Source organism: Centroberyx gerrardi, chromosome 12 (assembly GCF_048128805.1).
Source record: "Centroberyx gerrardi isolate f3 chromosome 12, fCenGer3.hap1.cur.20231027, whole genome shotgun sequence".
Lineage (NCBI taxonomy): Eukaryota > Metazoa > Chordata > Actinopteri > Beryciformes > Berycidae > Centroberyx > Centroberyx gerrardi.
In genome coordinates, this window is record NC_136008.1 from 12746184 (window position 1) to 12864992 (window position 118809).

The 118809-nt window shown below is 42.3% G+C and overlaps 13 protein-coding genes across 16 annotated transcripts in view; 8 read left to right on the forward strand and 5 right to left on the reverse strand.

The window, feature by feature from the left end:
* Positions 1–1890, forward strand: part of leng8 (leukocyte receptor cluster (LRC) member 8) — a 12137-nt gene extending 10247 nt beyond the window's left edge. The window contains exon 15 of the mRNA XM_071912750.2: positions 1–1890. This exon is cut by the window's left edge and continues 3301 nt beyond it. The gene's annotated coding sequence lies outside the window, so the exon portion shown is untranslated.
* A 3656-nt stretch (positions 1891–5546) lies between these two features.
* Positions 5547–13870, reverse strand: rbfox1l (RNA binding fox-1 homolog 1, like). Its single transcript, XM_071912768.2, has 12 exons — positions 13784–13870; positions 10311–10547; positions 7481–7660; positions 7254–7307; positions 7041–7133; positions 6875–6944; positions 6710–6769; positions 6469–6604; positions 6341–6380; positions 6178–6245; positions 5702–5783; positions 5547–5607 (listed from the first exon to the last, which is right to left on the reverse strand). The coding sequence occupies exons 1-12, from the start codon at positions 13868–13870 to the stop codon at positions 5563–5565; spliced, it is 1152 nt and encodes a 383-aa protein (XP_071768869.1). The 3' UTR covers positions 5547–5562.
* An 856-nt stretch (positions 13871–14726) lies between these two features.
* On the forward strand, positions 14727–17432 carry rps9 (ribosomal protein S9). Its single transcript, XM_071912778.2, has 5 exons — positions 14727–14765; positions 15752–15864; positions 15972–16094; positions 16320–16506; positions 17175–17432. The coding sequence occupies exons 2-5, from the start codon at positions 15768–15770 to the stop codon at positions 17350–17352; spliced, it is 585 nt and encodes a 194-aa protein (XP_071768879.1). The 5' UTR covers positions 14727–14765; positions 15752–15767; the 3' UTR covers positions 17353–17432.
* Positions 17433–17784: 352 nt separating this feature from the next.
* mboat7 (membrane bound O-acyltransferase domain containing 7) lies at positions 17785–25183 on the forward strand. Its single transcript, XM_071912762.2, has 9 exons — positions 17785–17878; positions 18826–18908; positions 19554–19683; positions 19926–20052; positions 20193–20349; positions 20844–21039; positions 21343–21495; positions 21711–21887; positions 22716–25183. The coding sequence occupies exons 2-9, from the start codon at positions 18833–18835 to the stop codon at positions 23125–23127; spliced, it is 1428 nt and encodes a 475-aa protein (XP_071768863.2). The 5' UTR covers positions 17785–17878; positions 18826–18832; the 3' UTR covers positions 23128–25183.
* Positions 25184–25751: 568 nt separating this feature from the next.
* Positions 25752–33988, forward strand: tmc4 (transmembrane channel-like 4). The gene is made up of 16 exons (XM_071912752.2): positions 25752–25905; positions 26115–26298; positions 27113–27252; positions 27535–27684; positions 28528–28613; positions 28868–29007; positions 29243–29390; positions 29555–29713; positions 29809–29966; positions 30676–30802; positions 31625–31722; positions 32448–32631; positions 32806–32936; positions 33199–33354; positions 33512–33590; positions 33683–33988. The coding sequence occupies exons 1-16, from the start codon at positions 25866–25868 to the stop codon at positions 33761–33763; spliced, it is 2061 nt and encodes a 686-aa protein (XP_071768853.2). The 5' UTR covers positions 25752–25865; the 3' UTR covers positions 33764–33988.
* Positions 33989–34247: 259 nt separating this feature from the next.
* On the forward strand, positions 34248–38044 carry leng1 (leukocyte receptor cluster (LRC) member 1). 2 transcript variants are annotated; one of them, XM_071912772.2, is made up of 5 exons: positions 34248–34300; positions 34620–34798; positions 35208–35402; positions 36259–36578; positions 37070–38044. In XM_071912772.2, exons 2-5 carry the CDS (start codon positions 34667–34669, stop codon positions 37293–37295), a joined length of 873 nt encoding a protein of 290 aa, XP_071768873.1. In that variant the 5' UTR covers positions 34248–34300; positions 34620–34666; the 3' UTR covers positions 37296–38044. The 2 variants fall into 2 exon arrangements, with proteins under 2 accessions (XP_071768873.1, XP_071768874.1); XM_071912773.2 differs by lacking the exon at positions 34248–34300 and having other exon boundaries at positions 34570–34798.
* A 19149-nt stretch (positions 38045–57193) lies between these two features.
* On the forward strand, positions 57194–64724 carry prpf31 (PRP31 pre-mRNA processing factor 31 homolog (yeast)). Its single transcript, XM_071912761.2, has 14 exons — positions 57194–57321; positions 58251–58466; positions 58907–58967; positions 59089–59172; positions 59276–59373; positions 60547–60653; positions 61068–61237; positions 61358–61515; positions 61629–61718; positions 62043–62170; positions 62288–62360; positions 63652–63780; positions 64219–64317; positions 64419–64724. The coding sequence occupies exons 2-14, from the start codon at positions 58251–58253 to the stop codon at positions 64530–64532; spliced, it is 1527 nt and encodes a 508-aa protein (XP_071768862.1). The 5' UTR covers positions 57194–57321; the 3' UTR covers positions 64533–64724.
* Positions 64725–66052: 1328 nt separating this feature from the next.
* On the reverse strand, positions 66053–74866 carry cnot3a (CCR4-NOT transcription complex, subunit 3a). Of its 2 annotated transcripts, none has more exons than XM_078287244.1 (19): positions 74729–74866; positions 74005–74075; positions 73727–73794; positions 73552–73626; positions 73349–73438; positions 73093–73221; positions 72657–72752; positions 72287–72506; positions 72001–72134; positions 71723–71779; positions 70488–71412; positions 70251–70356; positions 69972–70113; positions 69178–69291; positions 68332–68431; positions 67591–67789; positions 67312–67444; positions 67050–67175; positions 66053–66856 (listed from the first exon to the last, which is right to left on the reverse strand). In XM_078287244.1, exons 2-19 carry the CDS (start codon positions 74027–74029, stop codon positions 66758–66760), a joined length of 2838 nt encoding a protein of 945 aa, XP_078143370.1. In that variant the 5' UTR covers positions 74030–74075; positions 74729–74866; the 3' UTR covers positions 66053–66757. The 2 variants fall into 2 exon arrangements, with proteins under 2 accessions (XP_078143370.1, XP_071768849.1); XM_071912748.2 differs by having other exon boundaries at positions 67002–67175.
* Positions 74867–75435: 569 nt separating this feature from the next.
* Positions 75436–78912, reverse strand: tfpt (TCF3 (E2A) fusion partner). 2 transcript variants are annotated; one of them, XM_071912777.2, is made up of 7 exons: positions 78736–78912; positions 78256–78357; positions 77325–77447; positions 77111–77181; positions 76958–77027; positions 76420–76578; positions 75436–76139 (listed from the first exon to the last, which is right to left on the reverse strand). In XM_071912777.2, exons 2-7 carry the CDS (start codon positions 78355–78357, stop codon positions 76065–76067), a joined length of 600 nt encoding a protein of 199 aa, XP_071768878.1. In that variant the 5' UTR covers positions 78736–78912; the 3' UTR covers positions 75436–76064. The 2 variants fall into 2 exon arrangements, with proteins under 2 accessions (XP_071768878.1, XP_078143323.1); XM_078287197.1 differs by having other exon boundaries at positions 78256–78381.
* A 73-nt stretch (positions 78913–78985) lies between these two features.
* Positions 78986–80137, forward strand: ndufa3 (NADH:ubiquinone oxidoreductase subunit A3). The gene is made up of 4 exons (XM_071912781.1): positions 78986–79028; positions 79304–79378; positions 79713–79790; positions 79939–80137. Exons 1-4 carry the CDS (start codon positions 78986–78988, stop codon positions 80028–80030), a joined length of 288 nt encoding a protein of 95 aa, XP_071768882.1. The 3' UTR covers positions 80031–80137.
* A 4592-nt stretch (positions 80138–84729) lies between these two features.
* Positions 84730–91114, reverse strand: LOC139922279 (BAR/IMD domain-containing adapter protein 2). The gene is made up of 14 exons (XM_071912755.2): positions 91038–91114; positions 90768–90843; positions 90306–90392; positions 89548–89609; positions 89361–89432; positions 89088–89225; positions 88181–88333; positions 87890–88066; positions 86805–87444; positions 86112–86310; positions 85942–86007; positions 85258–85426; positions 85048–85088; positions 84730–84802 (listed from the first exon to the last, which is right to left on the reverse strand). Exons 1-14 carry the CDS (start codon positions 91083–91085, stop codon positions 84730–84732), a joined length of 2001 nt encoding a protein of 666 aa, XP_071768856.1. The 5' UTR covers positions 91086–91114.
* An 11353-nt stretch (positions 91115–102467) lies between these two features.
* LOC139922310 (neuronal pentraxin-2) lies at positions 102468–107288 on the forward strand. The gene is made up of 5 exons (XM_071912795.2): positions 102468–103166; positions 104255–104693; positions 105262–105515; positions 106545–106724; positions 107079–107288. The coding sequence occupies exons 1-5, from the start codon at positions 102468–102470 to the stop codon at positions 107286–107288; spliced, it is 1782 nt and encodes a 593-aa protein (XP_071768896.1).
* Positions 107289–108871: 1583 nt separating this feature from the next.
* On the reverse strand, positions 108872–117556 carry cyth2 (cytohesin 2). Its single transcript, XM_071912765.2, has 12 exons — positions 117383–117556; positions 115350–115500; positions 114575–114641; positions 114376–114494; positions 114206–114286; positions 113899–114011; positions 113644–113792; positions 113380–113491; positions 112604–112680; positions 112353–112424; positions 112104–112258; positions 108872–111701 (listed from the first exon to the last, which is right to left on the reverse strand). The coding sequence occupies exons 1-12, from the start codon at positions 117447–117449 to the stop codon at positions 111614–111616; spliced, it is 1251 nt and encodes a 416-aa protein (XP_071768866.1). The 5' UTR covers positions 117450–117556; the 3' UTR covers positions 108872–111613.
* Between the last annotated feature and the right edge of the window lie 1253 nt (positions 117557–118809).

Sequence of the window (118809 nt, forward strand, 5' to 3'; positions counted from 1 at the left end):
GCAGCTTGCCACAGTTTGTGTCCCATGCCAATTTCCATATTGACATTTGAAAATTGAACCCACAGTGGCAATTTTATGTTGGCGAGTTAGTGTTTGGTTCATGCAAAGGTTGTTGATGTTCTTGATTGAATCAGAAACGCGATGACACATGGGACCACCATCGCCAAGCACATCTAATTGTTATATAAAAGCACAGCATGGCCTTCCACAAAATGACAAATTCCATCAGATAACACGGTTGTCAAATCGGTCCTCTTGTAAACTCGGCTCATCACTGTTGTTTTTGAATGTGTTCATTGTTGACAAAAATGATCTCAACATGTTTTCCTTCTTCCCTCTTCATCTACCTGACCCCTGTCCTCTCTCTGCTGTTCCCTTCCTCCCCCTCTCTAAACCTTTCTCTCACACACCAGACCTCTCATTCTTCTGTTTGTAGTACTGCATTGCAGGAGCAAATGGAGTGATAAGTGGGGAACCTCCTCCTCAGCAGCAGCCTCCTCCTGAAGCCAGCCGGAGAGAGAGAAGTGTGAGCAATCCAAGTCTTGGTTTGACCCACTCAAGTTCAAGCCATACTGCTGATAAAATACATGGGAGCCTCACACATTATGAATTGTCTTTGTGTAAAATGTTTATTTGCCACTAATGTGATCTGCTGCTAACCTAAAGCTAAAAAAAAATGTTTCCTTGTTACAGTAACACCTATCATGTTTAACTTTGAAACAAGATGTTTGGTGATGGAAAAGTCGGTATGTTTTTGTGGTATTCTGTTTGTCCAGACACATTTGCATTTTTTTTAATAAACACGCCTCAACAGTTATTTACTGGTTAGAGCTGTTATGTATTAGAGTAATATTTGTTTTTTCAGTATATTGATGCTGTTAATTACAGGTAGTTTGCAGTATAGTTTTGAGAATTGTTTCCACAGCATCTCAAAATGGGTCTGGACATACAGAATGTAATGTGTTCTTATCCTCAAATAATACATACCTATATTCAGTAGTCTCCATTTTTTTTATTTTATTTAATTTTTTTTATTTTTATTTATTTTTTGGAAGTATGTGCTCTCCTTCAGGCAGGCTGTCTCCTTTGACATTTTGTTGGTGTGTGCTCCCATGTTGAAGAATTGCCTTGTTGCTTCACTGTGACAGGTTGTTGACTGGCTGTTTCGCCTGGCTTGTGTAAATGTTGTAAGCTTTTTACACAGGGTTGAGATGTGTACATCCAAGGTCTCACTTTTTCAGCAGTGAAAGAGCCCAGAGTATTTGCATTTTATTTTTCTGTAGAAATTTCACTCCAGACAACTAACAATATGCATTTTCATTTTGAATGTTTTTCTTCTGATGCCCGAGTCATGTTTCAGTATTTTTTGCTCCCATGTACTGTAAACCTCCATCAATCTCTGTAACTCCTTTCTTGATATTTGGCACTGGAAGAACTCCCATGTCCCTCACTTCAGCTCTATTCATTTCTTAACATTTACTTTTGACTTGTCTCCATTTGAAATCTTGTCTTCTCTCTGTTCTCACTCTCTCCTCCTCTCTGCTGATCCTTACCTGCATGTCTCCCCTCCCCTGTCCTGCTCTCTCTGACAAATCTCTAACCAATATTTGTCTCTTCTCATTCTTGTTTTCCTTTTGTGTTAAGTATGTTAGTGACAGTGTTTGCTGAGTGCAACTAGCCACTCTCACTAGTAAGTATTGTATTGCATCTGCAATGCTTTAATAGTTTGTTTCAGCTAACTAACAACTGAAGCTGAAGGTTTAATTGCAATGGCCCCTCCCTTTCCCCATCCTCATGCCTCTACAGATTTGATATGATAAACTGCCATTTTGTAAATATTGTGTACATAATCTCTTTTTGAAGAACCTAATAAAATTCAAGTATAAATGGCTTCTTGTTTTACTGTTTGATATCTTGTGATGCATGCTGGGAGTTGATTCATGGATTTAGAGCTAAATAAATGACAAAAGCAAAAAAAGTAAGAAAAAAAGCCTCTAAGAAAATAAAGTATCCACACATCAGAAATGAGGAGTCAAGGCTGCGTTTACAGAGTTTATTGTGAAATTTCATGATTGAAATGGATAAATCCAAAGAGAGACACCTGTGACACTGTAAGACCTGTGGAAATGATGGATCAGTTCAATGCAACCTTCCATTCATAACTTGAACATTTTAATTTTGAGGTATATGACAATGTATTTCAAAAGAAGATAAAAGTCAGTTGGATGGAGTAGTTGGAGAAGAATAGAGCAGTTGCTGTGTCGTGACAGGAAGGGAAAGCATTCAGAGAAGATAAAAGTTGGAAGATAAAAGTAGGCAAATAAAAGCATCACAGACTAGGAAGGAGATGGAAAAAAAGAACCCAGAAAAGATAACGGGTATATGAATTATAGGGCAAAAAAATGATAGAAAAAGCAAGAAAATATAGCAAAAATCAAAAGGTGAATATAGAAGGAGAAATGTGGCAGAAATAGCAGAAAACAATTGCTGATAAGTTACATGCAACCAGTAAAGAAAGGGAAAGGACAGTGAGAGGAAAGGAAGATACTGAGGTCAGATAAATACAGTTTAGGTTGAAAGGGAAAGATAGAAGCAAGCATGGAGAATAGAAAATAAGGAGGCAGCATAAAAAAGATAAAAGCTTGTGACAAAGAGCGATGAAAGTGAAACAAAAACTCTTTGTAAGGGGTCTATGCGTAGTACATTCATGAAAGCCTATTGACACATTCACAAATGGCATTTTTCAAAATGAATGCCCTTGGTCAAATGTAATTTTATGATTTAATTTGCCTATAGAGTGACTCAGCAGATTTCAGCTCTGTCTATTCCACTCATCTGAACTTCTGCTATTTAGTCTGTAAAAATCTTAATAACCTCCCATAGAATAACAGCAATTAAAGGGCGGTTAATGTCCACTGTACTTTAATATTTTCCATCTATATTACATCTAATTACAAGATGCTTAATGGAATCTTAATGGCGATCATATGTTTAGAAATAGACCAGGACTAAATGCAGCAGTATAATTCTCCTACCTCAAGTGTAAAGTATGATAATGTGTTACAAGGCTTTTTATAATAGATGATTAATCAATTTCTCATGGAATGTGGAAGGAGTCCATTGTGAATGTGCCATATGAAAAAAAAATGTGTTTCTGAAAAGTGTTGTCCCGTAAAAGAAAGAGTTTCAAAGATACAGAAACAGAAAGTATATGAAGGAGAGAACAAAAACAACCACCGAGGGAAGAGAAAACAGAAAAAGTAGAGCTGCAAAACTTTAGCTAAAGAATATTTTAGAAAGAAAGTCAGAGAGGACAGATGCCTGCAAGAGAGAGTAAAGCACAGGAAGCAACCAAGGCAGAAAAGCAGAAAATAAAGCTATATTATTTACAGCAGCAGAAGAAGCAGAACAGAAAATAAATGGAGAGTAGAATAATCATGCAGCATGCAAAAAGAGAGCAAGTCATGAGAAAATAAATAAATGTTAGGTTACACTGAGAGAGAAGATGCTAAATCAAAATGGGATAGAATGGAAGCAGAAAGAAGATTAACAGCAAAAGAAAGCATGATACTGGATTTTATACCTTGCCAACATAACATAAATTAAAAATGAAGCCAATAAATCACACTAGACGTTCAAGGTTGGCACAATGCAGAGAATAGATAAAAGATGACAGGCAAAGGCTGGACTCCATGCATGTGAATGTACTGTGTGGCTCCTGATACTTCCTGTAGTGATGCAGAATAGGATGTTTAAAAAAAGAACCACTGATAAATGAATTGATGGATAGAGGAGGTAGCAGGTGAAAAAGCAATAAGCACTGAGATAGTTAAAGAAGTAGAAGTAGGAAAAGAGGAGTAGAATAGAAGTAGTCAATAGAAAAACAGCTGTAAAGTAGACGCTGTTTCAGTTTCTTTATAAGGCCTTTGTAATGGTGGTTGGGATGATGTAGACACATGTGATGTGATGTGATGGAGTCTATCAAATTTCATCAATCCTCAATATAAAGATATTTGTTTACCAATGTATCACCACTAGTTATTATAAACTTGTACATTACTTTTCACAGCCAATTAGATACAAAGACCGTTTGCAATAGAGGGGCATAGAAATATAACAGAAAAAGGGACATAGAGGGGGCATAGAAATATAGAAACAGAAAAGAAAAGCCTAAGGACAAAGTGAAAGGTAAGGAGATGAGAAATGAAAACAACAATAGGAAAATGATTAGAATCAATAAAGGAGAGAAGAGGAGAGGAGAGACAAAATAGTTTTATTTAGAGGTAAAACACAGCAGTGAAGAGTGCAGCAGAAATGAGGAAACAGCCTACAAGAAGTCATTAATACTACGGTAGTCAAGAAGTTACTCAACAGTTTTGAGCGAGGAAGGAAAGAGAAATGAGATAAGGCAACAGTACGTAAGGGTTTTAAGTACCGCGATGAGAGGAGCAGGCTCTCAAGAGATTGCTCTTTACTGCAATCCCCTGATGTGAATGAGGTCAATGTGAAGCGGGGTGGGAAAACAGCTCAGCAAAAACCTTTCCCTAGATAAGTAAAAGTAAAACAAATCTTGATTTATCTCGTTTGACAGGCGGGAGAAATAACAGAGAGTGTAGAGAGTAGCAACAGACTCATCAGGCAGCGAGACTCAGAACCATGACGACAGAAAGACAGGATATGTTAGTTAGGTTATATGGACAGAAAAGAAAATCTGGCTTTACAGAATCAGCTATCTGTATCACATATATAGAAAATGATACAGGACTAATGGTGAAAGCCGTATGAAAAATGTCACAGAGGTAGATTGTGAGAAAAGCAAAAAAATAAATGAAATTCCAACTACATCCAGACAAACTTTAGTTCCAGGTTTGTCACATTGCAACCGGCAAAGAGTAATAATAATAATACCAGTGTCATAGCTGTCTCTCTAATTGAACAGTGATGATGCGTGCTCACACACACACACACACACACACACACACACACACACACATACACATACACACACACACACACACGCACACAGATAGAGAAAGCTAGTAAATCCTTGACAAAAGCCTGTGTCATCAAAAATAAGTCATTTAACATTGTACAAAATGTTCTTTTGTTGTACAGTTTGACCCGTGAAACTTCAAAAAAAAAATTTCAGATATGAATCACAAAAATCTCTCACAGTATTTTGCACCTTAACCAGCCGTAACCAACTCCCCTCATGTAGTGTTAGCCATCTTTCCAGGGGAAGAGCTGTTTAGGCCACAGCAATGCTCTTTAAATTCTGCAAACAGTCAATTGTTAAATAAAAGTTTTAAGCAACTGTCTATAAATTAGATAGCATCCTCTTCCATGTACTAAGTATTCTTTAGTAGAAAGACTAGTAAATGGGTCCTACAGTATTTACAAGTACAGTCTGTTTAGTCTCTCGAGGAGCGGTTGTGATGGAGACAGGAGGGAACACCTTTTCCATATTTCCAAAGCTTAAGGATCTCATAACCTGTCCTGCAGCGTCCATGGATCAGCCAATCCCAGAGTCAGAGAGAGACGTCTTCGCTCCCATTGGGCGGCTCAGTAAGGGGTGAAGCGGTTGTATCCTCCTCGGTACAAACTGGCCTAAAACAGAAGCAGAAAGGAAAAAGCCCTGAGTTGGTTGCTATAGATGTATTTTGCTCTTGATAGAGGCAGTAGAGGTTTTGACTTTACTCACCATTGTACCAACCCCATATGTTGTTGTTGGTCCAACTGAGTGGTGATAGGGATCTGTAGCCGTGGCATAAACCCGTCCATATCTGGAGAACACATAAATCGCAGATATTAATGTCATGACAGACCATATATTTTACCATGACTCTGTGTAACTTGATAGGTAAAGCATGGCACTAAGAACGCCAGCGTTAGGGGTTTGATTCCCACTTGGGCCGCCCATACTAAGTATATGCACTCATGGTAATGAAAGGTGTGCTGGGTAAAAGTGTCCACCACATGGTAAATGTTACAAGTAAAAAATCTGCTTATTTGGGATGGCACAAAGCCTTTTCATTTAGCCTTTATGCAGTGGCCTTATCTTTTCTGAGCACACTAAATACCTGTAGGTGTAACACCAACAGTCTGTGCCGTACCTATTTCCCCATCATTTTTCCATCAAACATATTTACGTTTGTGTGTAGTGTTTTGTCTACCTACCCATCGCTGTAGGTTGCTGTGGCAGCAGATGCTGATTGAGCCACTCTATACGCTGCAGGATAGCCACCCTGATTGAAAAAAAATCAAATAATATGAATATAGCAACAGCAAGCAGGAAACTGAATAAAAAAAGTAAATATGTGGGAAATGTGTGGCTGCTTACATAGACTTCTGCTCCGTACAGCCCATCTTGATACACCACTCTGATCAAAGTAAAAACAATATTGAAACGTTTTGTAGTGAATGAAGTGAATGTTGACCATCACTGTAAGTGGATGAAGAGAGTCTCACCCGGGATAGGCGGGGACAGCGGCGGGTGTGGCTGCAGCAGAGCGGATGGTGTTGTAGACGGCCCGGCCTCGGCCGCGCAGCGCAGAGCCCCGGTAGGCCAGGGTGGGAGTCGCTACTGGGTAGGGGAAACTGGCGACTGAGTGAACAGGGAGGGAGACAAGGAACAAGAACAGTAAGGTGAACAACGCTGATGATTTCAGGACGATAACACAGCTGTATCTCTGAGGGGAACTTTGCTCACCTGTGTAGAGCTCAGGTGCGTACATCGCTCCCATGACAGGGTTGATCTTCCACCCGGAAGCTGCACATGAAGGAATAAAATAAAAATGAGCTTGTTTTCCACTAGCTTTAACTGGAAGCTACCCAGGATCCCTCCATCCCAAAGAGAATTGATAAGGTGCCTTACTTGAAACCTCTCCATTCACAAGAGGCGTCTGGGGCTTCTTAGTAACGACTCTGGCCGTGGCGTTATTAACCTGCGGAGAGAAAGAACAAGACAAAGACAATGATAATTGTTGATTACGTAGTATAGTAATGAGGGAAACTACTAATGGCAGGAAATTCTGTCTCACCTCAATCTTCCTCCCTTCCACAATTGTCCCGTTCAGTTTTTCTCTTGCTCGGTCTGCCTCCATTGCACTCTCAAAGGTCACAAACCCAAAGCCCTGCAGGTTTGAATGTTCATATTGCTTATTTCTTTTACTTTAATGTTTATTAAAAACCATTTTCAAATCGATATCAGCTCTGATAATGTTTCTGTCTCAGTTCAATGATAGTCTACTCACCTTCGATCCTCTCTCATTGAAGATGATTTCTACATCCAGAATCTTGCCAAATTGCTAAAAATATCAGAGTAAGATTTTAGTTAGTTTAGTTTTCAGTGTAATGGGATTTTAGTTATACACAGAGGCGGTAATTACATTCAGATTGCCTGAAAACGGAATAATATTTTGTGAATACTGTGCAATCCTATGGGCTTCAGTTTAGAGGTAGGGAGAAATGCATCTCTTACCCCAAACATCTGCCTGAGGTCCGGGTCTCTGAAGCGGAAAGGGATGTTGGAGACATGGAGGCGTTTCGGTTGGGCCTTACCTGACCCCTCCTCCTCACTGCCGCTGCCTGCTCCGCCCCCCGATGACACCGATACACTCAAAGACTGAGGGTCAGAGGTCACAGGGGCCAGGGCGTCCTCCTGACAAATGAGAACGTGTGGGACAGGAGGAGGAGAGGGAGCAGAGGGGAAGGCAAAGAAGAATGGACAAGAAGAGAGGACAAGAAGGACAGGAAAAGTGGAAATAGGGAAAGAAAGATGGAACACAAAGGATGGAAAAAGAAGGGAATGAGATGAGAATAGGTGTGAAGAAAAATGGGGGAGGGGGTTCAATAGAAAGGCAAAGAAAGAAAGAAATTATACAGGGATCCAAGAATATGCTAGGAATATACTTGGTTCATGCAGTGGACCACTTGAATGGTCAACTATTTTATCATTTGGTCATGAAAAATATATTTTTTTTTACATCAAATTCGTCAAGATCTTTCAGAAAATTTCTGCGTTTGTGTAATAATTAAATTGCATAAGCTTCACATTGCATTAGACAAAACATTGATCATTTTCATGAGGTCAGGTGATCAAAACCAAGTTCAAAGAGCATTCAGCACCCAGTGATCCTTCTCAGGCAAATGTGAGGAGGCGTGAAAAGAGGCTCCATTTTAGTGAGGCGTCTTTGAACACATGCCCGTTAGAGAGTATAAAGACTGATGTACTGTATACTGCCAATCAAAAGATACTCAGATACCGATAATAAAAATAACTTCAGCTGTCGCTAATAAAGTAATATAAAGTTTTTAAGTTCCCCTGAAAAATAAGGAGGGGCTGTAACTCTCTGACTAGTTACCTTACTGTAAATTTTACATGGATATGCATACAATCTAAACAGTTGTCAACAGTTGTACAATCTAAACTGTGAAATAGATATAAAACTGTGGTATGGTACAATATATCTGATTAAATTTCCCCCATGCAGAACAATTCAAGAAATAATGTGCCAAAACCAAAACATCCACTATCCCACAATGCACCACGATGCTAGTGTGTGTGTGTGTGTGTGCGCATGTGTGTGTTGGTCAACCAGCGTCATCAACTGTTGCAAAAATGTTAAATATTTTTTCAAACAAATGAATGAGTCCAAACAAGAAAATGAGAATGAAAAGTACTACAACAAAGGCAAAACAAAAATATGGTGAGCTTCAGCAGTGAGGGAAAGAGAGGTGCGAGGGAGCAGGGTGCAGGTCAAAGAAAAAAAAAAAAGAAACAACAAAAAACAAAAAAAAGCAAAGAAAAATCACAAAAGTGGAGAAGTATCTTGACATGTGAAAAAGTAAATTGTAATGAAAATCAAAATTGCAATCCCTTATGCAGAGGTGAAGACGTAGGTATTAGCATTCTAGTACCGAGAGGCAGATAGATAGATAGACAGTGAGAAAGGCCTCAGTGCAGCAATAAAAGATAAATTAAAACAAAAATAGAACGTGAACAAGGCAAAGAAGTTGCGCAAGAAGCTTGAAAAGGAGAGGGGGGGGGGGGAGGCATGAGAGGGAGGCAGAGGTCAAAACTGAACGTTCCAACAGGGTCAGTCTAGGGTCACGGTGCTGCTTTTCTGCCAAGGGTTAAAGGTCATTTTTCAAGGGGCATACTGTAATTAATAGGTGGGGACAGATACAAAAGGGCTGGCAGAGACACTTTACACAAACAAGTACATACTGTATATACACAGGCTGCTGTACTACAGCTGGCCACGGCTAACTACAGTAGACAGAGTTCACACCAACACATCCGCTCACACACACACACACAGACAGTGGAGGTGGGAGGAGGGGGGTGGGGGGTAGAGGGGGGGACAGGGAGGAGGTTGAGTTGGGTGGTGGTGTCATGTCACGATGCAGAATTGTTTTCTGGACCTGAGCGATATTTCAGAGGGGGAGGGGGTCATCCGGTCAGCCTCCCCCCTTTGACCCCCCCTCCGTGGCGACGTCTCAACTTTTCCCCCGAAAATCAGCACGGACCTTGTATGTCGGGGGCTCTAGTGATGGAATATATAGATGGGGCCACAAAACACCAGTTATACGAGAGTAGAAAGAGAGATGTGCTGCAGCTGGCTGTACACCTTGAGTAATTACCTCTGTCTCATCTGAAGGTGACTTGATTAGTGTACGACTTTTATTTACTGAAAGAAAGTGTGTTGTATTTACATGGTAAAAGAAACATCCTACCTTAAATTTACATACCAAAGATTTCATTTGAATTCAATCCACTGAAGTAAAAAGTCAATCTAGTGTTATTACAGTAATTACTTTTTTACCTTTTTTGATTTTATTTTTTTTTGATACCTCATTTCTTTTCTGGATTGCAAGACCCACAAAAACTCATACATTCTACTTCATGTACAACTCTCCAACCTTTATTATGAACACAAGCTTTCACAGATGTAATGTTGACAGATTATCAATGTTATTTCCAGATTAATGAAACAGGGGAGAGGAGGAAAAGGAGGGGATTCATTTTCAACAACAAATCCCCTCTCAGCTGTCCCCCAATTTGCTTTAGTGAGTGTCGGGGGGGATTCCCTTACATGGACACAGCAGTGGAGGCGGGGCTCTAAATATAGAAGTACCAGGAAACTCTATCTGTCCATGTTCCTCTGCTAGGAGATGTGGATGGGCTACCTGAGAGATTTCACCAAGCACATCACCCAATTGATCCAATTAAGGCAGATCATACACTTTTCATCTGAAGTTCTTGTCATAATGTAAAAGTGCATTAATGATTACCAAATAGTCCTTACCGTGTTGCCGGACACCAGAGCCTCCGCCCCCTCATGCTGCGGGCCCTGGTAAACTCTGAGTTGGGGGTGTTCTGCGTACTCTGAACCGGGATGGGCGGGGCTAAAATCTAGAGGCGGTAGTCTGCCTGCAGATGTTGGCGGACCTTGACCTGGTGGGGGGTAGGAGGGAGGCGGTGCGTAGACCTGAGGCAGGGCCGGGTCACCGCTGCCAGGGCCGGCCTCCTGGGCAGGCCCTCCCTGAGAGAGAGAGACGGGGGAAGGAGGAGGGGGGATCAGTCACTGATATCAGACAGGATATCAGATGTCAAATGTGTAAACAAACTCACCATCAAGTGGGATTACTGGTAAATCCCTTTTTATTTACTTACACTAATGAATTGTTAAATACAAACTGTGAGTCTGAATATAAAGTTTATGATGTATTAACAATCATCAAATAAAAACAAATCTTTTCACGGTACCATGATGAGAATGACAGAAAGGTCAATTGTCAAGCTTGGATATTAAAAGCACATCTGGTCACTAATCCCAATTTCCAAAAGTCTGTCTGCTAGTTGAAGCCTAAATCATTTTACTTCTAGTACAAACACTACAATGAAAAAAATCCCCTACAATTGCTAGGCAGACTTTTTACGTTTTACTGACTGATAGAGACATTAAGTTAAATACTTTACAAGAACCGTTCAGTATAGGTTCAAAATCTTTCTTTTTCCTTAAATCACACTATTCTTCATCAAATAAATGATTGTGTCAGAACTGAACAAATAACCAGATTTAGCCTCCTTCAGCATTTGAGAAACAGAGCCACCATTCAGCTGAGAAACACATGTTGACACACAACATGAAAAAAAAACTGAACTAAAACACATCAAAACAGAGGTGAACAATCATCAGATGCAGTCTGGATGAAAGAGAAATACACAGTTGCGAACTAAACGGATTGTCTTACCCCTTTACTGCATTCCTCGTTCTCTGATGCATTGTCCAACAACTGCCGCATGTTTTAATGCCAGCCATCCACCCGCCCACCGCACCATAAGTTCAACTCATCTACCAATCAAATCAAACGACTGCCAGAGCAAAGAGAGGACCGGGGGCCACACCAGCTGTGGGCATTTGTACCTGTCAATCACCTTGTTCCCCACACCCACCCTGTCTTCACTTTACACACACACACACACACACCCCGACACACACACACACACACAAGACAGAGCTCTTCCCCCAAGTTGAGGTATTTATGAATGTAAATGCTCCTTCTGTTGCTGGACAGTATATCACAGTAAAGGTCACCACTAAGAATAACACATTTGAAAAGGGCTACATGGTTTTTATTACTTTACAGATGCATTTTTAAAACAAGCGCTCCCCAACTCCTTTCCCATGACATTAAAACATGCAAATCGCATGTGTTTGTATGTTCAGTTGCCTCCGAACTAACTGAGTCTTTTATCTACAAGTTCATTTTTTTAAATTCTCGTTTATTTTCTGTTCAGAGTGATGGCTATTTAAAAACCAGTGCCTTAAAACATTGGAAAGCCTGTTGGGAAATAGGTTCCAGAATCCATCAGCTCTTGTTCCAATAACATTTTAAGCTTCTTGCTCAAATATTTAAGTGCCATAAACAGTGCTTTGGTGGCTGTGAGGGGTATTACAACAACACAGGTGAACACATGACAGAAAGATCATATTTTCCCTCCTCCAGCACCTCATATATTACCGCACCGTTAAACTTATTTTCATGCTTCCTCCTGCAAACAGAATGCCCCAAGTCAGTTAAACCTGGAACCAGCTTTAGGATCTAGGGGAGGCTCCGGTATAATTAATAGTTCTCTCTTGTGCCATCTCGTATATCTGTCTATCAGCTGTTGCAGTTAAGAGGTGGGAGGAATTAGAGATAGATAGATAAAGAGGAAAGGAGGGAGGCATGGTTGAAGGAGCGTGAAATCAAAACTCTGTTACTCTGTTAACATGTTTGTTGTCACCATCCTGCTTCTAAATTTTGCAAAGTACAGTATAAAGACGGACTGTCCTTCAGTATCTATTTGGCTTTCTCCTCGGTTGACACTCATAAATTCCATCGACTCTCAATTTAGCCTCTCAATGGCCGCCCTAGCTATCATGCAGTGGGACATAGTGTGACTGGAATATATTTCTGAACATGTCAACACTAACTTGTGCCTGTATTGTGTCCCATTTATCACAAGAAACAGCCAATATCTGACTGTTTCAGATAGAAAGTGACAGAAGGGGGGGGGGGGGAGATAATAGTAGATTGTATTTCCCACCTATCTTTACAACAACCACTGCTCCTTAAGTATCACAGTGTCAGCAACCACACTGTCTCCCCTCTCCTCCTTGCAGTCTTTTTTTTAAATTTCCATTTGTTCCCTCTTTCCTTCCTCCCCCTCCTCAGCTGTCAGCTCGTGGTCAGAGGTCAACGGTTCTGGGCCAGGTGGCTGCTGGGACAGCTGCAGGAGGATTTACACACAGACGACACTGCAGATGTGGCCTTTTAGTGTTGGCCAACTTACAGAAGTTAGGAATATGTACCATGGAACAGGAACATTATTGAACATTGTTAGGCGCATATAATGTTCAGACTGCTAAAAAGTCAATATTTAAATGTACAATAGGGATAAATGCACACTAGGTGGATCCAGGAATCACATCCTCTGTTGTATTTTGTATTTGTATTTTAAGTATGCTTGACTACAGACAACAAGATAGGTGACAGAATGACAGAATCTCCCTGTGATTATCTGGTCTGAAGAGGAGGGCTAAAAATACAGCCGGTGTGATAAAAGAGACAAGGTAGACAGATTCCAGACACATTGGAGCTGTAATGGCATGTCAGGGACTCTTACACACACACACACACACACACACACACACACACACACACACACACACACACACACACGCACAGCCTGTTGGCATCACTGCGACCAGTGGACTAAAGATAACCACTAATGTGTCCTTACAATTAAAATAAATAAGATCTGTCGCAATGTGTGTGTCTCTGCCAGCTGCCATCAGGCCCTCTTCGACTTGTCATTACTCTAATCTCTCTTGTGCATGAGCAATGTGGGCACCACTAGACTAAATTAGAGGCAATATTTGGCTTTTATCAACTCCAGGAAATAAAGGCCCTTTACAATTTTCTGCTGAATCAAATATTTTCATCCTCACTGGGCTTGAATAGCTCATCTAGATATCTTTACTTGGATTTTACTTGATTTTATTTCACTTTTCTCCTATGGTAACACATTTAGTCACCCTTGAATCCTGGGGCATTGAGTCACCTTAGCCAATGACTCAAATCAAAACACACTCAAACAACAGCAGCTGTACTGGGAGAGAGGGACAGCTTACTTAGATTGCACATGTGCTGATGTAGGCCTACGTGGAAAACATACATGTGAGAGAGAAACAGAGAGATTTAGAGATATGGAAGGAAGAAGAGAGTTTACCTGAACTATGCTGGGGTAGCATGAGGTTGTCTGTGGATAGACAGGCAGTCCATAAGGCTGGAGGATCACAGTAGGTGAGGAGAGCATAGCCCAAAAAAACAAGGAGACGGGGGGAACGATGGGAAGATGGGAGGAAAAAGAGGAGAGCAGGGGGGAAAAGGAAGGGTTGAAATGCACACGGCCGAGCAAGCAGTCAGACTAAGGAAAAAACAAAAAAATACGAATCCGACAGAAGGAAACAGAAGATCCAAGAGGGTGAGGGAAAGACTGAGAAGATATGAGGAATCTATTAACCTCAGATTTAAAATAAAAAAACACAAAAAAAACTCCACAAAACAACTGATCCTGTCCAGAAAAGACAGGACAGAGACTAGTGAAAGAGAAAGCGAGAGAACTTCTGTGTGTCCATCAGTTGATCAGCCTGACAGACAGAAACACATGCTCAGGGTCCCGTTTCAGAGTTATATAAATAGTCACCCTGTCCTTCCCTCTGAGTTTACCACCTTACCACCCTCTCTAACACACTTTGTCACCCAGGTTTTCTCTGTCATTGTTACTCACATTAACAATAATATGCATAATAACCTATTCCAAAACGCTTTGAAGGCGCCCGTCAGTGTGTGAGATTAATAAGACCTCAGGTTATTTGACTCCTTGTGCATATGCTCCACTTTAGCTTTGCAAAGCACAGACAGCTGGACACACACACACACACACACACACACACCTACACACACACACACACACACACACACACACACACACACACACACACACACACACACACACACACCATGAAGCTTGAACTTTCAATGTTTTAAAAAGCGGTTGTTTTCAGTTTGACCAGCAGAGGGGAACAAGACTAACATTCCTACTTCCGTTTGGGCGGAGGCATGATGGGATATGTAGTGTATGTCAGCCGTATAAATTAACGGGATTGTCCTTTGACTTCCTCTTTACTGCGCGAGCCTGAGCGAGACAGGTACGAGCGGCAACTTTATGGTCTTTACCACTATGTAAATAACACATAGACGTCTAAATATACAGCAGAGTTTATAGGCAATGCATTGAAACATCACTGTATCGGTGAACATGTCTTCGAACAAGTCAACGTAGCATTTTCCAGTGGTTTATATATGGGAATGGCTAACTCGGCTAAGCTAGCTAGTCACCATGACTCCGAACAACGTGGGCTGATCGCTGCGGCCTAGTCGTATGGTTGTTAGTCTGTTTTAAATGCACATTTTACATATACATTTCAACTTGCATAGACACAATTTGTAGCGCGTTACACTTTTATTAAGTCAAGGACATTGTAGCTATTGTGTTTAGGAGGGAAACGTACGCTATGTTAAAGGATAACGCCAGTGTAATTGTGTTTTTCTATCGCCATTAATGCCCATGAAAAATGTAACTCACCAGATGATGTACAGTCAAAAGCTACTGTTTGTTCTACTTCAGATTTGCCTTTTATAGGCTCCCATTTTCTTCAGAAATGCATTAAAACATCTCGCGGAGAAATGCTCTTGCTTTGAATAACGTGATCTGGCAGTCCTAACGTGACTGTAAGGCCACAATCCTTTAAGTTAAAACGTAACTTTCGTTGTGCCTCTTAACTTAAACTACCACCAGAAGTAACAGTGCGCATGAATTAAGTTAAAGTAGTCCCATTAAACTCAAAGAGCCTTTGACTTCCGTGAGGTAAAGCAAATCTCCAGTAGCTTCTGACTGTCAAATAAATCTGTGGTTTTAGACTTTTCGTTGGCAAAATGGTGATGGGGAAAAATTAAAATAACAATTGTTATCCTTTTAATGTCAGTTATTGGCAGACCAAGTAGACATTTTAACCTGACGATTAGACAGACTGGATGAACATGGACCTATGAGGTGTCTTTGAAATCAATGGGCCATCAGTCTGTCACTTATTGCTGCTGGTTGGCTAATGTCAGTTTTGTCTTGACCCCACAGGCACTACTAGGCCACCATGCCCGTTGCCAGGAGTTGGGTTTGTCGCAAGACTTATGTCACCCCCCGCCGCCCCTTCGAGAAGTCCCGTCTCGACCAGGAGTTGAAACTTATTGGTATGCTTTGATTTCATTAACATAAGCCTTAAAATACACTACTTCGACATGACTTGAAGACCTTGCAGATCTTGCAGTTTGACTAATTTATGGCCTTCTTCTTTCAGGCGAGTATGGACTGAGGAACAAGCGTGAGGTGTGGAGAGTCAAGTTCACCCTGGCCAAGATTCGCAAGGCTGCCAGAGAATTGCTCACTCTGGATGAGAAGGATCCCAAGCGTCTCTTTGAAGGTAAGCAATATTTGGTGGTAGTAGAGTAGTGTTAACTGCTGTTGTGTTGGCCGATGATTTAACTATTAACAGTCAGATTTTCTGTGGTGTCAAGAATTCCTCGTCAATGAGGCCAAGTTAGTCAACCTGAAGCAAGTGCACAGGTGTTATTTTAAAAAGGTTATTTGTATATACCTGTACTATTGTTTGGGTTATTTTATAAATGGCTCCTGTTTGGTTTCTCAGGTAACGCTCTGCTTAGGCGTCTGGTGAGGATCGGTGTGCTCGACGAGGGTAAGATGAAGCTGGATTACATCCTGGGTCTGAAGGTTGAAGACTTCTTGGAGAGGAGGCTGCAGACTCAGGTCTTCAAGCTTGGTCTTGCCAAGAGCATCCACCATGCCCGTGTCCTTATCCGCCAGAGGCACATTCGGTAAGATCTTGGGGAATGACAATCTAGATTGAGGGGTCATAATTTAAAGTCTTCGGAGGGTTAACGCAGCACCAGACTCATGAGAAACTCTCAATGCTTCCTCTTCCATCAGAGGGCCGCCCACTTGTATCACACTCCGCTGAGAGCAATTAAACATTTCAGCAAGGTCAATTCGGTTTCAAAGCCGTATACCTTGTCAGTAGAAATTGCCCAGAGCCAATCCTGCCAGCGAGAGGGCTCAGACTGTGCCACTGTGGCTTTGTGGCTGTCAGGTAAGGTATGGGGGATTGCACCTCGGGCAAGTGTAACTCACAGCACATAAAAAATCAACTAATGCCTCACTTGGCATAAAGCGATGTACCATTTACTCAGGCTGATGATTTAAATATATATATTCAGACTCTCTGTGGTGTCACGAATTCCTCGTCAATGAAGCCTGCTGTAAGATGATGGAACTAGTCTGTCAATATGGATTGTAGACTAACAAACTTGGATCAATGACAACCCGACCTATTTTTGCAAGGCAAATTGTGGTTGTCAGTCCTTTACTTCAGCCTCTTGCAGTTATATTTTCCACTATCATGGTGGCTTTTGAAAGTAGAACATATGAAATGGACTAATTGAACCTGACTTCTAAAGTGTCCTTCATCTGTCCCTGTATCTTGCAGCGTGCGCAAGCAGGTGGTGAACATCCCCTCCTTCGTGGTTCGCCTGGACAGCCAGAAGCACATTGACTTCTCCCTGAGGTCTCCATACGGTGGTGGACGCCCAGGCCGCGTCAAGAGAAAGAATGCCAAGAAGGGCCAGGGTGGAGCCGGAGGAGCCGACGACGAAGAGGAGGATTAAGAAGGGTGTCGTCTGGGGAGTGTTCTGATACTTCCTGTTCCTTCAAATTTTCAATAAAAATATTTGGTTTGACCAGAGAACTGTCTTGTCTGATTTTTACCTGAAATATTTGCTGTAATTGCAAGTTGACACTGGAATCACTGCTGGCTGACATAGCCTCCATCATGGGTTTTTGAGTAGTAAATGAGAAAATGATTTTGAGATGTTAGTGCAAGTTCATATCAAGGATCTGGTGATTCCTCCACAAAGTGTGCAAAAGGATAAGAGTACACTGGCCATCTAATGAAAGTATGGTGTGCCTTTGCATGCTCTGCTTGAAGGCAGTCAATCAGTCAATGAGCATGTGGGACTGGTACAGTCCAACCCCTGCAATAAGAATGGCATGTTCCACTCTCTAGTGGGCGGGTCTTCACCTTCCACCCAGGAAGTAAACTGAAATTGAGCAACACTGTCACACCTAGCAGGCTGAATGGCATAGCTGAGTTTCTACACCCAAGCAATCCAACCGGTGTGATTAACTTTAAATGTAAGTAATCTGCCAATTTATCACCTTGAAACTGCACAAATTAAAGGAACAACGTGATAGTGGCGGTTAGGAATCCACAATGCTAACGTTAGCATTGCTAATTCTGTGAGAAGCTGCAGTAGATCAACGATGTCCCTTGTTTTGTCTCGTACTAGCTAGTGGGTGCTACCGTTTTTAACATACTACAAACATGTTAGATTATGTATTCAACAAGCTTAGCCGGTGTTGACAGTTACCTCTTAAAATGCGTGTGTGCCTCACTTGGAAGTAAATCCTTCAAAGATAAGGGAGTAATGGTACAGTTTAGCCATTACTGAGCTGCTTTTTCGTGCCACGAAACTAAAGTAACAGTGTAACTCCAAAACACCAAGTATGTTCCCTCCATTTAACGTTATCTAATATTGTTCTTTATGCGTGGTTGCCTGAATTTCATATTATGCACCCATGGACCTCTTGTTTTGGGAACATGGTACAATTTAGGGGAAATCATTGAAAATTGCGTCAAGGAGACATTGTGAAATGCACCTAGTACAGTCGCCACTCAGCTTGGTGGGGATGAAGTTGAGTAACTTACACATTGTGAACACTGTTCTCGGGGTGGCAGTCTCAAAATCAGTTAATAGTGAAGAACATTTCTTCACAATAAAACTTGACAATGAATTTGAAACAGATATGGAGTTGTATTCAGAATGATTGCTGTTAAAATTGTAATCACAGTGTAGTTAGTTAAACATGGGTAAACTAAGATAAAACTGTTTAATAATCTGCTGTTGAGAAATCTGTTTGACACCCACATCTCTAGTCTTAGTTTCACCCCTGCAAACCCCTTGGGAGACAGGAAACATCTCAGTCTGTGGTGGGGATTCACTCATATGTATGGACAGACCGATTCAGACTGTAGTTTTGTGAATGTGTGACTTTAGAGGTTGCCTGTGTTTCTTTGCCAGCAGAGAGATGTCTCCTGATGAGCTGGTGTACTTGGGAATTCTTGCTGCTTCCATCCCTGTTGGATTCCTCTTCCGATATCTCAGTGAGTATTCTGCGTCGGGTCAGGCTTTCAACCTACATTGGTCATCCCATGTCCCATAGTCTGTGTAATGGGATATATGAAGTAACATTTGTGTTTGTATTTGTCTTGAAAAAGGCAAAATCTAAAATCTTACAGTTGTTGACATTAGGATGAGGCCACCATCTTTGTGCACCTGCAGGGGGTGGACAAAATAACCGAAACACTTAATAATATATGTGTATCAAGTACCTAATAAGGAGTAAGGCTGCTCCTTCACAACAGCTTCACTCCTCGTTGGAATGCTGTTATACAAGTCCTGAAGTGTGTGTAGTGGGATATTGGACCTTCAGGAACGAGAGCTCCAGTTCTTTGAGTTATGAAGGAGGTGGAAATCTACAAATCTACTTCCTATGAAAGTTCAGTGATGTTTAGATCTGGTAATCTGGTGACTGGGGCGGCCATGGAAGGCTTTTGACTTCAATTTGGGGTTCAGGAAACGACTCTTGAATTTGTTTAGCAGTGTGTATGGAGGCATTACCATACTGGAATATGGGAACATCATGAGGGAACAGAGTTTGCACCATAGGGTGCACCTTATGTTGTAAGATCATATTCCCTGGCAAGATTATTGTATAATCTTGCTTTGTTTTCATCATTTCACTTCAGGTCCTCCGGTGAAGCAGGGGGCAGCCCTGCTCTTGGGCCTCTCTGTTACCATAGCAACCTGTCAGATCCACGCGCTCCACTCTCTGGTGACGGTGATTGGAACATGGATAATTATAAAGAGCAGCTGGAGGTGAGAGGCGAACATCCAGGCTATTAGAAATTTATTTCACTGCATTATTTCACTATAACGATGTTGGCAGCCACAAAATTTTAAACACGAAATTCTCTCCCTCTCTTCTCTTCTCTTCTCTTCTCTTCTCTTCTCTTCTCTTCTCTTCTCTCACACACAGTCACCATGTTTGAGGTTCTTGAATTCTTGAAGTGGTCCTGATAGATGTTAGGCTCACCTGTCTTTGTCCCTCTGTCTCTAAGGCATGGCCCTGCACTCTCTCTTGGCTGGACCTTCCTCTACCTCCTCTTCTTCCGGCTGGTGACATGGTTCGGTCTGCCGTCACCAACACCGTTTGCCAATGCCATTCAGCTGCTTCTCACCCTCAAGGTACAGAGAAACTACGATCACACAACAAAAAATTCAGAGCAATCATGGGAAAAATGTAAACAACACACAATCTCTTTATTACTCTGTAGTCTCGATGTACATCTTTTGACTTTTAGCTTTTCTTTCTGTTTTCAACTCAGATGGTGAGTCTAGCCAATGAGGTGCACAGTTTCCACCTGGAGAAGAAGAAGGAAGTGAGCTCTTTTGCCAAGTCTCCTGTCATTGGTGGTCTGTCTCAGGAGCCCTCTCTCTACGATATTCTGTCCTATAGCTACTGCTATGTGGGTATAATGACTGGTAAGTCTGTGAAGATGTGTGGTGGCACTTCCCAGCATCTCCTCTCGTCCATAGTTACAGATCTTAAAAATTCAATAACTTTTGGGGGGTGGGACTTGTTTCAATTTAGTCATTTAAATGAATGTTTGAAACTAAAACATGATGTTTTGTGGCCCATGTGTATTGTTTGATGTGAATTTGCTTTTGCATCCATTTTAACTTTTGTCTCTCTTTGTCTCACTCTCCGCTACTTGTTCAATACCGTGTGAGTCCATATATGTTTTCAGTATCATTACAATTAGTTCCAGTTTAACTCTTCTTCCTGTTTGTTTTGTTTATTTATCCCTTCTCCTATCCAATGGCACCCTCTCTTCTGTTGAACCACAATGCCATCCACTGTGCCCTTTTGTGTTCATGTTATCTTTTATGATCCCTATCGGCCCTTTTGTCTATCACTGTCTTCTCTCGATGCCGTCCTCATCATCCCTTTATCTCACCCCTTCATTTCCCCAAAGGCCCGTTCTTCCGCTTTCAAACCTATATGGACTGGCTCAGGCAGCCCAGCCCGCTGGCCCTGCCCGGCCAGATCCCCTGCTTGCAGCGGTTGAAGATGGTTCCCGTCTACGGTGCTCTGTTCCTGGCCGTGAACTCTGTCTTTCCCCTGGCTTACGTCCGCACAGAGGAGTTCTTGGATCACCACTTCTTATTCAGGTACTGTGACAGAACCTAATGCAAGGAAGCCAAGGAATCCTGTCTGATTTGGAGATTTAAAGATGTCAGTTGTGTGATAATGACAAGCAGCTCACACAATGTTTGCAGTCTGCTCTCTTGGATCTTAAATATGAAGATTCTGCAGGGATGTTAATAAAGCTCCTTCTCTACCATCACACATCTCTCTCTCTCTCTCTCTCTCTCTCTCTCTCTCTCTCTCTCTCTCTCTCTCTCTCTCTCTCTCTCTCTCTCTCTCTCTCTCTCTTTCTCTCTCTCTCTCTCTCTCTCTCTCTCTCACACTAGGTTATTCTACATGACGGTGGTGTTCTTCGTGTTTCGGATGCGTTTCTATGCGGCGTGGTGTGGAGCAGAGGCTGGCTGTATCAGTGCAGGTCTAGGCTGCTATCCAGAGAAGGCATTGTCCAAACCTGGAGGAGGACCCACTCTAAACTATAGGTATCATATTGCTGAATTTACAGTTATATACAGAGAGGATGCATCAATGTTTGTCTGTATCTACATAAACAAAACTTAAGTTCACCACAAAGTCAAAGTATTTTGAATAATCTGACATCTTCGGACAGTCTGTATAGAGTTCATATTTTTCTTGTGTTGTTGAAGGCTGGTATTAATGGCAGTTTTGTTTTGTTGTGTCTTTTCCTTGTGGCCAGTCCTGATCCCACCACTGAAGAGGTATACGACTTCAAAACTATCCAGAACATCGACTGCTACAACACTGACTTCTGTGTAAAGGTGCGACACGGCATGCGCTACTGGAACATGACAGTGCAGTGGTGGCTGCATCACTACATCTACCCCAACTCCCCCTTCAAAGCCTACACTCTCAGGTAAGGCTTACAGCAAATTAAAGGCACTATGTTTGCAGTGCTTCTGTTGATATTGTACTGAGATGAGTCCGACTAACAGTGGTATGCAAGTGCTTCTGAAACGCTTTTGTGGGAGTGAGACCTGTGCAGTAAGATAAAATCTTCAAGATATTCTAATCTAATCTAAATTTAAAGATCTCAGTTGTGGGATAAGGGTAGTAACTTCCACTTTATTTAACAAAATGTTTGCAGTCTGTTCTCTGCTGTTATTTTGCCGTTATTCCACAACTTGGATCTTAAATATGAAGATTCTGCAGGGATGTTAATCAAGCCTGTCATCACAGTATTTTATTTAAAGTCACAATGAAATAAAATCCCATTACTTTTACTTCCTGGAAACAAGTGTTTTTTAGTGATTGCATCATGGTGTACCAGTAGGCATACATCAAATTTCCCCTCACAGATTTTTGAAAATCCCCCCTTCTACCCCTCCCGTCATATAAAACCTGCAACCTAACAGCTTTCAAAGTGACACAAGTGGCAACATGGTAGATGGTAGGTGAATTTTTGGGTGTTCACCCCTGAAAACCCTGTTTCCTTTTCCTAAGACACCATGGCTGCATCCTGGTGACTGGAATTTATTCATTTTTAAGAATACAAATTATGTGACAGCTCAAAATTAATTATTAAAATTAAGCTTTTGAACACTTTTGAACAGTCTCTCCCCGCATTATATCCCGCCCCAACACCCTGTCTCAACCAGAAATACATTGAATTACAGAAGAAAGACACCATGGAATGCTGTTTCCTTTTGACTTCAACATCTCTCTCTCTCCCTCTGACTCTCAGGGCTGGTTGGACCATGTTCATCAGCGCCTACTGGCACGGACTGCATGCTGGCTACTACCTGTCCTTCCTCACCATCCCGCTGTGCATTGCAGCAGAGTCTGTCATGGAGGCGTCTGTCCGAGCTAAACTGGGGCCCCGCGGCCAGAACATCTTCGACTGGGTTCACTGGTTCTTGAAAATGAGGGCCTACGACTACATGTGTATGGGCTTCGTGCTGCTGAAGGCCAGCGATACCGTCAACTACTGGACGTCCATCTACTTCATCATGCACATCATCGCCGTTTGTTGCATAATACTGGGCAGGGTGCTGAAGGGAGGGAAAAGGGAAGGGAAGAGGGGGGAAAAGGAGGAGAAAAGAGAGGGAGAGAAGATAGAAAATGTGAAAGAGAAAGCTGGAGAGAAGACAGACTGAATGGAGGTGATGAACTGGTGAGATATTTGGGGGGCACGGGGAGCAGTTACTTCAAGACTACAATATCCAAAATTCATTGCACTGTCACTCATCTGTACTAGTAACAAATGTCGCACAGGTCCAATAATGTGTCCTATGGGAAAGGGTTAAAGTCCTCCTTGATTAGAAACATCATTGGACTGAGGGCAGGAATCAGTGACATGTGAAACCCAGTAACAGTTGCCATGGGAGATATTTCGTTACAAACCATATGTACATAGGTGTAAAAGTGTTGAGAAAACTGGTGGAGGAATGTTTGAGCTCAATGAATGTTATTTTTGTAGCGTGAGTGGCGGATGGGATGTAAATAGTTTATTCACTCCCTGCATTGGTGCATTTGCCTGTACAGTGTGTGTGTGAGGTTATTTCAAGACACCAAGTCCAGTTTTAGTACAAGTGTTTTTAAACGATCTTACAGGTCAAAACCGGGTCATTCCTAAACAGAAACGTCAAGATGCTGCCTCAGAAAAACAGTAGTAGGGTGAGTAAAAAAACAACCTGCTTACCCTTTATAATGAACTTTCAGATTCGTTCTACACAATTAAAAGAGAAACAAGGCAACAGGGATTTAGTGCCATCATAACCAAACCAAAAATACATTCCAACAGCTGATGACGGACACACATTTCAGGAGTATGTTTGATAAATGTACAATGGAAATAATACATTATGATGAACTCATACTGAGCCAGAAAGCAATTATTATTATTGTGATAACGATCATTAATTAGAATTTTTCAGTTGAATAATTTGAGGAACAGAATTATTTTACTGCCTTTTTGGCGTATTAAAACAGCATCTTGACTATTTTCAACTACAGTGGACATTCTAAATTAAATGAAATGTTTCAGTATTGCCTGTATTTGAATATTATGTGATTATGAATTGTAGAAACATCGCAATATACAACTGCAGCCCTTAGTAGTGGAAGTTACTTTGCTTCAAGCAGAAATATAAAAAAAAACAGCCTACATGGTGAAATTCAGTTATTCATAATATCACAAAATACAAATGTAAGAAAATCACGCAAGCTTTACGGAGCAAAGTCAAGGCCCAAATTACATTGTTGTGTTTACATGAATGCTTAAGGACCTCAGGCACCTTTGAATCTGATTTGAATAACCTCAAGCGTTTTCAGCGTTACAATGTTCCTCACACACTTTTCTTTGCTGCTGTGCTGTCTGTTATTATCTGTGTTTCACATGTCACCCTCGCAAACATATACACTGACTTCTGTATAGCAGTGTGCTACCTGGTGAAGAGGGTGTCATGTGAAAGACAGACACAGTCTGTTCACTGCCAAACTGTCTGTACTGCCATCATGGACCATTCTGGGTGGGGACCAAACATTTGATACAAAAAGTCTCAAGTTTCACATCATTTCTATCGGCTACCTGATTTACTAATGAATAACTGAGCACAGCAAGTTACTGTTGGATGAAAGTGTACAGCTGGAAAACCTGAAGTGGACTCTTTTACTCTGCCACTTCTTCCTCTCTCAAACTGTGTGGTAACTATTTCTCCATTTTATATGAGCATGAGGATTGAAAGGAACGTTTCTGCCCCCTGTGTATTATAGTACGATCCTATTAGCATGGACTTGGAGTTGAAATCATTTGAATGCAGAATGATTTCATGTTTTGCTGTTATCCTTTACTTCTCCTGTGCCAAACCCAAACCTTTGAGGTAAACAACATTCCCCTTGTTTTTATTATTGCACAGTGATCATTGTGAATTAGTTAGTTCTTTTGTCATCACATGCAGTTGACCTCTCATCTCCAACCTATTTATTTTGTGGTCCTCTATGTGTTTTTTTTTTTGTTTGTCTCTAAATGACTTCACATGCTATGATGATTGTAACACTCCCTGCTTTGTAACGGTGTTACACATGGAATACATATCAACATTTCCTCACAATTGTTAAGTGCTGGTCTTTATTTGAAAATTTACCTGATGATTATCTGTGGATCATTTGTTTATTATTAGTATAATAGCTACCGTGTATAATTTATTAAGATAAAGCTCGTAGAAAAAACATGTTTCATTATATCGTGTTTTTCAATAGTCAGACTGGGAAATCATTAACTCTCCAACATTATCGCATACCAACACACCTGCTTAGTGATCTGACGTCACTTATGAGCTAATGTAGTCCTATGTACCTAATCACCCCCCCTCCATAAAACAAAGATTTTGTGATTGGTTATGTTAACTTATACACATATTGATATACTTAATGTATTCACACTGCCACCCACAATCAAAACTCACCAAACTAGTCATGAAGTTTTCAGCCTGATCAAAGAGATTTGTTTGAACTCCTCATCAACAATAAGAATTACTTCATTTTAATGTACTGTGTAACTAGTACTGTTAGTTAACCTGATTGCCTGCTGTACCCAGCCATTGATAGCAGTTTCTTATTGCACAGCCTGAATTGTGAATGGATGGTAACCATCTCCTTGGTAGTAATGGGTTAAGCATACAAGGAAGTACCTGTGTGGTCATTTACATAGGGAGTAAAGTCCGTGAGAGAGACAGGGCAACGAGAGAGACAGATTCCTGGATAGGCTCCATTTCCTCATTACGCTGGCTAAGCTGGCTCACCTTTTTTTTCTGGATTTGGAGGTGGCAAAGTATTAGATGTGGTTACAGGGGACTTTCTTAAAAGACTGGCTGAATTCTACTGGGTGAGGGAAATGGCCAGTGAGCACCAGAGTCAAGGCTCAGTTATGACAGGTAAGCTGTATGGCTGCTGAAGGTGTGTCTGTTTTCTCACCTCTCACCTCACATTTATATATAGCCTACATATGTATTCTTCTATTTAATCAATTCATATAACATCTAATGTATTTTTCCTATTGATAATGAATGAATCAGTATTCTCTTAACCATGATCATACTGAATTGTCTTGATTCCTTTGCTGATTTTCTGTCCGTTCTCCCAGTCGAGGGGAACGGTTACCCTGGTGACCAGCAGTCACTGCGGTTACGAAGGGTTCCGTCTGCAGCCTCCAATCAGAATTCCCCTCAGTTCAACTGGAGCTCAGAGGAGGATGAAGTGGGAGAGTCTGGACCAGCCCAGGACCTCAGGAGCCTCCCTTTGCCCATGTCCCTGAAAAGAGCTGTGTGGTATGAAAACAAATCATGAGCTGTTTTCTCTTTATGTCAGGGTCAATTCTTTGTTTTTGTAATGTATTTCTATTCATTTTTGAGTCAATATTGAAAGTAATACAAAGTGTAGTACAGAGAATGTTAAGGTGACACAGAAATGTAACATCACTCACACAACATCCAAACATAACTTAACAGAGGGGAGGGAAAAAATAAAAGAAACACAAAATTATAACCAACTAAATAAAAAAGTCCATGAGCGAGTTCACCATATACATAACATGTCAAATACTGCCACCAACACAACCAGGATGACAGAGAAAAAAACAAAAACATATTGGGATGGTATAAGCCTGACAAAGACCATTAGGTCGACACATGTTGGTCATTTTTAATTGTCTTGCAGCCCATGTAATAAAAGCTTTTTATCCTTTTTCACTTAAGACAGAGTGCCTTAGGTGTTTTTTTTTTATCGCTGCTTTTTAGAATTCAGAATTTAGAATTTTCTTCAATTTTTTACTAGCAAGAAAAGAATCCAACATTTTTCTAGCATCAACAAAAACACATTGATAATGATAAGTATACTGAATAAAGGAGATACCTTAAAGTGCTGGTAAATCTACCATAGGAAATGGCCCCATAAGGTATTTTACTGTATAAAGGCTTCCCAGGAATTGCAGAACAAATCCTTCTTCCCATGCAACATGTTTTGGTTTTTTTTCCAATTTAGCAAAGTACATCATATCTTTCAGCAAGAAGAGGTGGTGACAGTTGTATGGTGACATTCTAATACAGCAGAAATGCTGTTTTTAAAAACTCTTTTCCTTTACAGGCAGGTGCAGAAAATGCAAGTGCCTGTGGTTTCCAGTTGGAACAGGAGCAAGTCCAAATCCCTGCGCAGGTTCAGAGACAATGCCAGAGGGTTTCTGGCCTTTTTTGCACTCTGGAGGAAGTCCTTGCAAAAGATAGGAGGTGGGCCTTCAGCTGGGTATCTCAGGTGGCTAGTAAGGGGCTTAGTTAGCAAGAATTATGCTCATAGTGTCATGCATACGTATTACATCTAACACCCCATGTTTTACATTATCAACAGTCCCCTGTTTATAATATTAATCCTGCTAATAGAGAATTTATACTACCGAACATACATAACTATATATCTAATTTGAATATATTTGGCACAAGCCTTGTGATTATTCAGTTGGTTTGAATCCAGTTGTGCCTGTTGAATGAGACCTCGGCCCTCTGCCTCAACAGGGAACTTTGGCGGAGGTGTCCTGTCCTACTTCTTGTTCCTGCGATTCTTGGTGGTGCTCAATTTCGTTTCCTTCTTACTGATTGCTGGATTCGTCCTCATCCCCAACATTGTGTTCAGATCTGTTGGGAGCAGCCCGGTCAACAGCACTGGTAATGATTCATGCAGATTACTTTGCAACAGGGAATTTAAAGCATTTTCACTTCAGGGCAGAGATATATTTTCAAGGTTCTTGAATTTGATGGGTAACTGCTGACGCACGGTGATGCCTTCTGACAGTTCAACGCAATTCTTCTTAATATAAACAGGGTGCCTTCTCACAATTCCATGCAACAGTATCCTAGCAACAGTCGTGCCTCAAAGGACGGGGTGTTGGTAGGAATATGTGAAAAAAGAGAGAGGTGCCGGCTGTGGTATTCCCCTCAGATATGAACTGAAGAAATGCTCAGCGGTCCATTTGCAGAATTTCATCCCAAAACGCTATCCATTTAAAAAAAAAAAAGTGTTTACCCGAAACTCATCTCATTCAATATGTGAATATATGAATTACAAAGATACAATGCTTTAGTTTTATCACTTATAACCAAGGGCTTCACCTACTATCCTTACCTACTATCCTCTAAAATGTACCATAATTAGCACCATCATTTTTGCCACCAGCCATTTTGTAAAAGAAGGTGTCACTTTTTTAAAATGGTGAATATTTCATTTTGAAACTCTTTTTTCATTTTGAAATGAAACTGACTTTATCTAGATGATAGTACAGGGGTCAAGACCACCTGCCTTTGCAATTATGTGTATTTTACGAGACTTCACTTCCCCCTCTCTGTCGCCCTCTATGTTATTCTTACTGTTTGAATAAAGTTCAGAAAATCTAAGGACAACAACATGACCTTCAAGTTCAGAGAGGAGGAATGACAGCTAAACAAATGCATTAACCGGTAAGACCGGACTGTGTGTATGGATTGTAAAGCTCTCCCTGTGCTGTTTTCCAGGTCCAGAGGAATGTATGTTTTATGACCCTAATCCTCAAGGCCTGGTGGTGTTCTATAATTACTTCCTTGACTTACTTTCTGGAACGGTAAGAAACTGTAATGAAGATATGGGACTTACAGAACATATAGGCAAAAAGACATTGATGTTATTCCTGTGAAAACCTACATTTTGATTCTTCCCTATTTAATTTAACCCATTTGACCTCATGTTTAATGTGTCTCTGAACTCTTCCACATACTCTTACTACATCCTCTCCTGATTAAAGTAAATGAAAACCACATCCCATAGTACATCTGCACATCAGACATGCTCAGCCAGCGTCCTCTCCCCTGTGTTCAGGGCTTCATGGAGTATTCCTACCTGTTTTATGGCTACTACAACAGCTCAATAGAAAACAGAAACTTCTACAACATCACCCTGGCCTACCTCTTCACTGCTGTCTTCTACTTTGCCTTCTGTCTCTTCTGTATCATTATACGGTGAGTCCCAGAAGAACACACAGTATCAATGATTAAGGACTGGTGTGCGTGTGTGTTTTGTTGTGTGTGTGTGTGTGTGTGCACACGTGTGTTTGGCTCTAACGTGTCTCAGCGAAGGTCCTGGTCAATAAGTGAAATTAACCGCATGACATTTAAAAACCACAACTGAACTTGAGGGTTTCAGCCGGCTCACTTGCATCTGTATTCTCTTCCCCCGACTGGTTGCTCACACAAGCATGGGGACTGCAGCCCGTGTTGCCGTGGCAACGGGAGGCAGCGCCGTGGGCAGCTACAGCAAGATAGTGTTCACCGGCTGGGACTACGGTTGCCTGGGAGATCAAGCTACTAAACTGAAGCAGAAAAACATCCACTACCGGCTGCAGGTCAGAGGGGATCTGTCCCAGTTAGCAGGATGGAGGGCGACGGGGAAAAAGAGACGCGTGATAGACGTGTGGCAGTTTTATACTTTCCCTAGAAGTGACATGTGTTGAGTTGACCCCTTCTACTCCACCTCCCCTCTCTCTATCTGTCTCTCTCTCCCTGTCAGGTGGACCTGGAGGAGGAGATGATAAAGAAAAAGGCAGCCTCTCTGACCTTGAGTCAAAAAATAGTTCTCTACTCGCTCCGCATTCTTATGTCTGTGGTCGCCTTTGGGCTCATTATAGCGGCCTTCTACGGCATCTTCGAGGCCACCGTCTTCAGCCAGGTGGGTGACGATGTAGAATAATGATGTCGATCTGTCCTCGGTCAAGTCCCGGGTCTTGTCTGGTTGACCTTTTGTCTCTTGTCTCTGCCAAACAGAATCGGAGCGGGGAGGAAGGGATCCTGGGTTTGATTTTTGAGTACCTGCCTTCCATTGTCATCACCGCTGGAAACTTTGTGGTGCCTCTGCTGTGTGACCAGATCGCCTTGCTGGAGAGATACGCCCCCAGCACCACCATCATAGTGGCACTGTTACGGTTTGTGTCAGTGTTTGTGTGTGTTTCTGTGAGTGTGTGTATATGTGAGTGCATTTGCATTTAGTTCATTTGCAAGTTTAAATTATAAAATGCTGAGAGAATTGAGAAAAAAAATCGAAATTGTGCTGCTGAGATTTAAAAAAACCCCACTGAAAGTGGGAAAACTGAACTAAATGGGAAAACTTAACTAAAGTGAGAAAAACTTAACTCAACTACAGTTAAACTAAACTTAACTAAATAACAGAAACTAGATAACAACAACTTCAACAAGGAGGAAAATGACAACAACCTGCATCATTGACAGTAAAGGAAATAAAATCAGTTGAAACAGCCCCAGTGTGGAAAATGAAATGATAGAGGAAGTGAGACTGGTAGTGAGTGGAAGTGTGTGGTGTGTGTGTGTGTGTGTGTGTGTGTGTGTGTGTGTGTGTGTGTGTGTGTGTGAGTGTGTGTGTGTGTGTGTGTGTGTGTGTGTGTGTGTTCAAAGAAAGAGAAAGAAAGCAGGGAAAGAAAACGTATCTGTTGTTGTAGGGGCAATGTAGGCTACTTTCATTGGCAGTGTGAATGTAACTATTCCACAGTCAAGATCTTCTGTAATTTATGGAGAAAATGAAAAATCCCCAATCTGTGTTTAATCACCTAAACTTAAACCAAATCTTAGAATAAGAAATGTTTTGGTAATGTTTCCTCATGTCTGTCTCATCTCCAGGTCAGTGTTCCTGCGCCTGGTCAGTCTGGGTGTTCTCCTCTTCACCCTGTGGAGTCAGATCACCTGTACTGATGACAACAATGCTGGAAAATGTGAATTGTGCCAATACAACTATAAGGATTATCCGGTAACTACACTACTTGGCGGTCCATGAGTGCATCTAAATTATTTAAAGTGGCCTCTTTTTTTCACTTCCCCTTCAGCTGCACTGAGCTTTATTTTTAGGAGAGGACACTCAAACAGGATGGAGGGTTTCTCAGAGCTACTTGATGAGTTTAATAACATCCGCTCATAGGAATAAAACAAGCTACAGAGAGAATGCTTGAGATGAAAAATGTAATGCAATTTTGCAGCTAGGAGATGACAAAAGATTCGGTTTTGTGCACACACAAAGAATTCCATTTGTAACTTTAGTTTTGGGTCTAAGCACTGTAGAGACAGACACTAAGCTCTAAGGTATGGAGCTGGATCAGACCCTGAAGGCCTCGGGCAGAATTCAACCCAGGACTAGGAACTACAGGTCTTAGTCAAGACTCAGGCAGAGAGACAAACAGCAGCAATTAACCAGGCACACATGTGGATCACCAAAGAGGAAAGAGAATCTGCAGTGAATCGGCCTTGAATATATTGTGATTCTGATTAATGTTGACTATCTAACAAAGTCATGAATGACAAAGGTAAACATTTACATTTCTAGGTTTGTACAGCCAGATATTGACTAAATCAGGATACAGGTATTGATAGGATCAGGTGACGGTCTCATTTGCTGACACAAAAGAGTAAGGTAAAATGTCAATTGTGTTCTCAGATTAAGATAATTTATGACACACAGTATAAGTATAGTTTGTGTGTACCGTGCTCAGCATGTAAATGCCATAAGTCACTTGACTTTAACCGAATAAGACTTTAACCGGCGTGTGACCAACTGTGTGTGTCGGTCTTCATGCAGTGCTGGGAGACTCGTGTGGGACAGGAGATGTACAAGCTAACGCTGTTTGACCTCCTCATCACCATCGCTGTGCTCGTCCTGGTGGAGTTCCCACGCAGGTACAAAATGATTTGTAAAAAATAACTACTTATAGCATTAGAATGACTGGTAATTACTGAGTAATATGCAAGTAAAAAAGGTGCTTTTTACCAGGCTAGGACCGTTCTGGGGTTTCTGTTGTTTTCTGTTGTTATTTGTGTAGAGTTGGTATGGAGTACGTTTGTATATCTATGTGAATATTGTACATAGTCAGTACTGGCATGTCTTTTCTAAAATATATAAAGTATTATTGTCAGTATTATTGTTGTATTATTGTCACTTTCTGAAATGAATGTCCTTCCCCTCTGTGGAAGATAAATCAATGCAGACAGTGCGTTTCTTCCATTTTGAACTAGTTTATCCTTCGCCTCCAGCACCTTTCAAATTTTCAAAAGTGTGTAAAAAAGTGCCACTTATCTAACACGATTACCAGCAAAAGCACTTTTTTTGCCAGTCAGTCTAATGCTATAACTAGTTATTACATCAATATTACTTGTATATTAGTTATTTCCGGTCATTACTGTGTAATTAATGGCCTGTAATTTAAAGGGTTACCCAGTTTCTTATTGTTGACTCACCATCAAACAAATGAGTCGGTACTAAATCAGTTGGAAATTGTGTACAGAAACATATTTATACAAAGATAAATCAGTTGGAACATGTTGACACTGAGACAGCCCTGTGATCCAGCTGTGCTTGTGTATGTGTGTGTGTGTGTGTGTGTGTGTGTGTGTGTGTGCGGCAGGATGGTGGTGGACAACTGGTCCAGTAAGCTGGCTCAGTGGGTCGGTCGCCAGGAGTTCCTCGTTCCCCCCAACGTGCTCGGACTGGTGTACGGTCAGACCGTGGTTTGGACCGGGGCTCTGTTTTGCCCTCTGCTGCCGGTCATCAACACCATCAAGTTTGTCATCATCTTCTACTGCAAGAAGGTAGAAGAAGAGATATCTCACGCTGCACACAATGCTCAGACAAAAATATAGAGTATAGTCATAACTCATCCAAACAGTTCCGACATCACATGGCACCCATTCCATTCCAGACCCTTTTTTTTATTTTTTGCCCTAACCCTGTTCCTCATCTTCTTCTTCTTCTTTCCTCTCCAGATCACGCTGTTCAATAACTGTCGTCCCGCACTGAAGACGTTTCGCTCCACCACCTCCACCTTCTTCTTCCTGGTGGTGCTTCTGTTCGGCTGGGGCCTGTCCATGGTTGTCATGATCTATAGTGTGGCTGAGTGAGTGTCGATTGCCGCCTCCTCACCTGTAACAGTCACAACAGACGTGCTTTGTAGTATAGTATTGGAAAAAGCTAATAATTGGGGTGAAATAGTAATGATAGTGGTAGCTGAGGGTTTTATCTCCAGTTGTTGTGGTTCTGCAGCTCAATACGTAGAGCATTGCACCAAGATTGGCAGGGGTTTAATTCTCACTGGGGTTATGTTATGTTATGTTATGTTATGTTATGGTTTTGAAGTCTGTTTCCCTCATCCCACCCAGGATCCGTCCCTCGATGAGCTGTGGGCCATTCCGTTCCTTCTCTACCATATGGGAAATTGTTCCGACCTCTTTCTACAACCTCTCTCAAACTACACAGGAGTTCCTCTTCTTTATCGGCTCCCAGGCATTCTCCATTCCTCTGTTTATTTTAGCTTGGTGAGTGACAGTGCGCCTTCTGTAGGATCCTTACCCTGTTATGTATAGAAATCAATAGAATAGAATACAGCTTATATTGCACCTGCATATTACATGGTCCTTCACCTCCCATTTTATAGTTTATGATGCATAACCACAGCTCCTCTCTCCCCCACAGTGTGGTGATGTGTTATTTCATAGCCTTGGCCTCTGTCTATGGGAAAAGTGTTGCTCTGCTAAGAGCTCAGCTTAAACTGGTAAGTTGTAGGCATTTAATTATATGATCTACTATAAAAGTACTGAGGTACATGCAGTTTTACTAATGCAGTTTTGGGTCTTTGGCTGACAGGAGGGGCGTGACAAGCAGTTCTTGGTCAAACAGATTGAGGAGCTGAGTCGGCAACTTCAGGTTCCAGCTTCAGAACATTAAAAACGCACCATGTTGAGTTTCTCCCAACTCCATTTTTACCTTAAACATAAAAAAGACTGTGTGAGGCATCTGAAAGGACTGTATGCACCTTATTTACAATTATATAAGTTTCATATATTTAAGGAATGTTCTGGTTCTGTCTCCGGTTCACATCTGCTAAACCAAGAGATGGATTTCTTTTCTTGATTTTTTTATCTAAGAACATACGTATGTAAAAGGGAAATAAAGACCTGATCATTGTTAATCTACCTGTATGCTAGATGTGTGTATATATATTTGTGAATGCGCTAACCTTTTTTTATTTTTAAATTTTTAAATTTTGTGTCCATGAAAATACATTGCAATACACTACTTTTTTTTTTTTTTTTTTTTTACATAATACAGTACTTTTTACATAATACAAATAAAATGAAAGGCTCTCTTGCGCCCTCTAGTGTCAAACTAGTGTCGTTGCAACACAGTCTAATGTTTACTTCCGGGTTGGGTCTTCCTGTGGGCAACTGGAGTCACCAGCAAGAACAACAAATCACCCAGCAAGTAAGCATATTTGCAGTTAAAATTGAAATTGAGTTTATGGCGAAGAAGCCAGTTCAACTTCTGCTTTCGCTGCTCTGTTGTGAACGTTAAGGCAGAACTCCTACTTGCATAAATGGCAGGTAACGTTATTTGATGTTAAGAGCACCAAACCCGTAGCTTTTCTGTGTTGTTTTTCTTTCTATCTGATTGTTTTGAAACGTACCGGTTCAAGTAATTTCCTCCCTTCCTCTGGCTTACTACAAATGTCACACTATTAAGAAAAAATAGACATTATTTTGTTTTTTTATGCTCCCTACTGGCCATTCCGCACTTCTGCTAGCCCACTCAACAAACCGGCTAACTACCGTCAACAGTCCGTAAGCAAAAATGAACATCCTTCCCAAGAAGAGCTGGCACGTGCGCAACAAAGATAACATCGAGCGCGTGCGGAGGGACGAGGCCCAAGCAGCAGAAGAGGAGCGCGAGGCCAAACGCCGTGTGGAGCGCGCAGAGCAAGAGGTGAGCAGTGACCAGAGTCACGTTACTTCTGTGATGATGATGCTGATGTAGCACGTAATGCCCGTTAACAGTGATGAGTAACACTCGCTCGTGAGTTTCTGTATAGGCCTGTTTTCTATAAGTCATGTTCAAAAATCACCTTATCATCCTTTATGTCATCTTTTTATCCCTTATGGTTTCACTTTAATATGCCTGTAGGGACTTTTAGTTTTTCTGTGTATTTGTGTAGTATACTTTTGCTATACAGCAAACAATAAGACAATATATGATAATCTATACGGTTTAGGCTCTACAACAGGACAGAAAGAGATTTGTTTCAGGGCTCAGGTATGCATACTTGTGATATAATGCATTATGAAATGCCTTTATAATGTTCAACTTGGAAGTACAACTCTTCCTCTCACCACAGGCCCGCACAGAGTATCTGAGGACGAAGGCCCGAGCTGCTCTCCAGCAGACAGGAGGAAGCAGGGATGAGGATGACGAGAGGAGTGGAGGGAGCGGAGGGAGCGGGGTGCTGGAACACCTCAATCTGTTTCCCCTGGAGGAGTCTTCTGAGAAGAAAGGGAACGAGGAGTATCTCAAAGAAAAGAAAGATGAAAAGGTGATGGTGCTATCACTTGTGTCACTCTCAACCACCTTTGGGTTCATGTCCACAAAAAAAAAATGTTTTCCAGGTTTGGTTACCTAGGCTTTTAATGATTATTAGTTAGTATACAATGGAGAGTGACAGGAAAGGTGGGAGAGAGAGAGAGAAAGAGAGAGAGAGCAAGAGAGAGAGAGAGAGGTTGACATACTGTACAACAGAGGCTGTGATCCAGATTCAGACCAATGACATTATGAGTAAATGGTGTGTGTGTGTTATCCCACGCCATCTGGACACTTGGGCTACAGTTAGACTTGTTACAATTTTATCATTCAACCATGCCAAGATGCATTATGTAACAGATCTGGATGAAAAGTCAGATTTTGCTCACATTGGTATATCAGATCTTTAAAACAAATGGAAGTGGTCAGTCTTGGGTTGTGATCAGAATTATACATAGTCTGGATGCAGTCCAGCCATAATGTGCAGCATACAAGCAGTGTAAATATATAGAAAGGGAGAGTAATACCAACAGAAAAATAAATAAATACAGCCACTGAAAACACATAACTGCTGTTTGGCTGGACTGGACAAAGCTTTGATCTCTTAAAAGGCAATCTTGAGAATCAGATCTCAGAAAATGTCAAAATGATGAGTGTAGTAGCCTTAGTTAGATTTGGCAAATTAAATGATGCTAATGATGGCAAAATGAAAAGTGATTTGAGTTTGCCCCCATTCATATTCAGTGGATTTATGCAGTTGTTTGGCACCGCCGTCGTCTGTTCTGACTGAGAACGGCACACCAAAATGTGGAGGCGACCCAATCCATTAAACAGCGAACTCTAATTACTCTTTGCTTTCCTTGTTTTTCCAGGAGAAGCAGGAGCGCGCCATCGGCTTACTGGTGTCCCTCGGGCCGCAGCCGGGGTCCGAGGTGACGCCGTGGTACATGAAAACTGGCAAAGAGCAAGAAGAGAAGAAAGAAAAAGACAAAGAAAAAGAAAAAGAGAGAGACCAGGGGAAGAGAAAGGGACTAAGTGAAGAGGAGAGAGAGAAGAGAGATCGCAGACTGAAGGACAGCTTGGACCCCTTGAAAGATATGAAGAAAGCGCTGGCTGTAAAGGACAGAAAGGAACACAAGAGCAAGAAAAAGGAAAGAAGAGATAGAGGGGAAAAGAGGAGCAGTGGAGAGAGGTGAGGAAACTGTTTCAAGATGTCCATTCCCCTTGCCTGGGCATGACTTATCAAGCAATATAATATTTACTAAATTGGTAACTCACTTGTACAGAAAGCACTTTTCATGCATAGAGTGAAAAACCTTTCAGACAGCAGACAACAATGAATCTTTAAAACATCTGGCATGGACCTGTCATTTATTAAATATGTTCCAAACCAGTAATTCAGCATATTTAGGTTTGTTATGCATGATTTTTCTGTTTGTTTTTTGTTGTTTTCTTTCTTCCTTCTCAGGGTTTCAGGTTTTCTATTGGCATCAATTGTAGATTTTCAGTCCTGATGCTTTTCTAACATTACTACCTGCCATTTTGTGCTTTCTTGATCACATTCCTGACTGATAAATGAGGCATTGTGGACATGAGTGTGATGATTTGATGAAAATGTGATGATATGGCGGTGAATATCCTCACGGAGAGATATACCAAAGCTGTCTATTCTGTCTTTTGTAGCTCTATAGAAAGGTTACGTGCCGAGCGTCTACAGCGGGAGGCTGAGGAGAGGCGGAGAGCCCAGGCGCTGCTGGACCAGAAGAACGGCAAAGGGAAGGACAAGGAGCCGGGGAGGGAGACGGAGGAGAGGGACCGGCCCTACAACAGCGCTTACTTCCCAGAACTTGCCCGAAAGCGTCAAAGGAGGGACCGAGACAGCTGGAGAGATGAAATTTTAAAGTCATGAGGCTTTTTGTCTTCGTCAGTAGTTTCTGAACTCTCAACTCCTGAGAAATGTAGTAGTGTATGTGACACAAGAAAATAGAGAATGGACAAATATTGTGACCACTTTGTTTACAAGTGAAAGCAAGTGTTATGCACACAGGGAAGAAGGTAACATGGAAACTGGTTCATAGCCCACTGTGCTTGTAAATCTGTAATCTGAACTATGAGTCATATGTCATGTGAGTTTATTGTCCGACAGTTGATATTTGAACATGACGAGGAGGTTTGGAGGCTACGGTTCCTCCTGGGAAACCTAGTAGTGATTATTTTTATTTATTTTTTTGTGATACTCCTCTGTTTTTGCTTGGCCTCTTCCACAGGGAGGTCAAAGGTCAGGCTCAGCTCCAGCTACCTGCACCTGGAGCTGGAAGGGATTCAGTGTTTTGCTCAAGGACACTTCAGCAGGGCAGATGGTTGCTGTCACAGAAAACACTCAATGCCACATTGTTAGCATGACTTTTCTAACTGTTGTGAAAACTCAAGAGTTTAGATGGTATAGTAATAGAAAATCGATTAAGCAGTAACCTTTTAGTAGAGGTAAACTTTAGAGCACATGTAAAACTTGGCAATAAGAAAAGGAGCGATTGAGAAAGTTTGTTATTACTATTTTTGTGTTTTTTATTTTATTATTTGTGAAACAAAAGACTTATGCTTAATTGCATGTGGTCATAATTCAATTAATATTCTTTTCATCAAATTCTTAATTGCCAGTGGTCTAAATAAAAAAATCGGTGATATGATTTGGAGAAAATTCATTGTTCATTTTTGGTTTGTTTTGTATGAAGTCATTGTTTTGTATCAACAACAATACAGTGTGCGATGTAAAACGCATGTGAAACCCTTACGAAAAAACGAAAGTAACCCTATACATTTTTTTAAGAGTATAAAAGTATATAAAAAAAAAAGTATAAAACTATAAGGAATATTATAGTGATACTATAGGAGATTAAAAATCCAATAAAGTAGAGTCAATATATAACTCCCTACTGAGCACCACGTACACACTATGACTCCCTATGGGAATATTATTATAGGATTATTATAGTGATTTTTCGTTGGAGAACATATGATGACAAGCTGGACCATGACAATGCGCGCTGTGTGTGTCTGACGTAGGCTGGAGGAGAAAAACACAGACAAGCCTCCAACACACAGTGAGATAGAGGAGGGCAAAAAAAAAAAAACCCAGGAGAAATAGCGGATGGTTGACCCGTGTTTGTTTTCACCGCGGCTTTAGAGACAGAAAGAGAGAGAGAGAGAGAGAGAGAGACTGCACAAATGTATTTACAGCGAGCTCCGGACTGGTTTTGGTTGGACGGGATGCACAATAGAGAATCTCACACACCGTGTTTAATTGCGGATTAGAGGAGGGGGGGATCAAACGGAGGAGGAGGGGAAGGAGAGCACAACAAGAAGAAGGAGACGCTCTTTATTAGGAGAGAGGGGGAGACGGTGTGAGCCCGGAGACGGTACAGACTGTGGCGGGGGGACGGGAGAGGACCGACAGCATCGCTCGGATGCTGGTGCTTTGGACGCCGCGACGATGCGACGACACTGCTGGGTGATGATAGTGCTGGCGGGGATGATGTCGTACTTCAACCCGGAGAGAGCCCTCGGAGCCCCGCAGAGGGAAGGTGAGCGGTGTCGGCGGGGATGCAAAATATTTCAGTGATGCTGGAGAAAGGAGAGGAGAGGAGAGGAGAGGAGAGGGGGAAGCGGGGAGGGGAGGGAGGGAGAGACGAGAGAGGGGGGGGGGGGGGGGGGGAGACAGTCAGTCTATTAGGTTATGAAAAGGCCTACATGGGGAAATATTAGCCAGCATGAGTGAGACGCCAAATAATGCGAATTATTATTGCAGTACGTGACTGTCTTGATCAAAATAGTCAGCGGCGGCTGCGAGGCTGGCGCGATGATGGTTATAATATTTGCGTGCGGTGATGAAAATATTGGGGGGATGTTTCGATTTCAGGCCTTTCAGCTCACATCGATGGCATTTAAAAACAGCACACATGAATAGCAGGCTAAAGCGCTGGTCAGTGCGAGATATTTATAAATAGCCTGCGATTTGGCACGGGGGATTATTCAGTTATAGCCTATTAGCCACTATTGGCGTTTTTCTGAATTTGAATTCGCCTTGTTTCCCCATGATTTGGCAGTGTGTTGTGTTTGTGTAATGTGTGCAGTCATTGTATTGTGGTGTATTGTTTTGATAAGAGCTGTTGGCACCGGGGCTGGTGGAATAGGCCCTGTTATGTTCCTATTTATATGCAGTGTCTGTCTGGACATCTGTCTAGGGAAAGATGAAAGAATAGCATTGCACAGGAATTGTGCATCAGTCTTGCAGCCACTAGTTATGTTGGTGGTGTATGTTTAAGCAACCTGCACAGCCAGAAGTGATTAGAATTTCATATTTTGCCCGTGTTTTGTGTTTTTTTTTCCTATATATGCAGTCAAATGAGTCCGAATGTGGCGCAAATAGGCTACAAACTATAATCAGCAATTACATATTTATCTTTCTCATTTAGAATTAGGTTAAGTAAGAATTCAGTATATTTATTTCTTAACAAGAGACATAGCCCATACATTCGCTTGGATATGAAGGTGGCCTTTATATGCTCAACACATCCTCACTTACCTTTGTTGAGGTCATTTGGCCCCTGGCCCAGGCTTGTGTGAAATGACTATCCTACTCTCTCTCTCTTGGGGTTTCTTTCTTTTTTGTAAGCTTTGCTGAGAAAGAGGAACAAATGCCAAAGTGTTAATCACAGTTAGGCCTGCACTTTGATCTTACAGGACAAACATCACTTAAAGTCTTTTGTTTAGATTTATAGTGGCATGTTGATCCTATATCCCCATATTGACCCAATAAATGATTAAAAACATTACCTTGCAATTTAAGAATGTAATGTTTACAATATAATAGTCTGGTGAATGAATGTAATTTTGGATTTGTGTGGGGCCACAGAGGATCATGTTATTTTGAGTGCATACTTAAAAATGATAAGTCAGTAGGCTAATTGCTAGGTATAACTGCAATATTAATATTCCAGACAGAGTATAGATTCACAAAAACAAACTGAGATGTCCAGTTGTAGCCTACCAATGTGAGTCGGACACGGTCTGACTGTTTCAAGGTTTCATTGTTCTGATCTCTTGTCATCTGTCATAACTGATAAAATATTTGGCTGTATAGATTTTTGGCTTTAGGATTTACATGCAACCTATAGATAATAAGTGAAGGGTATTTAACCACCCTGCCCTGCCCCTTTTTTTTGTTACAGATGGTTCGCTTCTCACAATCGACCACGTTGAGGTACAAATATCAAATGCCCCGAACCCTCCCTCTCTCACCTAAGTAGTCCACCTTCCTGATTTGAGTAATTCTTTTCCAATTTCCAACCCTTCCCAATTAGCGCTCCTCTTACCTAAATGACAGCTCCAGCCCCCCTCCCCTGCTTCTCAACTGTGTTTCCTAAGTGGAATGCCATTTCTGATACTTCCCCCCTCCCCATGCTTTTTCCTAACTGGAATGGTATACTCTCCCAATTTCAAACTTTTAATTCTTTGATTCAAATTGCTCTCTCTTTTCTTTTTACCGATTCAGACAATGGTTTTCTCTGAACTTGGTTTCTTTTCCTGCTTTTTTTCCCCCCCAAATCCCTGATGCAAGTTGTCCATTGGGGTTCTCCACTGTGTTCCAAACCCGCCGCTATGAAAACGCTCCAATGGTTTCCCTCTAAACAAAACACCTGTGTAACATGACTTCACTCTTGTGATTCAATGAAGTCTTCTCTTTTCCTTCTCACTGACTCAAACCTAACAGTGTGTCCCCCTTAGAAGCACAAGCACCCCGAGTAGCAGCACTAAACCCTTTCCTCCCTTGTATTTCTTCCTCCCACCCCCCACCCCCTCCGTCTTCCTCTCAGTCTCTCAATCCAGGGCCGCATCCCTCTCTCCTCCACCCTACGTCGTCATTCTCATCTCTTGCTCGGGGCTCGTCTCTTTTGTTCTGCTGCTCCTCACCTGCCTGTGCTGCAAGAGAGGAGGAGTGGGATTCAATGTAAGTCTTCAACATGTAAGAGACTTATTCACCTCTCTTGCTTTTTTTTTTCTGTCACTGTATGGTTTTATATGTAAGCATGACTGGAGCGCAGAGAATAGTGGGGTAAACTGCGGTTGTCCATGAGGATTGGTATGTAAAGGGACTCCTGGATAATCGTAACTCTGCATGAGTCAATAATTCTAACTTAATGAGGTAGAAATGGTCAATAATCTTCTGTCATTCTAATCTTAACTAAGCTCTCCCCGCTCTGACCTGATGTTGTTGTTGTTGTTTAGCTGGCAGACAGTCATTAGTTCAGAATGGCTGTTTTCTCCTTCCTGTCTGCCCTTGACGCTTACTGCTAAATGCATGTGTAGTATAGTTTATTATTGTTTTTATTTTATACTGATAATGTGATATTTCTTGAACTTTGGGTGCTGCGGTGGGACAAGCAGGAGTTTGACAATGCGGACGGGGAGGAGTGCTCCGGGGGCTCCAGTCCCGTCCAGGAGGACAGCCTCTCGTCGTGCCCCTCCCTCCCCGAGGTTTACACCCTGCCAGTCAGAGACCGGCCCAACTGCCCTGCCCTGCAGGACGCAGCAGGTAAGACCCAACTAAATGGCTTTCTTGTACAGCTGTGTGTGTTAAAGCATTGGCGTCCTCATGAGGAAAGGCCAATACATCTGCTGGTTATCCTGCAGTAAGCTTGTAGCCTGTATCATTGATGTGAGTCCATTAAAGGTATCAAACCGAGTATATGACCAGTAGGACCGGACTCCCTACTGAACTTCAGTGGAGTGGAAACCTTGATCTGATAAAATGCTGCACCGATGCTCTGTTTGAGCAGCCAAGTCGGCCATTTGGCTGACTTGCAGGAACAAGGTGAGGGGTTTGGGTGCTGCGGACCCTGTGGCAATTATGAGAGAGACGGTCTCTGCTCGCCTTAGAGTGGAGTACAAAGATTTTTGTCTCAGAAATGAATCGTCTCATTTAGTCTTTGGGGGCTGCAGTGGGAGAGGGAGTCTGACTGTTTGTATTTAAAATGTTGTTTGTACCTGTTAGGGCTGCCAGCGCTGAAAATATTGTTATTGTTGTGAGTGTGGGGCGGTGAGTTTTTAAGATGATTTTACTTACTTTCTCGTCTGTTTTGTTGTGAGATGTTTCATGAAAGAACATTCGAGGTCAAAGTCTGTTTGACCCTCCTCTCTTCTCCTTTACAGACTCCAAGTCTCAGTGCTTCAAAAGACACACGCTCAACTACCTTCAGGAGATCGGAAATGGCTGGTTTGGAAAGGTAAGATGATTCTCTGTCACATTCAGGTATCATAATGTTTTTGTTTTTTTAAATTTAGAATGTGCGTGTCTTAAATCTCATCCTAACTTGTCTTTCTTAGAGCACGTGTTGTTCTGTTATATGTAATATTGGCTCCCAACCATGAGTCCTAACAAAATAGTCTTTTTATTGCTGATCTCCCTCTCTCTGTTTTGCCTGGCACTCGTCCATCTCTGCCCTTCTCACCATTTCTCCATCTCTCTCTGTTTTTTTTTGTTTTGTTTATGTTTTTTTTTTTTTTTCTCTTGTCCGTCCATCTCTCCTATAGGTGATCCTGGCTGAGGTGCTGTGTGACTGCAGCTCCTCTCAGGCTGTGGTGAAGGAGCTGCGTGTCAGTGCCAGCCCTCTGGAGCAGAGGAAGTTCCTGGCTGAGTCTGAGCCATACAGGTGGGAGGAAACTGCCGAGACACGGGTAGCCATTTTGGGTCCTTAAACACTGTGTCCGGTTTGGATTGTTTCTGTTTACTGCCAGGAGAGTTGATATGCTTACTAGCCACATTAAGTGGAAGTTGCTGTTTTTCATGTAAATATTTTGTTTGGGGAGTCAAATGAGTAATGGCACTGCAGGTAAATGGAACTTAATCTGGGCGATGAATACTAGACTGACCTATTTAGTATGTTTGACTTAGAATTAGAATAGCACTTTGGCTGTCCCTCTCTCACACACACACACACACACACACACACAGACACGCACACACACGCACACACACACACACACATACACACAAACACTTAAGCATGCATACTTCTACACAGAGGCACTGCGTCATGCAAGGACAAGGCTGTCTGTTCTTTTTCTCATTAATTCCTATTTTTGGGCAAAACCCACAACAACCTGCACTATCCACACACACGCGCGCGCACACACACACACACACACACACACACACGTACACACACCCAGCCTTTCTTTCTTTCTCTCACACACACACACACACACACACACACATTCACATGCTGTTTGCGTCTCTTATCCACAACACCTTCTTTCTCCTGTTCTTGCTGAGGCACAAACCTTCTCCTTGTCCTATTATCTCTCCCTCTTCTCACCTTTTCTATCCCAGTTTCTCTCTGACACAAACACACACACACACGCCCAACTGCAAACACACACACACACACACACACACACACACACCCAACTACAAGCAAACACACAACACACCAGTACTCTCTATTTCCATTTTTATTTTTCCCAACCATCGCTCACCGTTACCTGTGCTTTGCTGCAGTGCCTCACTCTTCATCAAGTCTCTCTGTCTCTCTCTCTCTCTCTCTCTCTCTCTCTGTCTCTCTCTCTCTCTCTGACTGTTTTCCCCTCCCTCTCCGGTTTCCCTTTATGCCTTCAGGAGCCTCCAACATCCTAACATCCTCCAGTGTTTAGGCCAATGCAGCGAGAGTATCCCGTTCCTCCTGGTTATGGAGTTCTGTCAGCTGGTAAGGAGAAATCTGAGACGGCAGATGGCGGATGATTTGAGCCGCATTCTGCAGTTTATTTGCTGTGGAAATGATTATAGAATTAGGAATCTTCCAGCGTCATTAAAATCTGCTTTGCATCTGTAGGATCTGTTTGTTTTCGTCTCCTCTGCTTGCTTAATCAGTGACTGATTGAGGAAACCATATGATCGGACTCTCCCAGGCAAAACAAAGACCCAAACAGATCAATTACAGCAACACAGAGAGGGAGGCCAAACAACACCGGAGTCCTCGTAGGCTTCTACTCCCCCGTTTCATGAAGTCCTCTATTGCCCTTTCTTGGGGGATATTTTTTCATCCTTTTATATAGGCCTCATTTTATTTCCTTGCCCTTCCTGGAGCACAAATCACTAATACAAAGGCTGCCAGCTCATTACCAATTCCCCTACTGCTTTTGAGGGTGTGTGATGGAAAACACCTAGAAAGGAACATAGTTATTGCAGAAGTCGCAAATATCCTCTCTGTGCACTCACTGCCTACAAGGTGTTGCCTGCAGTTTTTAATTCCGTTTTAGGTGAAGGGCACAAATGAAAAATACTTGGCACACACACATATGGCCGTACCGGTGCTGACTCATTCTCTGTTTCAGTCCGCATATAGTTCAATACATTGTTGTTGTGATGTGTAACTAGGGCGACCTGAAGAGATACCTGCGGGCCCAGCGCAAGTCAGATGGGATGACCCCCGACCTGCTGACCCGGGATCTGTTGACTCTTCAGCGAATGGCTTTTGAGATCACCTCAGGCCTGCTGCATCTTCACGAAAACAACTATATCCACAGGTCGGTCAAGACAAACCTCATGTCCGTTATCAGGATAAAGGTCTTCAATCAAGACTGTATCTCTTAACCAAATTAGATAGAGTGTGTTTCACTGATCAATGTGACTCATTTTTGGAGCGGGTTTGTTCTCCTCTCTGTAGTGATCTGGCATTAAGAAACTGCCTGCTGACCTCAGACCTCACTGTAAGAATAGGCGACTACGGCCTTTCGCACAACCATTATAAGGTACGTGTGTGTGTGTGTGTGTGTGTGTGTGTGTGTGTACATGCTTGTGATCCTCTGACAATGAAAACATAACCTTTCATCAATTTAAACTGTAGGCTTTTTTATATGTGTAGGCTACAGGATTTTCTCACCTATGTGTTTTATTTTAGGAACCACAAAGCCTGTGTTTTTGTCATTTTACTCTCGTCCTAAATAATGTTTCACTACATTTACCATATGAATAATCCTTGGTATGTTTTTGTGAAGGATGACTATTACCTAACTCCTGACAAGCTATGGATCCCTCTACGCTGGATCGCTCCTGAACTGCTGGAGGAGTATAGAGGATCTCTCATCGTTACTGACCAAACCAAGACCAGCAATGTGTGGTATGTTTTAAAACGATCACATCTGTGTAAACAAAACCCTGCTGAAAACAAAACAGCCTAGACCAGCCAAGTTGGTTATGTTGGTGGGCAGTTTATGCTGGTCATGCTCTGACTATAAATGCTGCTTTAGCTGGTCTAGGCTGTTTATTTTTTTAGATTATTTTTTGGCATGTCTGTTTTATTGGACAGTCACAGTATACAGAGACAAGATGGGAGAGAGAGGGGGGTTGATGTGCGACAAAGGTCCCAGGCCAGATTCAGGACATCGTGTTTATGTGGTATGTGCCTTAAACCACTGAGTTCCCCGGACGCCCCTAGGCTGTTTATTTTTTAACAGGGAACAAGGTGAACCTCGTTTCTCCTAATGCCTCAGCAATGGAAGTCATTAGGGAGGATGAAATGTTCTGAAACACTGAAAAGTATTGAAATTGTGGACCAAGAATACCAAGAGTATGCTGTGTGCATATACTCTTAAATGCTCTGTAAAGTCACATTTTTTTTGTAGTTTAAATTAGAGCTTGAATCAGGCCCAAAATTTCAAGCTTACCTGAGCCTGCATTGGTTCAGCCTGAGCCCAACTCATTATGCCTGCTCCTTAGACTTGTCTGCTTTGAAGTCAGAGGTTCAGATAAACAAGACGTTGCTGTAAAAAAACAACCTACATACCAATAAACTAAGAAATGAGATCTTAATTGATGAAGCCTATGATGATTTGTCTCTCACCATTTCTATTCCTCCCCCCTCTCTTCCAGGTCCTTGGGGGTGGTGATATGGGAGCTGTTTGAGTTTGGCTCTCAGCCCCACAGACACCTGAGCGACGAAGAGGTGCTGACCTTCGTCATTAGGGAGAGACAGATCACCCTGGCCCAGCCCAGACTCAAACTCTCCCATGCAGACTACTGGTCAGTGATCACACACTCATTCACTAGGTGCATTCTGCAGACTTAATAGTGATTAAGTTAATGACAAGGGAAAATGCTATAATCATGTTTTTGTGTTTTTCTCTCCTTTTTCCTCTCCTCAGGTATGAGATCATGCAGTCCTGCTGGCTACCTCCATCTCAACGCCCTTCTGTAGCTGAGGTATTCCTCCTCCTCTCCTCCCTCTTGGCCGCTGAGCGAGGAATGGCGAGGGGGAGTGTTGGGGAAGAGGATGAAGACGACGAGGAGTATGAGGAGGGCAGAGGAAGGAGAGGGGAGAGCGAGGAGTCGTTTGAAAGACGCTGGGACTCCCTCCGTCCACCTGCCTTCCAGGCTGCAGCCAACGAGCGGCAGAGGGAGAGAGAGTATGGCAGGGATGACAGAGACAACTCTTACCCCCTGCTGGACCCTGTGGGGAACTGTATCACCCCGTCCTCGTCTGAACTGGACGACATCCTGACAGTCACTGAAACCAGCAAAGGCTTGAACTTTGAGTATTTCTGGGAGAAGGCCCATGCAAGACGGGGCTATAAACCTCTTCCTCCTCCTCAGCCAATCCCGACTATGAACAACTCCCACAGACAGTCCTTGGACACTCCCACTGTGGTCCCGGTGATAAGCGCCCGCAGCCCTTCCCTCGCCAGCGAGTACTACATCAGGTTAGAGGAGCACACACCGCAGGATAAGTCGCCAACTCTGAAAGGGAAAGCACAATCCTCTTTCCGTTCTGACTCGATTTGCCCCGGAGACATGGAGCTGGTGGAGATTCGCAGTGGAATGCTGGGGAAAGAGCGCATCCCGTATTCTTCTTCTGAGGTGTGTGGGGGGAGGGGCATCCAGACCGTCCGATCGAGTGAGGTTCAGCTCCAGGTGCCCAACACAGGCGTGGCAGAATTCAGGGACACCTCCAGCAGGGTGACTGACTTCTCAGTAGTCGATCTAGGGGACGATGACGAAGACGACAGGAAGAGGAGTGGCGAGGCGGATAAAGCGTCATCCATGTGTTCGCAGGCCCCAGTCCTCCCTCCCAAGCCGCGCTCCATGTCCATGTCATCGGCCAACCACCTTCACTCGCGCCCCCTCCCTGCCCCTCCGCTGGGATATCACAGAGGGCTGCCTCACTACACCATCGGTGGAAAAGTGGAGACAGACCCTCATCATATGAGCAGCTGCCCTCCCTCCACCTTTGATCACCTGGGGTTCCATCGGTCCCGCCAGACTCTGCCCCCATCCCCATCCCTCTCTCCCTCTCTGCCTCCATCCAGCCACCCTATTTACCCCCCACCTCAAATGTGTCCTCCCCCTCTCCCTCCCCACTGCAAACCTCAGAGAGGCTACCCCAGCTACAACACAACTGACACTTACTCACGATACAGCAAGACGCAGACACAGAGATCCAGTAGAGACCCACTATCCTGTGACTACTCCGACAGAGAAGGAGGTATGAGGCACACAGCGTCGTTGCACAACTCCAAGGAGAATTCCCATTCCCGTGTGAAAGACTTTGACTCTCCTGTACGGCGAGAAAACCCCTTGCGCCCTGTCTACCGCAACTTACCACGCTCCCAGTCCACAGCCCCACAGATTGAAAGGCACTCGTCATCTAGTCCCACCTACTCAGATGAGGATGACTCCCCCTTCATGTCCCCTGAGAAACCCAGTGGGGGCACTACTGTCACTCACTCCAGCCTGTCTGAGGATGTAGACCCAGCCACAGCGGAGCTCTTCTCCAGGGGGATGAAGAGGACTCAGTCACGCCTCGCCACCATCCTGCCTGCCATTTGGAAGGAGGACGCCGAACTGCAGGCAGAACGTGTGGCCGCTGCCAAGAAATCCCCCATGCATCTGTTTCTGACAGAGATATGCAGTGTGACAGAGTCTAGTGAGTCCAAGGCAGAGGTAGGGAAGGCCACGTGGGAAGAAGAGAGGGAGGAGAAAAGAGATGGAGAGAGATGGGGGAACTTCCTCCTGCCCAACAGAGGCATGCGTCGATCCCAGTCACTGGTCACAGAGCTGGGCTCAGCAGGACAGACATGGGGGACGGAGAAACAGAGCAACAGGACAGGAGCAGAGGAAGACAACGGATCATTCCAGAGGGATCTTTTTCTCACAGAGGTCGACACAGGAAGGATGGACACAGATCCGGAGGGAGAGCCAGAGAGAGACTCAGTAAAATACCTCCATCCTGCAGGGTCCAGATTGCGGCCCTATGTCTGCGCCCCTGGCCTTCCCTCCTACACTGAGGCTGAGGAGGCCTACTCAAAGGGCATACGGAGATCCCGCTCCCTCCTCTCTGAGATCACTATCGGGAGGCAGGAGTCCGAACCACAGGAGACTGACAAGGAGCCCCGGAGAATGGAGATGACCAGGGAAGAGTTCCTGAAGGAGATCCAATCAGCCGAGACCTTTCTGACAGAAATCATATCTAGACAAAAAGCTGCAGCCGCCAAGAAGGAAGGGGGGTCTTCTTACTCCCCCACTCCTATGTCACCTGAATATGAGTCCATATGCATAGACCCAAACTCCACTCAGACGATCAGATTTCAATCAGAGAGCTCCATACGAGCATCAAACAAAGGCAAAGATGACCCACAAACTGAGGCCATCTATGCCCAAGTGACCAAGCGTGCTAAAAAGAGCGAGATAAAGGTTACCATGAGACCTGAGATCCCAATCCTTCATATAGGATCAAATAAACAGCCTGTTAAACAGGATGGCCAAGGAAACAATGATTCACACACAGAGCAGGACACTGCTGACGCAAAGTCCCACTCAGCTCTCGAGTGCCAACCTGGTGAGTTTGTGTTTTCTGAGATCATGCCCAAAAACGGCCTATTGCTCAACCAAACACTCGCACGTCAGAAAGAAGAAGAGGACTGTTCAGACGGCCCTGCCTTACCTGCCAGAGGAGAGGAGGAAGAAAGAGAGCTTTCAGCAAAGACTCCCATTGAGTCCGCTGAGAGTGCTGAAGAATCCAACACTGTGCTACTGCGTGAAAACAAATCACTCATTACAAATGAGACGGAGAGTCACAGGCCTGCTGTGATAGGGAATGGTGAGATAATGAAAGATGACCTGCAGGCCAGTAGTACTGTGAGAGGAGATCAAACATGTGGGAAGACTGATACCAGTTCGTATGATTCTGAGAAAGAACAATCTCAAACAGATAAAGTTCCTGCAATGGACTCTAAAAATCACACAGAAGGTGATTCGGAGAGCTCTGAAAGTTTTGGTACTCAAAATAATGTTGAAAGAGAAGATTCACAGCAGCATAATAACAGTGGTCAAACAAAACAGTGTCACACTGCCCAAAATGCAGCCACTCCTGCTGCCACTCCAACCACTCCAGACTGGGACCCATCCTCTGACATCTCTCTCATCACCCCCACTGACTCCGTCCTGTCACCTATGACTTCCAGCTCAACCGACTGCCTCACACCTAGTGACTCATGGATGGGAGGAGGAGGGGGAAGTGGTGGGTGGAGGGCTCTGGGAAATGAAACACCCCATCGAGACTCTGCCTATTTCTCAGACAGTGATTGGGAGGGGGACGGGCTGAACAGGAGGAGCAGTGATGGACTTAGTGCCTCCAGGCCTGGCAGTGGGCGAGGAGGAGATAGGGGAACACTGACAGGAATAGAGGAAAAGATTGAAGTTGAGGAGGAGGGAGAGACAGGAGAAAAGAGCCCCTTAAAAGAGAGTATAACGATTTCAGATAGTAAAGCTGAAACTGGGGAAAGGATGACTATTGAGATGTCTGAAGAAAAGAGCGTTCCATATCAAAATACTCCTGAGAATGATATCTCCCATATCGGTAATGACAAAGATATTCTAAGCAAAGGGCTAGAGTCTGCACAGAGAGAAGATTCTGGCATATTCCATAATGAGAGCAGAGAGACAGGAGGAAAGGGGCTAAACAAGTCAACACTGCTGTCTGATGATTCTCAGGCCAAGGACAGCGTTGACTTAATTGATAAGTTTTTCTCAAATTTGGAGGATGAGCCATTGAAAGGGCTCCCACACAGTGATGGGTATCAGATAGACAACCATTACACAGATGGCATCATCTCTCATGTGCAGATAACAGATTGCAAATACAAGGATTCTGCAGAGAATGACTTGAATCTACACTCCAAGAACATCGCTGAGACAGATAGTTTAATCAAATCTGAATCTGGCAGTCAATCAAAGGACTGCATATTAAGACTCAACAACAAAGAATATACATGTATTACACTGACAGATAATGATCTCTGTTCACTAAATGCCCCCCACTCTGGAAATGACACTGTTGAACCCACAGCACCGCCCCAGTTTGACAACAGAGAGTCCAGATTATCTCGGTTATACGGCATTCAAACTAGTGATGCCATCCTCAGCGATGATACCCCGTCAGTGCTGGAGCCCGATGATGGGAAGTGTATCGATGATAAAGTGAGCAGTCTAATGTGTCCTTCTTGGGCGGAGGAAGGTGTTGATGGACTTGAGAGACACGAAGAGAGGCCCGGCCTAGAGCTCCAGCACACAGACCGCAACGAGCTGGGCCTGAGGAACCTGTGCTGCTCAGAAGACAGTGAAGACAAGAAGGCCACGACCACGTCAGAGACAGAGCAACAGCTGGCCGCCGGGGAGCTAAGTAACGCCATGAAGGAGAAGTCGCCCCAGAGAGACGCGGCATGTGGAGACCAGAGCGGGGCGGACTCTCCCAACAGTGTGGATAAAGAATCCTCCGAGGGCCTGGATCTGAAAACGAAAGAGTTATGGAGCACTCTGGAGGAGGAGGAAGAGAGAACAGGCGGAGTGGTTAGGGGAGAATTTGACTGCCACCGTTTTACGCAAAGGGACTTGCACTTGTGGCCCGCTGAAAATGACCAATGGGCCTCTCCAGAGAGCAGGAGCCAAGATATTGAACTCGCATCTGAATTCTTCTCTGGGTTCAGCAATAAGGCCTGGGAGGTGGGAGAGCGGCTCGTAGTGGGTCGGGAGTTTTGGGAAACCGAAGGGAATGATGAGCTTGCAGGAAGTGAACCTCACCCCGCTGTCTCGGAGGGCTGTGAGGAAACCTGTAATGATGAAACCCAGGGACAAACCGGCCAACTTGTAGTCAAGGCAACGTGGGATTCGAAAGACACTGATATCCAACCGGCAGTCCAAGCTCTGGACGTACAACAAGAGGAAAATATTGAGAACCTAGAGGAAATTGATGATTGTAACGGAGATCTGAAAGGAGGAATCTCAGATATTGAAGTAGAGAACATAGAGATCCCAGAGCAAGAGACCTTAGCCCAAGGAGATAAACAAATTACATCATGCACAGAGGCAGTCAGGAATAGCGAAGGTCAGCTAGACTTTGCAGAGGAAGAGGAGAATCAAAACTTTAACAGATGGCCTCAGAATCACCTCTGCCAGATCCAAACAGAAGAACAGTCATCAGCTGAAGACGCTGGCAAAGAAACAGGCTCTAATTTAGAAAACGATTTCGCTCACACTTTGGAGAATATTAGCTTGAATATTTCTCTTTGCATCACGGAAGCTTCTCCTGTGAACTTTTCAGTCCCGGAGAGTATTGAACCAATCGTGGACTCAGAAAGTGAAATGAGTCCACAGCTTGCGAGGCAGGACATAGAGCAGAGAATAAGCGTTATGAATGTAGAGGAGGATTACAGAGACGTCCCTCTTCCATCCAGTCCTCTAGCTTGCCCCAGTGACATTGGTTTGACAATGCGGGATGAGACAGATCAGTCTTATCCACAGGTAGACAATTTCAGCTCAGTAGATTTTCCCAGCCCTCCGCCGAGCATAGACCTTGATGTGCAAGATGATAAACTGGAGAGTTTAGACGACTCCTTTCCTAGTCCACCGCCATCTGTCATAGAGGCAGAGGAGTTTATTAGTCACATGAATCTAGAAGACTTTATTGCCAGCACTGAGACACAGCCGCTTATTTCCCCCACTCACAACACAGATGCCTCGGAGCCACCTCTGCAAGAGTCGCCAGTTGCTACGACTCAAAGCAAAGGGATCTCGGCCAATCTGAACCTCTCGCCTGTGCACATAACATTGGAAAATGAGAGCAACCTCACGTCCACATTAGGGAATCAGGATGACCAAAATAACCTGTTCCAGAAAACTTCAGCTGCCACCCCGCCTCCGCCCCAACATGCCCTCAACACCCTCCCAGAATTATTGATCTCTGAGTGGAAGGATCTGGACGAGGAGCCCCTGGAGGACTTTGAAAAACTAGAGAAACTGTGCTGCATTTCTGGGGATGAGGAGGACACCCTGGGGGACCTTTTCTTGGGGAACCTAGAGCTCTTGGAGTCTCTGAAGAAGACACCTGACCAGAAGCCTAGCAGTGCTGGCGATGGCGATAAAGTTGAGGAGACCTGTGGCTCCTCCACTCCTGAGGGGAGCAGGGTGGATCTGAAGGAGCACCTTGACGGGATCTCTGATAACTCCGATAAGGTTGCTGAGTCTGCACCATGTGTGATCCAGGATTTCCAAGCCACACTGTCACCTCAAGAGGAGAGAAACGACACACAGAGCCCACTGTGCTCATCGTCATGCCATACGTCTGAGGTCAAGGACCAGGGATCTCTTTCTAAGATGCCCACTAAGAACGGCCTCATGATGCAGGTTAGGATAAGACCTTGTTTGCTCTTAGCGCTAAGTGTTTGATGGCTCTTTAGCTTTCAGATTATTAACCTTGAGATGTTTTGATATTCTGCCTGCTTCTTCATTTTCTATTTACTAATTGTTAACATTTTTAGCTGACTAGGGGGAAAAGGTGCTCCTTTTATTACCTTTTTGAATTTATTAACCCCTAATTTATCTTTTTCTTTATGTTTCTTCAGGTGTGTGAGGAAAGATTACAGTTCTCCCTCAGTGAAAACGTTCAAACAAATGTGCTTTGGGGGGCGACTCTCAAAGACACCGTTACTCTCCGGCCCTGGGGGGAGCAAATCACAGACGGCAACAGCGAACCAGTCAGTGTGAAAGACAAAAATCAAGATGAAAGGTAAGAAGTGTGACCTTGGAAATATGATCCTGAATAACAAATCAGAGTTTCTGTTGACATTCATGTCTTAATCAATTGTGTCTGTTTTTTGTTTTTTTTACCCCGTAGCCAAGAGGAGCAGGAAAGCGCCCCCGGCCCTTGGCCCCACAGCGAGTCTGATGAAACTACCGCTGAACCACTCACTGTGATCGAACAACCTGAGGTTACGTCCCCTCAGCCTGTTGGAAACCAGGCAATGAAAGGTACCTTCATGTTAGATGTATTGCTAATGTGAGTCATCATAACTGAGATGATTCTAAATGCAAACTTCATTGAGAAACATGGCTTTTCATTATATGCAGATTTGATTGATTTGTTGATACATCTCAGTATTATCTTGCATTTATTTTTAAAGGAGGGTGGGCAGTTCCTCTTCCTCAAGCATTTCATTAGTTTTAGTAACAGTATACAGTGAGGAGTGACAGGAAAGTGAGGAGAGAGATGTGACTGGCTAGCATTTTTACTTTTATTTTGCACACTAAGGGGCGGAGCCACTAGGACTCTGCCAGCCATTTCTCATATCTAACAATCTCCTCCCTACCCTCCTTTTCACAGCCAAACTAGCTCGCCTGTCTCTTGCCCTCCCTCCTCTGGCTCTCACTCTTCCCCTCACCCCCAGCGGTAAAGGAGGATTTGGGGAGGGGGGCATCGGGAGTCGGATCGGACGACGGAGAGGTCTGTCATCGGGAAGCGACCCCGATGACGAGGAGGAAGAAGAGCAGGAGGACGAAAGCTCCCGACGGGTGATTGTTGTCACGGAAACAGATATCGACAAACGCGTCGGCCTGAGGAGTCTGCTGAAGTCGCCCAAGGAGCCGATGGACAGGGAAAAAGATAGAGGAAGAAATGTGTCCTTTTTTGATGATGTCACAGTCTATCTTTTTGATCAGGTATTTCCCACACATACCACGCTTGATTAATAACAGATCATATTAGATATAATAAAGTGTGCCTGACTATTCTTTCTTGATGCAACAGGAAACTCCAACCAATGAGCTGGGCACTTCAGCGCCCACCAGTCCGGCTCCAGTCTCTGGCAAAAGCACCAAGTTCGACTTACATGGTACGTTCATAAACATGACACAGAACGAGGAGGGGGGCAAATTCAGTCTGGAGATAATGTGCATCTGTCTGAAGCAAAGGGAGAGAGCTGTGTGTTTCCCACTGTCCTCATGCATTATCAGTTAGTCACCACTTAGAGCCGGTGAATGACATTATAAAAGCTGACAGTTCCCAACTTATCCCCACCCACTGAAATGGAGAACCCTGGTTTCACCCGTCTCCTCTCCAAATATGCAGCCAGAATTAATCTTCTATAATTATCCCCCCTACACTGTGACATGTAGAATTGAGTGGGGACATAAATCCTGCGCTCAACAATGCAAGCCTAAGCTGTGTTTTCCAACATATTTTAATTTGGTCTCTGGAAGCCTTCCACTCTCCATCTCATACACAGATCGCTTCATTTCACAGAATAATGAGAGTTTTGGCTCAGAATTCCCTTTGGGCTTTGCATATACAGAAATGCACTAACACCAAAATTAGATGCTTTCATGATTTCTCGTAGCCTTCAGAGTTGAACATTTGAAAGCCTTGAAAGGAGAGGCAGTGTTCCTTTTGAAAGAGTGTTATTTTTAACTGAAAACTATCTTGCATTGCTTCAGCTCACTTATATTAATAGATGTAGATTAATAGTTTTTTTTCTGCTTTGTATTTAGTCTGGCACTGATTTCTTAATCTCAATAATATTGAAGCCACATGTGTCCTAGTGTTTATGCATTTAACATTAGGTAAGTTATGGTAGAGCTTGATTTAGTTTGTCAGTCAAACTTACAGCCAACTCCTGTCTTTCCATCAGGGGCAAACAACAAAGGCAAAGACTCAAAAAGGAAAGAGGATTTGTCAATCAAACCGAGGTCGCCTGTGGGGGCCAATCCAGTGACATCATCGCGCTTTACTGTCAGCCCTGCCGACGACCCCCACTTGGTGTGATGTTTCGTGTCATCATGGGAACCTTTAGAGCTGAACCCTCTGAGACTGGCCAGTGAATTAACCCCAACGACCAGCCATTCTCTCAGAGGCTATTTTTTTATTGAATAGGCAACGGAAAGAAAAGACTCCCGTTCTAACAGCTGGACACATTCCAGGTTTTACCAGCTACAGGATTTTGTATGACAAGGGTTGTTGAGCTCCTCTCTGCCACTGTTTTATGGAGTTTATTCATAGCCTTTGGCTACAAAAGTCTTTGGAAAAGGCAGCATATGCTAGGAGAAGAGGAGCCTGGAGCTTTGTAAAATCTGAAACAGATTTGACGGCTATGCAATGGGAGTCTTACTGTGTACCAGCTTACCTTCTCTTTTTCTGCTTCATTCTGTTGTATTTTTCCCCAAATGTGCGGGGAATGCACTTTCTTTAGTCATTTATCTGTCTATGTAAACGCTTGGATTCCAATCCTCTCTTTATTAAAAAAAGGTTTTTCATTGCAGTCTGTCAGATATTCTTGTAGGCAGCAGTTGGGGACAGAAATTGCTTGACTCCTGTATTTGAGAATACTCATTCAACATTTGTACAAATATCGTAATACAAGTGTATACAATATCATTTTAGAGCTGTTTAATTTTAGATGTATTCTTAGACTGCACGAAAAAATGAAACAAGCTGTTTCTTTATACTTTTAATTCTAAAAAGCTGTCTATTATTTGATTACTGTTTATTTATATATTTATTATTTATTTGTTTATTCATGTAAAGCCAATTTCCATGCAATCTAATATTTATTTATTTATTTATTTATTTATTTATTTGTTTGTTTATTTATTTATTTATTTATTTATCAATTTATTTATTTATTTGCTTTGGTGCAATTAACATATATGAACTTAACACACATTTGTTTGGGACAAAATGCATCTAGGTTATACCTTCTCAAGTTCTTCATAACAAATAAATCAAAATATTTTCCCAAACGTCTTAATTGCTAAAAAGTATTTTGTATAATTTCACTTGTTAATATATGCCAATCTGTATGGAATATGTCCTGTAATGTTTCATTATTTTCTAATGTCAATGAATTTTTAGCTGTCTTGTCATTCTTTTACCTTGTTTAATGACGATTAATGTAGCTTAGCATGAAAAATGGAAGCCTTTCATCAGTAAATAACTCCATTTGTTTGTGTATCTGTTAATTTATCTCATTTTCTACTAATAACAGTCCATCATGCAGTCGAGGTCCAACTAGTCCCTTTGTTTAGTCTATTTAAATGTTGGTTTAAAACCTGTATTGTTTAAAGAATGGTTTTCAAGGGATACTGTATAAACATGGGGAAATAAAAACAACATAAAAATGTGAACCTCTTTCTGAACTGTTTAATGAGAATAAATCGTATTGTCTTATATTCATAAGATGTTCCATTTCATAAGAAAGAAAATCATTCTGTTATGCAGGAAACCCCATGCATAAATTAGCTCTCTGCATTGTCATTCATATAATAATGTGGAGGTTTCAAATGTAGCCTTCAACAGAGAAGTAGTGGGGCAGAGTTGTAGGCTATATTTTATTGTCTGTGCAGTATGAATTGGAGAATTGGACACATCTCCCAGAAACCCTTGCAAACCTCGACTTAGTTGCTTACGTATTTAATCTGCGACAAACGACCAAACACAGTAGAGCACAAACGACTGAAACATCGCACAGCGAGAACATTTAGCTTTATAAAGCAGAAACTCTAGCCCACATAAGACGGTTTTTTGTTTCTTTAGAAAACAGGAGTCTCAACTCTCGAGGTAAGTTACTTAGATAGGAAATGGTTGCTAAGATCACTCAATACGTTTAGCTAACGTTTGCTAAAGCTAACTAGCTAACTCCATACAGTTTGCTGGGTGCTGATACTGTCCGACAGAGCTTTACAAGCATTCTCAAAAACACATTGAAGTCTTGTCTGTCCCGTGGTTTATTCTCTGTGTTGCATCATCTGTTGTTTTTGAGAGGTTGAACAGAGCCACGAGCCCCTAAGGTTATGCGTGTTAGCAGAGGTGTGACCAAGTCAACTTTGCTTGAGTCCCAAGTCAGTCTCAAGTCTTGAGGCACAAGTTTCAAGTCAAATCTCAAGTCTAAATGTAGATTACCAAGTCAAGCCCATGTCATTAATGTCAAGTCTAAAAGTAGAACACGTCAGTCAGAACAAATTGAGAGTCCAGTATCAATTTAATATCTTCTAGAAAACAAAATACCTAGGACTTCTCAATGCAATATCGTTTTAATAGGATAAAAACTTGGTAAGTGCATCATGAGTTTGATTTCAATGAACTCCACCATTCCATACAAATCCAGAAAACAGAATTTAAAACAGAAATCTCATCACTTTCAATCCAAGTAATTTACACATACACAAGATCATTTGTCAAGACTTCAGAAACCTTTTCAAGTCATCAAAGTAGTCAAAAGTCAAGTGAGAGTCCCAAGTCACCAGAACCCATTCAATTCTCAAGTATTGTCTTCATGCATCAATTCAAGTCTCAAGCAATTCAAATTCTAACTCGAGTCAAAGTCGTGACTCGAGTCCCCACCTCTGTGTGTTACTAAAGCTGTTTATATGTAACCCAGTACTACTCCCCTGCATCCCTGACATACTGTAACGGTTAATCTAAGCAACTTTATTTTATTAACCCAGTTACCTTTCTGCGCTCACCATTTCTACCATTGTTTCTGTCAGATGTCTCTGGCGGACGAGCTGCTGGCGGATCTGGAGGAGGCTGGCGATGAGGGGGAGGATGGTCTGTATCCAGGAGGAGAGGAGGGGGAGAGCGATGGAGAGGAGGCAGAGGGAAAGGCAGAAGGAGGACTGGAAGATATCCCGGAGGAGATGGAGGTGGACTACAGCCTAGCTGAAACTGTGACGTCTATTGCCAAGCTCCGCAATAGCAAACAGGTGAGTTGTATCATGTGAAAATTTTATACTAGGGAAGGGACGGTGTGCTTATCTCATGATACGATTAGATACGCAATATGAGGTTCACGATACAATAGAGTTCAATGACAACAAAGTCTGAATTATGTTTATTTCTGAGCCACAAATCTCTCTAGCAATGGCATTGGCTTGCTAGAATGTAAACAACAATTTAAAAATGTTATTATGAAGTGTAAATAATATAATTTCGATGGAGAGCTTGTGAAATTGTGATGGGCAAGCTGTCTCATTTGTGATTACTACAGCAGAATAAGATGTAGCTAATATTAATTTTTCTGCCCCGCATTGTCACATTTTTGTATTGTGATATATTAAATTTAGATACTATTTTATACAGACTGATATTTGTAGTAATATGTTTGGTCAGGTCGTCCCAGCGTAACCTTACAGTATGTTTACAGTTTTCAGAGATCATGGACAAAATTTCAGCGTATGTTGGAAAGCAGCGCAAGAACTCAGAAGGTGAGTGTGAACCATTAATGATCCTCTTCACCAGTAATTTTTTTGGTGTTAGTACATATGTTTTATCTACATGTTTTCCCCTGTTAATGTGAACAATTTGTTTGGTGCTTCTGCCCTTCAGTGTCCGGTCCGGTGGAGGCAGATCCAGAATACAGACTGATCGTAGCAGCCAATAACCTCACGGTGGAAATCGACAATGAACTCAGTGAGTTTGCTGATGTTGCTTTTGCAGTACAGTAAAAATCGCTTGGATTTTATTATCTTCCATCCAAGCTGATTTTTTTCCTCTTTTTCTGCCTTTGTTTCAGATATCATTCACAAGTTTGCCCGTGACAAATACTCCAAGAGGTTCCCAGAGCTCGAGTCCCTGGTGCCAAATTCTCTAGATTACATCCGGACACTCAAGGTGAGTTTAGTTTATATCTATTTAATCAGCCGGTATTAACAAGCAGTGCACATATTGAAATCCCTTTTCAGAATGGGAACATAGTGCCCCTTGCACCCAAGAGTCACTACATTCCCCACTTTGCCCCCCTACTGGCTTTATTTATGTTCATTTAGTTGTAGTGAAGACAATTGTTACATATTTGGCGGAATGTAAGGCAACACATCTGCGAAAGGCCATAATGACTAATAATATTATTGCTGCACCAATATATCGGTCAGGTCTTGTAAAATAAAAAATTTGGGGCTTTAGATAATTGTCCCCCTCGTGAAGAATGAAGTTGGGGTCTAATTTTGACTAAACTTGGAGGGAAGACTCATCTTGGCACTGTGTTAAAAAAATTACACTGATTGACCTGATGGGGACGCTATAATTAAAGGTCAAAATTGAACCATGTCTGATATTTTCCCTCTTTGCCCTCTACTACATCAACAAAGTGTCTGCCGCTCTCTATCAAGCAGCTGTTCCCGCAGTAACACCAGCCAAGGCAGCCAGCAAGGGCAAAAGGAAGAACTGAGCAGTCACTCAGATCACTTTGCATCCAGTCACCCAGTCAACATCTCCCAGTGCAGCTGACGGCCAATGACAACACATCAGATACTTAACATGTTTTGTAGCAATCTCTTATATTCATGCCCCTACAGATCGATTTTCAGCCTTTTTCTGTATTTGGTTGGGAAGATGACACGGAAAATTATGATGCAACCAAATTTATCAGTGCATTTCAGTGACCCTAACACGCTCTTAGCCTTTTAGATTTTCATTGTTTCCTCTCCGACTGGTCAACTCAAACATGGAAGCACAAAGAAATTATGTCCCTGGTGGAGATATAACTATAAAACGAGCCTAGCTAAAACGGTTACCTACATTCCTTTCATCACCCTTTGCTCAGCACTTGTTTCAAACTGGTTGCAGATCATACGTCCCATCAGTTTGTTATTGCATCAAGACATGAACAATGCTTTTTTTGTTTTTGTTAAAATGGATTTGTAATTAAAACCCTTGTAAAAAGAGTCAATTTCCCCTCGATAAATAAAGGTTTAATGAAAAGGTATGGAAAAATAGTTTTTCCTGTTGTTTTCTGGCATGTAGTTTGAATGTGATGTCATGTGTCTGTGTGTGTCTCCCATTTAGGAACTGGGAAACAATCTGGACAAGTGCAAGAACAACGAGACTCTGCAGCAGATCCTAACCAATGCCACCATTATGGTTGTCAGTGTCACAGCCTCAACCACACAGGGGTGAGTCGACTCACCGGACTGTCGTCTGTCTATTCCACGTTACTCTGCTTAATCTGGTCAGCTTTCCCATCTACACATTAACATCTACACTGTCATTGTGCCTTCACGCTCCTTGAGTTTCAGCATTGGATTACTTTCCATGCAAGCAACAGGGAATATCATGTTAGCAGTTGTTTGAGATTGCATGAGAGCAGGAATATTAATGAAACATTTTTTTCAACACTCATGTAAACAAAATTATTCTCATTATCAGAGTAAAGGGAAAATGATTGTACATATAAACATTTTTCACTGTGTGCATCTGTGTGGTTGTGCAGATAATGTCTCTCGTTTCCAATTAAATAATTCTGTTGATTGCAAATTTGATTGTGTACACTGACCATTGAAACGATCTATATGCTTTCTTGGTTTTAGGTCGATGCTTGGTGAGGACGAACTGAAGCGCCTGGAGGAGGCATGTGACATGGCCCTGGAGCTAAACCAATCCAAACACAGGATATATGAATATGTAGAGTCAAGAATGTCATTCATCGCTCCAAATCTGTCCATCATTGTCGGAGCGTCAACCGCTGCCAAGATCATGGGTGAGAAGCGCAAAAACGTTTTAAATGCACTTACTACAGAACTCCACATATAGGTTACAGACGTGGATTGTAACTTTTCACTCCCGCCTTTTTTTTGGCGTCTCCTCTCTCTGGCTGCAGGTATTGCTGGCGGCCTGACCAACCTGTCCAAGATGCCGGCCTGTAACCTCATGCTGCTGGGAGCCCAGAGGAGAACGCTGTCCGGCTTCAGCAGCACCTCCCTGCTGCCCCACACCGGCTTCATCTATCACTGTGATGTCGTGCAGTCGCTCCCCCCTGTCAGTACATGTTCATACTAAACATCAATGAACAATAGTCAAACCTGCACTGTGGTGTATTTTTTGCATTGCAACTAGTTGGCTAACAGCTGTCTGTCTCTTTTTTTCGTTAGGACCTGAGGAGGAAGGCGGCTCGTCTGGTGGCTGCGAAGTGCACTCTGGCTGCCCGAGTAGACAGCTTCCACGAGAGTGCAGTGGGCAAGGTGAGGGTCAAGAAGAAGCCGAGACTCATCCACATTCAATTTATGATCAACCATGTGGGGCCAACTGGGGCTGCACAATTAATCATGCATAATCATATAGCACGATTTTAGTTTGCCTTGTTAATAATCCTAGAATATTTGCATATCAGCAATGTTTAATTTATGTCAGCTGTAGTTGAAAGTAATCAAGATGTTGATATAAGATCCCAAAAGTGCAGTAAAATAATTTCCCTTCCAAATAATCAAGACTGATAACAACATAAAATTATGATTATTATTTTATTCATAGTCGTTGTGGCATTAACCTTTGTGTCGTCTGTGCAGGTCGGCTACGATCTGAAGGAAGAGATAGAGAGGAAGTTTGATAAATGGCAGGAGCCTCCTCCGGTGAAGCAGGTCAAACCGCTCCCGGCCCCGCTGGACGGACAGAGAAAGAAGAGAGGGGGGAGGAGGTACAGAACCTGCCAGACATTCAAAACATTGGCAGACCGCCCTGCTGAACGGGCCACACATTCAAAGAAACGATTGCACTATGAACAGATTGACTGAACTGATCTCTCTTCCTGAAGGTATCGTAAGATGAAGGAGCGTCTCGGGCTGACTGAGATCAGGAAACATGCCAACAGGATGACCTTTGCAGAGGTCAGCACACATTTTCTATCAGAGTGGCTTTTATATCTCCCTCATGACAGGCCTTTCACTGATTCAAAGGAATACCTGCAAATTGAATCTTGCTTCCAGTAAGCTGTACTTTATTTCAACCCAGTGTTGCTCATTGTCGGGCAATAATATGTATAATACTATTGTTCAACTAAGACCCGTATTGTCAAGCCTTTATTTGGACGGCACATTTCATGCATTCATTCACTCATGTGCTTTATTTAAAGACAAGCAAAATGCATTCAAAAGTAGTGCAAACCTGCATAAAAATGCATATAACATGGAGAAAATACACATATCGTATAAATAAAATATACATATATCACACGGAGTACCTTCCCCTTTCAGAATGCACAAACACCTACACATACACACACAAGGACAAGACGGAGTCAAAGGCTTTTAAGAAAAGTTTTAATCCTGCTTTTAGAAGAGGTTAGTGTTGGGGAACACCTCAGGTCCTCTGGCAGGCTGGGAATCTAATCCCTAAAAGTGGCTCCAGCAGCTTTTGATTTCATCCATCCGGAACAACAAAGAGGCCAGTGCCACAAGACCTGAGAGATGTAGTTTGCTCGAGTCTTTCAGTCAAGAAGGAAATATATTCTGAGTCCGGGCCGTTTAGAGCTGTGCAGCAGAATCTTAATGTCAACTCTAATGCTTGCTGGAAGCCAGTGCAGTGATCTAAGGTTTAATGTGTTCAGTTTTTCTTGTCCTAGTCAAGACTCTTCTGAATTAGCTGCAGGCATCCCACAGTTTTACCACCAGACTGGGAAAGAGGGCACTGCAGTAGTCTAATCTACTTCTAATAAAGGCATGCACAAGTTTTTCTAGAGTCTGACTGTGGCTGAAAACCTCCAATGATAGAAAGCTGTTTTTGTGATGCTGTTAAGATGACCTGTTTCTGACCTGCTCATTGCACTTAAGAGAAAGGGAATTTACGTTAACAGATATTCTGTCGCTGTGCCCTTGCGCCTAAAAGAAGTACCTCAGCATTATGTTTTTAGGTTTATATCCTCTATACAGTCAATTAGTGATTTAACAGCTCAGGTTTCCTACCAGGTCAAGTAAAGCTTACTGGGAGGAAGATTCAGTGTGGGTGTGCCTGCTCCTTTTTCAGTATTGACTTGGTTTTGTTTTTTTTAACCCTGTCCTGAGATAAAGTTCTATTTTGGATATGCACACATTTTATTTCCTTCGTCGATTGCATGGGGAAGTGTAAGCATGGTGGGCTGTGTCAGACTTGTTAAACTCATGTTTTGATGCGGTGTTGCAGATTGAAGACGATGCGTACCAGGAGGATCTGGGCTTCAGTCTGGGCCAGCTGGGGAAGAGCGGCAGCGGCCGTGTCAGGCAGGCTCAGGTCAACGAGGCCACCAAGGCCAGGATCTCCAAGTCCCTCCAGGTAAACACATCCGCGACTCGTTTTTACTACGCCAGTGATCGCTGATGTATTCATTTTCTCTTTGTGCAAAAACAACTTTCTTACATGGAAATTTCTTAATGACGCAATGGTGACCTTTAAGCTTCTCAACAAGGTGAAAAAATAGTTTTGTGTTGGTCGACAGTAAGAAAAAACACACACATGCACCTTGTTGTTAGACTAACGTAACATTGTTTGAATGAAGTTCGTCAAATTAGCTTGTTAAGCTGCAGGAGGTCCATGTTTGTTTATTGTGTGTCTATCAGGTTTGATTTTTCAACATAATAGCACTTGAATGGAACACTGTTGAACAGCAGACTTGGAAGTCTCGTATGTCGGACCTTTCTACCAGCACATGAACGCACAATCTGTCTCTGTCTCAACATTTTCCCTTTGTTCATATTTTTCTTTCTCAAACAGAGAACGTTGCAGAAGCAGAGCATGACTTATGGAGGAAAGTCCACAGTCAGAGATCGCTCCTCAGGAACCAGCTCCAGCGTCGCTTTCACTCCTCTCCAGGTAAAAAAAAAAATAACCTCCTCCTTTTATTAAATATCCTCTTGACATCTGGCAGGTTCAGTTTTGTAAAAACTCTTCTGCTCTTCTTCTCTCCTCTTCAGGGGCTGGAGATCGTGAACCCACAGGCTGCAGAGAAGAAGGTGGCTGAAGCCAACCAGAAATACTTCTCTAATATGGCAGAGTTCCTCAAGGTCAAGAAGGAGGAGAAGATGTGAAGACAGACACACACACACACCCACACACACACACACAACCGCAGCTCCTCCTGTATCATATTGAGCTGCACTGACAGTTGCACTCAACATTGCAAAGTGATAGTATATTTTCAAGATTGTATGTTTTGTTAAGGCATTGTGCTTCTTTCTGTATTTTGTTTTTACTTTTTGACATATGATTTTTGTTGTTTTAATAAAACAAAATGCGTTTTACTTTACTTACTTTGTCTTCATTATTATAGAGAAGGAAAAATACAGCGGTCAATATAAAAGTTGTAATTAATGTTCAAGGCAACTTCTGTCAAGGATCTGTTATTTCTATCCATATGCACAAAAGTTTATTAACTAACAGAGGAAGCTATAAGTCTAACAAAGATTTCATATACAAATGACAGGACATCACGCCACACATGCTGACTTGTAATTTCTGAAAAGTATTTATTGAAATTTTACAATCCTGTTTATAACCCCATAGTATGACATCTCCCATGCAGAACCTTGACAATATGAGAAAAATTGTAAATATTTATCTTGAAATTCACATTTTAGCAATTTTCTATCTGACCTTCCCTTTCTTAAAAGCCCAAAAAATAGAATCTATAAAAGGCAAATCTCTCATAACTTTGCTGTATTTTCCTTTTCCACATACTCCCACACCCTCCCCCCCCAAAAAAAGAAAACTGCAAACTCGTCAAGAGCTGAATTTACACACGACATAAAATTTTAATTCTGTAGCACAGATCTTATATTTTACATGGCTACTTAAACAGGGAAAATGATTCAGTTATTTGTCAGTTTCTCCCCATTTAAGCTGCCAACAAAAGACTGGATCTGTCCCACAAAGGATTAAAAATCAGCTAACTTGTGCCAGTGCAAACCTAGCTATGGTTCCTTGGGGTAGCACATAAACAACCACTGCAGACGAGACATTGCATTTTTCTTTAGTTCACCCAACCCACAGGTTAAATCCACCACCAGGTTTTTCAGAGGAGATCAGTACATGCTTTTGACTCTACATGTAAACAGAGTTTATCAGTGCACATTCACTGTTTCACTGTATAGGGTTGAACTATCACTTGAAATATCAGGTGGTAAATTGAACACAGTGGAGTTAAGTTAGGATGAGGTAACATCAAAAGAATAGAGCATAAAACCTTAACTAAAAGTGGGAAGTTGACTCAAACCAAACTCAGACTTCTTTTACCTAATGCTATCTGTGTATTTTGTCAGAGCAATTAAGAGGTGATTTGGTTCTCTTAAATGAATTTGGGCACAGATACATTCACTATGCCAAGCATGGCCTTTGCATTGAGGATGCTTTGAGGATGATAGAGAATTTCCTCAATGGCGTAACAACCATGAACATCAAGTAGATTAATTTCTCAAACCCTATTTTTTAAGATTTATTTTACAAGTTTATTCATTTCTCACAAACATGAATGCCCCATAATGATGCATTTTCTTTGACAGGTAAACTTAAAAACATTTTATTTGTAAAGAGAGAGGGAGTCAGAGACCAGTTCAATTGCATAGCAATTTAATCCATGTCCAATAAGGACTCTTTCCCTGTCACAGGGAGAGGCCCTGTGGTCATTCTCAATCAGTGTTTAATCGACCAAGACAATATCAATAAAACTATTGATAATCGCTCACTATCTCTAATAGTGACCATATTCAACAGGCATCGTAGGGTCTTAAAAGAAGCCATTCCTACACACCATGACTAAATGTCCACTGTACTTCCCCATTCTAAACCACCAAATTACAGTAAATACAAGATGGGCAATTTACTTAACAATCAAATCCAATGTTTGTTTTGTGTCAAGTCAAAGGCTTCCAGGCTCATGTTGGGTAGGTGGTACAGAGAATCTTGTTGAAACGGAAAAATAAAACAAAACATGAGAAACATGCATGGGGTAGGCTTTCCTAATGCCACATACTGAGTGTGCACACAGACAGGCACAAACGCAGATCTCTAATGACACCCTCGCACCCCATGCAGTGCACTGCGTTTGATCAGGCCCACGGGGCATTTTTGCCAAAGGTAATGCGCTACATGAGGAGCAGGGCTTCATGTGAGATGCAGCCTATACAGACACCAGTCTCCATTATAGGAGAGGGCTTCTACTACACATCACAATCTCTATCCACAGTATGGAGTTCAGTCTCGGAATGTCAACAGCAGCACGTTTTCTCTCTCTGTCCTTCCGCGTCCCTCTGTCCCGTCACTGCAGGTCTCGGTCTTCAAGGTACCTATACTCAAAGGTGAACCCCTCCTTCTTTCTCTGGCCCCATTTCTCATAGTCAAAGTAAATGTAAGTGCCCTGCAGGAACAATAGAGCGGGAGGAACAATCATATTAATAAATCTGATCCAACCTGTACTGACAGTAACGTGTTGACGGAAAGACGCACACAAAAAAAAACAACATTAACAAACCAATATACAAGCCCTCATACTAGTTTTCTACCTTAAGGAGTAAATGTGGAAATGGAATTGAACTGTGGTGTAGCTGCACCTGTTCAAACTCATCAGTGATAGTCTTGGGTTCCTCGTGCCTCTGGAACCACATCATGTACTTGGTGTGAAACCTCCACGATTGTTTCTTCAGAGCCTTGGCAGACAGATACTGAGCCTTGGTGCCCTGAAAGAGGGGAAGCCAAAGAAACGATTAAGTTTTACAAGGAAAGGACACTTGTACATCTGGGGGGAAAAGGCAGGAAGGGGCGAGCACAAGAAAGGCTGACGGCGAGAGGGTGTAGTGAGTGGGTGTGTTTTACCTCTAGGTAGTAGAAGATGAAGAAGAGAGTTTCTGTTGACAGTCTCTGGTAGAACTCTATGGAGTCAGAGTGGTGAGGCGGCATCTGGTGATGGAAGGGCAAAGTCGGGCATGGATTCCTCATCAGGTATTGCCTGTAAGACAGAAGCACGGACAGTTACAAATCAATTGCACAAACAACTGGTCAGGGAAAAAAGCATTAGGGTTGTTTCTGTATGTGAATTCATTAAAAACCATGCAAGATATCATCACTAGTCATGAAAACTGCCGGTCCCTTTACCTGATCCTCTCGGAGTCGGAGGGGTGTGGCATGTGTGTCCATGCAGACTCCTGCATGGCCTGCTGGTACAGCTGGTCTTTGGGGAGAGGCGTGGGACCCAGCGGACACACCCCGAGTGACGGGGGTATGCTGACTTCTGACAGGGACGGCTGGGGGGCTGCGGGGGTGCCGGGCGCCGCAGACGAACCGGAGAAGATATCTACAGGACGAAGAAAAAGAGAAGAGGGACGCGATTAGATTAGGACTCGTCTCTTTTACTCATAGAATAGAATAGAATAGAATAGAATAAATCTTAAAGAACCACTTCACTTCCCCTCTCCTACTCTACTTGCACCTGATTTTGTTCCAGGAAAACCTTTTCTGACTGGCTCTGACTTTTTTTTTACCGAATACCTTTCTATTATACATTAATAATTTAGCAACACAGCAGTTACCTATTTTGTCTCTGTGTTGTTGTTTTGACCCTTGACCCTCTATTATTTGGGATTAGAATGTCAGCTCAATATTTAAAATGGAATGTAAATATAGGACACTTCTTCCTCAGTAATTAGTCAGTGTAGCAGTAATACCTGATTAATAAGTAATACCTAATATTCCTCAGTAACTAGTCAGTGTATAAGTTATAGAAATAACTAATACAGTGTAGAAGTAATACCTGACCATTTCCCAGAAACTATACAGTGTAAAAGTAATGGCTGACGTTAGCTAGTCAGTGTAGAAGTAAAGGCTGACCACTCTGACCTCTGTCTGTTAGGTGCAGGTTGGGAATCTCTCCATCCAGGCCCGATCCAAGCGCCGCCCGCTCAGCCATCGCCTTCAGAGAACTGAGAGGCTCGGGAGCCTAGAGAGGGAACAAGGTGGAGAGGAGGAATAACAGGAGGGACAGGGTGGAAAATAAAGTAAAATTAAGTTAGAAACACGGAGCAAAAAACACATGGCTATGAGTATTTAAGAGTGGGAGAAGGCGATGTATGGGATCATTAGGAAGGGCAAAAACCATGGCAGTAAATTAATAAATGAACAAAAAAAAACCATTAAACTCAACTATTAACAGCAGGAGAAGCAAAAGTCTGAAATGCGCCTCCTCCCATCAGCTGTATGTTCTGAAATAAACCTCCTGCCTACAGTTACAAGCCCCATGGCCACCCACAGTAATGGACTGCAACCTGCACAAGGGATACACCAAGCAGTGGCGGCCTCAAAGGTATTCAAAGGAGACTATGGCTGAATCTCATTTGCAAGTGTTTTGTGTTCCCTCCTCACTCCGCACTCGAGGGAATCCCCTGCAAACCCGTATGTGTTAACACCCGCTTTTGGAGTGTCAGTCCATTTAATCTTTTCACAGACTGGTGTTCATATCAACGTTCCCTCCCCCTCGATTATCCTCCCGCTGATGGAATCTACTCCGGTGCAGATTCCAGCCAGTTTCTTGATTTGGATTTCCCATAATTCTTTGCAAATTAAAGGTATGAAACAGCCTTTAGTTAGTCCAAGTATCTTTAGTCCAAGTATCTCATGTACCGCTGGATAAGTGTGGGCCTGTTGAGAGAATTGAATGTGTACAAAAGTATGTATCTGGGTTTTTACCTTACACTGCTTTCTCTTTAGTGTGTGAGTGGGTGTAGCCAGGGCCCCTGGCGGCTCAGCTGCCTGCGCTGTGACTCTGGACTCCATCAGTATATGACAGAGGTCTGTGGGGAGCTAGGGATAAACGTCTCGACAGGTTATTCTAGGTTATTACAGCTAAGCATTATCAAACACTCACCAGTAACGTGCCAAGCCAACAAATGGGAGCTTGTTTTCTAAGTCGTACATTGAAAACCACCCTACTGCTTGTTAATCGAAAAATAATAAAATTAAAAAAGGGTGATGAGTAGAGACCTAGAGTTATATTTTATGCTATACTTCTAAAATGTGCTTGCTTGGCTGAAAATTAACTGTGGTTTTAACGGAATAAATGGTTTCTGTGGAGGTTGTAGTGTAATATCCAACTCAGCATCCTGAGACTTTAACAGCTACACTCTTCCTCTTTACAGTATGAGGGCAGATGCCCCATCATGTTCATTGACTAGGCTATTTTATAGCATCAGGTTTGAAAATTTCATTCCACAACCTCACAACCATCTCACAGTCTCACCCAGCTGTCTTGTCTGCCTCTAAATTTCTCCACACAAGAGGTTAAAGGAGCTGGTGCTACACCTGACTTATTACTTGGCTGGTTCGCACTGGAAATTCTGGCTACTCAATCAGAATCACTTCCTCATCAGACCATTAACTGGCTGTGAGAAGAGCAGGGCTACTCCTGAGCCTGGAGGCTGTATGTGAGTCAACTTGCCCTAACCTAGCCCTGCTCTGGTCCCGCCCCCACCCCCTCCCCTCACCTTGAGGCCCTCAGAGGCCTGTGTGTAGGAGTGGGGCCCATTGAGAAGACTCCCTCCTCCTGGTGTGCTGTCTGAGAATGAGGGGGACGGAGAGCTGGGAGGCAGGGTGATGGAGCTGATCAAGCTGGGGCCGTTGTCCATCCTGTGCCAGGTAGAGCGGGGACAAGGGAAGAGAAAAAGTAAAGAGAGAAAGTAAATACGTCAATGTGTAGAATGAGAATAGCAAATGTGTGATAACTAAATTGTAGCTTCAGATGAAGTGAACAACAAATAACTCACGGCTGACTGGCTGAGGAAGTGAGAGATGAGGGCTGGCTGCTTTGTGATTGGCTAGGTGTGCTTAGGGCTGACTCTGTGGAACTCTCTGCCACTACGGCACTGTAACCTGAGGGAGGACAAGAAACACATGTTTTGTAAAACACCTTTTACAAAAATAAGTAATTGTTGAGTCAAAATTTTCAGACAAATGGAGAGGGTAAATAGTCACACAAGGACAGGCATAACAAGTTTACGTACTTGTGCTTCCATTTTGCTTCAGTCCACTCGGTGGTCTAGCAGGAGCTGCATTCACCCCTACTCCTCCAACCACTCCGACGTTCCCTCCATTGCCTCCCATCAGGCCTACTACTCCTCCAGGGGCAGTACTGACAGGACTAGGAGGCACCTGAGAGGAACCGGGGGCTACGTTTTGCCCAGGAACCAGACCCAGGATACTCCCAGTCAGAGAGCTGTGGGCTGGACTAGAACCTAGCAAGCCAAGCCCCGTCCCAGCCCCGTTGGTGGTGACTCCACTGGAGCCAGAGGTGGGGATGGAGGTGCTGCTCTCCACTGAAACACTCGATTGGGTGGTGCTGCTCAGACCCAACCCTCCCGATGCTGCTGCCTGAGCGTAAGGGGCAGGAGTGGACCCCGAAATGAGCCCTGCCATTGTGTTTAAAGGGGTGGGCATGCCACTCAGGCCTAAACCAGGCATTTGGTTGGCACTGCTGGTCCCCGTCATGCCAACTTTGCTCAAACTCAGCCCCAACCCGAGTCCCAAACTGGAGGCTGGGGTAGGCCCAGATGAGGGCTGGGGTTGGGAGATGGGAGCCACTGCACTGGGTGTGCTGGGAGTGGGGAGAGAAGGGGCAGTGGAGACCGGGAGGAGGGGGTGGCTGGGCGGGCTGGGGGTGCTGTTTGAGGGGACAGAGGGTTTTGTTTGTGGTGGCTGCTGCTGCTGTGGTTGGTTTGGTGGCTGCTGCTGCTGCTGCTGTGGAGGTTGATGCTGATGTTGCTGCACTGCACTGCTGAAGCTTCCTATTAGACTGTTGCTCGTGGGAACCACAGGAATGCCCCCGACAACACTTGCCATGGACACGAGTGAGGAGGACGAGGAGGAGCCAGAGGTGGTCGAGGAAGAGAAGGAAGATAACAAGGATGGGGTGCCGTTCTTCACAGGCGACTGAAAATGACAAGGCATCAGAGAAGGGCATTTCAGACAAAACTGCCCAGAGGGCAACTACAGAGGAACAAAGTCTATGAGGAGCAAAATTGAATTACAGTGAACTATGGAGGCCCATAAACATAGGAGATGGGACAACTACATCAGTAGTCTCCAACCTTGGTCCTACAGAGAAAAAGCATGAGCTTGTTCGTTTTTAGTGCCTGAAAGGGACAAAAACCTTTCAGTCACTGCGACTCTCCAGGACCAAGGGTGAAGAGATGCACTAAACTTTTCATCTACTGATACAGCACAGATATGATCCTCTCACCTGACTAACTTCACTGTCTGTCGACCGTCCCCTTTTCTTATCGTCCTCTGAGTTCTCCTATAGGACGAGACACCTTGATATTACAATCCACTTTTTAAATGTTGATTCAGCAAACTAGCCAGTGGATTATAACAGTGGGACTAGCAGAAAGGTTAACAGAATGCAAACTTATGTGTTAAAAATTATGTCAGAATGTATTTTTGAATGCAGCATCCCTTTAACACCCCAACCAAAGTGATTAATGACACCAAGATAAGGTGAGAATTGAATGGACTTACAGCAGTGCAAGTAGCCGGGGATGGAGGGATGGGTGAAGAGGAGGTGGTGGAAGTGGGAGTGCTGCTGGAGTGGAGAAACATCTCATCTTCCATGGTGCCCTGACCTGACGGAGAAGTTGCAACTAGTGCTGCAGCTACAGGAGAGAAAGACAGGAGAGGAACAAGTGTTGAGCTCAGATGTCGCCATTAATGCCATTGATGCTGGATTCAGATGTTGAAACTAAACCCCTCTGATGTCCGAGCATCCCCCCTGCGGGATTTTTGTCTGTATGAATGTTCTACTCACGGATGTCTTCCAGGTCTAAGTCGTCATACAGGAACTCATTCTCCTCAAAGTCCGGGTCTTGGGAGGAGTCGATGTAATACTCCACGTCATCCTTGATCTTCTGGATGGAATCCACTTGCACCGAGTCGTTGTCCAACATTCGCAAAATGGTCTCCAGCATGCGAATGTGGAATCTATGCCTCTCAATCAACCGCTTGAGCTCATCAATACGATCTTGCTTCTATAGGACGGATGGAAGACAAACACGTGGTTTGTGAAAACATTTCAATAAAAATGTACAAGACAACACTGGGTTTACACAGCCTTTACAGAATTACAGAAAGTTTGCGAAATTAAACATGTATGGAAAACAAGAGAGGAGAACACTTACCTCTTTGTCGCCCTTCTTCTTTCTTGTCTGAACTGAGAGAGACTCCACCTCACTTTCAAACTGGTCCACCTGCATATTTAGAGTGTCTATCGTATTCTGGAAGGTAAGGAAAGAGGCCAGAAAAGGAAAATGAATGAGAAGGCTTTCTCACAGGCTGCTGAGACCCCCCCCCCCTATTTGGGCAAGCAAATAGAAAGGTGGGTGCTCAGGCCAGCCAAATCAGTTCAGTCTTTTAAAGCTCTTAAAACCCATTTTTATAAAATTGCTTTCTTTAATAACTCCTGGATTCTTAATTATCTTTAGTTACTATTATCTTCAGTGATTGAATAGTTATCTATTCAATTTTGCCTCTTTGGTGCAAAAAAGAAAATGGCTATTAAGAGAATTTGAGGCTCCCAATATGTACAACAGGTCTAGATAATAGCGGACATCTTACTGTTAGCCACTGTCCCGTTTCCTCCTTTTCCCTCTGAGCTGGATCCACTTTCTGGGCCAGCCCCAAGCCTTCTTTAGAGTAGGCCTTTGTTTTTGTTTCTCGCTCCACCACCTTGAACCGCTCCATTTGCTGTGGAGAAAAAGGTCACAAAATGCTTGATTAGTGAATAGTTTTCATTTCTATATCTGTTGTGAGTTTGCCCTCATGTTTCGTTTCACAGAAACAGACATAAAGAGGAAATGATGGAGAGCTGTACCGTCTCAATAAGTTTGCGATTCTCGACTAGCTGCCTTTTGTCTTTGATCTCGTTTGAGGCCACCCACGTCTTTATCTGATCTCTCAGTCGCTGGGTAGGGTATAGAGGGTGAAAACATTAACACAATATTGTTTACATATTGTATACATATTGTTGCTCAAGAGTATAGAGAAGGGAACGTGCATCACATTAATTTGTCTTACTTGTAGTTTTTTAATCTCTTTTTTGAGGTCCGCCTCATATTTTTCCTTCTGGTTAGCATTGGCTGCATTATGAAGCTGTAATGCAGGCAAATACATGGCATGCTTTAAGTTTTGTGAAATACATTTTTGATATGAGATGTAAAACAAAAGCAGGCTGCAAAAGCAGCTCTCTCACCTTTTGCCAAATATCTTCAAACTGTTCTACACCTTCAGCTACTTTTTTCAAACATCTGTCGATCTCGCCTGTAGAGATGAAAGAGGGGCTTTAAGATCACTGTGTATAAAATCCATGCTATCCCAAAGTGTTTCACAATTGATTTTAAGCGTTTTTACAAAATCGTGATGCCAGATGAAGGCACTCTTGGAGTTTCTGTCCAAAGAAAAGATGCGAGGTCGGACAGCATCATGCAGCCTATGCAACAACATTGATGACGGTCACACTTATAATCTTACCTTGAAGTTTTCTCTTGTCAGCCATGGCTTTGACTACGACACTGTCCACATTCCGTCTGTCACAAAGTTAGCTATGGAAAGGACAGAAAACTTTGTTCAATGCACAGGGCAGACAACCACAAATCGCCGCTGAACACCGGAATCTGTACATCGGTTTCGAGGATGGAACTGACGTTAACGTCAGCTAGCTGACCAGTTAGCTACACAAATAACGTTCTCATCCAAATCCAAGTCACTCTCAGATATGCAACCAGATCCTACGATTACTATCTATTGCATCTAACGCTATATTTTCGGTAATGTAGCTGATCTAGTTACCGTTACGCGTTACCAATCTGATTGACATGCTTGTCAGCTAATGCTAGCTACCTAGCCAACTAACGTTACTGAGCTAATGCTAGCCAGCTGCTTAGCTAGTCCACTCCGCTCGATTACTGGCCCATTTCAAAGCAATTATCAAAGAGCATGTTGGTGGATACATTTCATATTCATGCATTAATATTTCGGGGCGCAGTACTGCCTTTATATGGTGGTTGTTGCGTTGTGAAAGGTACAATATATCAGAATCGTTTCTAATCATAAACCTACTAGCTAATATGGCTAACTGTCTAGCTAATGCATAAAATGCTAGCTAGCAGCTTAGCTACCCAGCTAGCCAAATTTAGGAAAAAGGGAAATTGGGTCAACCCGACCATCTAGATTCATACTTGTTTTCGACATTTACCTAGGGTCTGGGCTTTCGTTTGTCTTTTTTCAATTACAGCCAAAACTAATTCCAAAAAGTCTTCTTTACTTCCAATTTTTGTTTTCTTTTCGACAATCTCGCTGTACTCTAGCTAAAGATGGACGGTAGCTAAATCCCACCTCCAAGTTTGGATTCCGCCCTAAATCCAATCTACGAGATATGATTGGACAGATCTCACTGCTCTCACTCGGAAACATCCGCTGGAATAGGAGCCAGCTATTGGCTCAGCAGTCTGATGAATTATGATTGACATTCACCCAAACTTGGAGCAGAAATCATGCATTTCAAATATTGGATTTGTTTTTTTCCTTTCAAAATATTTCGTGATCACCACCTGCAAACCATCATAATATATATGTTGCGTTATATATTTAGGGAGATATTTATTTATTCATTCATTCATGCTGCTAATGCAAGCTCAAATCTGATGTTCACAATCATTGATGTCTTGGAGAAATTGTATTTCCAGGTATCATTTCATATGTTGATGACAGCACATATCCTTTTAATTTCTGTCTGATTCCAAGTGGTTTGTATAAAAAATTATATCTGACCTGTATTAACAAAATGGGAAACATATTTTAGCCACGTGTAAAAAGAGGCCATGTGGCAAATCAAACATTTTTGTTGTGTAGCAGCATGATGTGCACCTGACCAAACCATATTTTCTTTTTTTTAGTACCCAATACAAACATAAAAAAAAAAAACATTAAAAAAAAACAACATAAAAATCCTCTGGTGAGTAACCACCAGAGGATTGTTGTTTTTGTTGTTGTTGTTTTTGGTTCTCTTCTACATCTGCCAACATCATAATACATATACTGGCCCTTTCAAATCACCTCTAAAAATGTTTTTACTTTTCATAGTACAGCCTAATAACAGAGTCGACAACACTGTAACATTAATAATGGATTTCAGATTAAGAGCTGAGCCATGTAAACATTCAGAGAATACAGGATTGTACTGTGGAAGCCTTAATAAAATGGGTTTGCTACCCAGTTGTAATTGCAATTAGATTGCCAAAGAGTGACCAAACAAGTTTCTCCATCACAATTTGCACTTGGATTTGCCACTGGCCATAATTCTGTGCTGTCATCAACTCTCAGTACAAAATATTAATACAGCAAATATATACAAAAATATATACACACAAGGAAAATGACATTGATGTGGTTATAACATGAATTCAGCACTGGTCAAGTATAGCTACATACAATTCAAAACCCGGCCGGACAGAGGCTTCATATCGACTGTACAGTTCAAGCAGCTGAGCGCTCCGTTATATTTCATCCCAGCAGTTCATGCAGCGCAGCGGTCAGTGAGACAGAGAGGTTGGGCTGGGCAGTTCTCCAAACTGTGGCTCAGCCAACAGTGACATGTCTGGTTCAGTCTGTGAAGGAGAGCAGAAACTCAGTTAACAGCAAATCAAGTTTACTATCTGTGTCAGATGTCTGAATGCCACACACACACACACACACACACACACACAAAGATCCACCTGCCCGCATTCCCACAGCTACATGTCCATCAAAAATCACAAACACACACACACACACCACATTCTCAGAAATTGATCAGTGTTATCAATGCACTTGACTGGTTACCACAAAGCGGACAGCAGCAATCCAGATGATCTCCCAGCAGAGACTTTTTCAGCAGTCTGCACCTACCTGTTGGTCTTTATCCTTTTCCTGCCTTGGCATCCGATGTCTCCTCTTCTTCGGTCCGGCTGCGTGATGCAGCGCAGCAGACGAGCTGGAACCAGACACACCGTTCAGCCTGTCATCCTCTGCTCCTGCAGCAGGATCTAAATGGGCTCCAGACTCATCCTGAAACAAGCTTACAGTAAATATCTTGCCCCCAACAAATGATTCAAAGCCAATTAGACAATTAGAATTTCCATTGTGTGGGAGACAAAAGTGTTAATTCCTGGAAAATCTGAGCTTATTTAGTTATTAGGGTAAATCAAAAAAAGCAGTAGACAGGCTTGTTCAAAGCTTTCGGTTGATTGATATAGTGAGACTAATTAATATCATTTTGTAACGACTGGACCCCTCTCCTCCCATCCCACCACCAATTATCATGGCGTGGGAGACAACAACAAAATCAATTGAGCTCCGTGTCTGATCATCACTTTCAAAAACAGAGCTGATTGCAGAGTCCTTTCCTCTAGTAAACATCACATTCACCCATCCATCCAGTTCTCACCTCCAGCAGGATAGTGAGCTGGGCGTTTCTGTAGTCGTCTCCATGAGCATCAAGAGTCTTCATGAGGAACCTGTGAGGGTTAACAGAGTCATCAAATGGGCCATCGAGTGGGAACCTTCTGAGAAAACGTTCAGTAAAAGTGGAGTTTTGTACCGTCTCTCTTTCTTCATGCGGCGTGTTAATCTTTGTACTTGGTGAAGGCGACCGAGGATCTTCTGATTCACCTGAACGGAGCAAGTATGGAAGAGATTGCAAGATGGAAATTATGTGAGAGTTCAGGCTCAATCCAGATAAACTCATTAAAATCCAAATTTCACAAGACATGCAAGCAACAAACGTGTGCAAAACAACACACACACACACAAACCTGTTCAATTTCTTTACATCTCTTGCTCAGAGACAGATATTTCCTCTTATCAAGCGCTCTTCTCTCTTCGTCCTCTGGCCCTCCGCTCTCCAGCAGCTCACTGCCTGCCGGCCCGAGCTCCACCTGGGGAAAAACCTCGCCATGAAGCAATCACTTGGCTCTAAAGTGGCACAGAAGCACCAGCACACAATGGCCTCCAATATTATTAGCACTCTGTAAAAAAATATTCCAATAATATATATTACATGCTAAAAATGTCATTAGGTGAATGCTGTTATCCAGAGAAAGTGGATCTGGACTCTGGATTAAAATCATTTAGATAACTTTTCTTTTCTATCTGTAATAGATTTTATACTTTAAAGATGGCTCTCATAATTGGTGACACAAAGTCTCCAAAGTTGAATTTTGGTCAAATTTCAAATTTAGTGTTTCAACTGCACCCATATAGATGATCATGTTCATGGCATATTCCACTTAGATGCCCTATTAAGCCTTTGACTGTAGCATCTTGCATTTAGATGCGAGATCGGGCTTTTCGGAGGGATTTCAGATTTTGTTATATTTTACTCTGGTTCGGCTGAGGGGAGGGGAGCGAATCCGCTGAGTACACAGGTTAACATCAAACAGCTAAACCTGCTCCATACCTGGTAAGCTTGAAAAGAGACATATTCAAATGCAAGAAGTGGCAGTTGAGTTTTTTTTTTATATCTCTGCTGTTAACATCATATAAAATACTAAGATTTCATCACTTTGTATTGCTAACAGGCATAGGAGAAACTGGTAATACTGATATTGAGTTAGTAGTACCAGGCAAGTACCAATACAGCCATCAATTTGTGCTTCTACTCATGTTTTTGTGACCTATGGAGCACAGGCCTGCTACTCCAGAGTTACCAGCCCCCTCACCCAGGGGTGTCAGAGTCAACATTACCTCCCCAGGTCCCAGCTCAACACCGCCTGGCTCCAGCTCTGCCTCCAGGATGTGTCCTCCGAACAGAGGAGGCAGGGCCAAACCTGAGAAATCCTCCATCATCTGTGAGGCAAGACGAAGGAGATTCTTTGTTTTGTTTGTTGAATTAAGAAACAATAGAAAAACACAGACAGTCAGTCAGACAGTCAGACAGACAGAAGGGCAGTCAGTGACACACACACACACACACACACACACACACACACACACACACACACACACACACACAATGTAATCTGTTTGCGTCTGTGATGCAAAACAAAATCAGACTGATTAGAATTATGAATCAGTATTTCCATATCCATTTCGGATATATTTGTCAAGGCAAGTTCACTCTTATCAGTATCACTTGTATCATCGATTAAACAATACCATGACGCACCAGTGTCTAGCAGTCAGAGGATCATCAGACTTCGCTACAACAACAAGCTAGCTACTTACATTTATGAGTTCTCAGTCCAAAAACTGATGTGTGCCCAGCAGCTGTGAACCTGCCGCGTGTTCAAAGACCCGCTGCTAACTGTCTCCTAGAGGACGAGTTAAGACGGGATAACAACACAATCCATGACTGAAATATTCAAGATAACGCAATCAATCGTAGTTCTTCTGGATTCACACACACACTCCCGATTAATGTTTTTACGCGACGGGCGCAATAATTATACGTCATTTTCGAACTCCTGCATTTCCCATGAGCACTAGCTGTACTGAAACTACAGAAGACAACATGGCGGGTTGGTACATATTTTGTTATCTTTTGGACAACTAAGCAGGGAAATTTAGATTGATTTGATTTACGACTAGCCTACGTAAATAGTTTGAATATTAGCAATTACGTCAATGAAACTGTAGAGTTGTTTTCTTTAAAATGATGTTATCAATACGAAACAAAACGAAAAATGTGACCTTGGACGTGTTGCTAACGTTGGCTACTTAGCACTAGCTAACGTTAGCAAGCTAGTTAGCTGTGGAGGATTGTGTTTTACATTACCTGCCTGTCTGTTTGCAGGGGTTGGAGCCTTCCTAAAGAATGCATGGAACAAGGAGCCAGTTATATTGGCGTCCTGTGCACTGGGGCTTCTAGGTCAGTCACCAACCTGGAATTCAGAAGTGTGTGTGTGTGTGAGTGTGAGAGAGAGAGAGAGAGAGAGAGAGAGAGAGAGACTTGTCCCAAAGAATGGTCTCATTACATCCCATTAGCCTGTATTCATCTATCACTCAGGGTTGGAGTGGTTGACCATCTCCTGTTCAGTCTCATTTTAGATTGGAGATCTATTTACTATGAGATGGTTAAGAAAAGCAATGGTCATTTAACACCACAAGAGCTGAAATGCATTAGATTAGTGCAAATTGTAGTGTAGGGACTGTGTATGTGTGATGTACTTTATGTGAGTTAGACGATCTTTGTATTTCCTCAGGTGCTGTTCTACCATTTGTCAGTCCTCTCTCAAAGTATTCAGGCATGATAAATGAAGCTGTGCCATACAACTACCCAGGTAAACACTTGTAACTTTACAGCAGATTGTGTTTCACTGCTGTCCAAAGATGTTGCACAATAGAGAAGCGTCTGAAAACATTCACCAGTCTAATGAATATACTTGAACCAAACATTCAAAGCTCCTTTTCGTTGTCTCCCTAATACAGTCCCTGTGCGAGACGATGGAAATATGCCTGATGTCCCCGCCCATCCCACTGAAGCAAAAGGACCGAACCTGGAATGGCTTAAAAAGCTGTAACTTCACATTCTCTCAATCAATGCCTGTGCTGTACCTCTGTTCCTGTTTATCTGCATAGCTGCTCCACTTGTCAATGGCCCACAATAAAGATTCTTTATTTAATACCACTTTGTGCTGCATGGATTTGGTTTGGATCATGCATTCACTAAATTTGGATTGAATGCATGATTAAGTACATTATAACCTCTTATTAAAGACAATGTTAGACAATGTTTTCTTAGTCTACTTGTCTGGTTAAACAAGGTGTAAGAGTATCATTTCTAGTCTAAACCTTTGAAATATGCAGAAAACACCATATATTTTGTTGCAGAGATGTTTATTGATTTCATCTTTGAACAATATAGTGATGATACGAATAAGATTCCAAGGCATGTTTATGTTTTATGCTGTGCAACACACGGCAACAGATGTAGGGTATATCAGCTGTTTGAGATTGCAGAAAAAGGCCGTTGGGAAAACAAAAGCAGACATATTAAATTGCTTTTTTGATGCACAAAGTTGTCCATTTCAAATTTAAAGGTCAGGGTACTCTGAGAAAAACACTAGGAATTTCTCTCAGATTTTTTAAATGTTGTGGGACAACTTAATTGGGGCAAAGTGGATCAAAACCTTAACTTGACCATAATTAGCCCCCATTAGGCTGTCCCACATAAAATTGAAACATTGGGCGGAAAACTTATGTCCTGGTTCTTTTCATAGGCTTCTCTAAGGACAGCCTCTAAATACTGTCTGGAGCTTCAACTTTGTTGTTTAATTATTTCAAGAGGTCTGCAAGAAATCTTTTTTTTAATTTTCACCATAAGGCTGCTGTTAGGCTGCTTGACCAACATCCCAATCATCCAAAACATTCACAAATGCTAAACTGAATCTTAATTTAAGAGACACTGTAAAAAAGCATGGCGGTCCAAAGTTAAGATTTCTGTTTGCGATCCCAGAACTAATCATGAGATTTTTGAAACTAAGCTTGAACACAACCTTAATCCCTCAGAAGAGGCTTAGGCTGATGACCTGGAATCAGCTTTACACTGCTCAGAAAATGAATTCCTTGCTTCATGCCCATATTAACTTACTTGGGTAAGTAAGATAAGTAGCTGAACAACATGTGCAGTAATACTGTGTGAAGCCTGTTAAAAGGTAGACTCAGCAGTGGCAGTTAAAATATGGGACTGTGTGAATCAACAAGACGGACTTGTGCCACCTTGTGGGCATTATAACGATATAACACCTGTGTCCATTTGTGTCTGTGCATTTATTGCCCCCTCCACCCCCCAAACATACACTCATATGGATATGTCTCTGACAATGATCTCACAGTAATGAATGTACCTTTAGAGAAATACAGTTTCCCTGGTTTGTTTTCTAAGACTTAAAGGGTTACCATGCACACACAAAGCAAAAGCGGAGAACTGTTTTTCTTTTCTTCATAGAACATTTATTTCAAAACGTCAATATTCAGTATTTCAGGTAAGGAATGTCCTCCCCAGCAGTATTCCTCATGATATAATGTCTTCTGCAGTCACCAGGATCTCATATTAATGCAATTCAGAGTACAGATAGTTTACATTGCCGCATATTTTACAGAATCAAGGAACTGTGTAGAAATCAGTGTGCAATGTTAAAGCAATATTTCACATTGGTAGAAGAGTTTTGAACTTTGAACAAGCCTCTGTTCTCAATGGTAGTTCTACTGAACAGACAATAATGCACATGTGTTTTACAGCTCCTCCATCTGGAGTTTTGATAAGGGAACAGCTGGACATGCACATATCTAAATCAGCACTTTCTGTACAAATGTTATCTACATCTGCAGAGTGAATATATTGACAAGGCGGATGGTTTTTACAAAGCACAAATACAGATGTACTTTCTGTACACATGCACAACCTGCTGCATATTAGCTGTAAATTCATGTCTGTTTTCTTCATATTCCCATATCATTCTCATTGTCATATATTGCATATATATTGATATTTTCATAATCTTTCCACCTATTTCAGACTGTATGCTTCATGTTTTTGTATCTTCATGTTGTACATATTCTGCATTCATTCTTTCATTGTCTCAGTAAGTAAGTAAGTTTATTGCTGTTACTTTGCACACCCTAACTTTTGCATACTTTTCATTCATACACTCTACTTAACATGTTCTACTTGTTGAAATCGTCGGTTGTGTATGGTCATACAACCCCCATTGGCTACATTATTTATATTCTATTTTTCTTTGCTGTATCCTATGACCCACAGGGATCATTCATCTTATCTTATCTTGTCTCATCTTATCTTATTTTACTGTAGTTTATGAGGATGGACCACCAATACTGGCCAGTGGTCATAATGGCCGCCGCTTACATTCGTTTCAAAAATTGAAGTCTAAATAAACCACAGTTCTAAGTTTATAACACACATTGAAACCTATGTAATAATATTTAACTCTGTGTCCACAGAGGAGCTAATATTTCCTGTTTCTTGAGAGGCGGGGGTTAAAAGTCTGAATGTGTTGGAGGTTTGCTGCCACTGACCCTCTGTGCAGATGTGCATGCTACAGTCAAAATGTTCTACCAAAATGAAATATCACATCAAGGAAAAACAAAACGTCAAATAAAATCATACAATCAGATGTTTTTAAGCACTTTACAAGCATGAGTAAGCATTAGCTATATAAATTTGCAGCAACCTCTATTAATGTTGCCATACTACTAAAAAAGTAATATATGTGCTGTTAGAAATTATTTAATATTTCTCTTGAATCTATAAGGTGTTAAAAGATCATAGCAACTCAACTCATGACAGCTTTGATGACGATGATGTACATTAGACACGGCAATTAGGACAGAAACATAAACCATCTCAATTTCCACAGACACAAAATTCACTTTTACACTGCAGTTTGCTAGCAGACACAGCAGAGCTACTGGGCAGAGGAGACAACTACTTTGGATTTCTCTAGTTTACCATTAACACTTGCTCAGACGCTGTTCAACTTCCCATATACTTTCTTCATCACTTTCAAAGGTACCTTTCCCCATTAAAACACCATCTTATCATCAGTCTTGGCTTTCACATCTCTTTAAAAGATTCTGTACAGTCTGATTGGTAAACGTACGACTACAATCGACTAGATGTCTAGCTTTTGATTTGGGACTGAAAATGAATCAAGAAGACATCAAATCCAAAGACTAAGCGCTGAGCTCCCTCACTCTGAACACCTCAACCCTCAACAGCATGCTACCTTCTAAAATACTCTTCTCTTAATAAAAAGCACCATCCAACCTGTCAGAGTAACTCCAGACCCCAGTCTGCCTCTGTGAAGCTCATGAGCTCTTTTGCATTTCCTTGTTTTCTAGCAATTGCTCCTCATTGAACAAATACAATACTGAGGGTTTCTCAATCATTTCCCTAATCTGCAGATTATATCAAACTCTGAAAATGTCTCATAAGATTTACGGTAGAATGTGTTTTTACATCGTATTTTGAGATCAATAGGTACATTTATCAACGTATCCAATCTAATCTACACTCACAAAACATAAAGTAATATGTGACGTTAAGCAGCAGAATGTATCTTATTAACTGGCATCAAGTTTTAGATGTCATTTCACTGACATCATACACTGTGTTCATATTAACTGTGTATCCAATTGTGTTTCACAGTGCCCATGTTCTGTAACGGTGAAGTGAAAGTGACACAAAAACAACTTAGTGTGCCGAGTTCATTAAAATGTGTGGAGAACTCTCTCAACCAAACAACCTCTGTTTAAAATAGAAAAGACAGGGTGAATCATTTTAAAAGTGTAAATGACAGTGAACATATTTTAAGGTCCTGGATCACCTTCATTAGAATCAAGAAAATGCAACAACCTGGCAGCTATCCTAAAAAAAAATAATAATAACAATTCTAAAACAGGAGCCTGTCCTTTTCCATGACACTTCATCACAGTGAAGGTGAAATTACACTACGAACACACAACCTGCTATTAGGAGCCAGTCCCTAATTGGGTTGAACTAAAAAACTACTCTTCTGAATATTGGCACAAAAACAGAAACAAACAAAAAACTACAGTAAGGGTTATGTCAAAAAAAAAAATTGCAATGCAAAACAATTAGAAAAATAAGAGGCATCCTTCAGAGGGCAGGGCAAAGTGTCAGGGGCTTAAAAATGTTAGTTTTTCTGGACGGGCAAACTATGATCGCTAATACTAAACTACCTGTTCATTATAGCCAAACATCACCCTTGTGTTTCATAAAGACTATAGTCTAGATATCTCCATTTTCATCCTCACATCTCATTCAAACAGAATTTTCAAATGTTATAGTGGGCTTGTTTCTACTTTTTTTGTCCTAATTAAATGATTAGAAGTACAACACAAAGGCTGTGAAACTAAGATCACAGACAGGATTACCTTAAAAGTGAATGTGACTGTAATTAGATCCATAACAGATCGACCTTTACACCTTTGATATTTTTTAATTTAACAATGTTTCATTCTTGCCCATATGCAGACATATGCAATTCGCATATGTCAGAAACACAAACCTCATTAACCTGTATTTGATTAAATTGCAAAAACAAAAAAGATCTAATTTAAAATACTATTGCAAAAAATCAAAATGAACCAATATGCTAATTCCAGGATTCAACCTGAGGCTCAACACAGCAGCAGATCACAGAGAACCAGATCCCTGCTGTGGGAATCCACAACTTACTCAATGATGGGAGCTGAGCGATCATTGGTGACGGTTTTTCTGAGTCGGACGTGGGCGAATGGATTGGACCTGAAAGGAGGGGATGATAAAAAAAAGAAAGGTACCACATATTCAAAAGGCATGATAATCTATAGTCTTTCATCCCACTATATCTGTTATGACTAATTCTAATCCTAAGGGGCATCTGTCTGACTTTTGTTCCACTGACACTAATGGTTCAATATATAAACTGTTTATCAAGACCTTGGCAAGTTGAATCCTGTATGTCATTCCCTGTTTGGTAGGAATTTTACCCCAAATAAAAATATATTTACCTGGTTGGAGAGGGCGGAGGAGAGGCCAAATCTGAGGAGAGCTGTAATGCAGAAGAGAAGAAGGGTATGAGAACCACATCTAATATTATGTTGTAAAGTTCTATTATTATAAGGCGTTTATACCTCTTGCATTAGCATTGACAGAGTGGGTCGGTGTGGAAGGCCCATCCACTCCAACCCTTGACCTTTTCCAAAAGGCTTCAGGCTGACCTGGTTGCTGTCGGCCATGCTGTACGGGCGCGGGCGGAAGGTGCTGACCCTCTGGGGAGGAAGGGAGCGCTCCTCCTCTGACTCAGGGGTCAGGGATGTCAGACCTGGAGACCCAAGCTTGTCGAGCTGGCCGGTGCTGGTGCTGTTGGCCTTAGATAAGAAGAGAGAGCTGCAGGGAAAGACACCGGCAGAGGAAAGAAAAAAGACAGAGGAAATATTAGGAGAGTTGAGGGATGACAATTTCATGTAAATTCATCAACAATGCTGTTGGTGTTGGAGAGCGAAGAGAATCTGTGGGGAAAGGGTGTTGAATGACAAGGATATAGAGAATGGAAAGATTGAAAGAGCAAAACAATAAGGATCATTCTGCAGTTTTTGAGCAGCGGTGCACTTTGTCTGTCTGGAACGAAATTTGTTTTCATTTATCGAGAACAAGGATGGAAAAAGGGAAGGATGTCACATTCATTTCAACAAGAAAACGACCCCATTCAGATTTCGGTGAATCAGCCAATGTTATAACTTCCTACTTGTCAAATTATTGCTATTATATTGACACACTGTCAAAGTAATAAGACTGAAGAGGAGTGAAGTGAAGAGGATTTCTATTATTAATAATGTCAAGGTTCATCAATCTCAAAACCCCTCAGGTTTCAGTATTTGTAAAATGTTTCTTCGTTGACTGACCTGCTGTCGAGGTTTTCCAAGTTATTGTGGTTCTGCTGAGTGTAGGAGAAAGGGAACCAGCCTTTCCTGTGAGGGAAGATTTTATGTTAACGTTATCAACAATAAATGAATGAGGGATTCAAACATGGAGAAACGTCTATGAGTGTGTTTGATTTGTTAGTGAAACATACCGTCCAGTCCGTTCGTTCTGCCCGTAGTGCCAGCCGTCTCTGGCCTCAGAGATGAGCAGGGTGATGCCGTCACCAGGCAAGAAGTGAAGTAAGCAGGCTCCGCCGCCCATGCTGCCCTCTGACCCTCCAGGTGAGTGCGCAAACACGGCTTCCACACGTGTCGGTCCGGACAGGGGCAGCATCCTGGGCAGACTGGACCCTGGATAGAGGAGAAAGAGAAAAAAAGGAAGGGAGGGGTGGAGATGAGAGGACAGAGAGCTTGAACAGGGCTGGGCGATATTCTATATATATATATCTATATATATATAGATATATATTATAGTATATCGTCTTTAAATGGGGTCATATGATGAAATTATGATATTGTAATATCGTGATAACCAATTCTGTTGTCTGAATTAATGATACAAACCATAAATAAACAAAAAATTCTAACAAAATGACATCTGTCATATTGTAGGGATATCATTTGACTTTCATAGTTTTGGTTTGACATTGCCATGCTTTTCAATGTAATGAACATCAATTGGTTTATGTAACATGTGATTTCATATCTGTGAGCAGATATCGTGATCTATATCGATATCAAAAAACGTCCCTATGATTATCATAATATATAGTTTCTTCCATATCGCCCAGGACTAGATACTCACACAACAGTTTGAAACAGGCGGACCAGACATCACAACTTACCCTGAAAACCAGCCATTCTCATTTCACTGACTGGTCTCCTCGGCAATGGCAGCGTTGCCGTCGCATACATCTCGGCAGCCTTCATCAGCAAGGGATTATGGGAAAGTGATGAAGCGGTGCTTCCTCCGGGTCCCACCTGTTGGTGCAGCAGCTGCACCGGAGTCATGGCCCTGGAGAGAGGGGCGCTGTGGGGCAGAGGAGGGCTGTGCGGAGCGCTGTGGGAGATGGGGAGGGTCATGCCCTGCAGAGAGCCGCCGGCCGGGGAGACCTGGCTGAGCGACAGCACTGTGGAGGGGATGAGGCTGGGGGACAGGTTGGAGGTGCTGGTGGCCAGGAGGAGAGGGGTCGGGATGCTGGAGGTGGAGGGGGTAGATGTAGCTGGGCTGGCGCTCCTGCTGGCTCCGCCCTCAGCCAGGGGGCTAGCAGACGCACTGAGAGGGGTGCTGGTGTGTTGAGGGGAGGCTCCTCGTGACACACCGCCGGTCGCTCCTCCGGCAGCCGGGGAGCGGAAAGTCTGGGGGGAACCCTGCTGCGGGGAGGTGTCATTCTGAGAGGTGGAGGAGGAGGGAAGGGAGCGCTGCTGCTGGGAGCGGGCGGAGTCTCCGTTCAGCAGAGGAGGGACTTCTTGAACAGAGAGCCGCTGAGAGAGGAGGAGGGAGAATGTAAAATACCAACAACTAGAATGACAGACAGGAGTAATTCATTCTTAAAACTATAATATCGTCACTGAAAACCTCGCTTTTCCAAAATGTGAACTTTCCAGGAACTAACAAAAACAGCCTTGATTTTAGCTTGACCACCATGCATTTTTGAGTTTATCCAGTGGGGTTTTGAAAGCCCAAGGAGAAGTCTCCCAACCCATAGAGGGCCACGTAATCCTTCAATTTAAATTAAAACATGAAAATCATCTAACTTGGACTAACAAGGTTTCCACATGACAACAGCGATATGATACATTGCACAACTATGTGAACATTTCAGAGTATCTAACCACAGTGCAGCTGAGATTAGGAATCACAACTGAAAAAATTATTAGCTCAAAAATAAAACAGAATCAGAGTCATTATAAATGAATATTCCCTCACCTGCTCTGGCTGAGAGGAGCCCAGCTTGGTGTGGCGGAGGACCTCGGCTATCCCAGCAGCCCCGGAGCCTTGAGGCGCGGTGTGACGCAGCAGGTTCAGCGCTCGCTCTGGCAGCTTGGTGGGCTGGGAGCACGACTGCTGCCACGATGACAGTTTCTGGGACAGGAGCTCTCTCACCTGGGTCGTGTTCAAAAGCAGCACAAGAGAAAATAAAAATGTCAGTAATCTGAACAGCACGACATGACGTTCAGCTTCTCAACAGGCCAGAAAGCTTAAATATCAGCAGATCACCTTGCAGTGGTAGTTGATAAGCAGCTTGGTAACAGAACACTGTCTGTCCACCAGGAAGCAATATCTTCTTCTCTCCTCAGTTAGCGCGGACTTGTAACCCACGGCAACGAGCGTGTCCAGCTCACCCTGGCGACGACTCATCAACTCCACGAACTGGAAGAAAAGTGGAGAGAGGTTTCAATACAAACATGTACATGCTTGTGCATACACACACACACACACACACAAACACACACACACATGCATGGACGATTTACACATAAATACACACACACTACAAAATGGAGACGGAGTGACCTTTAATACACATTGTAAGGAGAGATGAACAACAGTGAGACCAGGAGGAAGATGTGACATCATATCCTGCCTGTTGAGCAATGATAACAAAATCCAAATCACAAAATATTGTCCCTCACCCTGTTGACCTTTTCTTCCAATGTACCCCCTCCCCTTTTTATTTCCCCTCCAAATCGCTAAATCCTCTCTCCCTCTTATATCACCCTTATTTCTGCTAATAATAAAAACCCTCGCACTAAGTTGCTTGTTTCCTGAAGAATCAGCTGAGGCAGATTGTCCTTTAATCTTATTCACAGTGGCCTGGTTCTCATACAAACACACACACAACTGTGCTTTTTAAGCCCCTATAATGCTGAGTAAGATGTTTAGGATCCATGCGTATGGAGGATTATTATTTCTCAATTCTAGATAAAAGAGTTCACTGTGTCTTTGTCACTTAGGCTTACCTGTCTATATATATATATATATATATACATATATATATATATATATATATATATATATTATTTGTATTATGTATGCTTGTGTACAATATGATCATGATGCTTATAGAGGTATCATTATTCTTGGTTTTCATCACTGCACAGTTTGAGTGCTGGGGTTCAGTTACCTGCATCTCCCGGTCTCCATACTTGTTGGGGTGGCGGCTTCCCTGGCTCTTCCTGCGAAGCTTCTTGAGCTGGGACTGGCAGCGCTCGATAGACTCAGATTTGGACCTCCGCTCACTCTGGTACTTCTTCAAGGTGGCCTGAGAGAACAGCAAAGAATCAAAAAAGGAGTTGCAGTCAGAAAAATGTAAGAAGCATGGGATGAAACAAGCTTAAAGAGAGCTAATCTTTAAGGACAATTTACAGGTGCACCAACTTCAGGTAGACCAACTCACTGTGAGGTATTTGATGTCCAACTCCAACTTCTGCTCCAACTGGGCAAGCAGCTCCGAATGAAACAGCTTCAACTGTTGACGAATTGGATCCATATTAGTTTAAACACAACATACTGACACTTCAACATCTGCATGAAAAGCCGGCCTTCCATATAGAGCGACTGAGTGCAGCAATACAAACTCTCACCACGTCTTCCAGTTGCACCTGAATCTGTCTGTGGACCTCAGCCATCTGAAACAGTGTGTCTCCTGGAAGCAACAGTAAGGAAAAAGGAAACAGTGAGGACATTAGCAGCACATGATTTGGACAAAAAAAAAATAAGTCTGCTGCTTTATTTCTGACATTGTATCCTTAGTCGCTCCAGAAGCTGTTACTCTTCTACCAAAAGAGCCAGATGCTGTTTATCTAGAGTCTGAGGGTTATATCTGTGCACCGATAATCTGCTGTTCACATTTATTTCGACATCAACATATATTCCACATACAGACACCACACTAATAAAAATGTCACATGTTTTGTGTCTCATTTCCACCCAACTGGCGGTCAGCTGTAAGTCTGTGTCCCTCCCTCGCTCCCTCGCTCAGAGAGCACAGTAGTATGTGGTGTCTGGCATCTCTCCCTCCCTCACTCCTGCCTGCCTCCCCCGCTGTTTTCAGCATTACAATGAGATCATGTGGTGTTGTTAATCTCTCAACAATGACCCTACTCTCTCCCTTTCCCTCTGTTCTCTCTCATGTCTCTCTCTCTCCCTCTCTCTACATTTCCTCGTTCCCTCTCGCCTTCATCTCCTCGCTCACCGACACATGCGGCGGGCTCACAGATTTCCCAACTTCTCCCTTGCTGTCACATCGACTCCCTAAACTTTTAAAGGTCTATCTATCCATCGATTCCTTTTTCATTTTTCCTCCATAACCCCCGTCCCTCTCTGCCGCCCGCCCACTCACCCAGCTCTTTGGAGCCCTGGCTGTCACTTGCCAGTTCTCCTAGTTTAACCAGAGCGTCAAAGTAGCCTTTGGCAGCCACGGTCACTCCTGAGGAAGAGAGCACATTTTTAGAAAGTGGTCTGTAATGGTCCTCTGTACAATATTTATCATGTCAAACTGAGGTTTAGCGCCTTGGCTTTCTTATATTCAAGCTTCTTTTCCATGAACACACTTTTCCCTTGCCAGTAATGTTCAAAAATGGTCCGAAAAATCCAACTTTACTGGATATCTTCACCACATTTGAATCATTCGAAGTCCCAGACATCAACACAACAAGTTTAATAGTGTAAAAATGACATTGAGGAGTTTACTTTACAAAGTGTTGCATCGATTTATCAGATGAAGTGATGAGATGATGTTGAGTGTTTCACTGAAAGGCCTCATGGCATGCTACAGGGTATGATGGTGGAATCAGCCACTAACCTGTCAGGGCTTTCTCATAGTTCTTCCCCATGGTCACAAAGTTCTTCAGACTGGGGTTGAACTGGTCCAGAATCCCCTAAGCAAGAGCAGACACAAATCATATTTTCTTTTTTCAGAGGCCACATTGCAAACCGTTGTGTGGAAAGCGCTGCCAAACGGGAGATCATTTCCACAGGAGCACAAACGAGGGCATTCGCCTGACTACATTCATACACAGTTTCATTGTTGTGGCAGACGAGACAGACAGAGTAACAGACAGACATGCTGTACCTTATAGACATTTTCTGTCATCTTGTTGACCTCCTCAGTGCGAGACATGGTTCCTCTCTCTCTCCTCACTTGTGTATTGTCACTATGTATGTGTGGATTGGCTTCTCCTCCTGTTGATCAGGGCCCTAGGCTTTACAACAGACAGAAATCCCCTAAAAACAACAACAACAAAAAAATAGGAAAAAACACAAAGCGATGAATGAGTAATAATGACTCAAACTTTCCCCATAAACTTGAAGAGAAAGAACAAATCTAGGTGCATTACCTTCAGGGGAAAGAGGACTTCAGAGCACTTACTTGCATTTATCTACATAGCAATAAATGTCCGAAATTCGCATTGATCCAAGTATACAGATGACCTCCTCTAACAACTGTATTGATAATAGGAGGGAGGTTTCAGATATTATACTGTATACAACCAACTGGAAGGATTATCTATGGCTATTAGGGAGCAACTGCAAAATCTCTCAAAATCTTATATTCACTAAACAAGAAACTTCGTCAACTACTGCATGTCCACTCAATCATTCAATGAGGTCTCTCTCACACACACACACACACACACACACACACATACAGAGGATGTATGAATGATTGAAAGGTGAGTGGACATGCAAGGGATGCTGCAGTGTGAGGGAGCTTGACTTCGGGCCGTTGGACAATCAGACTGCACTCGGTCAGACTGTCTTTATGTTGTGACTGAAGGCGGCAGTGTTATTTCCCCCGGCTCTTGCTTCACATGGATCCCATCCGTGTCTCCGTTGCCAGTTCCTACACTATCGCTCCGCAACACTAAGGCAACCCAAATATTTCTCCTAGATTCATGTGCCAGAGCAGTTATACCATTTCAGATAAGAACAATGGGCTTTTCCAATCCAAGTCACAAGTGTCAGGGCGCTGAATAAACACGGGACAACAATGTTTCCTTGGCAGGGAGGACGATCAAGGCGAGCGCTCCAGGGTCAAAGGAATTCCAGCCTGGATTTGATGGCAAGAGGCTCACTCAACTCAGTTTTCCCTGCGCAGCCCTCCTTTGTTTTCACAGCGAGATTACAGGGAAAACTTTGACCCATATCAAGTAATGGCATATGACACAAAGAAAACATTTCCAGACTGCTGCTCATTAAGGCCACACTGGCACAGACTGAAGGATGTGAGGTCTAGGTGTAAGACTGAGGAATATTAGGTCAGGCTTACTCAGGCGGTGAATTAGCACCTTGAGTTGTGTCCTAACTCGTTCATTTTAGTTTGGTTTGACAGACTCTATAACTGAGCACTAGGTAAAGAATTCACTGAGAGTACAAAACATTAGGGAAATCTTCCTGATATTGAGCTGCAGCCCCTTTTGCACAATCCACATTTCAACTGTCCACAACCCTAAAAATCTGCTCTGCTTCTCCTTATCTACATTTCCTCCTTTGTGATTGGTAGATTTAATAAGGGAAATGAATAAGGGATAATGGCTTTTACCTGGGTTCATCTCACCAGTGTGCTTCATGAAAAGAGTAAGGGTTCCTAATATTTTGTATATTCAGTGTATTATGTGTACAGATCCCCGCTCTAGGTGGTTTAACTCTAGGTTGGCCCTAGAAATAATGTTTTTTTGTTTCTCAATGGGAACAGTCTGTAGCTGGATAGGGGTTTACATACAGAAGGTGCATTCAAATGGTTAAGCTTGCCTACATTTCTTCAAATGGTCTTGATGTCACTGCTGCATTCAAAAATCATCCAAATAACAACAAAATGAATCAAATGTCATTATTGTCTATGCAAATATCCACGAGATTACAATGAAAGGATTCAACCAAGTACAAATAGCCTTAGCATCCTGTGTAAAGTAGTATCATAATGTTTAAAGGATGTATGGAAGACGAATAAATTGTACTTTTTGGTAGATTTGAAGATATCTGTTTAATCAAAGCAAATTAGACTGGCTATCCGGCAGTAGAATGACATTAAAATGACTATCTGGCAGTAGACTGCTGCCAGATAGTCATGAGGGGATCCGTACAAGGCATTTATTCATTCTTCAGGATGTGATTTAGTTTTCTCTACAGATCAGTTAATGAAGCAACATAGTAAAACAGTACATGAATGCAAGATGTTCCATTTTCCCACACCATCGTGGTGATTAAACCCTGATCACATGGAAATAATTGAATCTACAGCTGAATGAGTGAAATCAACCGAATCACTGAAGCAACTGCGAGGAAACCAAAGCAGGAATAATGAAATATAGCAGGTCTGCGTTTAAATCTAAATCGAAAGACATTAGTCAACCACACTGTGGAGTTTTTTCCTGTGTGAAAATGTAGTCTGCCATCTGCCGACACTGCTGTCCAGTACCTGTTGATCTCAACAACTCAGCTGCACTTCATTTGTAAAATAGTTACAAATAATGAAAAAAAAATGGTTACATACCTTTTCTGATCTCATTGTTGGACACGAAAAAGGTTCGTGCGCGTCTTTGACTGTTTAATGAACAGTACAACACCCCCTCTTTTCTTCCTATTACTTTCCCTCTTCGTTAGTGGGGGGTTGTTTCATCCACCAGTGCACTAAATCTCAAACCCCCTCCACCCCTTTTTGCATGCCCTCTCTCTCTCTCTCTCTCTCTCCCTCCCTCTCTCTAACTCACTCACTCACTCACTTTTTCTCTCTCTCTCTCTCTCTCTCTCTCTCTCTCTCTCTTTACTCCCAGGAATCGGGGTCAGATATTTGGTGCCGCTCAGTACCTCTCCTCATTACTGAGCCGATTATCAACATGCCTTCACGCCCGCAAACCGGCCAGAAAATCACCAACAAACCCCCATAAACCCAGCAAGCCAGCAGCTCCCTGCCGTTGGAAACCTCAGCCTCCCATTCTCTGACAATGTCCTCTCTCTCTCTCTCTCTCTCTCTTTCACTCTCTCTCTCCCTCTCTCGCTCACTCGGACAGAATAACAATGAGCTAACGGGACCCTGCCTGAATAGCGGCAGGGGAGAATAATGACTTGAACTTTTTAAACCAAAGACAACGGCGCAGGCATATCACTGGCCTATATACACCCTTCCCTTCCCATCGCACATTCCTGCCTCCATTCTGCAGAGAGGAGGAGGCCCGGGACAGAAGCCTTTCATTTGCTTTAGTGCAACAAAACTTCGAGGGGATAAGACATTATATATATTTAAAAATGACATAATATTCCTACAGGGACGTCTGGTGTGTCTGTGGGTCTCAATAGTGAGTTTTGTAGTAACTTGATATTTTTATCTTCTGTGATATCACTAGGCGTATAGGTCTATTCTTCATATTATATAAGGGATATATGAATATATATAATTTAGACACACCAATACAGCACACATAAGGAAAACTAACAGAACAGATAGAGCCTAAAGCAAGAATCATGTAGGTCTATGCATTTGGTCGTTGTGGGTTAGTATTAATGTACATTGCTCAATTCAGACTGGGGACAGACAGGGCCATAAAAATGGCCGCCTCCTAGTTTGACATCATTACCTATGGGACAGAACCACCAGCTGGTATCTGACATGCGCCCAAATTTTATGAAAGTTTGTAATTTGTGTCCGTCCTGCATCTGTACTGTTGTATTATGTGTGTACTTTTCATAGACGTTTTTACTGTGTCTAAGGTGAGACTGAAGACAAATTTCCGGCCTAGATTCGACAATAAAGTCCAATTTTATTCTACTCTATTCTATTCAACGCTGTTATGAAGCCTACTGGGGCGAGAGCACCGACTAGCGTCAAACCAGCAGACAGCCATCTCCATGAGAGTGGTCCAGTGTGAGAAGCTACTTGTGTTGCAGTTACACCGTTTCCCCAGCGGGAGGCAGCAGTGTGACGCAACTTCCCCTGTGTGCGTCAGGTGGAGACCAAAACAGACAGTGGCCCAGTGGGAAACCCATCTCTGCCAGCTTACACACACACACACAAACACACAAGTCTGTATGAATATATGTAATTTATAATCTTGACAAGTTGGGTCACAAGTTTAGTTTTGCATAAAGCCAGCAACTGAGATACACTGCACAGCAACAAGACATTTTATAATCAGGTGTTGACTAGACCTTACCTCATCACTGCAGCATATCGCTTCTCTGTATTGAAAATGTCGTAGTGTACAAACAGGCATAAGTGTCTACTTACAACATAGTCTGCTTGACTTCATAAAACCACATCAAGACAAACCTACATTAACTACTAGATCAAAGTGTCATTACTCTATAGCAGACTGTCCAGCAGCATCTCAAGTCAGTTCTCTCAGTCATTAGAGCTGCTTCCAGTTTGTCAGCCATAGCAGACAAACAAGCTCTGTGGGGTTCTGGGTCACTTGGTTGAGTTGTGTGGGAAACACCGCAGCGTCTGTGGTCCCGTGTCCTTGGACCTGAGCCGCAAAGCTGTTTGTGTCTGCTCACTTCCTCGGGGCCTAATTGACACACGATAAGGGGATTGACAGACAGACAGACCTCACCCACACTGGCCTAATAAACAATAAACATGACTCACCTACATCTCTCTCTCAGTCTATCTATCTATCTATCTATCTATCTATCTATCTATCTATCTATCTATTTATCTATCTATCTATCTATCTACATGTTTTCACACAGCAGTCCTCAGCAGTGGAAGCAGGTCCTGCTGTGCGTCTGAGTTTGCCTAGATGTAGATCAGTCTGCCGGGCCTTAGTCCACATTTTTCCTTGGACTCTGTCCAAATGTGTCACATGCAATTAGTGTCTCAGAAGATTAAGAATATCCTGACCAGAAAATGTCGTGTCAAAGCCTGCTCATGCTCACACATCAGCCTGTAGTAAAGCTTGCTGAGGTGCAACATCAGTCAAGAAACACAGCTGTAAACAATCTACACTGAATATACAAAATATTAGGGGCACTTTTTTCATGAAGTACACAGATGAGGTGAATCCAGGTAAAAGCCATTATCCCTTATTGATTTCCCTTAAATCTACACCCATCACAAATTAGAAAATGTAGATAAAGAGAAGCAGACGAGTTACAGAAGGATTTTTAAGTTTTGAGACTGAGATGTGAATTGTGCAAAACGGACTGCAACTCAATATCAGGAAAATTTCCCTAATATTTTGTACATGCAGTGTAATATCATAAATAACAGTACAGTCATCAGCCTGAAAGAGTACCTGGGGGTAATTCGGCAAATTGGTGCAATATGAATCTCAACAAATGTTGTAAAACTTGTGAAATTACATGTGAGCAGCTGAGATTTGATCTGGTATCTCAAGGCTAACAAATTAACTCCCTTGACCTTTTATGTCATGTTTATTTAAGTGGCTCGGCGTCTGCTCTTTTCCGCTGCTCGGTAAAAATATGTTAAGAAACAAGGTCTATCATATCAACACACCCTGCTATAAATACACCGGGAATACTGCCAACGTTACACCTTCAGTCTCACCAACCCATCTTTTACTACAGCCAGTATCCTGCTCCTCTGTTGTTATGTTCAGCCTTTAGCATCACTTCAGCACCTTCAGTTTAGAGACCTGGAAACAGAAATAGAGAATATTGCATTCATTTGTCGTTGAATGTGTTTACAGGTGTCATGTCTAGATGGCAGTGCAGTGATATGGAAGGCTATATTGGGAGAGTAGGCCATGCGTTGTAGATAATCTGAGCAGATAATTTCCATCCTGCTAATCTGATGAGATGTGATATGATTATTACACACTGCGGCATAGTGTGTGTGTCACTTAGCCCAGAGAAATGAATCCAGCAGCCACGTACCTCCAGCTAGTACTGAACAAGCTGAGTTTCATGGTCTTGAGTTTTTTGGTTGAGCAATACAGCTTTCCCCTGTAGGACTTTAGCTTTTGTTGGCTCTTCTGATTCAGATGTAAGAGTCTATGTAGTGGGACAGGCAGAACTGTGACTCCTCACCTCATTCACCTCAGAGGTTCACTTCTTTAATCCTCGACGCTCCAACAGGTTTCAGCTGAACCGCATGGACATCTGATCCAGTCCTTTGTTTCAACTGCATTTTCATCTGACTGATCTCACACAACTGTCCAGTCCATCATTTGATCAGTTAATTAGAGACTCCATGAAAGACCGTCAGGTTTTCTTAGACAAGGAACAGAAGATTCCTTTCAACTCAAAATAGATATTCAGTTCCAATATGCTTTATGTCAACTTTGGGGGGAAAAAATCATTACCTACAGTTAATCATTAACTAATTTTAAGAAATGGAGGATTCAGTCTGAAAAAGTGTTATCATTTTACAACCACAGAATTAAGTTACCCACTGTATTATCCAACAAAAACTACCATCATTTCTTTTAGTTTTGTGTTACCAATCATTTTGTAAGATCATGTGTAACCTTTTCAAATGGCGGAGATCTAATTTTGGAAAGAAACTCTTCATTTACGAAGGTGCGGACCTGAGCAGTTAGTGTTGTGATGTGAGCAGCCGTTACAAAGTTCAGGCCTTCTGGCAAACAGCTCAGACAAACTTCTGGCGCTATTGTGGCAAGTTTGTGTGAAGCTCATATTTTCACATGCAAATTAGTTTTATGGCAAACTTTGGGTGGTTTTCTGGAAACAGTTGTGGCAAACCACTGACATCTTGTAGTTTCTGATTGTTCTTTCTTGTATTTTTTTTTATTATTGTATTTCTCTGGCAGATGGCTGTGGTGACATTATGGTGAACAAAAGAGCATATTTGCAATGCTACATATTATAAGCACTCTTGTACATGAATAATTAACAGGCTAGAAACTAATTAAAGAAACATTTACAAATCCATTATATCACCCAGCCACATGAGATATGGAACCAAAACCAAAATTACACCCAGTGACCAACTGCAACCAGAAACAAAACCAGTGAAACAAAAAAACAGCCATCAGATATGATGCTAACTTACATTAAAAAAAAAGAAAAAATTAACAATGAATAGGATCATATGGCTGATTTTTTGATCATGCGAACTGGGTTGAGCTAAGGACATTTATTTAAAGATGGAAATACATTTTTCCCAATGGTCACAATAGTAACTGCACAAAAGTTCTCCACAAATTTGTCAAGAGCAGCTTTGACAAGATTGATGAAATTCTTCACTGAAGAAACAAGAATAGAGACATTTTTGTCTAAGCTGCACCTTGAAGCATCGATTTGCCACCTGTTGCCTGGATTTAGCAGCATCACACATATTAAGATTTGAAATAAAAAAATATTTCTGGTTAAACATAATGCTGAGAGGGTCTGATTTACACATTCATTCATTCATTTCATATTATTTCATGAACAATCTTTTGTCATATTGGTCACCAGACTTGCAAATTATTTAGTTGAAATGTTTGAGGCAAACTTGCTGCAAATGTGACAAATTTGCAGCAAGTTTGCCTCAAACCTTTCAGTTTTGTACTGGAGGTGACACCCAGAGGCCTGACAGCCAGAGGAGACATGCGACATATGCTAATGTGTCTGAAACCCTTATCTAACGTTAATATGGCATAAGTACTGCATTAGGTGTCTGTCCTGTAATCAACAGGCTGTTTGGGCCGGCTCCGCTGTTTGTGTGATTTCCTTTGACCTTAATATGAGCGGCCATCTGCTATCCCGCCACTCCTCTGTCTGCAGGTCAGACTGGGAGCGACATGGAATTAATCAGGCCAATTACCCCCGTGTTAAGATCTAGGTGAGCGGTGTGGGGGGTGTACTAGGCGTGAGGCCTGTGTGTGTGTGTCCAGCAAGAGGGGAGGTGTGATGGTGTGTGTGAAATGGAAGTAAAGCGTGTCTGTGTGGGTGTTCAGACAGGTGTAATCTGATAAAAAAAACAAAAAACAGCTACAACAAAAATACAGGCGCTGGAGGACTGAGCGAGCTGCCAAAAAGTCAACACAAAGACTGTCGGACTGGGAAAGAGGTGTGGTCATCCATGAAAAAAAGGGTGGAGGGAGGGGTAGAGATCGAGGAGGAGAGAAAAGAGAGGTAGAGAGGGTGAAGAAGGGATAGAAAGAGTTGAGGTGATGCACAGCTCTGGAGTAAATCTCTCCCAATCTGATCAGTGCCTGAGCTGGACTAACGTACTACTGCTTCACAACGTGGACACAGGAGAGAAGCCGAGGTAAGGACTCAGCTCTTCTCTTCTGTTCATCTGAAGTGTTTTCACAGTTGTTAATAGATGTTTGATAAATACCACTAGTGACTGACTGAGGCTTGAATCTGACAAGGCTTGATACTTGCCACAGCAGCATACATGAGGAGTTGAATGTCCAGAGTTTTCTTGCATTCAAAAGGCTTGTGGATTTATTGTAGACTTATGAGCAAAAATATATGAGTGAATATTAACATGCTTAAAAGAATAAGTACAGTTGGACCAGTGTGTTAAACTTTGTCTTGTCTTAGTTTCATTGTTTTAATATGGTGTAACAAGCAGGCCTGTAAAGAGCCATGGTGTGACCTTTTGCCCTATATTCATCCTTCAGTGTGTAATGTTTCAAAAACAGAATAGACTTACTTTATCTTACTCTTCTAATAGTTATGTTTCTGATTGTAAGTGGCCATAACAATGTATTGATGTTATTCCTACCCAGGCATGCCAGTGCATGCAGGGCTGAACTAGGCCTAGAAACAAGAACATTACAAAGCCATAAAGGCAGCTGCCTCTATGCAAATTAAACCTAATTGACAATTGGGCATAGAATATTTAAGTTAAATAGTATAAATAAAAAAAATATTTAGACTGATAATTTCTGATAATTAACATTCCAACTTGCATTACCTTTATGGTTGAGAAGTGTCTTGTGCACAGCTAATTGAACTGATAATCTATTTAATGCATACAAAGTAGCGGCCTCTAAAAGAGAATTTGAGAAATAAACCATCTACCATACGTTGATAGGTAGTCTGTTGTTTTGGCTACATACATACATAGAAATTTTGATGATAGGCCACATATCATCATATCATAAAAGAGTCCAAGTCTTAGCTGAGAAGCAAGAGTATAAAAGACTAGAAATGTGAATACATAATGCAACTGCATATGACTTACACTTTTCTTAGATTTTGCTCTACTTTCGCAAATGGCCAAGTGTCTTTCAACAAATAGTTTGTCACCCTACCCTTCCTTATTTGGATAGTTCAATGCTGATACTCAATTTACTATAAAATGACTATACTGCATAACTAAAAAGTTTACTAAGTTTCAGGTGATGCTCACAATAGTGTGAAAAGCAGTCTATAGATATTCAGTGTCTGGGTTAGGGTAAATCTTAGGGCGGGGTTTAATGTTAGAATTAGGGTCAGGTTAGGGTTGGGGTTAAGATTAAGAATTGTGTCAGGGTTAGGATTGGGGTTAGGCTAAAGTGCAGCAAATAAGGAAGTGACACTTTGTTGAACATCTACTTTTTGTCACCTGATAACTGAGTATCAACATTGGACTGTCCAAATAAAGTTTTACCAAGCTACATTTTCCCAAAGATAGTAATGTTAACGTTGATGTTTGGGTCTTGTAATGTAAAGAGATGATTACAGTCTAAATGCCATCCATCCTCTGTCTAGAGAGATTTTGTCCTCTCCTTTGTTTACAAATGGTGAGTGCTTTATTTTGTTAGGGTCAACTGTGGGCTAATTGCAGTTGTCAGCTTTTAATTTGGGACTAATATGGCCATATGGTGCTGGCATGGTGCACAATCCCAGTATTTCTAAACCAGCACTCATGGATTACCTACACACACACACACACACACGCACACACACAGACAAGCATGCGAGGCTGAGGAAGCCCACTTATCTCTGACTAAATTAGCCCAACAACTGTTGGCAATTAGGTTAATTGAGTGACCTGTGGGCGATAATAAACTTAGGGCTAAATGGTGGCGATTGGGCGTGACACGGTTCTATACCTCGACCATCTGTCTCTCTTCTAAGCCCCGTGAATCACAGGGATCAGCAGGAATGACAGAGACAAGCTACCCCTTTACACACAGGCTGTTTCCCAGGCTGAGGAAAACCCTTGAGATTGGGAAGGAGAGTGTTACAAAAAGAAGTTTACAAAAGAAGGGATTGTTGATCAGTTACAGTGAATTATGTATCAACTGTCAAGCAAAAAGTTTACCCAAGCACATGGCACATACCATATGCGTGCACCCACACCCACACACACACACACACACACACACACAGACACACATGTGCACGCAAACCCCATGGGAGAGGCTGGCCACTATAGAAGCAACAGGTGGTGCATGAGGTTTAGCTCACATCACATGCCACTTGAAATAATAAAGAACGTGTTACAGTTTTTTTTATTATTATTTTCCCCTTTATTAGACAGATCAAAGTAGAGACAGACAGGAAAGATTGGGATGACATGCAATGAAGGCCAAATTCGAACCCAGGACGTTGGATGTCCAGTCCTACTGTTTTTGAAAATAATAAAACAGTATTATTATGCAGTATCCATCCACAAACCTTATCTAGAAATACATTTGAGCTTAACAGAACTCTCTTCTGTGTTGGTTCCATCTGCTGTATACAACAATCCTCTGTGTTTTCATCGTCTACCAGGGCAATCCCTTCACTAACGCCCAAATCCAATTAATGAATTGGCCTTTGAGAAGAAATACACAGATCTACTGCCTGCTCTACTAGTCTGTGCTGCTATAAAACTCTTGTTTAACAGCAAATAGACTGTGGCTCACTGTGGGGTTCACAAAATCAAAACTGTCCCAGTGACTCCCATGGAAGGATGAATGAAAATGAAAATGAAAATGAAAATGTGCCTTGTGCTGGTCAGGGTGCCACACCTCTGACTTGTGACTAATCCTTGACTGGAGGGGTTCCTTGTTGCTTTGGCACATGCCATGTAAGGTTAGTGGGCAGACAGGAGCAGCTAACTGGGGCCAGAGACATTGTGCTGAGGCGGCGTTAATCCACCATCAGGTCCTGCTAAGAACCTGAGAGACTTCATGTTTGTCAGACCAGACTAAAGGTGTCTCTCCTCAGAAACTTTGTTTTTTTGTTTGTTTTTGTTTTAAAGAGAATGGGCAGTCTATCATAGCCCTAAACCAGGAGCAGCAAAAAGCACATTTATTCTCAGATTACTGCTAATAGATGCTGCTAAAACACCATGATCTAACCTCTGATGTTTTGTTTTACAGGGTTATTCCATTCCCCAGCAACACACAGGAAGAGAGAAACAAGAAGACATCCATGATAACAGTAACAATTCTCTCACACAACCAAGGAGGATAAGACTTTGACCAGAAAACTGTAATTTCAATTAATTCCTTACAGATCTGTGAATACTAAGTGGATGGAAATATTGTTGCCAGTCTTCTTTGTTCTCTTGCTCTCCGATGCCACCGTTACAGCAACAAAAACATCAACGTAACCTTTACTTCAAGTGGCATCACACATCTTGAAGTGAAGCCAACTGTAGATAGGAAGCATGAGGAACTCTCAGTCTCTACACCTGTTCACCTCCCTTATCCTTGTTGTGCTCTCCATACTTTCACTCCTCTGCCCTGCATCTGCTAGTTCAGGGTCGGACTATGACTATGGAGCCCACCCCCGCTTTGTGTGCACCCCTATTCCAGTGGACGCAGACCCCGCCTGCTTCCCCCCTGCAGGGCCTGGCATGGGGGGGTCGGGGCCCAGCGGACCAGGGCATCAAAGCACACTAGGGGGGCCTCCTACCGGCTGGTGGGGGGCGACCGAGGAAGCCAAAGCCACCATCCTCCACCTCAGGGAGAGCCTTGTCCAGCAGAAAGAGACCATCCTGGACCAGAGGGAGACCATCCGGGAGCTGACCGCCAAGCTCACCCTGTGCGAGGGCTTCGGACGGGGCGTGACGGCTCATGACGAACACCACGGCACGGCTTCACACCCCCACCAAGAAGAGGCGGGCAGTCCTCACACGTACACCGACAGCGGGCACTATAGCAACCAGCCGGGTCACCATGGAAACAGCAACCTCATACCGGACTCGCCACACTACCCCTCCATGGGGGGGCACCGGTCAGACGGAGGGCATAGCAACAACAACCAAAGGAAGGATAAACACATGACACCAGGGGACATAACATCATCACCGGAGCAGATGGAGAGGATGCTACAGGCGCTGAAGGAGAGGCTGGACAACTTGCAGGTGAGCAGCGAGAGGAGTAAACTTTGTTTAACTTTGTACTCGCAAATAAAGAGAACTGTAGAACACAACTATGGGAAAAAAAGAAAAAGCGATATGGATAAAAATGAAAAAAAATGAGTTCAAAATATATGCACTATAGTTGAGAAATGAGGGAGAGGTAGAGAGAGAGGGAGGCCTGGATGCAGTTATGCTGTCGTCAGAGGATTGTTAATTGAATAATCAACACAAGTCCCAAAGTAGAATGTACACTACACACTGAAGACAAAGGAATAATGAATTACTTAGTCGCATAAAGCTACTACATTGGCAAGGAAGCTGCCTGATTGATTGACTAAGTGGGTGGCAGCCGAATCAGAGATGGACGTCACTGTCTGATCTGGTAAAGACAGGGATGTAGCACAAGGTCACAGTGGATTGGGCACATTTGGATTTGTTGTAAATTTGGTTGTCTTAGAGTGAGTCTTGCTTTCTCTTCATTTATTCGGTTCCTCAATTAATCCCTGTTTCTATCTGTCTGTTGGCACATTCAATCATAATGTCTCTATTAATCAATCTTCTATTCGCTCTCTTTCTTGGATCGTGATCACAGACAGATGTCAGGGGCTGTGGGGGGGCACAGGTCTAAGATCAGTGTCAATTATCATGATCTCCCTTGACAGACTGGTAATCAGGGCATGCAGCGGGACAAAGCCTGGATTACCTGGCAGGGAGAGAGACAGAGGCAGATACAGGAAGACACATACACAATGAATGTGACAGGAGCAGACAAAATAGGGTAGATGCCCCACAGAGCCTCAAAGCATAATTGACTATTACATTCAACGACACAACATTGTTAATCGCGTCATTAGCAGGGCAATGACATGAAGTAAAGCACACAAAATGCTCTCTAAGACTTGTGAGTGTCAAACTAGCACATGACTCCTTGAGCTTGAGGTTCAAGTGTGTGTGTCCATACCAAGCAGATCTGAGAACAAACATCAGCTGTGTCCTCTCTGTATTAAGTAGGAACCACAGGGATTAAGAAACATATTTTTAACAAATGCAATTGTAAATTTCCATAACAATGTATGGTGTTATTTCTGCAGAAGAGGAACACATCTACGACGTACTCCAGCTCTCTGAAGGAGCTGCTTCAGAGGAAGATCGGCGCTCTGGAGCAGCAGCTGCAGCACCGCACTGCGGCCCTCAGCAGCCCAGATCACCACGACGACGACAGCAGTCACCATGATGACGGAGACCACCATGACGATGATCACCACAACGACCGCCATGGAGAAGGACACGATGACAGCCACCAAGACAACGACCGTCACGATGACAGCCGCACTGATGATGATGATGACCACCATGACGCCGATGGTGACCATGACGACCATGATGACAGCCATCATGATGACGATCGCCACAGCAACAAAGCAGATACTCATGGTTACTTGCCACGCACAGGATACAGAGCGCCGGGGTCCCGCTCAGGGTTTCATGCAAATAAACTGGAAACAATGCTGAGTCAGCTGCACCTCACAGGTACACAGCCACTCCAGCCACCAGGGTCAGAGCCATTCATGAATTGAACTGAGAATGCATGGTAAATTCCAATTCAATTCCTTGAGTTGGAATTGGAATTAGAATTGGAATTGGAATTGGAATTGCACCCAGCTGTAAGGAAACAGAATTGGAATTGAATTGGAATGAAATTCCACTTCTAAGAGAGGCTGTCTTGACTAAACATTATAAATCAAACATTATGAATCAAATAAAAGACAGTTAAACAAATCAAATACATTCAATCATAATGTATGTATTACAATAACATTATACATCAAATACCACCTGAAAGGTCCCTTTAACATTTTATGATATTGACAATATACAACACTAGGTGTAATCTCAGATATGTGACAAAAAACATGTTTTACAGAATTTCATTTCAACTTCCTGAAATTCCAGTTCCAATTCCTCAGTTGAATTGGAACTGAGTTAATTCATGAATTGACCCCAACCCTGCTAGCCACATTATAGCATGCAGTCACTATTAATAGCTGATAATGAGTTGTGTATATCCCCTATTCAAGACAGTGTTCTTCATTAACAGGTTCCAGCAGGAAGAAAACCAAAAGTCCTGATGCCTTCCAGATTGGCTTCCCCATGAGAACCAACTACATGTACGGGCGAGTGAAGAAGACCCTGCTTCATGAGATCTTCGCTCTGACCTTGTGTCTGTGGATCAAGGCCGGTGTGGGGCCCGGCCTGGGGACGCCCTTCTCCTACTCTGTACCTGGACAGGCCAACGAACTGGTGCTCATTGAGTGGGGGAACAACCCCATGGAGCTGCTGATAGACGACAAGGTGAGAGAGGAAAACTGAGCCTGTACAGCTCCTCTGAGTTAAACTCTGTATGTGGTGACAGTGTTTTGAGCCAAGACTCTGCCTCCACCTGCTGTCTAAACCGCTTCTTAACTTCTAAGATGTCACATCATTAAGACGGATGAATTTATAGGAGGGGACAGTGGTATGACAGAACCTGTTGACTTAAGGCCTTTGAGCTAATTTATTGCTCAGTATATAACTAATGCCTTGGCAAGGCAGTCACTTGTTGACAGATCGCTCTTGAAGTGATCTTGAGCAAGACACTGAACCTTTAGATACTTGCTCCAGGGTTGCAGCTGCTCTCTACGCCTCCTAAATACAGTGTGTGTAAAATGAGCAAATTTTAGTTACACCCTTACACAAACATTTCTCTGAGGCAGAGCTGCTCTGGCAGAAATATATCTCATCAGCTGAGTCAAACTTTAATGGGCAGTTTTTCTGTAAGTTACATTAGACTGAAACTCAGTGAAAAAGGTAAAGGGTAAGAGAGGAGGTAGCTAATATTATGAAGCCTAAAACTCTTGCAACGAACTGAAAAAATGCAGTCATATTAAGTTATCAAGTTTAGCTAGTTAGCCTAGCTGACCTTCCAAGTTCAAACTGCAGCTATTTAGGTAGGCTACTGACCCTAGAAGATCATGAATGCTATTGTCATGAAGGGTAATATTAGTGTCCTTTGTTTTGTATTTTTTTTAGTAGTGTTCCTTCTTTGCCATTCAAGTTTGCCAGTTAGCTAACTTGTGCTCTGAAATTCTGTGAACCTCTGTGAAACATCTTACTAAAACTCCAATCTGCGTAAAATGATTGAGTGCTCTTGATTTCTGAAAAGTTGGCCTGGGTGCTATCTTTTGTTTCTGGCTGGTTGAAGAGTTGAATGGGCGGCAGCAGCCACAGGGATGGACATACTGTTCATTAACAAACTGTATGTTCATAACTTCTGTACTGAACTGTATCATCACAGGACATGTTTACTGTAGTGCCTCACCATCTTGACCATCCCGTCCCCAGGCGGTGACGCTGCCCCTGTCTCTGAGCGACGGGAAGTGGCACCATGTGTGTGTGACGTGGTCGACGCGGGACGGTCAGTGGGAGGTCTTCCAGGACGGGGTGCAGAGGGGGTCCGGGGAGAACCTGTCAGCCTGGCACCCCATCAAACCTGGAGGGGTCTTCATCCTCGGACAGGAGCAGGTAAAAACAGAAGGAGCCATTCTCCGTAGATACAGACATAAACCTTTACAGTCTGAGTTGAGACCTGCGATGGAGTTCGGTGTTATTCTGCAATAGGCTTCTTCATATAATTTAACTATTGCAAGAATCAGTGTGGTGGGAAGTTTCTAAACCTACATGTGTATCTGATCTAAACCCCACAGTTCAGGTACCATTTCTCTGAGAATCTGATTCTGTTTTAGATACTTATTTCTCAAAAACGTTGAGTTGAACTGGACTATTCTCTTGTCTCCCTTATGAAAAAAAGTAATGATAACGGTGCTATGTGAATGTCAAAAAGATAGATTTGAACTATACCTCTTCCCTCCTCCTCAGGACACTCTGGGAGGTCGCTTTGATGCAACTCAGTCATTCGTGGGCGAGATCTCGGACCTGCACATGTGGTCGCACGTCCTGAGCGCCAGTGACATCTACAGCTTGGCCTCCTGTGGCAGCCACCTCAGCGGTGATGTCATCGCTTGGTCCGAGACGGAGGTGGAGCTGCACGGAGGCGTCACGAAATACCCCTTTGACCCCTGTCACTGAGGGTAACCGCCGGTGAACGCCGTGGAGACGCCTTGGAAAAATCCTGGAACTCACTGAGACAGTTCATCATCAAACAGCAGCGACAGAAACTGAAGGGAACTGAAGGAAAAAACACAAGTCTCACTGACTTTCTTCTGAATTCTGAATCAATGCCTTCCTTTTAACTCAACCAGTGACTTTTTCTTAAAAACAAAATGAAAGTGTTTTTATTACATGATTAATCTGTATTTACAGATACTGTGTAGGGACTTAGTGTTCTTGGGCCTTAGTTGTTAGCCACTATCCAATGTAATGATGACTTAGTGTTTTATTTTAAACGCACAAGCGAGTAATATCCTGTATGTGACATATTGTCATATTGTTAATAAGACTAAATACTGTAGATACTGTAGGGTCCCTTATAATGATGTTACCAGGCCTCATGGTTCTCTTGTCTGCGTGGTGAAGTGACTTATGTTGTTAGTTTTGAATGAGGGAAGAGACACTGAGAAGTGTGCTGGGGGATCAATTTGTGCTCTGGATTCTCTTTTAAGGAGGTTTCCATGGAAGATACAGCTAATTTACCAAAGAAACTGTAGAATTAATTTGTTTTGCCCTTTTTATATTTTTTATTAACCTATGTATCATAGATTGATCATGTTTTATTGATATAATGCCATTCATTATATTTCATGAGACTTGATGGAGAGCCTGACCATGATAATTGCTTGACAGGAATCACTTAGGTTACACAATTTTACAGATTCTGCTGCTTTTACAATCATTACATGGACTCCTTTTCACAACTTTTATATCCTCTAAAATGCATTCAAAAGCATTTTGTTTGTTTTGTTCATAACATTTCTCACATTTCTTTTACAATCCATTAGATGTTATCGTTTTGAAATATGGCATAACACAGTATTTACTATTTGTTATACATTTCTTGTAATGAAGTATTTGTTTTGTAGCTTTGTGATTGCTTAAATGATCTGGCCTTGACTGTATATTTATTCTTGTACATAAACCTTTGAAATATTGTATTACATTAGCCAGGTTAAAACTTTGTCTGCCATTGTTTCTTGAAGTTATTCTTTGAACAGTATTTTGACACTAAATAAACAAAAATGTGTTAAGATACATGTCCTAGTTTTTCATTCTCCATGGGCTTTGAACACAAACCTGATACAGGTGAGCAAGCATCTTAAATCCCAGTCAGACGCGCACATTCACATCTTCTGTCTGCCAATACAGCCAGTTGGCCCCAAAGAGCTTTTCTGGCTCACTGCTGTGCAGGCTGCCACCGAGAGGATCCAGTGATTAGTCTGTTCCCATCAGACTTCCTTAAGTCAAACCGAACCAAACACAGAGACACAGTGACACCTGCAGCACCTTGGAAAAACTTCCACAATTAACAATCTCCAAAGGACTTAAAGGATCACTGAAATAACAGCAGCAACTACAAAGATATAGAAAGATATTGTATCAATGAACTGAAGTCAACAACTTTATCTCACTGCTAAAAGAGACAGAACCACAACCTAGTGTAGAAGTAGGCAAATTCTCTGAACCAGTTTGATGAATAAAAAACACATACACCAATCCATTGTCTCGGTTCACTTTTTATTGTTACACAGTAGTTTACTGGCACCAATGTACCGTGGTTTCTGTTTTGCTACATTTACAGATGATCTATCCATCTTCACCTCGCAGTAAATAAAAATAAATAAATACAAAATAAACACATTTTCTGAAAGAGGTGGTCGTGGGGTCATGGAATCAGAAATATAGGCCCAGTTTCAGTCCTGTGTCTGATCATTTCAGTGGTCACGTTTTGTTGAGTGAAAACATTTGATGTCCCAACAATTTTTTGGCAACTTTGCACTTCAAGAATACCCAGAGAGTGTAAGCCTACAGAGTCCATGTGACGTGCGGAAGCAGTGTTTGAGCAGTTGCTCACAACTACAGTAATATATAAAGTTAGGACTTTGTTAGATTGATGCTTTTGGAAAGCAATGGGAAGAGTAAAAAGGCAATCCTGGATCTGTAGTTCAAGGACCAATCAGATGCTACATCCTAAAAACACAAACACAAGGCTTGCCTCCACAGTTTGTGATCACAGAGAAAAGACCCCATTCACCTTCATGCAAAATGTTCTTCATCAGGGGCACACATGAAGCTTAACAAATACATCATGTTGGTCAGAATACTTAATCATTGTTGTTGACAGTTCATGGTGCACCCCTTGAAGATGCTGTAGTGTTGTTTGATCACCAATAGAGGGTGCTAAATAGTGTGAGTATAGTCAGTCAAAATAACAGCATTTGAAAGATCTCCAAAATGCTAAAATTGATAAAGTGCAGTAGACAATTATTATAGCGCTGCAATCTTTCCTAACATCTAAAAATGTCAATTTAATAATCAAACTATTGCAAATAATTAAATATCTATGGGGCAAGTCAGGCAAATGTATCATTAGACACAAATCTAACATTGTTACTGATTCATTACATTTGAATAATTTAACTATTACATAATGAATGAAAGATTTATTAGTGTTCCTTGTTTTGTTGTCATTTCAATTTAATCACCAAGTGAAATCTCCTGGCTTTTTAGTTGTAGTATATGATGAAAGGTTTCTAATTCACCTATCATGATCAGCTTCTTTTTACTTCTTGTGGACATTGAGCGGTCAAGGAAACAAAGAGAGGATGCTACTTCAACAGACTGAAACCGCTCACTGCTTGTGCTTTCTAAGTCTGATTCCCTCCAGCACCAACTGGGTTATATCAGGGTGAAATCAGCCTCCAAAACTTCTCCGAGCCATTGACAAAACATCTCTCATTCTCCAGAAGTAAATGAAATTGAATAGGATAATTAACTTTATGGATAAGGTCAACTTCCACCTCAACTGCTCAGTCATGAAACTGTCAGTTTTTCAGTCAACAGGGAACACTAACACTTCTCAAATCAATGCACCCAATACTAGCATGAATCCATGGTCCATGAGTACCTTTGACAGACGCCTTGATTCATCAACATGCAGTCCTACAGTAGCTTGTACAAAAACCTGATTTTAACAAAAAATAAAGAATAAATTAAATCATTTCTATGTGTGTTGTAAACAAATATGCTAACATCTATTTACAAAAAAGTATACATTATAATAAGCTGCCGTTGTAATTTCTTGAAACTCACTATAGCGTATAGACCTGGGTTTAACAGTTAAATGTCTGAAAGAGAGTTATTACTAGTGAGAAAGATGTCGGTGTTCACCTAGCAGTGTTCGTCTTGAGCAAGAAGAAAATCATTTGTGGCATGCCATAACATTGAGTCTGAGAGGACATGAGGATAACTCATGGCTCAATTTAGTGTTATAAAGGCATTATAACAAGCCACCAGATTATTTAGTACCATGGTACCCTACTCCACTATTGCTCATACATGTTACTAAGAAATATATCCTGTCTCAGTAAGCCAACACAAGCAGCTATCTCCAAAGAGAAGCTGCTTATCTTTGTGTTCACTAATTTTGCAAATATGGCAACCAAAATTTGCCTTGAGAGCAGACCGTATTTGAATTAAGACCGACAGTAACTAGGCTATATAAACCGTTTGTAAATAGAAACAGCAATGAACAGTGACATTTTCCTCACAGAATGGTTACAGTATTCAAGCGTGACTTTTATAATGCCAATGTAGATATACTAACCTGTAGCAAAGCCATTAAGAGTACAATAGAAAACAATAGGCACATCTCAATAATCTAAAGTTAAATGCCGCTTTGTTCGTATCCTTTACTTCAATTGATTCCTCAATTCTCTTTTAACTACACCAATTGGAAGCAAATTAATAGTGATTTCACATTTTATCCTGGGGAAGCACAATGAAGTAAGGTGACTTCTCTGGACCATTGAGATGCCATCTATAAATGTGAAAGAAGATTTCAAGAGTACTAGAGGCGCTTGCTACCCTGAATAATACAAATTTCACAGTTCACTTATATGTCAAACAGGAGAGGAATGTGGTGAGAAGAGGGGACAGACAGTGTGCTCTGGCTGTAGTGTGTCAGGTTGTATATCATAGCAGTAGTGTAAGAACCAAGGTAGTAGAGGCAGCCACAGTGGATGAGTTCTTCACTCTGAATGTGCCTTTCAAAAGTCTTATAGACAGGAGAGGAAGAGTCCTCACATCAGAGAGAGGACATACTGGAAAGGGGGGAGGTGGGGTAACAAAATGTATGAATAGGAAGGCAGGAGTAGGGACAAACAAACATTTGCCCCATGTTGGAATGAGAGATGAGAAGGACAGAGGAGGAAAAGGGAAAAATGAGTGAAGGGAATTATCTATGGTTGCTCCTCCTTCTTCTTCAGGGATATACGTTTCTTCCTGGCAGCAAGCATTTCATAGAAGGGATCCACACTGACAGCAGAACTGGAGAGACGGACAGATAAAGAAATGAGACCAGAGCCTTGGTAAGGAGCCAGTCTGATTATTGAAGATTTGTAACAAACAAACAAACAAATAACACTACTGAGTGAGGTGGATCACCCCAAAATTATAAGACTAAAGGCACATGTACATAGGCACATGTATCTAAATGCTTGCATGTGTAGTATTCAAATATACATGCGCGCAGTGCCTAAAATATTTCTTGATAAGGTGAGAAATACACAAATACTTTATGAGTTTATAAAATTGATAAAATAAATATTAAGCTTAGCAATTAGGATCTTAAACATCAGAGGACACTTTTTGTCAATAGTCTGGTCTAACTTTACTCCCCATTTTCCTCCCACATCACCCTCCCTTTTCCATGCTCTGCCTGCTACATACGTAATGCTGTGGATCCACTCGTCCTTCTCCTCGGGGGTCGGGGCTGAGATGCGGTAGACCATATGGTTCCCCTCCACCACTCTCCCATCCGCCTCCGTCTTACATGCCTTAATCAGCTGACCGCGGTTGTTGGGGATGTACAGCTCAAAGCAGTTCTGTTAACGGAAATGCACACACACTGCGTTGTGAGTTTGTAATCTAATAATAACAATCATGTCCGTATAATGCTCAGTGGGAATGCAAACTTACCGGTTTCCTCGGGTCTTCTACCTCACGGATGCTAAGGTTCTCCAAGGGGATGATACCTCTCGGCTCCTTATCCTGAGGAGAGAAACACACAAAGACAACAGATTATGTACCGGCTTTATGTTTCAGCATCAATAAAGGCTTCAATTTTGTGTGGATTATTCGTATCAACGTGGGTAAACACATCTGATGCATCTACAAGGAGTGCCATTGTTAAATTCAGTCAGACTTGGCATACTGGCAAAAAGACTTACTGTGGTGTATTCAAAGTAATAGAGGCAGTTGTCTGTGAGAATGAACCATCGCCGTTTCCAGGTTTTCACCCGTCCCCCTGAAACACAAGAATACAGCCATGCCAATGAGAGAGAGAGGAATAACAGGGACCTGAGAAGGTCCAAGTTAAAGGGATAGTACTCTACAATCTACATTCTTACAGATGATTAGGCTCAATGTGGCTAACTTTTCTACAACTTCTTTTCTACAACAACTCTGCCAGTACATACCTCCTGAGAAACAAGCAGCGGCAGTAGAGTGTGGAAATCGCAGGGGAGAAGCAGAGACAACAGGGACCAGAGGATTTAGAGGGAGACAATTGACAGATAGAGAAAGAAAGAGAGTGGAAAAGGAGAGGGAGGGAAGGAGAGGAAGGGAGATGATATTAGTGACAAACAGATTATAGGCCCCGCCATGCAAGAGAGAACAATCAAATCTCGCAAGAAAGTGAGTGCTGAACTCGTCTCTGCTTCACCATCATGCTATGGCAATGTTCAAATGCCACGATACTGTATGCTGGCAACGCAATTAGTAGCAAAGTGCCAGTGTATTGCGGTCTTAATTGTAAACCTCAGAGACAGGAGGGTACATCATAGCACAAAGCCTTAGGAGAGAACAGAGAAGAGTAGCACACAGCATGTATCACATTCATCATTAACAACAGGTCAGTATAAACTACTTACATCTGCAACATTAACATACGTGTCAGTAGCAGTGTTCCCCACAAAATCACAAAGCCTCGCTGGCGTCAACTCACCCAGTTTGAGAAGCCAGCCCTCTCTGTCAGGGTTGAAGAAGGTGTGTGTCAGGTCATTGCCATCATCCTCGGGGATCTTGAAGGGCTCATTTTTAATGCTTTCGTAGAGATTCTGGAAGGATGCGATAAAAGAATGAGCATACGAAAAGTCTCAACCACCTATTCTCATTACTAGGATGGCTTTAACTGCCCCACTGTGACTCTTTCCCCAGAACATCCTAATTTAGCCATCTATAGAGAACAACAGTGTGACCCTCCCCATACTCTAAGCAGGTCCTCTGGCAGGTCTCCTCCCTCGTTGATGCCTCTGTTCATTGAGATGAAGCGGTCCACTCCAGGCTTGTCCCTCACATTGGGGTTATGGAGGCTGGTGTTCAACATAATGATGGCAAATGACAGCACATAACACGTGTCTGGGAACAGGGGAGAAATGCAACAGAACACAGCAGTGGTGAGTTGTGTTCTGCACAATGATAGGCACATGAAATGCAGAGTGTGTGTGTGTGTGTGTGTGTGTACCAGTGCTCTGGAAGACGCCGGGGTTGCAGTGGCAGTATCTCTGAGCAAAGGCCTCCATCATTCTGTCTATCTTCTGGGCTTCACCAGGCAAACGGAAACTCCATAGGAATTGTCTGCAGGTGACAGGTACAAGTCAGGGGTTTATGTCAAGTCAGAGAGAACAAACTTTGAAATTAATGCAAACTAGAGATACACAGCAAACAGAGCAATAGTCACTACTAGACAAGAGGTTTGTTTCACAGAGGACACCAGGATGCCCCAGGACATTTGGTGCAGAACAGGAAAACGTAACATGGATGCAGTTTACCTGAGGGCCTGGACAAGGTTGAGATCAGTGAACTCATGGAGGTCGACGAAAGCCTGAAGAACTTTGATGTTGAAGTCATCCCTGCAGTACAGCAACAGAGAGAGAACGGTTACAAAAGGCCAAAGTGTAAGGAGAAAGAGGGGAGAAAAATATTACAAGAGACCCGGCACCTTTCTCCAAGGTAATCTCCTATAGCGGTCTTGTTGAGGCCCTCTCCTTTGTAGAGGAACTGAGCAATGTCCTCTGGGGTGTGTCTGAGCAACTCGTTCTCCACTAGAAACACTATGCCCTACAGAGAGGGAAAAGAGTCAGTCACCACACAACTAAAAAAGCATGAGAAAGACCTATTCAACCATTAAAGGATGTTACCTTTTTAGGATCCATGTTGAATTTCTTCCTTCCCATTGCCACATGCCTACTTTTCTGTAGAGTTTTACTGTAGAAGAAAAGAAAAGTCTGGAGAGTGAGAATGAATGAATCTTGCAGCATTCAAATCATGTCTCTCTCCATCAATAATGCTAATAGCTTGGTAGTTAAAGAGGAAAGAGTAGAATTGCAGATCTCTCCTGGTACAATATTTTCACAGCACTTGGGTCACTTGAGATGATAAAATTGGATCCTAGTATCCTGCAATATGTCAAGTAGAGCAATTTGACACTGAGGTACACTGCAGGTTATCGTTCAACTTATTTGACTATAGTCAAAAGCTGAAATAATATCCCTTTGGGCAATAAAATGTGAAAAACAGCTGTGCTTAGAAGTTAAAAGCAATGAACAAATTACTAGAAGAAATTCAAGGCCTTTCAGATTCAATGATCATTATTAAGAAGATAATTTCACAGATCATCATTATAAGGTCTTCCATTAATAACACTGAAATATGAAAAAATACCACAATACCTGTATGTGATAATACACTAGTGTGGGGTATTGCTATATCTAAGTATTGCTCTATTATACTGTATAATTTTCCCCACAAATTAAAAGGAGTATGAGGGCTATGGTACAACCAATTGTTTAATCTAGGCCAAATATAGTTTTAATTTAATATGCCTTACAGCAGTGAGCTCGTTAACAAGGAGACTTTGGCTAGATAAGTGGTGTGAATATAGGCTACAGCAGTTACTGTGTATTTTGTTCTCACCTGCCCTCTGTGCTGGTCTCCAGTCCCTCCACCTCTAAAATGGCCTCTCGTAACTCCTCTCGGAGCCTCTGGATCTCCTGCAGCAGAGCGCCCTTCCTCCTACGGATGTCCTCCAGCTCAGAGCGCTCCTCTGGGCTCAGGTCTACTGGGACTGGACAGGAAGAGTAGAAGAATAACATCATTACTGTTGCTACTTCAGATGCAACAAATTAAGTAACAAGTAACACCCAAACAACCCAAAGAATTCACAGAACAAGTCATCTGTATTAGCAACTGTAAATACCCATTAAATACAACTATTTTAAGACTTGTATTGTTCTTGGAATTTATGACCAATTCCTGTGACTGATATTTAATAATGGAAAGGAAGAGGGGAAGTGGGATAGTAAAGGCAATGATTCAAGTTAGGGTGAATATGTAAAATATGCAGTGGAAAGAAATGGGCTGAGTGTGTTCAAGTGTTTTCCCCAAGTGCTTTGTGCTTTCTATTTTGTACAGACAAAAGCCTCTTCCTTCACAACAATGACTACTCATATAAATCAACGGCATTCAACAATTCCAAACATTGTTGTGTGTGTGGTCAAACGGAAACATAGTGAGAGTCAGCCGGTTCGGTTGATGATATGTCATTGCAACAAGATGTACCAGAGCATTCACACAGCCCATTGATTGAGTTATGATACAGTCCAGCTAAAGAGGATAAAAACTTTATGGACTCAACAGAGACGCAGGGAGAAAGGCAACAAAGCTACTCCAAAACATGAGACGCCAAGGGAGAAATACTAACTTATGTCAAACAGCCCGAAACTTTGACTGCAGGGATTTTACTCTGAAATATTCCCTGAAATACTGAATTTCTGAGATATATATTGGAGGGGGTTGGAGGTTCGGAAATTTATTTTTATGCAAATGTGCAATAGTGCAGTATATTGACAACCGTTGTGATTGTGTGTGTAATTTTCTTAGTTTGAATAAAATTAAACTTCATTTGTTGGCCAGAGATTCTGCAGACAACCAGAATACTTTGTTTAGGGCCTATCTGAAACACAATTTCCTCTGATTAAAAAATGCAGCCTTGTTATTCAGAAAATGCAGTAATGAATATTTCATTGATTCCAATAATTGTGCGGCCTTTCTTTTTAGGATGCCGACCAGAGCAAAAAAACAATCAACACACGGAGCAATTGAATATAAACGGCCAATGTGATAGCAATAAAGTGGACAAACTTAACAGCAGTTGGCGAGAACACACAGGTAACTATAAATTATCTGCTGTTCAGGTATGAGGTATGCACATTTTATGACAATTTCTCACCTCAGGATGAAATGCTGGACGCCTTTAGCAAATGCTATTCCTTTCAACACGACTTTACCGGTGAACCATAGAGATTTACCGCATGTAACTATAGATGATGTCTCAAAAGTTAGGCTGACTAACTACATGCATGGGTCACAGTGTGTAGCTTGTGAGCCGCAGTGTAACATGTTAGCACTCCGCCTGCAATACCAATATCCCAGACGACTGTTTACTATGCAAAATACCAGCTGCACTTCAACACCAACCACGCCCACACAGTCTGTGATGGATGATTTGCTATACGTTAGCTACAAAGCGATCACTGTATAGTTTTTTTAATAAAGGAGGTGGACGCCTCCAACAGAATAAGCAAAGCGTATTTTTTTTTTACAAGCTTTTATGTAGTTGGTCAGGCAGAGCGTGAAGTGTCCAACAGTGTTAGCATCATGACGTTAGCCGTAGCTCAGTACACACTGAAAACAGTCGATGTTTAGTTGGCGTCAGGCTAAGTTAGCGATACTTTAAGAAACGAGATAGGTGCTTGTGGGTTACAGCTAGTAATCCTTGTTGGAGAAGACAGCAAAATCAGTTATATTAATCAGTTTCATTTCACATATTCAATGAACTGACTGTCATATTTCAGCAAAAAGCTGAGGAACTAGCGACATAGCTAGCTAACATCTGCTAGCGATAGCTTATGCAAATAGCCTGTTAGCAATGCAATAGGCCCACTTACTGTAGTCCAGGTCATCCATTTTTGGCGCTTTGCTTTTAGGCATAAATATTTCAGAGTCGACTGTCATTCAATAGCAGAAAAATATGGATATATGTGTAAATATATCCTCAAAATTATAGGGAAATAAATAGATAACAATCCTTCGTGTCGAAATCTTGGGCCGGAGACAAAGAAGGTGGCGACACAGGAAGTGGTGTCTGGCGTTCGAGCTGACGAGTAAAGCTACTTCCGGTCATTTATTTTCAAAATAAAATAATTTATTTTTACACAATAATGAAATTGTTTGATATAAATAGTAAACAAGCTGTAAATATATGATGAAAGATTAATAGGTTAGTGCTTTTGAATGAATATTTTTTATGATCATGATGAATGTGAATGTGATGAATGTTTTTTTTCTTTTACATTGTTCACAAGAAGTCTCAAGTGACGCAGCCCTGTGTTGTGGGTGGAGGGCTACAGAATACTGAACAAGTTAAAATTAGACCTCTGCATTTTGCATGGAAAATATTGCAGTCCCTGAATACTTCCAGACCGCCTGAGCAGTTGGACAGCCAAGACATATCAGTACCAAAACGATGCTTCTGTCTTCAGGTGTACTAAGAGAAGATATTGTAATAAAATATAGGCATTTTGTCTTTTCATAGGGTACGTTTTGTATTATAAAAGCTCATATATAAGGTCAAAGGAGTCATTTTTCCTGCTCAGGCCTCTTATACAGCAATGTCATGAGATGTAAAGGTATCAAAACAGTTGTCATACCCCTGTATCTAGAGGAAACCCACAAAATATACAAGTGACATTTTTTATAGCTATTTGTTTTTGCAACCATAAGTATGCACTTTAAATGCTCCAAGTGAACCCATATGTTTTTCTTGAATTTTCTTATCCCCTGTCCTTCCTGATTCTACTCTTGATCTGATATTTACGTCAGATCTCACTGCCCAAGGCAGACGAGAATCATAGATTCTCCTCTTGGTCAAAAACCTCACCATCCACAGATGGATGGGAATCATACAGGGTAAAGCTCTGTCCCCCCCACATATAGTGTTCACTCATGCGCAAGTAAGCATTACCTGGACAAGCCGAATGAAAATTCGTACTTGCCCGTGTCAGCTCTGTTGGGATCCTGAACACAAACAGTTAAAATGAAGGCTATTTAAAAGCTAAGCTGAAAAGATACGTTTTTAGCCATTACAGGGTAGAGTAGGCAGTGTAAAATAGGAAAGTTTTTAGCTTTGACTTAAAAGTGGTCAGAGTCGGGGCTTGTCTAATATCATCTGGGAGGTTATTCCAGGTCTGTGTTGCATGATATCAAAACGCTGCTTCACTGTGTTTTGTTCTAACTCTTGGGGCAGCCAGTAGGCCAGCCCCAGATGTCCTAAGGGTCCTAGAAGGTTCATATGGCACAAGCATGTCAGAGATGT

What these genes read in the sequence shown, in the direction of transcription:
- rbfox1l (XM_071912768.2), bottom strand. Translation starts at nt 13,870, where the DNA reads ATGCTCTCCTCACCTACTGTGATCCTCCAGCCTTATGGACTGCCTGTC. An exon ending in TCAATGAGAGAGGATCGAAG is followed by an intron (nt 7,134 to 7,253) that starts GTGAGTAGACTA and finishes TCAAACCTGCAG; the next exon opens with GGCTTTGGGTTTGTGACCTT. An exon ending in TGTGAATGGAGAGGTTTCAA is followed by an intron (nt 6,770 to 6,874) that starts GTAAGGCACCTT and finishes CTTCATGTGCAG; the next exon opens with CTTCCGGGTGGAAGATCAAC.
- prpf31 (XM_071912761.2), top strand. Translation starts at nt 58,251, where the DNA reads ATGTCTCTGGCGGACGAGCTGCTGGCGGATCTGGAGGAGGCTGGCGAT. An exon ending in AGCTCCGCAATAGCAAACAG is followed by an intron (nt 58,467 to 58,906) that starts GTGAGTTGTATC and finishes GTATGTTTACAG; the next exon opens with TTTTCAGAGATCATGGACAA. An exon ending in GGAAATCGACAATGAACTCA is followed by an intron (nt 59,173 to 59,275) that starts GTGAGTTTGCTG and finishes CCTTTGTTTCAG; the next exon opens with ATATCATTCACAAGTTTGCC.
- tfpt (XM_071912777.2), bottom strand. Translation starts at nt 78,357, where the DNA reads ATGATGGAGGATTTCTCAGGTTTGGCCCTGCCTCCTCTGTTCGGAGGA. An exon ending in GATGTAAAGAAATTGAACAG is followed by an intron (nt 77,182 to 77,324) that starts GTTTGTGTGTGT and finishes TGCTCCGTTCAG; the next exon opens with GTGAATCAGAAGATCCTCGG. An exon ending in CGCATGAAGAAAGAGAGACG is followed by an intron (nt 77,028 to 77,110) that starts GTACAAAACTCC and finishes TAACCCTCACAG; the next exon opens with GTTCCTCATGAAGACTCTTG.
- rps9 (XM_071912778.2), top strand. Translation starts at nt 15,768, where the DNA reads ATGCCCGTTGCCAGGAGTTGGGTTTGTCGCAAGACTTATGTCACCCCC. An exon ending in CCAGGAGTTGAAACTTATTG is followed by an intron (nt 15,865 to 15,971) that starts GTATGCTTTGAT and finishes TTCTTCTTTCAG; the next exon opens with GCGAGTATGGACTGAGGAAC. An exon ending in ATCCGCCAGAGGCACATTCG is followed by an intron (nt 16,507 to 17,174) that starts GTAAGATCTTGG and finishes TGTATCTTGCAG; the next exon opens with CGTGCGCAAGCAGGTGGTGA.
- cyth2 (XM_071912765.2), bottom strand. Translation starts at nt 117,449, where the DNA reads ATGACAGTCGACTCTGAAATATTTATGCCTAAAAGCAAAGCGCCAAAA. An exon ending in AACCTTGTCCAGGCCCTCAG is followed by an intron (nt 114,012 to 114,205) that starts GTAAACTGCATC and finishes TGTCACCTGCAG; the next exon opens with ACAATTCCTATGGAGTTTCC. An exon ending in TGCCAGAGGACCTGCTTAGA is followed by an intron (nt 113,492 to 113,643) that starts GTATGGGGAGGG and finishes GCATCCTTCCAG; the next exon opens with AATCTCTACGAAAGCATTAA.
- ndufa3 (XM_071912781.1), top strand. Translation starts at nt 78,986, where the DNA reads ATGAGCACTAGCTGTACTGAAACTACAGAAGACAACATGGCGG. An exon ending in TACAGAAGACAACATGGCGG is followed by an intron (nt 79,029 to 79,303) that starts GTTGGTACATAT and finishes GTCTGTTTGCAG; the next exon opens with GGGTTGGAGCCTTCCTAAAG. An exon ending in TGTGCCATACAACTACCCAG is followed by an intron (nt 79,791 to 79,938) that starts GTAAACACTTGT and finishes TCCCTAATACAG; the next exon opens with TCCCTGTGCGAGACGATGGA.
- LOC139922279 (XM_071912755.2), bottom strand. Translation starts at nt 91,085, where the DNA reads ATGTCTCGCACTGAGGAGGTCAACAAGATGACAGAAAATGTCTATAAG. An exon ending in CAGAACGAACGGACTGGACG is followed by an intron (nt 86,008 to 86,111) that starts GTATGTTTCACT and finishes CTTCCCTCACAG; the next exon opens with GAAAGGCTGGTTCCCTTTCT. An exon ending in TTGGAAAACCTCGACAGCAG is followed by an intron (nt 85,427 to 85,941) that starts GTCAGTCAACGA and finishes CTTTCCCTGCAG; the next exon opens with CTCTCTCTTCTTATCTAAGG.
- leng1 (XM_071912772.2), top strand. Translation starts at nt 34,667, where the DNA reads ATGAACATCCTTCCCAAGAAGAGCTGGCACGTGCGCAACAAAGATAAC. An exon ending in TGGAGCGCGCAGAGCAAGAG is followed by an intron (nt 34,799 to 35,207) that starts GTGAGCAGTGAC and finishes CTCTCACCACAG; the next exon opens with GCCCGCACAGAGTATCTGAG. An exon ending in AAGAAAAGAAAGATGAAAAG is followed by an intron (nt 35,403 to 36,258) that starts GTGATGGTGCTA and finishes TTGTTTTTCCAG; the next exon opens with GAGAAGCAGGAGCGCGCCAT.
- cnot3a (XM_071912748.2), bottom strand. Translation starts at nt 74,029, where the DNA reads ATGGCTGACAAGAGAAAACTTCAAG. An exon ending in CCCCGGCTACTTGCACTGCT is followed by an intron (nt 71,780 to 72,000) that starts GTAAGTCCATTC and finishes CTCGTCCTATAG; the next exon opens with GAGAACTCAGAGGACGATAA. An exon ending in TCCGACTCCGAGAGGATCAG is followed by an intron (nt 67,445 to 67,590) that starts GTAAAGGGACCG and finishes TCTGTCTTACAG; the next exon opens with GCAATACCTGATGAGGAATC.
- tmc4 (XM_071912752.2), top strand. Translation starts at nt 25,866, where the DNA reads ATGGCCAGTGAGCACCAGAGTCAAGGCTCAGTTATGACAG. An exon ending in CTGGTGGAGTTCCCACGCAG is followed by an intron (nt 31,723 to 32,447) that starts GTACAAAATGAT and finishes TGTGTGCGGCAG; the next exon opens with GATGGTGGTGGACAACTGGT. An exon ending in TCATCTTCTACTGCAAGAAG is followed by an intron (nt 32,632 to 32,805) that starts GTAGAAGAAGAG and finishes TTTCCTCTCCAG; the next exon opens with ATCACGCTGTTCAATAACTG.
- mboat7 (XM_071912762.2), top strand. Translation starts at nt 18,833, where the DNA reads ATGTCTCCTGATGAGCTGGTGTACTTGGGAATTCTTGCTGCTTCCATC. An exon ending in ATTCCTCTTCCGATATCTCA is followed by an intron (nt 18,909 to 19,553) that starts GTGAGTATTCTG and finishes ATTTCACTTCAG; the next exon opens with GTCCTCCGGTGAAGCAGGGG. An exon ending in CTATGTGGGTATAATGACTG is followed by an intron (nt 20,350 to 20,843) that starts GTAAGTCTGTGA and finishes ATTTCCCCAAAG; the next exon opens with GCCCGTTCTTCCGCTTTCAA.
- LOC139922310 (XM_071912795.2), top strand. Translation starts at nt 102,468, where the DNA reads ATGAGGAACTCTCAGTCTCTACACCTGTTCACCTCCCTTATCCTTGTT. An exon ending in AGAGGCTGGACAACTTGCAG is followed by an intron (nt 103,167 to 104,254) that starts GTGAGCAGCGAG and finishes TTATTTCTGCAG; the next exon opens with AAGAGGAACACATCTACGAC. An exon ending in GAGTCAGCTGCACCTCACAG is followed by an intron (nt 104,694 to 105,261) that starts GTACACAGCCAC and finishes CTTCATTAACAG; the next exon opens with GTTCCAGCAGGAAGAAAACC.